This window comes from Schistocerca piceifrons, chromosome 4 (assembly GCF_021461385.2).
Source record: "Schistocerca piceifrons isolate TAMUIC-IGC-003096 chromosome 4, iqSchPice1.1, whole genome shotgun sequence".
NCBI classification, from domain to species: Eukaryota; Metazoa; Arthropoda; class Insecta; order Orthoptera; family Acrididae; genus Schistocerca; species Schistocerca piceifrons.
Genome location: NC_060141.1, coordinates 697,709,749 through 697,853,927, shown reverse-complemented (window position 1 = coordinate 697,853,927; position 144,179 = coordinate 697,709,749).

Below are 144,179 nucleotides of genomic sequence, written 5' to 3'. Positions count from 1 at the left end.
CGTGGCACATTCGTGCTTCAGTGCAGAGAGACTCTTCCTTGTTGACATGTTTCAAATGGCTCTGAGCACTATGGGACTTAACTTCCGAGGTCATCAGTCCCATAGGTCTTATAACTACTTAAACCTAACAAACCTAAGGACATCACACAGATCCATGCTCGAGGCAGGATTCGAACCTGCGGCCGTAGCGGCCGCGCGGTTCCAGACTGTAGCGCCAGAACCGCTCGGCCATCGCGGCCGGCTGACATTGAGAGATGGACTGTATTCCTTGTTGCATTATTTGCAATGATCATATGCTGACGAAATATAATTTTGGTAAATCTTATGTTTGTTGTGTAAACCTTTTCAGTAAGTGTTTCTGCTGCTGTCCTGCTTTTCTCTATTGCCAGTTACCGCACCACTCTGTAGCCCACCTCTCCTTACTATTGTGTACAATGTACGATTAAATGAGTATTATATGCAAAGTTGTTTCTCTTTAAATAATTATTCCACACGTGATGTCGATTAAGCTGGAAGCAATATTACTTATTGGATGCTGAGAGCAGCCCGCTAAATCTGATATGATGAATGGCTTGTTCTTGTATCAATTCAAACATTGACTAACAAAAATAATCTGAACGGTCCTCAACCCTCTTTCCTTTTTCTGGCGTTAAGACGAATTCAAAGAGGTTCGAGTTCTCACAAAAGACAAGCGACCTTGTGAAACCATACCAAAACCAGTGGTGGTGCATTCGTCCCTGACTCCTCTAGCACGGAGGGCGGAGTCGCAACCTCGCACGGTCACTGGGTGAGTAGGCCATCTCAGGACGTGGGCCGTTAGGCGGGGAGGGGGTGGGCTCACCGCGGCGTCGCGCCTGGGTCCCCCTCGAGCTGACCCGGCAGGATGCCACCAAATTGAGCGCACCGTCTCCCCCACGGTGGCTGGCGTTCTGGCGCTCCGATATTGCCCTCGCGCCCGCCACCTATAACGGAGCCATTCAGATGGGTGCTCGCAGGGGGATGCCGGGACTCGGCGCGCTGGGGGTGTGCTGGGTAGGGCATGGGGGGGTGGGGAGGGGGCAGGGGAGGTGCGCCGCCGCCAGCGCCATCGCCGTGCGCGAATATAAAAGAGCACTCCCTCAATAACAGCGCCAGGGGCAACATTTTCCAATGAGAATCAGTCTATTGAATTCTGCTGCGACCCGCCCGTCTACCTCGACGCGGCGCGACGCGTGCTGTCCCTCTCTTTTTACGGCGCGGGACACGGGGTTTTACTACTGCGACACGTCGCAAATAATGTCGGAACACCAACCTGTGCTCTACCTCTCTCCTCCCTCCCCCTTCCCCACCCCAACTCCCGTATCTTCCTTCTCCTCCTCCTCCTCCTCCTCCTCCGGAGCTGCTAGGTTCTCCCGAGGAAAAATATCTCATAAAATTCTTTATATTACTGTCACATAACGGGATGAGAAAGGGACGTTCCGTCTCTCTGTCTCTCTCTCTCTTTGTGTATCTCTCTCTTTCTTTCCCTCCGAACACTGTCCGCATCGGTATGTAATATGTGAGACTACAAATTTCCTGAAAGACAGGTATTAAAATCTGATATAGAGCCGAATAAAAATCCCGTTTCTTAGAGGCTCCCGAAATCACTTACACTATCCATTGTAAATGATGGGAAGTTAGATGGTTCCAACCAATACCTGGGCAACAATATACGTAGACATGCATCTAAATACTGGACCAAATTGTGGTAGCAGGAAAACTTTCGAGGATACAGACCAAATTTCAGTTTCTTTCAATGAAGAGATTCTTATTTGGTTGGTGCACAAGTTCGTAACGTGTTTTTTTTTCATAATGGTATCATGGGTGCTATGGGAGTATTTATCGATTGTTATTTCTTATTTATAGCTCACTGCTGCCTTTTGAGTTTACAGATTGTCGTTTTGTCATTTTCAGATAGTGGGTGGAGCTGTGGTTGCTACAAAATGGAGTAACAAGTAGTCAAATCGGAACGTTTTCTACGTATTCTGCTGTTTGATTTTAGTACCGGAGTGACAGCAGCCGAGGCAGCCAGAAACATTTGCGCTGAGTATGGGGGTAATGCTATTGGATAGATCACGCCAAGGAAAATGATTTTCTCGTTTTAAGGAAGATCCTTGTGACATTAGTGACTCACCACATTCAGGAAGAACTTCGGGTTTTGAAGAAGTTCGTTTAATCGTATTAACCAACAATAATTCACGTGAGATATGGTGAAATGAGGTCATTGCACTATCGTGAGACATTTGCATGCAATGGGGAAGTGCAAAAATCGGGTTTATGTGTACCGGATTCTCTAATCCAAAATCACAAAAATCAGTGGGTGACCATATGTACTTCTCTGAAAGCTAATCATCAATTGGCTCGTGAACAACATTGGCTACTCCTCTCCTGTACCGTTACTAGTGACGAGAAACGCAGTCTTTATGCCAACGTAGGGAAAAGAAAGAAATGGTTGAGCCCAAACAATGCAGCAGATTCCTGTACAATGACCTGTGTGCTTGTTGCGCACCTGGTGTTATAGCGACGGAGTGGTATCCTACGAATTGCTTCCCCAAGGTGTAACCGTCACTGCTGACATTTATTATCAACAACTGAGGCATCTTGCAGACGCAGTTCTAGAACTACGACCAGAATGACTGCGTGAAGTGATGCCGCTCCAGGCCCGCCCATATTCTACTACAGTGGCAAAAAGCACTATGCAGGCGTTATATTGGGAAGTCATTCCGCACTCACCTTATGCACCTAACCATTCGCCCTCAGACCTTCACCGTTTTCGGTCTCTATCGAACAGCCTTCAAGAAACTTCCTTTCTGGTTGAAAATGCGGTTACAATATGGCTCGACGAGTTCTTCGCCTCAAAGCCGCGTGATATCTTTAGTCGCGGAGTCGAAACGTTATCCCATCGTTGTCAAACTTTCCTAATAGTGAAGCAGAATATTATTGATGATTAAATTCTCTGATCTATATATCTGCTGTGTTCACTAAGCTTACGGAGAAACGCTACGAAGTAGGCACCAACCGAATACAATTCCAATAGAAATTGACTTCTCAACACAATCCGCCGCCACATTGTTACGTGTTTAAAGTGTTCTCCGTGACTACTACCAGATTCCGGCCTTACGGAAGAGAGAACCTGGTGATCACCGCCATTTAATAGTGATTTTGATACCACATGGGACCAAGGATTCTTCCTTGGTGAGAATGCCGGAAAGATGTGTATTAAAACATCAGTTGACTACTGAGTAGGAACTGGAGCGATAAAAAGCGGTTACACTACCGCCGTGAGAGAGACATGCTAATTAAGTGGCCGTCAACGCTACCGTTCACAGCACGCCGGAGGTAGATGGATGACAAAACATCCGGGACTGACACTCTTGCTCTGTTAACGAATTTCTTTCATTTATTTCGGTATTTTTTAAACAGCAATTGCCCTCAAAATGACCTATTTCTCCTAGTCTTACAGCACCAAGTGAATCACAACACAGAACTCTCTTTCCGGAATAAATTTTCACTTTCCACCGGAGTGTGAGCTGATTTGAAATTTCCAGGCAGATCAAAAGTGTCTGCCGCTCCGGGATTCGAACCTCGAAAGTTTGCGTTTCGTTCGTAAATGCTGTCCGAGTGAGCTGTCCAAGCATTTAACTGCGAGAGGCGAACGTCCAATTTCGGATCACGGTCCAACAGACAGTTTTGATCTGCCTGAAAGTATTACAGGAGTTCCTCGTTTGAGATATATGCTATCTTACTAGCGAATATTCGTGACACAATAAATGAGAGAAGATTAGGGCTTGTTGTGTCATCGACGACTAGATAATCAGAGACGGAGGAAAAAGGATTGAGAAAGACATCGGCCGTGTCCTTATTTGAGCAACTCTTCTATTTCCTTCCGTTGGTATAGGGAAACGACGGAAAACTAAATCTAGAGGGTCGATCGAACAGGTCTTTGAACCGTCGTCCTCGCTGGTGTGTTGATTCTTATGAGTACTAAGTCTTGTTTAGGAAGGTAACGAAATGAATGTCACTTTCAGCATTCATGTACAAATATGCAGCTTACTGTTTGTTGATACAAATGTATTCCAGGAATGCTGTAACTGTCACTGGAGTAGGAGTGAAATTTTTCAAGTTTTCAGCATCATGTTTTGCCAACAACATCTTATATTACACGTGACTCATTTGTGTGTGTGTGTCTTTCTACGGTACATACACCTATGTAATTAAAAAAGTATAAGACGTAATACCGTAATGGGAGGTGAATTTTCTGTGTGGTTCATGCTCAGTGACAGGTGAAGGTTACGGAAGTTCACTGGCCGTACATGACGCTCAAGAGCCACTTACCTCCGCAAGTATTCTGAGAATTCATTGTAAGAGGCTGGGGGCGACAAGAGGTTTAGTCTGGCACAAAGAAGAGGACGCTGTGCAACGTATCTCCATGGGAGAGGCAGAAGAGATTTGCGTCAAAAATAAACTGTACAAATCAACGGGAAGAAAGGAATGAAAGTAACTGAGATCAAACAGTAGTTAACCGAAACGAAACGACAAAGCTATTTAAGATTGAAACAAGGCTTTTCGTATGAAAATAGGAAAACTATCATGTACAGTTCAGTCGGCATAAGTTGATCCGTGACAGTTTGCATTGTTGTTGTCAGCTTTCAGCTACGAAATGCATATTGTTTCAGACGAAAACAATAGTCGTGTATAGAGCTCCGGGAACAGTGATGCGCTGCTGTAGAGACGTTTACAAAATCGCATAACGTGATGTGTTGCAGTAGGCACGCAGAGCTGTTGCAGCCAGGACACTACAACTGCCAGGTAGTTTGTGACAGCGATCCAACTATAAAAGATAAATATACTGTATGAACAGTTGTCAGTGCTGCGAGACCTTCTATATGTGACCTGCTGACAATTCCTTCTGCAATGTGGTCGTTTTTCGCTTAGACTGTCGACTAACTTATTTTAGAGGTTGGTATGCAAAATTCCCTTTATGAAGTAGCCGTTTAGTACACAGCTCTCTAATTGCAGATCTACATTAGCATTTCCAGTGGCTGTTTCTCGCTTCACTTCTACCTTTGTTATGTAGTTCGTAGTGGTTCCGAAGAGTGGAATGCTAATAAGATCTATGCGCACGATGGAAGTATCTGTCCAGAGGAATTTCCTGCTGTAAAAATGTAGCACTTTGGACAGGCACCTCATCTGCGAGGTGCGAGCCTAGTGTTCTCGTTCATCCAGTCTGATCTGCTGAAAGGATAAGGAACACGCATTCCCTTCTCCAAGGAGACTTGGAATTTTCCTTAAAAGCCCTTCTAGGCAGATAAGAAATGCCTACGTAGGTGTTGTGTCTCTTTAATCGTGTGAATATTCGTAACGATTGAAACGTCCCCTTAGAAAAATTAATGAATTAAGTTATTTGATTTTCCAACAGCTCAGCAGAACTGAACGTACTCAGACATTTCGCTCTTTACTTATTCTATCAACAGTAAATTGACACACAATATTTATAGTGCAACGCAATCTGACTTTTAATAATCCCTACAAATGAATGGCCCTGACTAACAATAACCTATACCTTTCATGAATCACTTACCTCACAAAAATCTTCGTTACTCGAACTACTCCAATACAGCGAGCGCCACTACTGCCAGCTGAATAAAAGATTCAAACTACTGAAGGGACTAACTAACTACTGATAGGCATAATTAGCAAATGAAAGATTTTGATAAAGAACAAATAATGTATTTACCTTCATAGTGTTCAAAAGTCATATATATATATATATATATATGTATATTTTTCAGTTCATGACATCCAGTCTTACAAATTTTACTCTCTCTGATGGACACACGTCCAGATCATTCGATCTCAAAACTCCGCCATCTCTCTCCCCACATCCACCACTGCTGGCGGCTCACCTCCAACTGCGCAACGCTACGCGCTGTTAGCAGCCAGCTGCCCAACACTACAATAACATTGTTCCAGCAATGCAACCCAGCCACAGACTGCACACAGCACAGCCAGCGATTTTTTTATAGAGAGCGCTATGTGGCGTTGCCAATATAAAAACCTAAACAGCCTACTTACACGATGCCTCGTAGTAACGAACAGTTTAAACTTCAGAATACAGCCTGTAAGGTACCACTTCCTTGCCGATAAGAGCGCATTTTAATTTATTCCAGTTTTGCTTTTCACATTCGTGAAGTGAATGTATCAGCGCTGCAGTACGTACGGAGTCAGGAGAGAGTGGCAGGTTCCCACACTGGCTAACAGACGCAGTTGGCGGATGAGAAATCGCTCGTGACGTCAGCAAAGAGATGGGTAGGGAAAATGCGTTTATTCTGAGGCGAATTAAGAAACTGTTATTAATAAATATTTCCTAACGATAGTTGCCTTTGGCTACTCAGACATTAGGAGGACTCTACAGGCCATAAATACCACCTTTCATTAATGCGAGGGTACGTTAATATTAATAAATAAATGAATAAGTTTGCCTTAATCGGGATGTACGATCTTAAACGAAATATACCAACTGTACCCTCGAGTTACAGATTGTGCGCGGTAGTCGTCAGTCGTCCTAGGATGCCTTTCAATCTAGTCATGCGGTGGACCATGCTCTCCTACCGTGGATAGTTAGCTTACAACCTTCTGAAATAAACGCACCATAATGGCATTCTGTGTGAAAATTACTTGCACAAAAAACTTCTTCCCGCTTCATTACGTAAAACATAGACATCTGTATTGCACTTTCAGAATCCGACGGCGCTGCTACCGTTCTGTAAGGGGACACAGAACTAAGAGAGCGTCTACACATAAAACGTAAGAAGAATTCCGACGCGGCGGCTGACTACGTCAGTTCGAGGACGGATTGGTTTAATCATCGCAAAACTCGGGTGGAATGAGTGGCCAGTTATACTCTACGCCTTTTGTACCAACATATACGGACTCATCGGCTAAACGGAGGCATTTCTGGAGGTTTAGTGCGAGTGGGGGATTCTTGCAAACCTCCTGATTGGCTCGCACTGTCAGTTTCGGCAGAGCCCTCGCGATGTTCCCAAGGCCAGAGTCGCTCAATCATCCTTTTTAGAATCATGTCATGGAGTGGGAGTAAGCTCCTGGCTCTAGCTGCCTGCCTCTGAGCAACTGGCTGAGGTATGGCGAATAGTAAAAAGTAGGAGATTGATTGACGCTGTTACGTATTGTTCATTCGACGGAAATCGGGATCTCTGCGCTCATTGGGCAGCAGTTTTCAGTTCTGGAAGCAAGACAGACGAGTCTCAGGAGGCTCTTCGGGAAACACTTCGCTTTATGTCTTCGTGCTTTATGATTCGGGACAGGAGAGATGACTGTTGAGACGGGCCTTGCTACCGCTGGGAAATCGTCTGTATTTCACCTCTAAGTACACTACTGGCCTTTAAAATTGCTACACGAAGATGAAATGCCGATGATAAACGGGTATTCATTGGACAAATATATTATACTAGAACCGACATGTGATTACATTTTCACGCAATTTGGGTGCATGGATTCTGAGAAATCAGTACCCAGAACAACCACCTCTGGCCGTAATAACGGCCATGATACACGTGGGCACTGAGTCAGAACTTGGATGGCGTGTACAGGTACAGCTGCCCATGCAGCTTCAACACGATAGCACAGTTCGTCAAGAGTAGTGACTGGCGTATTGTGACGAGCCAGTTGCTCGGTCACCATTGACCAGACGTTTTCAGTTGGTGCGACATCTGGAGAATGTGCTGTCCAGGGCAGCAGTCGAACATTTTCTGTATCCAGAAAGGCCCGTACAGGACCCGCAACATGCGGTCGTGCATTATCCTGCTGAAATGTAGAGTTTTGCTGGGTTCGCATGAAGAGTAGAGCCACGGGTCGTAACACATCTGAAATGTAACGTCCACTGTCAATGCGAACATGAGGTGACCGAGACGTGTAACCAATGGCACCCCACATCATCATGCCGGGTGATACGCCAGTATCACCAAGCTCATTTTGCAGCAGTGATGGTACGCATTTCTCCTCCTTACACGAGACATCACAACAACGTTTCACCTGGCAACGCCGGTCAACTGCTGTTTGTGTATGAGAAATGGGTTGGAAACTTTCCTTATGTCAGCACGTTGTAGGTGTCGCTACCGGCGCCAACCTTGTGTGAATGCTCTGAAAAGCTAGTCATTTGCATATCACAGCATCTTCTTCCTGTCGGTTAAATTTCGCGTCTGTACACGTCATCTTCGTGGTGTAGCAATTTTAATGGCCAGCAGTGTACTAAAGGAGGCCGAAATAATATCTTCTACTCACTGCTGATGCCAATCTGTTTATGTATGCACTGACCGATTGGTAAAGTGGCACATCGTCGCAAAAGCTGAAGCAATTAGGAAAGGAATGTGACACGTTCCCTTTAGCATGCGGGTGCTCTGCCTGAAAGTCACGCATGGAGTATGTTGTTCACAATGAGCATTTTTGATAATCTAATGATGTTCGCTTCTATCTTCCCGTGTACTTTTTACTCAAATTAACAACTCCACCGTCACTGCCCGTGTATGCAAAATACTAACGTAATTGTGTTTTCATCATCTCTACCCACCTGTGTCAAGGTTATACCTTGAGTTATATTCCCGTGTCGATTATAAATGGTCCTTTTTAAGATGTCAATGGGTAACTTTCATGTTCAAAGTCAATAAGTCTATTTGCTATAGTGTCCATTTGTTTCCAATCAGACGTGGAAGATCTCTCTTCCCACTTATATGTCTATGTGAGTGGTGTGGTGCCCGCTTCATCCCTACTTAATTGGGCCACTGTTATGAATATTCATTTAAATAAGACGTTTTCTTTTGCGCATTAATATCCTTCTTCTCAATCAATTTCTCTGATCATTTGGAGGGGGGGTGGGGGGCGGGTTCCTCATTCTGTTTGGCCCCAGAATTTGTTTTGTGCATCTGAAGAAGAAAAATTTGTTAACATCGAGTATAGATTTAAATGTCAGGAACTCGTTTCTGAAAGTATTTGTATGGAGTGTAGCCATGTATGGAAGTGAAACGTGGACGATAAAAAGTTTAGACAAAGAGAGAATAGAAGCTTTCGAAATGTGGTGCTACAGAAGAAAGCTGAAGATTGGATGGGTAGATCACATAACTAATGAAGAGGTATTGAATAGAATTGGGGAGAAGAGAAGCTTGTGGCACAACTTGACTAGAAGAAGGGATCGGTTGGTAGGACATGTTCTGAGACATGGAGGGATCACCAATTTAGTATTGGAGGGTAGCGTGGAGGGTAAAAATCGTAGAGGGAGGCCCAGAGATGAATACACTAAGCAGATTCAGAAGGATGTAGGCTGCAGTAGGCACTGGGAGATGAAAAAGCCTGCACAGATAGAGTAGAATGGAGAGCTGCATCAAACCAGTCTCAGGACTGAGGACCGCAACAACAACAACAACAACAGGGGTATACTCCGACCGCAACCGACACACCACACTACCAAAGTGACTTCCTAGTAGAACGTGTTTTTCAGCCCTCGATCAGATTACGGCGGTTCCTTGACGAAGCTGGTTAGAGACATGAGATTCTGTTTCGCAGTTATTGCTAAACGATACAAACGCTTTGGTAGACCGTGTTCGTAGTTCAATAGCGAGCAATCAATAGCGAGCAATTGGCTCTAACCGCAATAACTAACCTTACTTCCCTTTAAACATTAGTTGCATTCTGTGTTACTTCTTCATTTAAGAACGAGTAATGAGACTGGCAACACTATTCATTAATCAACAACGTCGTAATGTCACCGTCCACACGGGTGTAAGGATGAATCGTGCCGTTGAGAGTTCCACTTTGAGCTTTTTGCAGTTTCTTTACAAGCACTGAAAGCGTGTGAAGTTACGTTTGACAACTGCGCAACGATTATGAGCCGGTAAGTTTCGCTGATGAGCCAAAGCATTGTGACCGCGTGTTCAACAGCGTGTTCGGCCACCTTCTGAATGCCATCCGCCGCACAGAATTAGCAGAGCGGTCTAAGGCGCTGCAGTAATGGACTGTGCTGCTGGTCCCGGCGGAGGTTCGAGTCCTCCCTCGGGCATGGGTGTGTGTGTGTGTGTGTGTTTGTCCTTCGGATAATTGAGGTTAAGTAGTGTGTAAGCTTAGGGACTGACGACCTTAGCAGTTAAGCCCCATAAGATTTTACACACATTTGAACATTTTTTGAATGCTATCCAGTGTGGAGTGGATTCGACAATTCCATGCTAAGTTGCCAGAAGTGTGTGACAGCGGATGTAAACGTCCAGTACACGCCATTTCCAAACATTACGAGCCGGTGATTTGTGGGCGCAGAAATATCTCCCAATAGAGTCCCAGGCGTGTTCCCCAGAGTACAGATTAGGCGAATTTGGAATTTGGTGAACAAGACATCAACGTAATTCACTATCGTCCTCCTTCAATCACTGTGGTACCATCCTGGCCTTTTGATGTGAAGAGCTATCCTGTACGTAGGGAAAGACATCAAGCATGAATAAAAGCAGATGATCCACAGTCGTGTTCTAATTGTACACAGATATCCTGGTGCATCATACTACTAACACAGGTCTCATAAAAGCCCAAGTAAAAGTAAATTATACCATAATCTGCCTCCATCATCCTGCGTCCATGACATGGTGAATGTTTCGAACTGCCTGTCGACTTGAAGATGCATACCTGCACAAAACGATCGATCTGGTGTTACTAACAAACGTTATTCACTCGACCAACCGATACGCTTCCATAGATCTATGGTCCAATCTGGATGATCCAGTTCCCATAAGTCATAGGTGACGATATCGTTAGATCAACATGGGAAATGCACCGGTCGTCCGTTGAGGAACCTCATGTTCAGAAACGTGTACTGAAATATGTGCTCTGAAACAATTGTGTCTGCCCCGATATTGTACGCTGTTGTCCTATCTAACACAGATTGCTGTCTACCCCGCCTTGCAGAGGGGGTAACCTCCGACCCCAGCGTTCTGCGATGAGGCGTCGGTTTCAACCAACTTGCCGCTCACTCATGGTTTCACTGTTATGCAACCACTCACCATAAACGCTCACGACGTCAGCACGCAAACAGCCGATTAGCTTCGTCATCTCTGTTGTAATCATTCCCAGGCGCCATGCCTTACAAGTCCGCCCTTTGCCATAGTAGCTTATGTCAGCGGATTTTCCCATTTGCGGCCAGTGCTGTCACTAGAATGACTCCCCATTCGTCTCTGTACCACTGTTACACTGTCCTCACAGCCCAAGGTGGCTTTCAGTCCGCAGTGGGCAGTGGTCACCACGTTTTGGCTCATCAGTGCATGAGTGGCGATCCTCTTCTTTTTCTTCTTCCTCTTCTCTATCTTCTTATTCCTAGTCCGTGTATCTACAGGGCTGGTATATTACGTCGGATTTGGAATTATTAGTGGTAGAGGATGCGCAAATATCCTTTCTGACGCCATCATTTCCCCTCCATCCTTCACCTCCCCTTCCCCACTTACCTCTCCACCGCCTGGGACAGAATCTGAGTAACTCATCTCCTAGTGCTGTTAAATCTACGAGAACATGCTCCAAATGTGTGTGTATGGTGTAACTGAGAAGCGACGTGATTACCACCCCAGTATGTGCCTAGTCAAATGTGGGAAACATAGTGAAACCATATCCAGGTTAGCCGGCGCACTCTGTCTTCATCGTTAATCCCTCCGGTGCCTCCCCGTGTCCAGGAAGCTAGTGCTTTAACGCGATCATCTATCTGGGCAGGTCAGTGCATGAGCAACAGTGCACCACAGGACGTTGTGTGAAGATTAGTGAATCTGTTAATATGATCTATGCAAAATGTCAATGGGCCTATCGACTGCATAAGCTTTCATACGGCACCGGTCCCCTTCAGCTGATCGAGAAGATGTGCAGAAGAATCTGCAACCGTAAGAACAGGTTACCGTGTTGAATGAATGAAGTGTTTTGTTAGGTCAATAAGCAACTGACATCCTGCAATTAAAAATAAAAGAATGTGTTTGATGTCTATTACATTTTGTCGTAGGATTTCTGCATTCTAAAAGTGTGTGCAAAGATGGCTCGAAAGAGCGTCACGATTGAGCAAAAGAACAATTGGAAAGAAGACATTTTGATTTCCTCGACCGCTTTCAGAGTGGCCCAGAATTCAGTAGCCACGTTATTACAGGTGAGGGGCAACGAAGTTTCAAATACGATCAACTGACCAAACGACAAAGTCGTGAGTGTTGTAATGTAAACTATCCTCGTCATAAGAAATCAAGGTTTTCTTGTTGACTTTATTATTTAAAAGTGAATTTGTACTTACAGAACAAGTAATTGAGCTGAAATTTTGTCATGAAGTACGCAACTCACGTGCTTCCTTGGATTGCAAGCACTGGGACCCGACAGCATAAAAATGCGTCCTTTCAGACAGAATACTCCGTAAGTGAGTTCTTTCCAATAAATGTCATTTCTGTGTTTCCACAGCTCTCCTGCTCTCATCATTTTAGTCCCTGTGATTTAGTTTTACTAATCTAGCTTAAAAACTCCTCGAGAGGTAGAAAATTCGGTATTTTGGATAATATCCATAAGGAAATAACTGAAAAGCGTCCCATAATTACCGCAGAAACTGGAAACAACTGTTCTGTCGCTCTGGAACTGTAGAAGGGAACTATTTTAAAAGAGATAGCCGTTGTCTATAAAAAGAACAGGATTCATGAGTTTTTATTACACCTCGTATCTGTTATCATCATTTAACGGCAGAATTTGTACTGAGGCATGTCTTGTTCTGAAGGAGTGACAACTTCCCTTTTGATGGCGGTAGATGTCATAAATCGTGCAGTAGAGTCATTGATCGATTTTGTTGTAGAATGATCCGTGACAGAGGTTGCCAACGAATGATTGATTGGTAGTGCTTGTCTGAGAGCCATTACCAGTGATTTGTACCACTTGCATCTGGCCTGCAAGAAGAGAATTGGTTCTGATGTAAAGTTCTTTATCACTAGGCTTTGGGCCAGTGATCTGATTACATTCTAATCACTCAGCAACAGGTAGTGACTCGAAGGCATGTGCCACTGTTAATGGTGATCTATGCGTTATATGGTGGCGTTAACCTCGGCGACCCACATTGTGCCACCGTCACATTGGATCCCCTTCCATCTCTTATCAACATACAGCAAAAACATGACAGCACACCACACACACACCCATTACAGTCACCTATACTGGACAGATACACGTAACTCAAGACACTCACGTACCATTTCGAAAGCAGCTGTTGTGGGTGGAGACAGAAAGCTCTGTCTAATTAAGTGGCTTAATCTACCACTCTGTGTCACCCAGCCAACAATGCCATGTCGTGTTATTCAGTGCGAAGACTAGCTTGCTGCAGCTCTCCATACTATTGTATGCTGTAAAGCCTCCACACCTCTACATAACTATTACAGCTCACAACCATTTGAACCATCCCATTGTTCCCCTCTACAATTCCTACCCCCGCCACCTCCCGATTTCTCCTTTTTTTTGTGCCACATGGCTCTTCTCTGGCCAGTTTCGATTCACTGCCTCGGCTTGTACCAGATTTTCCATTCTCCTTTAAATAATTCGTGACATTAATTTGCAGGCATGTCTTCTACCTTTCAGCTCCCTTCTTCCTTTGTCCTGGTTTGCCATATGAACTCTTGATACCTGTATAGCTGCAAAACGTAGCATGTGTTTGAATTGTTAACCTGACAGAAAATTAATTAGGAGACAGACACACATTTAAGATCCAAGCTGAATTACTGTGCACAAACGGATTAATTATCTCGACGAGATGCGGATCCTAAAGTGGAGAACTGCGTAATATTGAAAATGACGTTAATTAAAGATGTCAACAGAAATAAGGCTTAAACTAACGCATTAATTCATTCAAATAACATGTAAAAAATTTCTCTGAGCACTATGAGACTTAACATCTGAGGTCATCAGTCCCCTAGAACTTAGAACTTCCTAAACCTAACTAACCCAAGGACATCACACACATCCATGCCCGTGGCAGGATTCGAAGCTGCGACCGTAGCGGTCGCGCGGTTCCAGATTGAAGCGCCTAGAACCGCTCGGTCACAACGGCCGGTATAAAATGTAAATAAGAAACGCGTTTGACTATCTGACAATTCTAAATGGTTCAAATGGCTCTGAGCATTATGGGACTTAACTGCTGTGATCATCAGTCCCCTAGAACCTAGAACTACTTAAACCTAACTAACCTAAGGACATCACACACAACCATGCCCGAGGCAGGATTCGAACCTGCGACTGTAACGGTCGCGTGGTTCCGAACTGTAGCGCCTAGAACCGCTCGGCCACTTCAGCCGGCGACAATTCTAAGTTAATATGGCATAACTCTCTATGAGGTTTACACCAAGTGAACCCGCTGATTCCCAGACTTACTTGAATGATATGAGGACGTGCTATATAGATGAAACTGATGTTTTAAAGGTACACGTAAATTTCCAACTAAACGAAAACAATGACTGTATGCCTTACTGTTAGTCTCACACCTAAACTTCCAGATGTCAGATACTCAGATCGATACCAAACGTTGTGTGTTGACAATCAACCTAAATACCCACTTAGTTCGTGTTGTGTGCTCTCAACCAGTAGAACATGTGTAAATGGTAATTAAAAATAACAACAAAACTACGGAGTGTCGTAATATTGCATCTGTGAAACTCAGATGCAAGTTACTCTGGTAGGTGATTTGGTAGAGCGTCAGATTATTGTACTAACGGTCCAGTCTGCTTTCGACAGGTGAGCGGCGAGGACGTCTTGTTTACGTCCCGTCCGCAGAGTCGCGAGTGTGCGTAGTTTGTTTACTTCCTCGCCGCCTCTAGTACTCACATCCGTTGACATTGAGTCGCTATGGCTCATTCATACAGAAAAGCTATCATCGAGATCAGCTTCCAACCCGACCACGCAAGATCACAAGCCTTTGAAATCGAACGAGTCATCCGTGACGAAGTTCAAATACCACCACAGCACGTCATCGGTATCCACGTATCCTTCATAAGTTGCGTCGTTTACGTCTAGATGCTCGATGACGAGTTGTGTCACGCTATTGTGAGCAGATGTGGGAACGCTCAAACATTCCGATTTTTTACATCGGGGCAGTTACTGCTGACCACGCAGGACTAGGATTGCGCATACTAAGAATCTTGGAACCCCCTTTCGAAGTGCCGCCAGTCGTAGTTACCGCAGCTTTCCACCCATGCTTGATGGTAATTAGCCACGTGGCCAAAAAATAGACGACCTTGGAGACATACCAGCTCTTCACCGGCGCCCGACAAATCAAAATTTAATTAAAGAAACATGTGCCGTTCTTTTTAGTCATAGGTGGAGGTCGATCAGTCGTAATGTACCATGGACACCCTCGTACTTGTTCTGGTTGAGATCAGGAAGTTCACGCACGCTCGGCTTGTATTCAGCGTCGGGTTACGTAGATTCCATTTGATGATGCGGCACCACATCCTACGCTCACGGCCATCCCACTCAGTTACTCAGGTGTGACACAATCGACCGTCATGGCAGACGAAAGACCACTTGGAAGACAGGAAAAGTTAGACTGCAAGTCCTAGATTGCCCATCATCATTACGAAGTCCACAGAGATTGCAAAAAGCCGCCCATTAACTCCATAAGAAAGGAACTCGATGCTATGGTCGTACCGACTTCTGCTTTTCACCTCGAGGGGGATGCAATGCGGGAACCACACACTCTTCCGGACACAGAAAACCACGTCCGCAAACAGAGGTCACCGACGAAACATAAAAAGCGACGCCGCACACCCTCAGACTATTGCCTCCAGCGGACGTCTTCTCCAGTTGGCGACCGGACAGCGGACGAGACGAGAAAAATGGATGACACAGGATCGCCCTCACCTGTCACTTTCTCTGATTTCGACAAACCCGTTTCCGCTTTCTCGGGCAATCAGATCACAAGCACAGCACCCGCCACTGGTGCACAACCAGAAACAACTGCGGATTTACTCTTGGTCACTCGGCTCACACCTGTTCTATCGCAGCCACTGTTAACTTACGGACCTTGAGCGGACGACATTGAAGACGATTCTACGCCCGCTGTGGTGGATGAGGAGAGAGGTCTCTCTTCCCACACCTCGACCCCTCCCTAGTAGCAACGGATGATGGCACGGACCCAGCCTGCAGATTACAGGTTCCAACTTTTACGGCAACGCTGACGGCGGCCACCATTGCAGGAGACGATCTACAGACCTATCGCTTAGCGACCATCAACATTAACATCATTCGGACACGTACGAAATTGTTGCTGCTCCAAGACATGCTAAATGCTAAAGACGCTAACATTGTCTTTCTCCAAGAAGTCTTCGTCGCCTATTTACCGGGTATGTACAGTTATACGGCTCATGTGTCCCACGCCTTACCAACTAACTGTTAAGTCGCAACTCCTCTCAGGGTGGGCCTCGAGGCGGACGAAGTACGATATCTCAACGACGCTAGAGGAATGACCGTAACGGTGCTAGGCGTCCAGTTCATCAATGTGTACAGCCCTTCCGGAATGAATCGCCGTCGCGACCGATCGTTTTCCTTCGCTGAAGGAATAGCACCGTTTTTACAGGGCAGGCACGATGACATGGTATTAGGGGGCGATTTCAACAACACCCAAGCAGCTAAAGATCAGATGCCTCACCATTCGCAGTGTCCCAAACTTGGGACACTCATCAGCAATCTCAACCTGGTAGATACATGGGAACATGTCCGAGGAAATCGACCGGGATACACTCATTTCACGAGTCACTCGTCTAGTCGTATTGATTGGATTTACGTCTCCCGTTCTCTCGCGGCAACAGTGAACGACGCGGAGGTGTGGCCACTAGCCTTTTCTGATCACGCGGCCTATGTATGCGACGTCACCCTTCGTAGCCAACGGATGTGGCGCAACCGACATCCCTGGAAATTAAACCATGCTCATCTCGCTTCTCCGGATTGTCGACGCGACATCGAGGGCACGTGGATTTCGTGCGTCCACCGGCTCCCAACGTACCCTACGTCGATCATTTAGTGGTTAAACTGCGCCAAGCCGGCCCTGAGAAGAACCTTTATTACTTATGGTCGTGAGAAAAATGGTTCAAATGGCTCTGAGCACTATGGGACTCAACTGCTAAGGTCATTAGTCCCCTAGAACTTAGAACTAGTTAAACCTAACTAACCTAAGGACATCACAAACATCCATGCCCGAGGCAGGATTCGAACCTGCGACCGTAGCGGTCTTGCGGTTCCAGACTGCAGCGCCTTTAACCGCACGGCCACTTCGGCCGGCTTATGGTCGTGAGACTGCTGCTTGGGAGGCAGCAGATCTTCGACCTTTATTTCACCGTTCTCCGCAAATGTGCCTCCTTTCCACCCACACCGGAACGAGAGATGACGGTATGACAGCATAGCGTGCAAAGGCATAGATCGTAGCCCATATAAACCGACACCTCGAAGGGACGATCGTCCGAGCGCGAACACATGACAGACTCGCAACGGAACGACCCACAATGTACCATGACATTCGAGAACGTAAACTGGGAAGACATCACCACTGAGGACGGCCGCCACCAAACCACACAACGCGATGTTGGTGCTGCCTTCTTCTACCATAACGCACGAATTTATTCTGCCCTATGTTCCGACTCGACGACGGTGACAGGAGTCTCAAGACTGGTTTATGGCACTGTCCCACAGAATTTACAAACTGAATTATTGAGCGACATTACGGAAGACGGAGTTATCGACGCCATAGAAAGGAGTGGTGAAGAAGTCTCCTTGTCCCGACTGGCTCTTTGTGGAGTTTTATAGAACTTTCCAGTATTTACTGGTTCTCAAGTTGACAGCCATCTGTCGGGAGTTTATGTCCCCCGCGGTGCCGCTCCCTACGGCCTTCGTAGAAGAAATAATTATACAGGTTCACAAGCCTAAAAGTGGGGCTCGAATACATGATTACCGCCCGCTAACACTCGTCAACTGGGACATGAAGGTATTCACCAGACTATCAGCAAACCGTATACGACCGACCCTGCTCACGTCATCTCACCAGATCAGGGGTATCAGGGGTATCAATTACATCCCAATAGCACTGTGTCGATACCGTGACATACTAGCCCTAGCGAGGGCACGCCGCATCCCGGGAGCCCTGACGTCACTAGATTTTAGCCAGGCTTTCGATATAGTTGATCACGCGTACCTAAGGTCCCTTTTTCATCACATGCGGTACCCACAGCAAGTCACAGACGTCGTGATGCGCCTTCTCCGAGGAGAAACTTCCAAGGTGCTTGTTAACGGGCCTCTCACGCAGTCCCTCCCGATTTTTAGATCGGAACGTCAAAGTTGCCCCTTGTCGACCTTACTCTACGCTCTGGCACTGGAACTGCTCATCTGTGGCATCCCTCAACACCTTACCGGTCTCACCTTACGTGACGTCACAGTTCGCTGCACAGCATATGCAGACGGCCTGATTCTCGTGTTCCGCAATCGCGACGATGTAGCCAGCGTACTAGAATGGATTACGACATACGGTGTGGCCTCCGGCAGTCAACGTCACCAAATCGGTCACCATGGCAATAGGAGATGGGTTGACCCCACTGTGAATCGACTCCCTACAGCCTAGTGGCACTATCAAATGTCTCGGAATAGAGTTTCACGACGACATAGGGCGCACTGCGGCCCTTAACCACCGCCGCTTATTACAGCAAATTCGGGTCCAGATATCCAACATTCGTCTGCTGGCCCTCGACATTCTTCAAGCGGCATTCAGGGCCTACGTCAGTGCAGGCAGTTTCTTCAAAGTCAGTTATGAGTCACTGACCCTTCCCCCAGAAACGGGAGGTCTTGGCCTAATCAATGTCCACGACAGACCAGTGGCCCTGTTTGTCAGCTCGCACATGAAGCTGTGGCGCCATCACTCGGAAAGATTGACGGATTTCCTGCTGGAGCCCTTAGCTCCGTCCTACCTTATGCACCCACTGACGATGCAAGACACCACAGTCGAAACAGGCGTCGGCACGGGATATACAGTATATCGAGTCCTACGGCAGGCGCCCATCAAACATCGTGAAGGCCAAAAACCTTCAGGTTAATTGGAAGGTAGTGTGGCGGACGATACACTCGGTTACACTGGATACAGACGTCCGATCCACATGGTACATCACAGTCAACGGTAAACAGATTACCCGATCAGACCTCTACAAGATAAATATGGTGGACGCGCCTCTACGTGCAGACTGTGGAATACCGGACACAGACTAGCACCGTCTGACATGTTGCGCGGCAGAAGACGTATGGCACTTGGTACGACAAATTTTGTCGTATTTTCTACGACTGACTTCGGAGCACATCACACCTCGGCTTCTACTATGTCCGTATAAACAGCATTTCCCGCGTACCAAACCAAAACAGTCACGTGGGTCCAAGGGCATGCAGTACAATACTTACTTCACTATGGACCTAAGGATGTACATTTGGAACTATCTGGAAGAACGTCATTCCAAGATTGTACGGAAACAAAAATATGGACAGTATTTTTCTAATTACTTAGGGAGTGCCCTACGTGACTCTCCACTCAGCTGTACCATCAACAGGTAGGAGAAGGAACCCATTGACTGAGCTGACAAGAACATGTCCGATTATCGCTGGAACAACATGCGTGAAGACGTACCTGGATGATGAAGCGTAAGGAGAGTAGCGACACTTCCTTCTGCATCGTGTACGAAGCACATTTTTCGTTTCCCCATATATATTACCTCGGTGTAGGTAAGTACCGAGATTTTTTTTTGTTTACTCACAGCACTACGCAGTGCTAGGTACATTTATTTTCGTTGTGATATAAAGTAAATACAAATTACAAATCTATTAAAATAAATAAATTCCCACAATGAATTTCCCCTCACCATCCCTGATACCTTGACGGGCAAGGGGACACTGTGGCCAGGCCTTTGGTTACGACCCATGCCCATTCTGCCCTCCCCACCCACCCCTCCATTCCCTCCCTCCGAAAAAAAGAAAGTCTTGAGTTCATAATGAAATGGTGATGGAGTTTCTTTTTCTTTTAACAGCTTATGCGCGAAATGTAGAAAGGACGTTTCGGAGTTTGTAGCAATGTTCTTCTGGCAGTCTGCTTTCACTTCGTTAGCTGAATGTAGCCAACCTATTTACATTTGTATAGATAGGTGTGGTGTTACTTGTAAAAATATACGCTATAGGTTTGCTTCTTTCAATTAACGAAGCGAAAGCAGACTGCCAAAAGAACATTGCTACAAACTCCGAAACATGCTTTTTACACGTCAAAAAATCTTCTCCCATATAGCATTTTCAGGCATAAGCTATAAAAAATTTAAAAAAATGAACAGTACCAGTTGGTTTCGAACTACGGACCTTCATTACGACGAATGACACTCTACCAACACAACTATCAGGGTTGCTTGCGTTTGCTGACATTTGCATTTTACAAATGCATTTTTGCGATACTCCGTAGTTCTGACGTTATTATTAACAACCATTTCATATGTTCCAAGTCAGCACACAGCACGAACTAAATCAGTGTTTTGATTGATCCTCTATCGACACACAAGGCATCTGATACAGAACTGAGTCTCTGACATCTGCCGGTTTGAGTGTGAGAAACGCACTGGTGGACATGGGACAGATAACTGTAATCATCTGACTTAATTCTGAACAAGGATTGTCCTAAGATGTCAGTGCTGCTAATCGTGCTCAGCGTAAATTACCAGCATGGGAAGTGCATTGTGTTGCTGTCATGACCATCTCTCTGTAGTACAGGGTGAGGGTCATGCTTTCACCATCTCAAACTCCATCACAAACTCTGGACCCTTGTAGGCTGCTTGAGTGGGAGCCACAGCCTGCAGAGATCCCTTCAGCTCCAAGACTCACGCCGAACTCCATGTTTTCTATCTGAATGGTACAGCCTGCGCTTTCCTTACTGCCAAGCAAAACATCACTTCTGCAGAATTTCTGCTTCCACAAAAATCCTGCCAAGAAAAACGTGTCGTACTAAAACTCCAATGACTTTTCGTTCCAGCCACTAGGCTGAAGATGAGTTGTACATGAACCATAGCTCCATTCCCCCTAGAGGACTCACCCGACGACGCAGCGTTCACACTGCTTGGGTGTGCTTTTTCTTTTTACGTCAGATACTGCTTCGCCTCTCCATAATTCAGTACACCCCCAATTCCCAAGCACTCTCAGAAAGCAACGAAGAAGAATAATGCACCATGTTAAATGCAGTGAAAATATGAAATTAATTAGAAATCTGTACATACACTCACTACAGTCCAGCTCAAGTCTCATTATGATCCTCCTAGTAGAGTGTGGTTTTGATATAGAATGGAAAGGGAGAGGCCAAATGACTTGCCACTTCTTAACGACTCCACTCCACTTACAGACACCGTGACAATCATTTCTTATCTCTTCCTATTTATGCTTTCTCTGAAAGCTCTCACTGTTGCTATCTCCATAGCTACAATCGCATCCACCATGAGCGTGACTAATGCTTAGTAACACACACTCGTGTGATTCACTCGAACCTGATTCTGCACCTAATGCAACTCTGACTTTCCGTTTCCGATTTCCATTATTCTTACTTGCCCCTTCGATTCTGTTTTGAAGGTATGCGTTGACGGATTTCTTGTGGTTCTTTAATGTGAGCGGTGTTTGTAGCTCTTCAGTTTCTGTAACTGATGTCACGGCCGTCATATCAGACCCTGCACCAAGGTAACGAACTTCTTCCTCAATTTTCTCACGATTCTGAGCGTCTAACAGTTTCATTGTTTCCTCTAACTTTTTGTTGGCAGACCTGTTAACCTTCCCTACACGCTCCTCTGTCTACTCAATACATTTCTCTGTCTTTTACTGCTGCTCCTGCAATTTCGACTGCTTCTGCTGTGTATTTGAAACTTGCCACATTCCATGCTGCATGTCTTCAACTCTAATGGGTATATTCTTTATCACCTCACGACTTTCCTTTGTTGTCTTCTTACATTTTTCTTTTGCTTCTGTTGTTACCTTCTTGGCTTCATGGGTTTTGTTCTTTGCCCCATGAGCTAATTTCTCCTGCCAATTTCCTAATTTCCTTCGTCTCCCCTATTAGTCCTTAATCTCGTTTAGTGTCCTGCCTCCTGCATCCTTGCCTTCTTTCCATATGCATTGCATCCTTTCTCCTATATCATTTGCTTCTTTCCTCATTTGTTCAAAAAATCAATGATGCCAAAAATACTCATGTCTGTCTTACTATGTCTATCGGGTGAAGATGTGGGCTGCTACATTTGTTACCGGTAGGTTCAAACAACACTTAAGTTGTTGAGAGCTATCCTCTTCGACATGCACCCATATCGAGAGATATTGTGCACTTGGTTGGGGGCTCTGAATAAGACTGGTCCGAAACAGCAGTTACGGACTCACTCTGCTCCTACCTGAGACGTGGAATGTAGTGGTCTACTTCAGGTCAGCTGCGAATTAAATCGGTGACAGTGTTGCAGGGATGGTAGTTCAAAGACAATGCGGGGAGACCTTTCAATCTCTAACTTTATCCTAAGAATGCAAGAATGCTCTGCAACTTCCATCCACATATGGAAATATGGACAATCATAATCGTGAATTACGCACTATGACCGGAGGGCTAGAAATATGTAGAACGCTGTCTGGTATACTTTGGTGTCTACGTTCGAGATTTAACAATGAATGGACCTATAACACAGTTACGCATCTACGTTCGTAATTTATTATATGGTACCCGCAAAGTAGTGTAGCCGTGGTTTAGCGATGATACAGAAACTGCGAAGCACGCTGCCACATCACTGGCCGGTGTTGAAATTACGGACAAACTAGTAGGATTACTAAACCTAATCGCACTGTCAACTGTGGTGCTTATTACGGTATCTTTTCTATTCCATCTATCCACTGGTACCCTGTGGATTGTCACATGAGTGACTGACTTCACTTGTTTGAGATGGTGAGAGAGTCTTAGTGGGAGCAATACCGAAACAGACATTGTGTATATCTCTTTTGTTCCGCTTTTCCCATGGTCAGTGTTTCACTACGTTACAATGCTGTGCTCCAGAGCAATTCTTAGAAAGGTTTTCCTCAAATTAAGGCCTATGTTTGATACTAGTACACTTCTCTTGGCCAGGAATGCCCTTTTTACCTGTGCTAGTCTGCTTTTCATATCCTCCTTGCACCATCCATTATTGGTTATTTTGCTGCCTAGAATTCCTTCACTTCATCTACTTTCTGACCATCAATCCTCATGTTCAGTTTCTCATTGTTTTCATTTCTGATACTTCTCATTTCTTCGTCTTTCTAGGATTTACTCTGAATTCATATTCTGTACTCATTGTACTGTTCATTCCATTTAGCAGATCACGTAATTCTTCTTTACTTTCACTCAAGGTAGCAATCGCATCATTGAATCAAATCATTGATGTCCTTTCGCCATCAATTTTAATTTCACTACTGAATGTTTCTTTTAGATCCATCGTTTCTTCTTCCATGTACATATTGTACAGTGGGGGAAAATCACTTAACCGAACAATAGGTTAAGGGGCTGTCAATCAAAAGGACAGATTATCCGCAGGAGTCATAATCATCTTAGCAGAACAATTGCTCAAGGACCTGTCAATCGAAAGAGAACAATAGTTTCCCCTGCTTGTCCCTAAATGTAGGCAACCTGCATTAATAGTGCAAATATTTGTGACAACTGCATGTATTGCTTCATGTTATGATTAGAAGACACAATGGACGTCGTGTTCACCAACCTCAGCTCCCAGGGTTCTGTTGAATGTGACAGCAGCCACGAAATCAATAGATGTTCGTTTCTTGGTAGAAATGCTATGTCCAACGCTGAAAATATTTTAAGGTGCAGAGACATAACTTATTATCAAAGATCCATCCCGTAAGGGTTCTAGTCTATCCAGTTACGACGAATCGATGTGAAAGCTGAACCATAATAAAGGCTGAAAACAGTCTGATACGGAAACAAAAACTGATCTACTTTCTGCACATTTCGTTAATTGGTTTTACTTACTTTTTATGTAGTGATTGTATCAATATACCAGTAAATGGAATAACGTGAATTGGGTTCTTTTAGATACTCTTTACTATTTAAAATTCAGCATGAAGCGTATAAATGTACGCCACGTAACTGTGTACGTAAGAATATTACAAATAGAATTTTTATCTCAGGGATTTGTCACAGATTAAAAGCCTGAGAAACTAATTATCGTGGAATCGCGTTGTAAAAATTGTATGCAACTGTTAGTAATTTATTTGCTTTGTGTACTTTCTTTTTAATTCCTCAAAAGCTATTAATAAAACATCGGCCGAGAAGCGGCTTAAAGAAATCACTGAACTGTAGTCCTGCTTGAATTTCTTATATTTTTAAAATAATTGTTATTGCTATATTTGAAATTAATTTGCAGAGTACGTATATATCGTACTTGCAGCAGTACCTCGTCCAGAAAGCTGTAAAGGAGTTTTTTATTAGTTGTGGTGTTTAATGGCTGCCAACAATGCTTGCGATCTCGTAGCGCTTAACTCGACTCAGCTTCCTGAAAATTATAAAAATATTTGCCTTTGGGAGGAGAGGTAGACCAAATACTTAAGGAAAAACAAATTTACATAGATAACATGTAATTAGCATAAAGTTATTACAGTAGTTTACTTTTACGTGCAGCGTGGAGGGTAAAAATCGTAGGGGGGGCCAAGAGATGAAATCACTAAGTAGATTAGCCGGCCGAGGTGGCCGAGTGGTTCTGGGCGCTACAATCTGGAAGCGCGCGACCGCTACGGTCGCAGGTTCGAATCCTGCCTCGGGTATGAATGTATGTGATGTCCTTAGGTTAGTTAGGTTTAAGTAGTTCTAAGTTCTAGGGGAACCACGCAGATTCAGAAGGATGTAGGTTGCAGTAGGTACTGGGAGAAGAAGAAGCTTGCACAGGATAGAGTAGCATGGGGAGCTGCATTAAACCAGTTTCAGGACTGAAGACCACAACAACAACAACAACTTTTACGTACGCTAAGGGCGATCGTGCGTGCTACTCAGACAAGAGTACAAGAGAGAGAGAGAGAGAGGGTCACAGCTACTATCTGCGAGTTACATTGTGCTGTGAACCGTTAAATAATGGCGTTTGCTTCAAAGAATATACAGATTTGTATACAGATTCGCCGGCGCATTTTCTCGACAAGTTAATTGCAGTATGTATTTTTACAATTTTATTATTGCTCGTAGTTATTAAGCTTTATTTAAATCAAGAGTCTTTTATTAATTGACATTCCCAGGAGCACACGGTACAACATCATGAGAAGATGTTTCGCTGTGAAAGAACTTAATGTTGGGGAAGATAGAAGGCAAAGGTGTGAAAGAGCTGAAAAGGATGAAATGGACTTAGGGTAATACCGATGTCATGGATTTCAACGCGGATAGTAGTCGGGGGCTAGAGCAAGACAGAAGAAACTGGAGTGCTTCAGTCCATGGGGTCTCGTAGAGTCTGCATCGACAAAAGACCAAGAGAGAGAGAGAGAGAGAGAGACTTCAAGTACTCCACGCGATGTTCTTCCTAGGCCGCGTACAATGCCTCATTTCTGGGTAGAGCGTGTTCGCGTTTGAGCGTTCTGTTTGTAAGAATCTTTTGTAACCTCCGCTGACACAGAACTCGTTAAAGCCTGTGCTATGGTAAGTGAGCGGGGTTCACCTTATGAGAAAGGATTTTTGTATAGATATCGACCGCGTGTACCCGAATGGTGGAAAATCAGACTTACACCCACTCTGTAATAGCAATGAACCGTCAAGTAAGTTCAAAATGCAATTACACGTCAGGATGGACCAAAAGCAACCCTGAAGATGCTACCAATTTAATAATAATACGGTCGCCAGCCTAATTAGGCATTAACTGAATTTCTTCCCTGTACAAGTTGGTATCTATTCATGCAAAATAACAAGTAGTAACACTGCATAATATGGTACAATTTTAGAATCAGAAAATCTATTGAACTGATAGTTTCACGTTCTGTACTGATATGGAAAAGCTATGATTACTTAACACTACACTATAATGTATACTACAAATTTTTATTCTGTCTATTAATCTGATTAAAATCGGGCATAGGTTACCTTAGAAATAGCACTTTCGTGACACACACAAAATGTCAATTTTGTTAAAGACAAAACGCTGATAAATTTTGTCTTTTATATTGACTTTGACTTTTGCTGGTCAAACCAATTTACAACACTTCAGAATTCAAATGAAAGAAAGGGGGGGGGGGGTCCCTGAAATTGTTATGATCACTGTTTTAAAAAAAATGATTACTGAATTTATTATGCGTTCAAGATTTCCAGTATATAGGTTACTACCCTTCATTTTATTTACTGCTCATTTAAATACTTTTATATCTGTCTCGAAATAATTAAACTTCATTACTATATCAATATTAAAGTTATCTTTCAACTTCGTTAGACTTTCGTTATTCGTTTACTGGTTCATTAACGAAACATTTCTTTAAACTCCATTCTAACATAGCTAGGTCTGCCAATAATTATTATTAACACAAATTTTAAATTTTCATTTCGGGACACTCGGATTGCACAATATTTGGAACGGACCCTGTCTAGGTTAGTTGTGAGCATAATTAAATGATGGGAAAGCTCTGGTAAAATTGAGATTATTATTGCACAGTTCACTCTCTGATCCATACGAATACATTACTAAAAGTTTCAACCTGCTAGTATCGATACGGCGGTTGGCGGGCGGCAAGGTGGCGAGGCACAGAACACACATACAACCACAGCTATGTCTCTTGACGCGTCGGCACTTTAATTCTTCTTAGCGTCGCAATACTTTTCCATTTAGTGCCTATGAAATTTTGCCATGCTGTGTCGGCGTTGGAACGGCATACCCGAGGCTCAGTGAAGCTACGTCTTCGAGGAGAGCCTCCTCGCTCCAGAACGTGTTGCTCAAACCAGTGCCAAACTCCAACTACTACTGCTACTAAGCCCGTTGTGCCGTGCACTGCCCGCGCGCATTTTCCCGCGCTAGCCTGTCATCCACCTTTTACCGCTCCCTGACAGAACGGGTATTCAGCCGAGGTTTTGCATTCTACATATCCTAACACATTGCCTACGTATGGACCAGACGCACAGTTACAATTTGAAACATCTTACAACAGTTTCAACATTTGTTACATTTCAATTCTATTCTACATCTACATCTACATCCATACTCCGCAAGCCACCTGACGGTGTGTGGCGGAGGGTACCCTGAGTACCTCTATCGGCTCTCCCTTCTATTCCAGTCTCGTATTGTTCGCGGAAAGAAGGATTGTCGGTATGCTTCTGTGTGGGCTCTAATCTCTCTGATTTTATCCTCATGGTCTCTTCGCGAGATATACGTAGGAGGGAGCAATATACTGCTTGACTCTTCGGAGAAGGTATGTTCTCGAAACTTTAACAAAAGCCCGGACACAGCTACTGAGCGTCTCTCCTGCAGAGTCTTCCACTGGAGTTCATCTATCATCTCCGTAACGCTTTCGCGATTACTAAATGATCCTGTAACGAAGCGCGCTGCTCTCCGTTGGATCTTCTCTATCTCTTCTATCAACCCTATCAGGTACGGATCCCACACTGCTGAGCAGTATTCAAGCAGTGGGCGAACAACCGTACTGTAACCTACTTCCTTTGTTTTCGGATTGCATTTCCTTAGGATTCTTCCAATGAATCTCAGTCTGACATCTGCTTTACCGACGATCAACTTTATATGATCACTCCATTTTAAATCACTCCTAATGCATACTACCAGATAATTTATGGAATTAACTGCTTCCAGTTGCTGACCTGCTATTTTGTAGCTAAATGATAAGGAATCTATCTTTCTATGTATTCGCAGCACATTACACTTGTCTACATTGAGATTCAATTCCCATTCCCTGCACCATGCGTCAATTCGCTGCAGATCCTTCTGCATTTCAGTACAATTTTCCACTCTTACAACCTCTCGATACACCACAGCATCATCTGCAAAAAGCCTCAGTGAACTTCCGATGTCATCCACCAGGTCATTTATGTATATTGTGAATAGCAACGGTCCTGTGACACTCCCCTGCGGCACACCTGAAATCACTCTTGCTTCGGAAGACTTCTCTCCATTGAGAATGACATGCTGCGTTCTGTTATCTAGGAACTCGTCAATCCAATCACACAATTGGTCTGATAGTACATATGCCCTTACTTTGTTCATTAAACGACTGTGGGGAACTGTATCGAACGCCTTCACGGAATCTACCTGCGAACCCGTGTCTATGGCCCTCTGAGTCACGTGGACGAATAGCACGAGCTGGGTTTCACACGACCGTCTTTTCCGAAACCCATGCTGATTCCTACAGAGTAGATTTCTAGTCTCCAGAAAAGTCATTATGCTCGAACATAATACGTGTTCCAAAATTCTACAACTGATCGACGTTAGAGATACAAGTCTATAGTTCTGCACACCTGTTCGACGTCCCTACTTGAAAACGGGGATGACCTGTGCCCTTTTCCAATCCTTTGAAACGCTACGCTCTTCTAGAGACCTACGGTACACCGCTGCAGAAGGGGAGGAAGTTCCTTCGCGTACTCTGTGTAAAATCGAACTGGTATTCCATCAGGTCCAGCGGCCTTTCCTCTTTTCAGCGATTTCAATTGTTTCTCTATCCCTCTGTCGTCTAATTCGATATCTACCATTTTGTCATATGTGCGACAATCTAAAGAAGGAACTACAGTGCAGTCTTCCTCTCTGAAACAGCTTTGGAAAAAGACATTTAGAATTTCGGCCTTTAGTCTGTCATCCTCTGTTTCAGTACCATTTTGGTCACAGAGTGTCTGGACATTTTGTTTTGATCCACCTACCGCTTTGACATAAGACCAAAATTTCTTAGGATTTTCTGTCAAGTCAGTACATAGAACTTTACTTTCGAATTCATTGAACGCCTCTCGCATGGCCCTCCTCACACTACATTTCGCTTCACGTAATTTTTGTTTGTCTGCAAGGCTTTGGCTATGTTTATGTTTGCTGTGAAGTTCCCTTTGCTTTCGCAGCAGTTTTCTAACTCGGTTGTTGTACCACGGTGGCTCTTTTCCTTCTCTTACGATCTTGGTTGGCACATACTCATCTAACGCATATTGTACGATGGTTTTGAACTTTGTCCACTGATCCTCAACACTATCTGTACTTGAGACAAAAGTTTTGTGTTGAGCCGTCAGGTACTCTGTAATCTGCTTTTTGTCACTTTTGCTAAACAGAAAAATCTTCCTACCTTTTTAAATATTTCTGAAATCATCGATGCCGTAACCGCTTTATGATCGCTGATTCCCTGTTCTGCGTTAACTGTTTCAAATAGTTCGGGTCTGTTTGTCACCAGAAGATCTAATATGTTATCTCTACGAGTCGGTTCTCTGTTTAACTGCTCAAGGTAGTTTTCAGATAAAGCACTTAAAAAAATTTCACTGGATTCTTTGTCCCTGCCACCCGTTATGAACGTTTGTGTTTCCCAGTCTATATCCGGCAAATTAAAATCTCCACCCAGAACTATAACATGGTGGGGAAATCTACTCGAAATGTTTTCCAAATTATCCTTCAGGTGCTCAGCCACAACAGCTGCTGAGCCAGGGGGCCTATAGAGACATCCAATTACCATGTCTGAGCCTGCTTTAACCGTGACCTTCACCCAAATCATTTCACATTTCGGATCTCCGTCAATTTCCATCGATACTACTGCACTTCTTATCGCTATAAACACGCCTCCCCTTCACTATCCAGCCTGTCTCTGCGGTATACATACCAATCTGAGTTTAGGATTTCATTACTGTTTACGTCTGGTTTCAGGCAACTTTCTGTCCCTAGTACTATATGGGCGCTGTGACCGTTTACTAATGAGAGCAGTTCTGGGACCTTTACAATATTACTTGACATTTGACATAAACATTAATATTCACATTGAAACTTATTTACAGTTTTCTTAACATAATGACGTGAAACAAAAAAGAAATGAAATCAGAACATCAATTACATAAGTTTACCAGAAAAATCAGAAGAAAAAATATGATTTATATGTACAATAGTACAGCGTCGTTGTTGTTTCACTGTGGACGAAAAGTACCAGGCGAGAACAGAAAATACGCGGCGTAAATTGGTTAAAGGTCTACCCCAAATACGCGTACAGCTTCAGAGCCTTCCATTAGCCGGATCTGATCCAAAAGCGAAATACTGGCTTAAACTCTATACCTGCCTCGAGATCCCGCACTGTTAGCTTAGCCGATTAGAGCGGCTTTGGACCGCGAGTCGCGTTACCGGCGGTGCGGTGGGAAAGGGCGTGACGAATGTACTAATCCCGAATCCGCGTTTACACGGTGTAATCCCACGTGACGAGGCATACACCTTGCGCGACACGGGACCGTGCTGGGAATTTATAATGTCGCACTATGAAGAATAATCGCGCCGTCGCTGTTCGCTTTGTGGCAGGAACTCATTAGTCGCCAGAGAAACGGAACAAAAGACGGCGCTTCATTTACATTCTAATTGTGGGCGCAGTACGGTCTTATTGCCAGCCGGTGTACGGTTTTAGGACCGCCAGACAATCCCCTCATTAAATCTGGATATGGAATTTGTGCGACACCGAGCGGACGCGAGTCGTTCTCGCATCAGTGTGTTTCCCAGAACCGGGAAAGAGCTTTGCACTGCGAGCGAAACGTCCTTCAGTTTTTTTGAGTTTTTTACTTCACGGAATGACCGCAAGTGGAAAAACAATAGGAAACAAGTTAAGGGAAGAGATTACTTGAAAGCTGAGAACAATTGGTGCTAGCTGATAGGACTGACAATAGTCTAGAGCTATTGGGCTCCACAAGGTTCCCCTTCTGTGCAGCGACCGTGGAATATAAAATTATAAATAATGTAGCAACCAGTGGTTGAAACATAATTTATTTATCTTGTTGCAGGTCGATTTCGACTGATATCACTCATCATCGGCGCTAAAACAAATACGAAAGACACTGCATAAACAATAACGAACGAAAATTTGACAATAAAACATAGTTACATCAATTACAACATATACAGATATCTGAAATTTAAATTCAAAGTCATAACATACCATTTTTTAACCGATACATGCCATAAGTAGAAGTAATGTCCTTAGCAGATTTCTATCATGAAGTGGACACATCATAGGTCAACACGGCAACATGTTAACATGAGGTGGCGCTGCGCTTCAATAAGCGCTCTCTATGTAAAATACAAAAGTAAGGTCAAAAACAAGCAATATGGAATGTATCACGCTAAAAAATCATATACAGTGACGGTAATTGATAATGCCAGTATAAAAATATAATTCAAAAAAGTGGTTGTTAGATGTAAATGGTTTACGGTTTAGAATTGGTTTTACATATTTTGTGATTGAGCATATCTTGAGCACCTGTTTAATCGCCTGTGGTTGACAGTCACTTGACAATCTCCGCATCGGTTACCACGATACTCATGAGAAATATAAGGGCGTATGGTACATTTGTTCATGAGGCTATAGTTCGCATAGTTGATCTAAAGTCGTTACCCACATATACGGTTCTGTATATGCGCAACACTTTGTTAATTGCATTATTTAAGTAATACGATTGTTTGTCTCGTACTGTAATTTTTTACCTGAACTCAGTCAACTTTGGATTTGTGCATTCAGTAACGTAGCGTCATCTATTGGAAGCAGCATAAATGTACCTTGTAATGCACTTGTGGTTCGGATGTAAAACGGCAGAGGGCCACCAATACAACCATTCGGTTTCGTTATTATGACAAATACGTTTCATATCCTGAATTTATGTGAATGGAATCATATTTTCAGCGAGTTTGTCTCTTCTTACAATTTTGGCGATTGTAGTTTTGACGTATATAATTAATTTGTTATTATTATCTGACAAGTAACGTTCCAGACATTTTCACTTGTCGTAATTTTTTTATTTTGGTATTATCAATTACCATCACTGTATATGATTTTGTAGCGTGATACATTCCTTATTGCTTGTAATTTACCTTACTTTTGTATTTTACATAGAGGGCGCTTATTGCAACGTAGCGCCGTCTCATGTTAACATTTCGTAGTGTTGACCTATGATGTGTCAGTTCATGATAGACATCTGCCAAGGACAGTAATTATACTTATGGCAAGTGTTGGTTAAAATGGTATCTTATGACTTTGAATTTTGATTTCAGTCATCTGTAAATGTTGTAATTGATGTAACTATGTTTTATTGTCAATTTTTCGTTTGTGAAAGCAGTTGTTGTTTATGTCCTGTCTCTTGTGTTCCTTTTAGCACCGATGATGACATATTAGTCGAAATTGATCTGCAACAAGGTAAATAAATTATATTTCCGCCACTAGTTGCTACATTATTTATAGTAATAGCTAGCTCTAGAGCTATTTTTTAGGTATTATATCTCTTTATCGTTTTGAAAAAGAAGATTTTCAGACAACTTTCGCCGTACGAAAGACACAACTCATTACGTTTTTCTTTCACCCATACATGAGTTGAAGGCAGAAACTTAGTGCTTGTAGTATTGAAATGAAATTAAGGACCTTGGTAATAACTGAAACTGCAATAGTAAACATAATAAATATCTTGAAACTTCTAATACCGCTGTAAACGATTGAAAAGAGATCAGCATTGGGAATTATGACATTCTGCACAAATTATGTTACAGTAGGAGTCCGGCCAGACTTTGGACAAGCAGAACTATGTACTTACAGCTGGATGACTAGCAAATTATGCTGTATAGCCTACACAGACCTTAATTCAAAATTATTAAAGACCGTATGAAAACTCCTACAGTAGTTCCGGAGATTAGCCTTCAGATACGGACAGAGAAAGGCGGCGGGTGATATATAGAACAACCAATTGTTATAGAACATCCAATTTGCACGAAGTATTTATGAATAACGTAAACAAATCTCCCTCGAGAATCATTCTATCAATCCGTGAAAACCGTATCAAATACTCTAGAGTAGTTCCAGAGATTAGACTTCACTTACACACAGAAAAATGCGACAGGGGACTTCAATTCATAAAAAAAAAGTCTCTAGGGTGAAGCTACTAATAGCTTAATGTGATTCAGCGCAATTTAAAAAAACTGAAGATAGTACGTGAGGTGGATAAATATTTATTAGTGAAACAAAAACGTATTAATTGTCTTGTATAAGTAAAAATTCTTTCCAGTTTTAGTGTAGGTACTTCTATCGAACTAACGTCTATAGTTTTATTGTTCTTTCCGTTCATTCCTAGTTTCCTTTTTAACCAACCCTGACTAGATCGCAAACCAAGTCTTGAGACCGACCGGGCACTAGTCGTCTGCAACTTACTCAGTATTTTCATAAATAATACGTTATCGCATTTTGAAATACATACCCTCGGGTCTCACACCAACACTTTCGTACATAATCGTATTTATAAATCTATGTCTATCACAGTACATCAATCTCTATGTTTTGCAGAATCAGCTTCGTATTTATTTGACAATATCCGTTATTATTTCGCTAGAATATATCTCATGGGTGCAACAACATTAGATACTACTAAATAGATGATATTTTGAAGAACATAGAATAAAATTTAATGAATAACAGATCTAGTTGCTTCTTAAAAGTGTTGAGAAAATTGATGTAATTTAGACCGTGACGGTGAGAAAAAGTTCGCCGACGGCTGATTAGGGGGTCAACAGAAACATCCGATCTCACGCTTCGGCTTTGACCCGTGACGTAAGGGTGTTGTGGTGTGTGACGTCATTACGGCGCGGAGTTTTGTCGCTACTCGTTATGTCTAATGAATCAATATTGTTTTTTTCTTTTTTTTTTATTTGTTTCTTTTTTTTATCTTTTGATTGACCTACACATTGATCTGTAGCGTAGCCCTGAATACGAGGTTAGGTTGGGAGTTTTTCTTCTGGCGGGGGGGGGGGGGGTCAGGGGGGGGCGCAGCCCCCCCCTGCCTGGCCTTGAGTACCACTTGTTTATTATTATCTTTGTTTGCTATCAATGTTAGCAGATTGTTCTTGTGAAACCTTTGTGTGTGTTGTTTTTCTATGTGTTTTCGTCTTTGTGATACGTATGCAACGTTTCTATATCCGCCATATTGGAATCGTCGTTTCCGCTATATTTGTGACGTCATGGGTCAAAGCCGACGGGTTAGATCGGACGCTTCCGTATTTCCCTGATTAGGGACGCTGGATTACCGTAAATAGTATTGAACTGTCTGCATCTCCGATCCGATACATCTGCGGCATTGAACGTAACGGTGGCGGTCACTGCCTACCAACGTCAAACGTCCCAAACCTACCCTGCCCGCGTACGGCTTGGTCATTACCATGGTAACCACATACTAACGTGACGATTGTTATTGTTGAGGCCACAGCGGACACGCAAAAGTCTGATGGATTGGAGCGTTATTTCAGACAAGGTGCAACCACAATGTAATGGAGCCCCTCCTGGTACTGTCTGCTCTCGCAAGTGGGTACTGACTAACTGCTAGCATGGCCTTGGCGTGACCACAAAACTCCCTCTCATACTTATAACTGCTGTTAACCTTACTCCTCTCGCACAGTCACAGTCTTTTATGATGAAGCTGCTAACAGAAATTAAACAGGTGTGGAGACAACCAAACTACTTAAATAAATAAGAGTCTTAGACACACTCGGGTAAACAGGTGTACAGAATAAAGCCTTCAAATACAGATACAAGAGGTTCACGTAACGTAATGTGTAGACGTTTGTTGTCGTTGTGGTCTTCAGTCCGAAGACTGTTTTGACGTAGCTCTCCATGCCACTATATCTTGTCCAAGAATCTTTATCTCAGAGCAACTACTGCAACCTACATCCTTGCAAACCTGGTTCCTGTATTCAACTCTTGGCCTCACTCTACGATTTTTATCCCACAACACCTTCCTCCAACACTAAACTGGTGATCACTTCATGTCTCATAATGTGTCCTACAAACTAACGCCTTCTTCTAGTCAGGTTGTGCCATAAATTTCATTTCTCCTCAGTCTTGTTCAGTGCCACTTCATTAGTTATGTGAGCTGCCCATCTACTCTTCAGCATTCTTCTGGAGCACCACATTTCAAAAGCTTCTACTCTCTTCTTGACTCAACTGTTTGTCGTCTGTGTTTCACTTCCATACATGGCTACACTGCATACAAATACTCTGAGAAAAGATTTCCTGAAACCTAAATCTATACTCGATGTTAACGTAAGTTTTTCTTGCCATTGCCATCTATATTTTATATCCTCTCTACTTCCGCCAACATCAGTTATTTTCAGTTATTTTATATCAGTGAGTAATTATTTGTGTACCTTGTCTGATATGCTGTGAAGGTGTAGGATGATAGAGATAAGTATGCCTTATACAGCATGTGTTTTACTGATAATCCTTAGTGAGATGTTTTGTGTATACAGAAGTATCCCTGTTTTGTGGTAAAAATTTCTGCGATTTAAGGGTCTTGTGGAACAATATTATGTTATTTTCGAGCACTCAGGCACTCAGCAATGACGTATAGTAGCGTATATGTATCTGTTTGCTTATGAAATTGTTCGCAGTGCATGGGAATCAGACACTTCTAGCAAAACCATAGCGAAAGATGTTAGTGTCACCCATCCATATTTTTTCTGATTGACCTTTCACTTTATAGACGCATGGGTTGGTACTCCTGCGGTGCAAAAGGGTATTGTCTCATTTTCTAATGCTATAGATGAACTTGAAACGTCCCCTTTTTGAACAGTTATACAAGACTGTCCTTAAACTGACATACAATATTTTTAGCGCAACGCAATCAGACTTTCAATAATCCCTACAAAAGAATAGGCCTGACTAATATTAACATATACCTTTCACAAATCACTTACCTCACAAAAACCTTCATTACTCGAACTACTGCAGTACAGCGAGCGCCACTACTGCCAGCTAAATAAAAGATTCAAACTACGGAAGGCACTAACTACTGATAGGGATAGTTAGCAAATGAAAGATATTAATAGAGAACAAACAATGTATTTACCTTAATGGTCATAATATATATATAGCAGTTCATGACAAATTACAAAACTCCACCATCTCTCTCCCCACATCCACCACTGCTGGAGGCTCACCTCCAACTGCGCAACGCTACGCGCTGTTCACAGCCAGCTGCCTAACACTACAATGGCGAGTATTACAACAATGCAAAGCAGCCACAGACTGCACACAGCACAGCCAGTGATTTTCATACAGAGGTGGCGTTACCAATAAAAAAACCTAAACAGCCTACTTACATAGCCCCCATGCTCCCCACAAAAAATTTTACAAATTGGTTTGGGCAGTGGCCAATACAGATTTGAAAAAATTTTTCATAATTACAATAACAAAGAAATCAAATGCACACACTTATTGATACAATGTTGGTCAAAAGCTAAAATTTTCTCACAGTCCAGCAAGACAGTCCTGATCGTTCATCACGGTAAAATAGTAGTGTTTTTCTCAAAGTCTGAGCAGTAGAAGAAAATGCACACGGAAGTAGTGGATTTCCATGCAGTCTTGAAGAAGTAGCGTTGTCCTTCCAACGGAAAGACAGTGCTGACTCTTGACATGCTGACAGATAATGGGCCACAACAAAGCAAACCCACAGCAGAGTCATTCGACGTTTTGAAGAATATTGGTAGGTAGGTCATCACAGAGTAGACCCACTGTAGTCCTGGTAGAGAGTATGGTATTGGTGGGCCACCAGAGGCGCAGACCCACTGCAGTCCTTGTAGAAATAATGGTACTGGTGCGTCAGCAAAGGTGTTGACCCACTGTAGTCCTTGTAGAAATAATGGTATTGGTGGGTCAGCAAAGGTGCAGACCAACTGCAGTCCTTGTAGAAATAATGGTATTGATGGATCACCAAAGATGTAGACCCACTGTAGTCCTTGAAGAGATGGCCAGCAGCCATCTGTTGTGACTGTGCAGGTGCACAATCACCACTGAAGAGTCTTGCGGATAATGTAGCAAGTCCATAAACCACCACTTGTGCACTCACAAAGTTTTTGGAATTGTCCTTAGAACCAGCAATGCTGTTATCCAGTCCCTTGCTGAATCGTTAACACACGTGCAAACACTATCAGTCCCTACTTCTCACATATTGTCCATTACAATGACCAACAGAAACGTGTGCAGTGAAACGTAACTTAATTTGAAGAACTAGTGTCTATACAATTATAAATTTACAACATGAAAATAATATTACAAAGGTACAAAATACATCATTAAAGAGCATAACAATACAGATAACATTTGTAGTACAGGCTTTACAAAAGAATCGAAATAACATATCCATCAGAGTTACAGGAATTGTGACATAAGTAAATATATAAAATAATGAGAATAGTTTTCGAAACATTAATTTCACACATGAACATTGAAACAGAACAGAATTGTAAACAACTTTACAAAGAAAATAACATATTATTAATGCAACTTATATTTGAGGATAACAGTATTCCTCCTCATAGTGAATATAGCTTAGTACTAGAAAAATTCTACAACATAAATCGTATTAGCTAAACACATAAAGACAGGAAAAACACAAATACACAAGAGTACACACACATATAGCGGAATAATACAAAAGGAAAGGACAGGGTTTGTTTTACTGCAGTATTTTGCATGGAGATCTCCCTTTGTTCATCATTATTCCCAAAAGTACTATCTATACCTGCTTTCTGTACTTTTTTCGTTTAACTTCTCAATGCATTTCTTCCAATTCATCGCAACTCATTCTCTTATATAGTCTACCCCCTCTTAAGCTAACTTAAATCTACTGAGCTCAGATGCTAAACTAAGGGACGAGGCAATGCAGTAGCACAAAACAAGTAACACAAACAGCAAGGACAAAAAAAATCAAATTTGCAAAGCAAGCTACAGTAAATCTAAATTACCAAGCAATTCAACATTAAACTAATATGAGGCAATGTGCAGCAAACAAGAAAAATAAATCTGGCTTAGCAGAGTAACACAAATTAAAATTCAGTAGCACTATGCCTGGCAAACAGCAGCTTATAACTAAACATGACATAGCTCAAGCAGAAAAAATAGTACACTAAAGATAACAATGCAGATAAGGGAAATGTATAATCACATCTTAATATCTATGTAATTAAAGTGGTGCACCACAAATTATTCTACAAAAGAAATTACCAAGTACTTGAAAAGAAAATTGCAGATGCAGTTACTGTTATTAGTCCCTTCTTATTGTTCTCTCCATTCCAAGAGCTCCATTTTCGAAGAATGTGGATCAGAAAATAATTATTTAATAAATCTGTTGACAGAAAGTGTTCACATTAGCAGATGCATTTAAGTTTATTTTATAAAACCAATGCTGCAACACAGCTGGAAACCAGATATTAAACAAAATGAGCAATCTCTTAACTACAAAGACAATAGATGTAAAATGTTTCTAATCATTTCATTAGGCATTTTAGTAAATATCATAAATTACGAGCTCCACAGTATGCTTTCAACAAGGAAATGTCAATAGCGAGGACAATGGCCTCCCCTTTCTTTTTTTCTACCTGTTCTTCTGATGAGGCACTCACTAATGACTTGTTCTCCCGGCGTCCAACACAGCTGCGTGCCCTCGACGTATTACGTGCAGGTGGTCACTTAAATTTCTTACGGAAATATTGACGACAGCAGTTTTCGCTACAGTGACAGTCTCATATAAAAATTTCACAGGTCGAAAATTTGCGTTACAAATGTGTAGAAACAAAATCCTGTAAATATAACAGCGTTCACAAAATTTTCGCCAGCATTGTGCTGCATTCACGCATATACACACATTTCATAACTCTTAAAGTACGATTCTTGGTTTCCAACAACCTTTTTCACAAACCAGAGTCACCACTACTCATTATTCCTTACCTTATTCGTCGACACTTCTTCAATATTTCATGATAACAGATACATAGCATAGTCAAATAACTCATATAGCATCAGCTTATTGATCATAAACATACCTCAACAGCATAATACACATCGTGGTCATAATAATAGCATCATAACAGATCAATCACATCTCAAAATCGTCGTAGCTTTCTGAATATTTTAAACCTACAAAAAAATTCTCTGCTCATTTCGAAAGTGTCATCTACCTCAAATGTACTTTAAAAATCATGATCTCATACCAAATACATCATTCAAAGCTCTCGTAGTATTACAATGGTTCCGAAAATATATGAACAGTTCACAAAGTACAGACAAAATACAATTTCGAAAGTGTGAAGTTACGCAACTGTGTAATTACGTAAACATCTGTCACTGACATAGTAAAAAAAATGTTTATCTCTCTCAGTTAAATGATCAGGTAGCTGTGTAATTCTGTCTTAGAGAAATATGGTACCGATGTGTAAAGTTGTATAAGCAAATACCATATTAGCTAGGGCTCCTTGTGCTTGCCAAACACATGGTACACAAAGTAGGCGTATACCCCCTGAGGATTAATGTAATTATACCCTCAGGTGTTACAGATTACAACAATGGAATGAAATGTATTACGGAAAACCTTTGAATCATTGTCCTTCAAATATCTTTAAAAATAAATAATTTAAGTACAAAATTAATCACTCAAACACATGTCCTGTAGCGCTAAATGTGCGTCTTGCTGTAAGATAATCTCTGTGAAAGTGTCGTAGTTATTGTCCTCTGAAAGCTAAGTTCTGCAGAAGTCAATGTACTTACCTCATGATAAACAAAAGTGAAATGCTTTATGTATAGATATCTTAGTTATTACGCTTATTGCCGTGATGAAGAAATTACTGTGCTGTAATGTATTGTTGTGTTACGGAAAAGGCAGTCTCATTGTAGCTATACCACAAAAGTTACTACTAAAACATGTCTTACTTTCCAGAATAAAACAGAAAACTGTGCAGATATAAAACAGAAACACTGCAAAAGCAACATTGTAAATTGTCACTCATTAGTAGCGTCGTGATAAAATCGTGTAGCTGTAACATAAACTAACCACTTTGCCATCTGGTATCTCACTGAAAGTACTTTAAATCCAGAATATATTTTCAAGTAAACCAAAATGTTGCATTAAAATCTCATTAGCAGTACTGGTAAATGTTCTAAGTATGTGAGCCTTATAGTCGTTACGTAATCGTGCAACTAACAAGCAAGAATGTTCAAATACAACACTGTGTCGTCTGTTCACTATAACAATGCATTCGTAATTTCTGTTTAAAAATGTTCCCTAGGTTATAGACTGGATATTTAACTTCAAACATTGTTGTATGTTAACAGTTTCTTAAGTCTGACACAGCATACTACTAATGTAAAGTGAAAAGTTACATGGCAAAGACAAAGTTAAAAAGCAGATTATCTTTCAATAAACGGTTTTACATGTGAAATGTGGTGTAAATCTTTACTCTTCCTAGGACGCAGAGTTTCAACTTTAACGCAATTATCATGCGGTATACGTCGTTAAACAATACTGGAATTTTTCTTAAGGTTAGCGTCTATGTCATTTTTCTCTGAGCCAGCCGGCGCAAGCGGCTGCCTGCGGTGCGAGTCATTGTCTGTCCCTTTGTTGGCGCGCGTCGTTATTGGGATTAGGAGACCCAGCTTCTACAAATTCACCGTAACGAGAAGGCCCTGCTCTGTTTGAATCCCGCCAGTTCTGATGCAATTCAGGTCTGTCGTTACAATCACACCGTCTGTTGTCATGTCGGTAGTTCCTGTAGTTTCTTTCTTGTCGGTTAAGTGGTGGAGAATTTCTCCCTAAATCGTAACTGCGCGCTGGACCGTTGCGTCTAAAGTTATTCTGTCTCCCTTAATAATAATTATTTTGGTTCCCATATTGTCTGTTTCTCTGATTGTCTCTGTGATAGTCACTACCGCGGAGAGGTGATCTTTCCCTGTAATTATTACTACTCTGCCAACGGTTGTCATACGGGTGGTGTCTGTTTTGGTCACGATTTGTGTTGTGAGAATAGCCTTGTCACGTCCAGTTATTATTGAGGAATTGTGACGGATGTGTCCTGTAATTGTTGTGTTCCTGTTTCCGCATTCCACGATTGTCAGTGTCAATTTCCAATTCTTGTAACAGTCCCTGAAAAGCTTCGTGTCTTCTTTGCAACGTCCTGCTAAAATAATATGTCGTAAATGTTCAGGCAATTTGAGTAAGCAAATGCGGATGAGTTCTGAGGGGCTGTATGGGTTTGAAAGATACTGATTCTTATGCAACATGTCTTCAAAATATTTCACAAGACTGGAAAATTCAGATTGTTTGAAATGTTTCATCATTATGATGCCATGTTTTACTCGGTCTTGTGTGGCTTGAGACCAATATGCTGAGAGGAAGGCATGGTAAAATTCTCCTTCACTGTGGCAATCGTGAATGACTGATCGCATTCTTACAGCTGGTTCATTCTCTAAGTAGCCACACATAAATTCTAATCTGTGTTCTAACGACCAGTTGGGAGGAAAACAATGAGAGAATTGATGGAGCCATGCTTGTGGATGACTGTCGTTGCCAGAATTCTTAAATGTTTTGAATTTACGTGTAGTAATGAACAGCTTATAGTCAAAATCATCATGTCGGCAAGTCGCATGTCGGTCATTGTTACGTCGTTTCGGCGGTTCCATCTCAAACTCCAATGCGCCTTGCCAATTTCTTTCATAACTTCCGAAGTGTCCTGTGTTATTATTTTGTGGTTGTTCCGTATTTCTATGCCCCTCTTCCCGTATTGGAGCGCGAGTGTCCTCTGAAATACGTAATTCTTGTATTACCTGCGTCAACTGATCTTGTACTTCCCGGATTTCTCTTTTGTACTGTGTATTGATTTGATGTTGATTTTGTTTGAATTTTCTTATTTGTTCATACTCTTCTGTGTCAGTGAAGGCTACGGGTCTTGTGTCATTCAGATCATCATCTACCTTTGTAGATAAGTTAGTGACCTGATCCGAAAGTTCGGCTACTTTCTCCGATAGTGTACTTATTTCCTCCATGTGTCTTTCTGAACCAATTTTCAGGGTATCTACTGTGTCCTTCAAGTTTTCCTGAGTTCTTGCAAGGTGCGTAACCGAATCGGTAGATGCAACTGAGTCAATTTTAGCTTGCAAGGTCTCATGATTTTCATGAACAATAGTTTGCAGTTCTTTTATAGCTGCTTCGTGATTCTGTAATACATTTTCATGACGCGAAAAAATAGGTTGGAAATGCTCACAAATTTGTGTTTTTACGTCATTACAGACCTCTTGACATTTCGATTCGATGTTATGTAACTCAGTGGTTAAATCTTCACGTGTTTGTTCAAGTGTAGTGTCTAACTTTGGAAGATTTTGCTCCATTGTGTTTAACTTTTTGAGATTTTGTTCCACTGTGTCTAACTGTTGCTGTGTTTGTCTCTGGTGTTGTTCCATTGTGTCTAACTTTTCAACCTTTTGTCCCATTTGATGCATTAATTGTAATAACAATGCACTGGTGTCTGAAACATGTTTCTCAGTGCTTTTCGGCAGTGAAGTTGCACCGGCAACATTCACATTTTGACAAGCAGAAAATGTTTCTTGACTCATTTGAGAAAACGGTGAGAACCCAAAACCTGAGTCTACAGTATTTGCAATATTGTGTTCTGTCATTCCCGATTCCTGAGGCGAGCTGTTGCCGATCGATCGATCGATAATGCTTCCCTGTTCACTAATTGTTTCACTGCCTACGCCATTGTTTGCCGCCCGCTCAATTTCCCTATGCGCAATTACCAAATTACTACTTTGAACATTAGTTAATTCATTACTCTGCGGCGCTAACACACTGCTTTCGTCTTCACTGTCATTTCTCAGTTTACTTTGGATCCTAGTATTACGTTTTTCACACGCCATAATTGTCACAATATTTCACACGATAACACAGAAAAGCACAGTTTGAAGAGCAAAAATAGGGGAACACATTAACATAGCACTGAAAATAATATTTAGTTAATTGCAAGCGCAGCTGCGAAAAACTTGCTGCAAATCTACATGCATGCCACAACTGTTTTACTGTACAACAATGAAAAACTACAACTACAAAGGAAATTCTCTCTATAATTACGCGCTAGCAATAAACAAAATCTACACTAATTACACAAACTACAAGAAAAAATCAGAAGATTCCAGTGAGGTATCCTAGGCTAAGGGTCGACGTATGAAACGTCCCCTTTTTGAACAGTTATACAAGACTGTCCTTAAACTGACATACAATATTTTTAGCGCAACGCAATCAGACTTTCAATAATCCCTACAAAAGAATAGGCCTGACTAATATTAACACATACCTTTCACAAATCACTTACCTCACAAAAACCTTCATTACTCGAACTACTGCAGTACAGCGAGCGCCACTACTGCCAGCTAAATAAAAGATTCAAACTACGGAAGGCACTAACTACTGCTAGGGATAGTTAGCAAATGAAAGATATTAATAGAGAACAAACAATGTATTTACCTTAATAGTCATAATACATATAGCAGTTCATGACAAATTACAAAACTCCGCCACCTCTCTCCCCACATCCACCACTGCTGGCGGCTCACCTCCAACAGCGCAACGCTACGCGCTGTTCACAGCCAGCTGCCTAACACTACAATGGCGAGTATTACAACAATGCAAAGCAGCCACAGACTGCACACAGCACAGCCAGTGATTTTCAATGGTGAGAGACAGATGCCAGCGAGATCTGTCGATATATGTTTTTCTCTTTTAGTTATGTCGAAATTTGAAAGAAAACATAACAATGTGTGATATATCGTTCCTTCTTATTTTTTCTATGGTAGGTAAAGTGTCTCATATTGCTCGCGATGTGTCCAACTACTACAACACGATTATAGTTTTCACTGACAGAGCTAAGTTTTAAATTGTGGAAACCTTAGTGTCTCCCATTTCTATTAAGTTTTGAAGGGTAGCTTGTCTGATTGTCGTGCGAGTTATAAAACACAGTATTTGTGCACGGCACATGGGAGATATATGTAAGAAGCGATCAAAATATTTCAGTTCGAAGGCCGTATAGCACGGAATTGGTATGCCAGTCAAAGCAAAATCGCCGTGAGCACTGAGGCAATCATTCTACCGACGTACCAAGTTGAAGATACCCGTTTAGTGACCTACTGTGTGAAGAAGCCCACAACTGCCTGCTGCACATCCTCGTCCGGCAGGAACCGACGACCGATGAAGACCTTTTTTTAAGGAGCAGAGGGCGTGATGACTGCAACGGGAAAGATCAGGTCTGCAGTGCGCCCCCGCCCCTTGAGTTCTAGCAAATTCTGCGTTACTACAGTTGCGATACGGGACGTGCGTTGTCATGAAGCAGCAACCTCATTGTCGTACCATTCCACAATGGTGGTTTTCGACGCACGTGCTGCCCCTTATACATTCTTGATTCTCCGATGGATGCCTACCTGAGGTTGCCTTTAGATAGCCGAGAAAAGAATAACTGCATGCTGGTAGTGTTTGGGCGCACCTGATAACAACGTCACTACAGTTCACGTTGGAAACACACAAATACCAAACTAATCGCTTCCCTACGTGTCGTGCTAATATAGTAGCATTGGAGTCACACTACGTTGCCACAGCAACACTCTCAGAGGGAAACATTTTGATCATCTCTAATAGATGTTTGATGCTCTTTGTGTCAAAGGATGCACTACAGACTAAATTTTGTGGTATATGGCTTACTGCCAGTAGCGAACAAATGCCCTGGTGTACCAGTGAAAGTTGTAGAGGTTTTTGTCAGATACCGGTTTTTGCCAAAGGAGCAGTGAGCGATCATGATTCCATTTGTATTTGGAACAATGTTTTACTCTGTGCCACTTGTGAACTCGTACTAGCTGTGACAGTTAGAATATGTGCTTTTATTTCAACTTTTACCATCTTATATGAACTTTCGTTACTCAGCACACATCTTACGAAAGTTGAAACTTGCACCGCCGGCCGCGGTGGTCTAGCGGTTCTGGCGCTGCAGTCCGGAACCGCGGGACTGCTATGGTCGCAGGTTCGAATCCTGCCTCGGGCATGGGTGTGTGTGATGTCCTTAGGTTAGTTAGGTTTAAGTAGTTCTAAGTTCTAGGGGACTTATGACCTAAGATGTTGAGTCCCATAGTGCTCAGAGCCAAACTTGCACAAATAAATGGAAGAGTAACGGAAAATTAATGTACAGTGTTTTGTGCCTAATGTTTTAATTTGATGTACAAATTAAAAAGACAATTGGAAAGTCCCTTACCTAAGGAACATTACTGTGGAAAACATGTTTTCACTATATTGCTCTGCTATTCTTGTAAATTCTGTTCGAAAAGTAAGGTTGCCAAATAAAAACCACAGTGAAAATCAAAGATATTTTATTCACAGTAGTTAGCCACACCTTCCAGCTACTTCTCCAGATAATGGCCGCTCCGACTTAGACATTTGTCATGGCGCTGTACAAACTTAACAGTACCCTCGTCACATGAAGCAGCCGAGTGTGTTTTCCGCCAGTTCTCTGCACTGGTCTGCCTTTCGTTGTTTGTGCCAAACTGTTGTCTTCATAGCCAGCGGTTCATGTGAGCAGAGATGAACAGCCCAGGGAGCCAATTAAGGGCTGTATTGCGGGAGATGAGGTGCTTCCCATCGAAACCGCTGCAGGAGCGTCTTCATTGCCCCTGTATAATGAGGCTGAAAATTGTCTTGAAGAGAGAAACGGATGACATTTACGTTACGCAGGCTGCATAGCTTCAGGCGAAATCTCTCACCAGAGCCACATATTAAGAGGGAGACACTTTCGTTTTAGGCAATTCTAGATGATCACTTTTAGCTCCGAACGGAAAAGAGCGACGTGAAGCGATCGACAGGCACACTGAAGACACTGCCCAACACATCTCTACAAAGTTCCTTCGGATTTTCTCACTGGTATCCATTTCGAGCCTAATCGGACCTTGCTTTCCAAATATGCCTCGTAACAATGGGATTAAACATTAAAAATTGTTCTTGAAATACACTGTTACAGAGGTTGACATTGCTTTGTGTAGTCACACAGAGCGAATTATTTAGTCTCGCCTGAGTGGTTTGATAGTTCAGTTAATCTAATTTATGTATCTTAATCTAATTTATTAGACAAAGTTTTTGCGTTTTCCTCCATGTCTACAGTAGATTTCTGTAGCATGTGGCAGTTGTCCTTATTGTCTGTGTAGTGTACAAGTAGTTTACCACAGTCTTTAGTTTGGATAGTGACTGTGATGTGTGTGTGTTAATGCGATCTGAGTTGGTAACACTTTGCTCTCAGCTGCAGGCTGTGATGGCTTCGGTTACACAAGTTGAAGCTGCAGCAGATGGATATCACTATTGGGTGCCAGCTGTACAGATCCAACAGACGTCCAACATGTCTCACTGTGAGTCTACCAATCACCTACCACTGGTGACAGGCTCAGTACTGCTCGCACTCAGGTTGACCACCCACTTGTGGTCGAGTGGGAGGTCGCCTCGGGGCTTGGCAGGCCACGAAAGACTTCCCAGAGGGGCCAAACGTAAGGCCTCCACAGTTAATCTAACAAAGAGGTTCCGGGTGCTGTCTATGGCTGACACTATCTGTTAGCCAGATGCAGTCGCTTGTCCTGTTTCGGAGGGAACCTCTCAACCTGCAAGATCTGGGCAATAACAGAAACTGGGATTATTGGTAGTTTGGAGCTCCAATGTTAAAAGTGTTAAGGGGCCGCTTGCGGGACATGGCTGCCAAGGGTGTGCACTCCACATGTGAAATGATTCCAGACATGGAAAGTGTCCTTCCAGATTCCATGAGGAGGACTGGATGCAGCTAACTGCAGGTGGTGGCTCACGTGGGTGTCAATGTTGTATGTCACTTGGGATCAGAAGAGTTTCTCTCTGGTTTCAAGTGGCTAAAAGAAGTTGTAAATGTTGCCAGTCTTGCTTGCAAGATGAAAGCAGAATTCACCATGTGTAGCACAGTTGGTAGGACCGATTGGGACGTCTGCTACAATGGAGGGTCTGAATTGGAGGATCATATGGTTCCTCGATCTTGTAACCCACAGGGTGGTTGAGTTTCGGGTTATGCTTAATAGGTCAGGAGACCACTACACCCAGGTGCCGGCTACATGGGTAGCAGGGTTTGTGTGGCGTGGACTGAGTGATTTTTTTGGTTAGAGGGTCTCAAGGAAATACAAAAAGGGTTTCAGACACAAAGGGTGCAGGTCGGACGTAGGAAGAACTGAAATACAGGAACCAACGGTACAGCAGTTGGCCGGCCGCGGTGGTCTCGCGGTTCTAGGCGCTCAGTCCGGAACCGTGCGACTGCTACGGTCGCAGGTTCGAATCCTGCCTCGGACATGGATGTGTGTGATGTCCTTAGGTTAGTTATGTTTAAGTAGTTCTAAGTTCTAGGGGACTGATGACCACAGCTGTTAAGTCCCATAGCGCTCAGAGCCATTTTTACAGCAGTTGTAAATAGTAGTAGCTGTGTTGGTATAGTGCCAGAGCTCCAAGCGCTAATAGAAAGCACTGATGCTCAATTCGTTATAGGCACTGAAAGCTGGCTAAGGCCGGAGATAAGGTCAACCAAAATTTTTGCGAAGAACCTAACGGTGTTCCGAAAGCATAGGCTAAACACGGTAAGCAGTGGCGTGTGCTACTGCTAGAAGTAGTTTATCTTGCAGAGAAATTGAAGCAGGCATTTCCTGTGAGTTAGTATGGATAGAGGCCATCCTTGGCAACCGGAATAAAATAATTGGATCCTTTTACTGACCTCCCAACTCAGAAAATAAAATTTCTAAAAGATTCAAAGAAAACCTGAGTTTCATTTCAAACACATACCCGACTCATATAATTATGGTTGGTGGTGATTTTAATTTAGCGTCAATATGTTGGCGAAAATACAGGTTTAAACCCTGTAGTACACATAAAATATCATGCGAAATTGTGCAGAACGAAGTCTCTGAAAATTATTTCGAACGGTTAGTTCATGAACCAACGCGAATAGTAAACGGTTGTGAAAACACATTTGGCCTCTTACCAACAAATAACACTGAGTAAATAATGAGCGTCGAAACCGATACATTGATTACTGAACACAAGGTTGTCGTACTGAATGTTGTAACCCCCAAATCATCCGAAAATAAACGAAAAATATACCTATTCAAAAGAAGCAGATAAAAATTCAGTTTGACGCCTTCCTGAGAGACAATTTTTACTTCTTCCAAATTGATAATGTAAGTCTACACCGGATGTGGCTTGAATTGAAGGAAATAGTGTCGAGAGCAATTTGGTGATTTATACCAAATAAATTAAGAAACGATGGAGCTTATCCCCCCCCCCCACCCTCCCCTCTGCACACAAAACAGGTGAGAACACCGTTGCAGAAACAACGAAAAAAAAACATGCCAAATGCAAACGAACGCAAAATTTCCAAGATTGGAAACCTTCGCAGAGGCTCGAAATTTAGCGCGGACATCAATTCGAGATACTTATGATGGTTTCACAATGAAACTTTATCACGAAACGTGGCAGGATATCCTAATAGATTCTGGTCGCATGTAAAGTATGCTAGCGGCAAGACACAGTGAGTGCCTTCTCTACGCGCTAGCAATGGAGGTAATTTAGACGACAGTGCTGCTAAGGCAAAGTTACTAAATACAGCCTTTCGAAATTCCTTCACTATAGAAGACGAAGTAAATATTCCAGAATTCGAACAAAGGACAGTTGCCAACATGAGTATCCTCAGAGTAGTGAAGCAACTTACAAAAGCAGGTCTCCTGGTCCAGACTGAAAACCAGTTAGGCTCCTGTCAGAGTATGCTGGTGCAATAGCTCCATACTTAACAATCGTATACAACCGATCGCTCGATGAAAGATTCGTACCCAAAGACTGGAAAGTTGCACAGGTCACACCAGTATTCAAGAAAGGTTGTATTGTAGGAGTAATTCACTAAATTACCGGCCTTTATCATTAACATCGATATGCAGCAGGGTTTTTGAGCATATATTGTGTTTGAACATTATGAATGAAGTCGAGGGGAACGGTCTATTGACACACAGTCAACATGGGTTTAGAAAACACCGTTCCTGTGAAAGACAACTAGCTCTTTACTCACATGAAGTGTTGAGCCCTATTGACAAGAGATTTCAAATTGATTGACAACGTACCACACAAGCGGCTTGTAGTGGAATTGCGTGATTATGGAACATCGTCTCAGCTACCTAACTGGATTCGTAATTTCCTGTCATAAAGGTCACAGTTCGTAATAACTGACAAAAGGTCATCGAGTAAAACAGAAGTGATTTATGGCGTTCTACAAGGTAGTTTTATAGGTCCTCTGTTGTTCCTTATGTATATAAACGATTTACGAGACAATCTGAGCAGTCGTCTTAGGTTGTTTGCAGATGAGGCCGTCGTTTATCGTCCAGTAAACTCATCAGAAGATCAAAACAAATTGCAGAACGAGTTAGAAAAGATATATAAATGGTTGGAAAAATGGGCAATTGTCTCTAAATAATTAAAAGTGAGAGGTCATCCTCATGAGTGTTAATGGGAATCCGTTAAGCTTCGGTTACATGTTAAATCATTGTAATCTAAAGTCAATAAATTCAACTAAATGCCTAGGAACTACAATTATGAACAATTTAAATTGGAAAGAACACATAGAAAATTTTGTGGAGGGGGGCGGGGAGGCAAACCAAACACTGCGTTTTTGTTGGAAGAACAGTTAGAAAATGTAACAGATCTACTAAAGAGACTGTTTACACTACGCTTTTGGAGTACTGCTGCCAGATCTGGGATCCTTACCAGAGAGTTTTAACGAATTACAACGAGAAAGTCCAAAGAAGAACACCACGTTTTGTAGTGACGCGAAATAGGGGAGAGAGCGTCACGGACATGATACACGATTTGGGATGAACACAATTAAAACAAAGACATTATTCGCTGCGGCTGAACTTTCTCACGAAATCTCAATAACCATCTGAAACGTCCCCTTTGAACAATTATACAAGACTGTGCTTAAACTGACACACAATATTTTTAGCGCAACGCAATCTGACTTTGAATAATCCCTACAAAAGAATGGACCTGACTAACATTAACCTATACCTTTCACAAATCACTTACATCACAAATATCTTCGTTACTCGAACTACTGCAATACAGCGAGCGCCACTACTGCCAGCTAAATAAAATATTCTAAGTACTGAAGGCACTAACTGCTGACAGGCATAGTTAGCAAATGAAAGATTTTGATAGAGAACAAACAATGTATTTACCTCAGCGTTCATAATATATATAGCACTTCATGATATCCAGGATTACAAATTTCAAAACTCCGCCATCTCTCTCCCCACATCCACCACTGCTGGCGGCTCACCTCCAACTGCGCAACGCTACGCGCTGTTCACAGCCAACTGCCCAACACTGCAATGGCGAATATTACAACAATGCAAACCAGCCACAGACTGCACACAGCACAGCCAGTGATTTTCATAAAGAGCGCTACGTGGCGTTACCAATAAAAAAAAAATAAACAGTCTACTTACATAGCCCCAATGCTCCCCACAAAAAATTTTGCAAATTGTTTTGGGCAGTGGCCAATACAGATTTGAAAAAAATTTTCATCATTACAATAACAAATAAATCAAATGCACACACTCATTGATACAATGGTGGTCAAAAGCTAAAATTTTCCCACAGTCCATAAAGACAGTCCTGATCATTCATCACAGTAAAATAGTAGTGTTTTTCTCAAAGTCTGAGCAATAAAAGAAAATGCACACGGAAGTAGTGGATTTCCATGCATTCTTGAAGAAGTAGTGTTGTCCTTCCAACGGAAAGACAGTGCTGACTCTCGACATGCAGATAGGTAGTGGGCCACAACAGAGCAAACCCACCGCAGAGTCAGTCGAAGTTTTGAAGAATACTGGTAGGTAGGTCATCACAGAGTAGGCCCACTGTAGTCCTGGTAGAGATTACGGTATTGGTGGGCCATCAAACGTGCAGACCCACTGTAGTCCTTGCAGAAATAATGGTACTGGTGGGCCATCAAAGATGTAGACCCACTGTAGTCCTTGTAGAGACGGCCAGCAGCCATCTGTTGCGACTGTGCAGGTGCATAAGCACCATCGAATAGTCTTGCAGAGAATATAGCAAGTCCATAAACCACCACATGTCCACTCACAAAAAATTTGTTTGAAATGTCCTTAGAACCAGCAATGCTGTTATCCAGTCCCTTGCTGAATTATTAACACACGTGCAAACACTATCAGTCCCTACTTCCCACATATTGTCCATATACTATGACCAACAGAAACGTGTGCAGTGAAATGTAGCTTACAAGTTACTTAATTTGATGAATTGGTGTCAATTACAACTTTATAACATACGAATACAATAACAAAGGTACAAAACACATCATTAAAGAACATAACAATACAGATAACATTTGTAGTAACACAGACTTTACAAAAGAATAGAAATAAACATATACATCAGTGTTACAGGAATTATGACATAAGTAAATACATAAAATATCAGAATAAGTTTTGAAACATCAACTTCACACATGAGCATTAAAACAAAACAGAATAAATAATGTCTAAACATCTTTACAAAGAAAATAACATATTATTAGAAAAATTCCACAACATAACTCATATCAGCTAAACACATAAAGACAGGAAAAACACAAATATACAAGAGTACACAAACACATAGCAGAATAACACAAGAGGAAAGGGCAGGGTTTGTTTTCAGTGTAACATTTGGTACTGCAGTCCAACCTAAAAACTTCATTCCATAGATCTTTCGTCTTATTTCAACATTTGTTTCCACCAAAAAAATCCTATCCAAGCATGCTTTCTGTATTTAAATGTTCACATATTTCTTACCTCATTATTTATTTTCCATTATCTTACCACATCATTTGTTTCCAAGAAAATCCTACCTAAACCTGTTGTCCCTAAACCCTACTTTTTTGGTCATATCCTCTTTCAAAATAGTTATTTTTTGGCCAAACCATTTTCTTATAGCTTGTCAATACATTTCTTCCAGTTCATCACAACTTGTTCTCTTATATGGCCTACCTCATCTTAAGCTAACTTAAATCAGATGCTAAACTAAGGGACGAGGCAATGCAGCAGCACAAAACAATTTACACAAACAGCAATGACAAAAAATACAAATGGCAAAGCATGCAGCATAAATTAGCAAAGCAAAAACAATATTACAACTAATATAAGGCAACAAGAAAAATAAATCAGTAGTAAAACTGGCTGAACAGAGTAATACAAAGTCAAATTCAGTAACACTATGCCTGGCAACCAGCAGCAGAAAATGAAATAACTTATACCTAAACATGATAAAGCTCAATCAGAAAAAATAGTATACTAAAGACAACAACACAGATAAGGGAAATGTATATTCACATCTTAATATCTATGTCATTAAAGTGGTGCACCACAACTTATTCTACAAAATAAATTACCAAGTACTTGAAAAGAAAGTTATGAATGCAGTTCCTGTGGAGGTAAATGTCTTTTTGTGCTCCCTCATTTTTTTGAAAAAATTTATTATTTACTCGATCTGTAGACAGAAAATAGTGATATTAGTACATCTATTAAATTTTATAATAACCAATGCTGCAGTGCAGCTAGAAACTAGATATTAAAGAAAATGAGCAAATATGTACAAAGGAAGGCATGAAAAATCATTCATTAGCCATATGGCATTTCATAAGGTAGTAAAAAAAATCTCTCAACTAGAAATACAGCAGTAATCAGGTGTATGGACATAAAATACACTCCTGGAAATTGAAATAAGAACACCGTGAATTCATTGTCCCAGGAAGGGGAAATTTTTGACACATTCCTGGGGTCAGATACATCACATGATCACACTGACAGAACCACAGGCACATAGACACAGGCAACAGAGCATGCACAATGTCGGCACTAGTACAGTGTATATCCACCTTTCGCAGCAATGCAGGCTGCTATTCTCCCATGGAGACGATCGTAGAGATGCTGGATGTAGTCCTGTGGAACGGCTTGCCATGCCATTTCCACCTGGCGCCTCAGTTGGACCAGCGTTCGTGCTGGACGTGCAGACCGCGTGAGACGACGCTTCATCCAGTCCCTAACATGCTCAATGGGGGACAGATCCGGAGATCTTGCTGGCCAGGGTAGTTGACTTACACCTTCTAGAGCACGTTGGGTGGCACGGGATACATGCGGACGTGCATTGTCCTGTTGGAACAGCAAGTTCCCTTGCCGGTCTAGGAATGGTAGAACGATGGGTTCGATGACGGTTTGGGTGTACAGTGCACTATTCAGTGTCCCCTCGACGATCACCAGTGGTGTACGGCCAGTGTAGGAGATCGCTCCCCACACCATGATGCCGGGTGTTGGCCCTGTGTGCCTCGGTCGTATGCAGTCCTGATTGTGGCGCTCACCTGCACGGCGCCAAACACGCATACGACCATCATTGGCACCAAGGCAGAAGTGACTCTCATCGCTGAAGACGACACGTCTCCATTCGTCCCTCCATTCACGCCTGTCGCGACACCACTGGAGGCGGGCTGCACGATGTTGGGGCGTGAGCGGAGGACGGCCTAACGGTGTGCGGGACCGTAGCCCAGCTTCATGGAGACGGTTGCGAATGGTCCTCGCCGATGCCCCAGGAGCAACAGTGTCCCTAATTTGCTGGGAAGTGGCGGTGCGGTCCCCTACGGCACTGCGTAGGATCCTACGGTCTTGGCGTGCATCCGTGCGTCGCTGCGGTCCGGTCCCAGGTCGACGGGTACGTGCACCTTCCGCCGACCACTGGCGACAACATCGATGTACTGTGGAGACCTCACGCCCCACGTGTTGAGCAATTCGGTGGTACGTCCACCCGGCCTCCCGCATGCCCACTATACGCCCTCGCTCAAAGTCCGTCAACTGCACATACGGTTCACGTCCACGCTGTCGCGGCATGCTACCAGTGTTAAAGACTGCGATGGAGCTCCGTATGCCACGGCAAACTGGCTGACACTGACGGCGGCGGTGCACAAATGCTGCGCAGCTAGCGCCATTCGACGGCCAACACCGCGGTTCCTGGTGTGTCCGCTGTGCCGTGCGTGTGATCATTGCTTGTACAGCCCTCTCGCAGTATCAGGAGTGAGTATGGTGGGTCTGACACACCGGTGTCAATGTGTTCTTTTTTCCATTTCCAGGAGTGTATTTCTCGTCATTTCATTAGACATTTCCGTAAATATAATAAATTAAGAGCGCCACAGTATTACCATATGTTTTCAAGTTTGAGCGTGTCGTATTTGCGATGCTTTCGACAAAGAAATGTCAATAGAGAGGATAATGGCATCTTTTTTTTGCACCTAATGGCTTTCTTTTGTCAGACGACTACCTCTCAGCTGGGCGCCCAAAACGCATTACGTCAAGGTCACTTACCTTTCTTACTGAAATATTTATGACAGCAGTTTCCGCTACAGTGGCAGTCTCATATAAAAAAAATTCACAGGTTGAGAATTTGCATTACAAATGTGTAGAAACAAAATCCTATTGATATAACAGTGTCCAAAAAATTTTCGTCAGCATTGTAATACACTCACGAATTTACATACATTTCATAACTGTTAAAGTACGATTCTTGGTTTCCAACAACCTTTTCCACAAATCAGAGTCCCTAACCACTACTCAATATTCCTTCGTCATCGTAATAATAACATCATAACAGATCAATCACATCTCAAAATCGTTGTAGCTTTCTGAATATTTTGAAACCTAAAAAAAAATTCTCTGCTCATTTCAAAAGTGTTATCTCCCTCAAAAGAACTTTAAAAATCATGATCCCATACCAAATACATCATTCAAAGCTCTCATAGTATCACAATGGTTCCAAAAAATATGAACAGTTCACAAAGTAAAGACAAAATACAATTTCATAAGTGTGAAATTATCCAACTATGTAATTGCGTAAAGATGTGTCACTGACATAAAAAAATTTTGATTCTCGTTAAATAATCAGATAGCTGTGTAATTCTGTGTTGGAGAAATATGGTACCGATGTGTAAAGTTGTATAAGCAAATACCATATTAGCTAGGGATCCTTGTGCTTGCTACACACATGGTACACAAAGTAAGCATGTACCCCCCTGAGGATTAATGTAATTATTGCAATGGAAAGAAATGTCTCACGGAAAAACTTTGTATCATTTTACTTCAAATATCTTTAAAAATAAATGTTTTAAGTACAAAATTAATCACTCAAATACGTGTACTGTAGCGCTAAACTGTGCGTCTTATTGTAAGATAATCTCTGTGGAAGTGTCGTAGGTATAGTCCTCCTAAAGCAAAGTTCTGCTGATATCAATGTACTTACCTCATGATACACAAAAGTGAAATGCTTTGCGTATAGATATCTTAGATATTACGCTTATTGCCGTGATGAAGAATGTACTGTGCTGTAACGTATTGTTGTCCTACGGAAAAGGCTGTCTCCTTGTAGCTATACCACAAAAGTTACTGCTAAAACATGTTTTACTTTACAGAAGAATTCAGAAGAACTGTGCAGATATAAAACAGATACACCGCAAAAGCAACATTGTAAATTGTCACTCATTAGTAGCGTCGTGATAAAATCGTGTAGCTGTCACATAAACTAACCACTGTGTAATCTGGAATTTCAGAGAAAGTACATTAAATCCAGAATGTATTTTCAAGTAAACCAAAATGTTGCATTAAAATCTCATTAGCAGTACTGGTAAATGTTCTAAGTATGTGAGCCTTTTAGTCGTTACGTAATCGTGCATCTAACAAGCAAGAATGTACACACACACAATATCACTGTGTCGTCTGTTCACAATAACAATTCATTCGTAATTTCTGTTTCAATAAGTTCTCTTGGTTCTTGATTGGATATTTAACTTCAATCATTGTTGCATATTAACAGATTCTAAGTCTGACAAAGCGAACTAGCAATGTAAAGTGAAAAGTAATATGGCAAAGACAAAGTTAAAAAGCAGATTATCTTTCAATAAACGGTTTTACATGTGAAATGTGGTGTAAACCTTTACTCTTCCTAGTGCGCAGAGTTTCAACTTCAACGCAATTATCATGTGGTATACGTCGGATTCTGTAAGGTCCATTGTAAACTAGAAAGAATTTGTGACTCAAGTGTTTCTTCTTATGTGACAATGAATGAGCTTTAATGAGAACTTTCTGACCAATATATAATTTCTTTGCATTTGCTTTACCGTGTAGTTTTCTCCTTTTGTCTGCTGCAGATTTTATATTTATAATAGCTAAATCAATTATGTCTTTGTGCGGAAGTTTACGTGTATTCGGGAAAGGTACAAGCTCTCTGATTCTGTTCGGTGGTTCTTCATTCTTCAGTACAAGAGTAGGTGCTAAAGCAGAGGAGTCATGAGGCATTTCATTCAGCACATTTTGAAATAAGTGTAAATATCTGTCCCAATGCTTTCTGTGACAATAAAGTCTGCAAAGCTTATTGATTTCTTTCATAATTCGTTCAGACGGGCTACAATGTGGTGAGTACAATGAAATAAAAACAGGTTTGATTTTATGATTCCGAAGCATGCGTGACCAAACAGCAGATCTGAATTGCGGTCCGTTATCTGAAATGACTTTACTATCGTGTCCAACTTCAAGTAAGAAATTTTTAACAAAGGCGTTGGATACAGACCGTCCAGTGGCTTTACGTAACGATGTGAAAGAAACAAATTTAGAAGTAAGTTCAACAGCGACTAGAACGTACGAAAATCCATTAGATGTTCTGACAAGCGGTCCCAAGAGATCAACAACAGCAAATTCTTTTAATTTAGAGGGAATGATAGGAAACAGCGGAGCACGATGGGAGATAGTAGATGGTTTCGCCTTTTGACAAAGTTTACAAATAGACAAGACTCTTCGAATTCTCTTTTCCATATTGTTAAAATAACAAGTCGTTCGAAGAATATGATAACATTTTCGTGGGCCAAAGTGTGCATAGCTGAAATGAATGTATCAAATGAGCTTATTAACAAAATCGTCAGGAATGCAAAGAACCCATAGCTTGTCATCAACAGTGCAGCGTTTGAACAGTATGTTGTTTCTAACCAGATAATAATCCCGAATCTGTGTGTGTGTCTTTTCATGCCGTTTGCTCTTGGCGTCTTTCCAAATCGGATCTTTATCTTTTTCATGAGCAATGTCCTTTAAAGATGTGGTGATGAAGTTTTCAAAGGCGACTTTCTGAATGTAAAGAATACTGAAATTTTTCTCGAGGTTTCCTTCTGTGTTACTTTTTTCAAGCCCAGCCGGTGCGCGTGACAGTGCGTCCGCAACGATGTTCTCCTTGCCGGGAATGTAGACAATTGCGAAGTGGGATTCTTGCAGAAACAATGCCCAACGTTTTAACCTGTCATGATTTAATTTTGAAGACATAAGAAATTGTAACGCACGATGATCACTGTATACTTTTACGTGCTTACCGGAAAGAAAGAAACGGAATTTTTTAAATGCCCAAACGATAGCTAAAGCTTCTAATTCAGTAATGGAATAATTTTTTCAGATTTTGTTAGCACTCGGCTAGCAAAAGCAATGGTTTTCTGAATGGTAGTGTCATTTTCTATGGCTTCTTGAAATAAATGGGCACCAAGACCGACTTTAGAAGAATCCGTGCTAAGGCAAAAATCTTGTGACAGATCTGGATGAGCTAGTATTGGCGCGTTAAGTAGCGATTCTTTCAATGAATTGAATTCCAACTGTGCTTGTTCGTCCCAGTTCCAAATAGTATTTTTTCCAGTGAGAGAACAAAGTTTTGGTGTAACAAGAGTTTGCTTATTCAGAAAACAACGGTAAAAATTTACGAGACCTAGAAAACTGCGGACTTGTTTTTTTGTGGATGGAACTGGAATGGCTCTGATCGCTTCTAACATTTCAGGATCCGGCTGAATGCCTTCAGATGAAATAATATGTCCCAAAAACCGCACCTTTGACCTACCGAATTCAGACTTTTCCAAGTTAACTGTAATTCCAGATTCTGCAAAAATACGTAACAAACTGTTGAGGATGCGATTATGTTGTTCCCATAAAGCTTCTGCTATTAGAGTATCGTCCACATATAAGGTGATGTGACGTTTTAAGAACTCAGTTAATATGGAATTTAGTCCGCGAATGAATGCTGCTGAAGAAATGTTCAAACCAAAAGGAAGTTTCCGAAACTGATAACAAAAGCCGAAACAAAGGAAAGCTGTGTATTTTCTACATTCTGGATGAAGTTCGATCTGATAAAAGCTGGATCTGAGATCAATGGAAGACAACACTTTTACACCATTAAAATTTTGAAGAAGTTCTTCCAACGTTTGCGGCCTGTCTGTTTCAGGAATAATGATAGTATTGATTTGTCTCGAATCTAAGACAAGGCTGATCGATCCATTTTTCTTCTCAACAACATGTAATGGATTGGTGTATGAGCTTACTGCAGGCTCAATAATGCCCTCGTCAAGCATAGTTTGTATTTCTGTTCTAACACGGTCCCTATAATGCGCCGAAATTGCGTATGGTCTAACACAAAATTTAGTATGCTCACGAACACGAAACTGGTATTGAAATCCCTTGATTGTTCCTGTTTTGTGAGTAAAAACTGTGGAATGTGCTTGTATAATCTCAAAAAGGTCATGCCTATCAGTGTCATTACAATTCTCAATTGTTTGAATTTTATTCTGAGTTAACTCATTAATTTCAAATATGCTGTCGATATCATCCCTGTCAGTACTTGCAGAGTGATTGTTAGTGTCTAGTTACGTAGAGAATTCCGAACTGTTGTCTAACAGAAGGTAAAGCCGATTAATTTCCTCGTCATGGTTTGAGAGCCAATCTTCAAATTTCAAAGCTATTGACTTACCTTCCTTCTCTAAACTTATTTCAGCATCGTGAAAGTTTAAGATTGCTTTGTATTCATTCAAAAAGTCTACTCCCAATATAATTTCCGTCGACAATAATGGAACAATAAGAAAGTTCATAGAGAAGCTGTGGATTTGGCAAAAGAATTCTAAATTGGTTTGTTGGCGTACATCTACACTTTTTCCAAAGATTGCACCTTGTAATTTAATCTTACGTGACGGAAGTGTGGAGCAATCGTTCGATTTGTTGCATTTGCTAAAGGCTGACATGGGACTGCCAGAGTCAAGTACTGCCGTAAATTTTACGTCATTTACAGTAATGTGAATCACAGGATATGCAACGTTGTTATGTTTTACGTCGTGTTCCTGGAATAAGATGTCCCTAATGTCTTCCATTTTTACGTAATTACTAGCTACGGAAGCTGCGTCGTCAGTTTCATACGTACGTTTCGTGGCTGCCAGCGGTTTGAGTCATTGCCTATTGTCTCTTTGTTGGCGCACGTCGTTATTGGGATTTGGAGACCTAACTTCTACAAATTCACCTTGTCGACAGGGCCCTGCTCTGTTTGAATCCCGCCAGTTCTGATGCAATTCATGTCTGTCGTTACGATCATATCATCTGTCATCATGTCGGTAGATTCCATAGTTTCTTTCTTGTTGGTCACGTGGTGGAGAACTTCTCCCTGAATCGTAACTGCGCGCTGGTCCGTTGCGTCTAAAGTTGTTCTGTCTCCCCTGATAATATTTATTTTGGTTCCCATATTGTCTGTTTCTCTGATTGTCTCTGTGATAGTCATTACCGCGGAGAGGTGATCTTTCCCTGTTGTTATTACTACTCTGCCAACGGTTGTCATACGGGTGGTGTCTGTTTTGGTCACGATTTATGTTGAAAGAATAGCCTTGTCGTGTATTATTTCTGTCATCGCAGAATTGTGACGGATGTGATCTGTAATTGTTGTGCTCTTGTTTCGCGTTCCGCGATTGTCAATGTCAATTTCCAGTTCTTGTAACAGTCCCTGAAATGCTTCAATGTCGTCTTTGCAACGTCCTGCTAAAATAATATGTCGTAAATGTTCAGGCAGTTTGATTAAGCAAATGCGGATGAGTTCTGAGGGGCTGTATGGGTTTGAAACATACTGATCCTTATGCAACATGTCTTCAAAATATTTCACAAGACTGGAGAATTCAGATTGTTTGAAATGTTTCATCATTATGATGCTATGTTTTACTTGGTCTTGTGTAGCTTGAGACCAATATCCTGAGAGGAAGGCATGATAAAATACTCCTTCACTGTGACAATCGTGAATGACTGATCGCATTCTTACAGCTGGTTCATTCTCTAAGTAGCCACACATAAATTCTAATCTGTGCTGCAATGACCAGTTGGGAGGAAAACAATGAGAGAATTGATGGAGCCACGCTTGTGGATGAATGTCATTGCCACATTGCCAGAATTCTTAAATATTTTAAATTTACGTGTAGTAATAAACAGCTTATAGTCAAAATCATAGTGTCGGCGAATAGCATATCAGTCATTGTTACGTGGTGTCGGCGGTTCCATCTCAAAATTCAGTGCAGCTTGCCAATTTCTTTCACAATTTCCGAAATGCCCTGTGTTATTATTTTGTGACTTTTGCGTATTTCTAAATCCATCTTCCCGTACTGGAGCGCGAGTGTCCTCTGAAATATGTAATTCTTGTATTACTTGTGCCAACTGATCTTTTACTTCCCGGATTTCTCTTTTGTACTGTGTATTGATTTGATTTTGATTTTGTTTGAATTTTCTAATTTGTTCATACTCTTCAGTGTCAGTGAATGCTACAGATCTTGTGTCATTCAGATCATCATCTACCTTTGTAGATAAGTTAGTGAACTGATCTGAAAGTTCAGCTACTTTATCCGATAGTGAAATTATTTCCTCTGTGTTTTTTCCGAACCAAGTTTCAGAGTGTCCATTTGTGTTGAAATTGTATCTACTGTGTCCTTTAAGTTTTCTTGAGTTTTTGCAAGTTGTGTAACCGAATCGGTAGATGCAACTGAGTCAATTTTAGCTTGCAAGGTGTCGTGATTTTCATGAACAATAGTTTGCAGTTCTTTTATGGCTGCTTCGTGATTCTGTAATGCATTTTCATGACGCGAAAAAATAAGTTGGAAACGCTCACAAATCTGTGTTTTTACGTCATTACAGACTTTTTGACATTTCGATTCGATGTTATGTAACTCAGTAGTTAAATCTTCACATGTTTGTTCAAGCGTGGTGTCTAACTTGTGAAGATTTTGTTCCATTGTGTCTAACTTTTGAAGATTTTTTCCATTTTGTCTAACTGTTGCTGTGTTTGTCTCTGGTGTAGTTCCATTGTGTCTAACTTTTGAAGATTTTGTTCCATTGTGTCTAACTTTTGAAGCCTTTATCCCATTTGTTGTATTAACTGTAATAACAGTGCACAGGTGTCTGAAATATATATAGCACTTCATGATATCCAGTATTACAAATTTCATAACTCCGCCATTTCTCTCCCCACATCCACCACTGCTGGCGGCTCACCTCCAACTGCGCAACGCTACGTGCTGTTCACAGCCAACTGCCCAACACTGCAATGGCGAATATTACAACAATGCAAACCAGCCACAGACTGCACACAGCACAGCCAGTTTTTTCATAAAGAGCGCTACGTGGCGTTACCAATAAAAAAACTTAACAGTCTACTTACACATCTTTCTCCTCCGAAGTGAAAATTTTTACTGACGCCGATCATCATAATAAAATGGAGGAAATCAGAGGTCGCACGGAAGGAAACAGGTATTCGTTCTATCCGCGCGCTGTTCGAGAGTGGAATAACAAAGAATTATTGTAAAGGAGTTGGTTTGGTGAACCCTCTGCCAGGCACTCCGGTGTGATTTGGAGAGTATCCTTGTAGACGTAGAAGAAGTTACATGTTACTATAAACATATGGTGGTGCCCTTGTGAGGCCAACTGTGGAGCTACTTGTTTGACAAGTAGCGGCTCCTGGCTTCGATTAAATGGAATAAAATCTACTCACATCTGCTACGTGGTAGGGATCTTTACTGAACAATGTTTGCCAATTTAAAGAGCTGCTATATCCTATGTTGTGTAAGTTTTGGTTAGTGGTGATTTGCCATCACGTTAGAGCGTTAGCTCGTGGTTTTGTTAATGATGTTACAATCTTGTTTCGCATGACAGAGCGGATCAGGCTATGATTGTGGAAAGGGGCCAAAATCAGTTACTTTCAGGTGTACAAAACACACAAACTTTATTTTCCTAAAAACACTTAATCACACATGCCCTTAACAGGATTCAAAACAATATGGCTGAAAGCCCGAACAGAAGTTATTAAAATTGCTTTAAGGATTACACGTGGCTGAAGGCCTTACTTACATAAAAAAGAAAATCTTACGTAAATAATCGGCTGAAGGCCACACACTGGACACAGAAGAACTGAGGCTTAAGGCCTGGATAAGAAGAATTTCCAATAGAGAAAAAAATCTAAAAACGTTTTCATAAAAGCTCGGCTGAAGGCCGCATACTGAACATAGAACAACTAACGGCTTAAGGCCTGGATAAAAAGGATTTTCAATAGAGGAAAATTCCCCTTTTTCTTCCTTTTTTTAAAAAAATTTTGTTCAAACAAGGATCTTCAAAGTTTTGACTTAAGACGGCTGAAGGCCTTATTTTAAAATTAAAACAAACTAAATTAATAGGCGTGTGAAGGCCTCGCTCAGTACTTGAGACAAAACACAGTCTAAAAGCAACAGAACAATGTTGCTCAGAAGTATTGCAAGGGTCGGCCTGAGGAGGTAACTCCAACGTAAGTATAGGTGAGATAGGCAGCCAAGAATAAGATTAAGTAATCATTTTGCAACCAGACCCCGAGACAGCTGAAGGACCGACCAACCTCCTAATCAATTCTGCTGCGCCGACCAACGGCACGACAACGGAAAAATATCAGCCGAGGACGAAGATACCAGCAGCACTACGTCTTCAAAATTGGCGTCTAAAAACAGCCAAAGCACAATAACCACTCAAAAATATGAACAACACCAAAGACTGTCAAACTACACGCGGTACGGACGGCATCATCACGGCGAGGAATAACACTCCGCGGAATACTACGCTAATGCCCTCGCCGCGGAGACTTCCTCGCTGCACTGTCCCAGCCGACCGACTGCGTACTCCAGTACGCAGACAGCATTAACATAACTGCTCAGTCGAAATTACACAAGCTAGACACAGTTCCACGAAAACACTTCCACAAGAACTCGAACAATCGTAAAACCAATCACTGTGGTACAACCGGGACGAATGACAAGTCGACACACACAGAGAAGCCGAAGTGGTCAGCGACCTAATATACATCGTCCGATGAGACGACCGACAGAACGACCAACCATGGTCGTCCCCACTGTAGCTATGTGTGTCAGCAACAGTAGGACGAATCATGGCTGTCCGGACCTCACTGCAGCTCCATGTCCGTTCGGAACTCGGAGAGACGGCGATCCAGACACACTGGCTCGGACCCAACCATGCAGATGTAACACTTGCCCATTGGCTACCCGACATCTCAGCACAAGGGAGGAACTGACCCACGTCCGGCAAGGTGACCAACTGACGTGGCCCAGAAACGGTCAAAAGACCAAATACACGTCGCCTGATGAGACGACCGACCGAACGACCAACCAACGGTCGTTACCGCTCCAGTCTCCTTCCGTCGGACAGTGCATGTGTGTCGCCAGCGGCCGGGCGAGTACTGGTTGTCCGGGCCTCACTGGCGCTGCGTCCCGACTAAACCCCCCGACACACGACGAGCCGGAAATACTACCGATCACATCAAAAATAATGCGACAGTGCTCTTATCGATACGCGCTGCTGCTGCCACTCACAGACAGGCAAGCCAACAACTTAGTGACGCCAGTAGATCGAATAAGAAACGAGCCGACAGTTTCGTAGACAAGCTGTGAAGCGAGAAACGGCATGAACACGAGCCACTCACGGCTCAAAAGTTGCGTGCTGATTTAAAAGATCTTTTTCTGACGCATACAAATTGAAATTCACATTACATCTTGTTACATGACCCAGTCACATTAACATGACCACCGCCTATGTTCGACGGTAGAGTCCAATAGCCACTCACAAACGGCAGATGGCACCAGTAGCAATGGACGGTATATAAAGCGTGTCGGGGGGAAGCGGAGAACAGTGTCGTCTCTACCGTGCCCTCCTCCGCACGCGTGACCCGGACACACTACGACGCCACCGGCAACTCCAGCGACACATTCGTAATTTGCTCGTGGCTAAGAAACGCCGGGACTGGCGACAGACATGCACCCATTTAAATGCTACCCTACCAATCAACTCGTCCAAGTTCTGGTCGGCCTTCCGTCGCCTTACCGGAACTAAACCCTCCCCCTATTATCCTCTTCTCCATGATGATCACCCTTTCCCTGACACCCTTAGTAAGGCCAATCACTTTGCCTCCTACCTCTACGATGTGTTTTCCATCCCCGATGATCCCCAGTTCGATTACTCCCTCTTCCCGGATGTCCGCGATCGAACTGACACCTCCGTCCCTCCCCTCGCTCCTGGTTTCCAGTACTTGAACAACATTGCACACACGGAACTCAATCCCCTCTCACTACACAGGATCTCATTGCTACACTCCGCACAAAACGCAACACCGCTCCTGGTCACGATCGTGTCACCTACCGTCACCTTCGTGAAGCTCCTGTCTCTTTCCTCTCCACCCTGGCCAGGCTCTACAATGTAGTCCTGTCCACCGGTTACTACCCCGACCTGTGGAAAACCTCCCGTATCCTCATGTTCCTTAAACCTGGCAAACCGCCGTCCGCCATCTCCTCCTACCATCCCATCAGCCTTACCTCGGTCTTCAGCAAGGTCCTGGAATCTATCCTCATCCGACGCATCCACCAGCATCTCCGACAGCACCGCCTCCTTCCCGTTACCCAGTGTGGCTTTCGGCCGTCCTTCTCTTCCGATGACCTTCTCCTTCACCTCACTCATCTCCTTTCCGAACAGCTTAATTCCCGTCGCTCCGCAATCTTCCTCTCCCTGGACCTCGAACGTGCATATGACCGCGTATGGCATTCCGGTCTCCTCTTCAAGCTCCAAACCTTCGCCCTTCCCATTAACTACGTCCGTCTGATCGGCTCCTTTCTCTCCCGCCGTCCTTCCTATGTCACCATCCATAACACAGATTCCTACACCTTTTTCCCCTCCGCCGGTGTGCCCCAAGGCTCCGTCCTCTCCCCCCTTCTGTACCTTTTGTACACGGCGGACATGCCGCCGCCGTCAGCCCCCATCCACCTTCTCCAGTTTGCCGATGACACTGCCTTCCTTGCCCTTGCCCCCACTCTACAGCGCTCCCAACACCTTCTCCAATCCCATCTTGACCGGTTCACCGCTTGGTGCAACCAGTGGTTGCTCAAGGTCAATACCTCCAAAACCCAGGCGAGCATTGTAGGCAAAACCACCCCTTCCTTCCGCCTCCTTGATTTCTATCTCACCATCTATGGCCGTCCTATCGCCCTCACTCCCACCCTTAAGTACCTTGGCGTCACCCTCGACCGTCGCCTCCCCTGGACTCCCCACCTCCGGACAATCCAAGACAAGGCACGCTCCCGCCTCAGTCTCCTCAAGCTCCTCTCTGGCCGTATGTGGGGTCTGGACCCCTCCACCATCCTCCGCACCTATAAGTCCCTCATCCGCCCCATCCTTTGTTATGCCCGTCCGGCTTGGATCTCCGCCCCCCCTACCTTTTATAAATCCCTCCAAATCCTTGAACATCATGCTCTCCGCCTCGCCTATCGCATCTCCTCCCCCACACGGATCCTGTACAATCTCATCCCCTTCCCCCACCTCCTCCTTTTCCTTGAAAGGATACGGATCCTGTACACCTCCCGCAAACTCGATCCTCCTCACCCTCTCGTCTCCCCGATCCTCTCCCACCCCCGCCCGCTGCCGCGCCTGTATTCGCACGTCCCACCCAGTCTCCATCTCTCCACCCTCCTTACCCTCTCCCAAGGTGGCTTCCGCCAGCTCCCCCTCCCTGATGATGTCCTCCTCCCCTCCATCTACCCCTCCTATCAACTTTGACCCTGCCCCACCCCTCACTTCGGTGTCCTTTCCTTTGGGCACCCTCCCTCCCTTCTCTTCACTTCCCTTCTCTTTCCTTTTCCCACGTCCCCTCCCTCTGCCCCTCTTCCCCCGGGTTTCCCCTCCTCCTTCCTCCCTCCCCCGTTTCTCCCCTGCCCGTGGCATCTCTGCTCTCCCCTCTCGCTCTCCCACTCCCCTTCCTCCTCCTCCTCTCCTGGCAGGTCCCCGGACTCGCACACGCATAGTGAACATTCGCGCGCCAGAGATCATCGACATCAGTATCTCGTGTGTGTGCTTCGTTTTGTGTTTCGTGCAGTTACGACTCCACTGTTCACATGTGCCATCGCCGTTCTCCGTGTTTTGTGCGCCGTGTCCACAAGTGTTAGTGTTTTTATCGTCCAACGTGAACGGCTGCATGTTTATTGTTTTTTTGTACCTCCATTTTTTGCCCGCCGTTTTTTGTATTGTCTGTATCACCTCTATGTCATGTTATTGTTCCACTTAAGGCTGAAGAGCAGCGTAATGTGCTGCTGCCAGCCCGCCTTTATAGGTGATTAAAATTACAATAAAGGGAAAAAAAAGCGGAGAACAGTGCAGTCGTTGTAATAAGGTTGAAATGGAGCGCTTTATCCGATGTACAACAGGGCATTTTCTTTCGGCCCAACGGTGGAAACATTTTGGAAGCGGCTAAGTTCGTGAACTGTAGGCGTGCTGCCGTCGTTGTATGTGCGGTGTCTGTTCTTTGAGACGAATGTGAAAGAACAGACACGATTCCTGAAACATAGCCATACATATAGATGATGAAATGACATAAATTCTGACATTGGTCGCAGTTCAGTGTGAGAATTTATGTGTGACAAGGTCTCGAACGTGGATTTCTCGCTTTAAGAAAGCGGTCGCCCTGGCCTCTTCAGCTACCTGAGCACTCTTTTCTTCCGACCCAAGTTCCCATCTTGTCGCCCCCCGTCTACCATACTCATTGCTCACTGCATCACTCTGGAATCTCGCAAGAGTTCAGGGGAGGGAGTGCATCCGCACTGAAACAATATGAAGGCCGTCATGCCTTATATATTTATATATGTTGTGTCTGTTCTTTCGGTCATGACCATTGTTGATCCCGCATATACGTGATGAAATAAAAATCTGACGTTCGCTGCTATTGGGTAATGAAATGAAAAATGGTTCAAATGGCTCTGAGCACTATGGGACTTAACATCTGAGGTCATCAGTCCCCTAGAACTTAGAACTACTTAAACCTAACTTTCCTAAGAACATCACACACATACATGCCCGAGGCAGGATTCGAACCTGCGACCGTAGCAGTCGCGCGGTTCCAGACTGAAGCGCCTAGAACCGCTCGGCCACACTGACCGGCGTAGTGAAATGAATTCAGTGGCGACAAGTGAATATTTGTGCCGGACAGATAGTATGGTGCAGACGGTGAGCGATATCAGAAGTTAATAACAAGATGGGACTTTGGTTCACATGAGAAATATTTTCGGATAGCCGAAGCTGCGTAGACAATCGCTCGCGTAAATCAGGAAACCCAGATTCGAGTCACGATTCGGCACAAATTTTCACTTGCCCCCACTGAATTCATTTCAATGCCCAATTGCAGGCGATGTCAGAATTTATTTTATTTAATCACAAATACCGTGAATGGCTAACCGAAATAAGCATCGAAGCAACTAAGGTGCACCGTGAGCCGTAGATGACAGGGGTGAATGATGGATGTGAAGATGTGTCCTGGCGGACGGACGTGCAACTGTTGATCAACTGACCGACCTGATGGACCAAGGCCCCACAGACAGTGTCTGCTCAACGACCGTACAGCGTATATTGCTGCACCTGGTTCATGCACCCGTACTTACTGCTGCTCATCACCGACGGAGGTTGGAATTTGCCCTCCAACACCGGAACTGGACGTCCACTGGGTGGGGGCATATGGCCGTTTCAAATGAATCACATATTAAGGTCTATCGGACTCACGGCCGTTAGCGTCTAAGGATGAGACGCCTAAAGGCAAATACTCCGTAACAACTGTCGGAAGGGTCTAGATCGGAGGAGGCAGCGTTATGGTTGGCGGAATGTTTTGTGGTGTTTTCCAGATGATCTGGTCATTCTGGAAGGCAAAATGGATCAACACACTATGCATCTCTCCTAGAGATACTCTAGCTGGAAATTTGAATTGTCCATACAATTTTTCAATAATAATTTTCATTGAAGTGATTTACAACTTCAATGAGCTATTTAGCATCAGTTTGACAAAAGAGAGCATTGGTTCACACCTCTTGTATGTTATACTAATACCTTTGTATAACCACTGATATAAATTCGATTAACTTTAAACCGGTTAACAATGTATCCACGAAATCAAGCTTGCACCATCAACACAGGCTGAGATGTTACTCATTTTCGGTTTCAGTTTTATGTGGAACTACCATAGTGATCATCCTTGGACTTGTATTGCTCACAGTTTGTTTAACTGGAAAATTTGAGGTGCTGTAATTATGCTCAAATTTTTCATTTTTTTGTTTAAGCCACGCATTAGACACCATGCCAATTCAGATGGTGGAAGCTTGTTAGAAGTCCTTATCTGTACTTCCATTTGGTTATATCAGTCAATTTTTCGGCAGATACATAAAACAGGTGAAGGATGAATGTTTCTATATAAGATGTCTTTTTTCCTTTTTTTAAAATGGACATGGGAGTGATGTGACATGAGTGTCACACTTTTTGTTTCAGCTCTGGTATTAAAAAAAAGTGTGGCTAGGGCCTACCATCGGGTAGACCTATCGCTGGTGCAAGTCATTTGAATTGACGCCACTTCGGCGACTAGCTTGTTGATGGAAATGATATGATGATGAAGGAAAGAACACATCACCCAGTTCCTGAACGGAAAAAAATCTCCAACCCAGCCGCTAATTGAACCCGGGCCTATTTGCATGGCATTCCGTTGTGCTGACCACATTTTTTTCTTTTGTATTTTGTTCGTTGGTGATTGTTGTGTTTGGTCGTTGCGGACGTCACATGACATCCGTTTTAAGTTCGTTTGTTCATCCTTTCACTCAGTTTTTTTTATTACAGAGGCCAATCATCTCTCTGACCGAACACGCTGAGCTACCGTGCCAGCATGACTCAACTATCGTGGCTGATAGCTCTGTTATGATACTTGATAATTTACTGAGTGAGCTTGATACTTTCGTTGGGAGTGGAAAATCATTTGATTTCTTCCAGGAAGGGCTTAATTTTGGAGTGCTCGGCAGTCTATCGTTCACACTGCTCGGAAGAGGCCAATTTTCAGGGACAGGTCCTGTTCCCCAAAATACTATTACGGTCAGTTCCTAAAATTAACCTGTTGCAACAGGTGCATTATCATCGGATGCCACAGTGTTTACTGTAGGTAAGTGAGTGCGAATTCTTCCTTTCACTCTGTCCGTCAAAAGATCCATCCACCACCAATACCCTGCCCGCCTGAGAGAGTTGGTTGCTGTTCCTCCAATTCACAGACTCCACAATCCAAAAACGTCCATGCCATCAGACGTTGTACGAACAGCGCTAACCACTGGAGAAAGACTCTTTGGTACCAGTACCAAAATAATGAGTCATGGTTCAAACGGCTCTGAGCACTATGGGTCCTAAGATCTGAGGTCATTAGTCCCCTAGAACTTAGAACTACTTAAACCTAACTAACCCAAGGACATCACACACATCCATGTCCGAGGCAGGATTCGAACCTGCGACCGTAGCGGTCACGCGGTTCCAGACTGAAGCGCCTAGAACCGCACGCCATACCGGGGGGCTAATGAGTCATAATAAACATTTTTGTGTGCTTTGTGTGGGACGTTTCTGTTGCATTCGTCTGTTTTTATGTGAGTAAAAGTAAATTCTCACTCACAATGACAGCCCGATTTAGTCACACCAGTGTAGTTAGAATCTGTGAATTGTGGGTATTTCGAGAGAGAACTGAGATTTGATATCGAATCGCTTCCTGGTTATAGTATTGAACAAGATGATCAAATACAGGTGAGGCCAAGAAGTGATACCAAATAGCATCTGACTTGTACCTATGTTTGGTTGTTTAAAAGCCATCCTCTCAATGGATAAAATTTTTTGTGGCCACTGATAGTACAAAGATGCAGATCAACGGATAAATTTTATTACTGAAGTGATCTTGGCTAACAAATAAAACTTCTGAGTAATGTTTTCTTTATCATTGTTCGGTTAAAAAATGAAGAAATCTTGTACCTGGTTTGGTGTAGCCAACATATTATTTTATTAAATGGAAAACTCTGGTTCACTGGACTAACTAATTCGGTATTCTTCAAAACTGTCCACATAAAGGCCAACCTTCAGCCTAGGCTGCTACTTTTATTCGTGGACTTGCGCCATGGAACTTGTGACGTCCTATCATTATTAACTATACTGATGGCCTATCATACAGATAATCAGTGAACTCAAATGACATTGAAAGTCCCCCAAAATCTATCGGTCTGTATACATGCAAATCTTGTATGTAGCAGACTGAATCGGATTTAAAGGTAGTGGAAGGGCTAAAACATACAAAACACGAATCCGCGGAAAACTATGAAAACAAAATCCAATACAATGTTGCTATGATCTACACTGAAGAGAAAAAGAACCTGGTACACCTGCCTAATATCGTGTAGGGCCCACGCGAGCACGCAGAAGTGCTGCAGCACTACGTATCATGGACTCGACCAACGTCTGATATAATGCTGGAGGGAACGGACACCATGAATCCTGCAGGGCTATCCATAAATCCCTAAGAGTACGGGGGACTGGAGATCTCTTCTGAACAGCACGTTGCAAGGCATCCCAGATATGCTCAATAATGTTCATTTGTGGGGAATGTGGTGGGAAGCGGAAGCGTTTGAGCTCAGAAAAGTGTTCCTCCAGCCACTCTGTAGCTATTCTGGACGTGTGGGGGTCGCATTGTTCTGCTGGAACTGCCTAAGTACGTCGTAATGTACAGTGGACATGAATGGATGCAGGTGATCAGAAAGCATGTTACCTGTCAGAGTCAGGGATACCATACCACTTCAACCTCACACCCACTACACCATTACAGAGCATGCACGAGCTGGAATAGTCCCCTGCTGACTTGCATGGTCCATGGATTCATGAGGTTTTCTGTATGCCCGCACATGTCCATACGCTCGATACAATTCGAAACGAGACTCGTCCGACCAGTTCATTCTTGGTGTTGACGGGCTTTGTGTCGTGCAGTCATCAAGGGTACACGAGTGGGCCTTCGGCTACGAAAGCCCATATTGATGATATTTAGTTGAATGGTTCACACGCTGACACTTGTTGATGGCCCAGCATTAAAATCTGCAGAAATTTGTCACAATGATCGATTCTCTACAGTCGTCGTTGTTCCCGTACTTGCAGGATCTTTTTCCGACCGCATCGATATCGGAGATTCGATGCTTTACCAGATTCTTGTTATTCACGATACACTCATGATTTCGTCATACTGGAAAATCCTCACCTCATCGGTACCTCGGAGATGCTGTGTCCTACCGCTCTACACCAAGTTCACTCTCTCTACATCTTGATAACCTGGCATTGTAGCAACAGTAACCGATCTAAGAACGTCTCCAGACATTTTTGTCTTGTATAGGTTTTGCCGACCGCAGCGCTGCATTCTGCCTGCTTACATATCTCTGTATTTGAATACGCATGCTTATACCAGTTTCTTTGGCACTTCAGTGTATATCAAACGATTCCGTTTGATCGGATGATTATGAAAATAAAAATCGGATTTTGCTGGGCAAAATATTACTTGGTTTATAGAGTACGTAACAAAAATACACGGCAGAAGTTGTAGGACCCATTCCTCACACGTAGGTGAAGAAATTATGCCATGTGAACACGGGTCTGGAAAGGCTTTGTTTCCGCGTTACAACTCACTTTCCGCAACTTTTTGATCATGGGAAACAGACAAGAACAGAACCTTAGAATGATGGGAAACATGCACTCTTGGTTGCGTCAAGTTACGTTGTGCACCGCCAGTGTTTTTTTTACAAGTCCCTGTTGCCACGCGATGTAAGCCATTGTTTTTTTATAGGTAACATTAACTGTTCCAGCAATTTGTATGACCGTTGCAAGCATACTGGCTACTACCTACTGTTAATCACAGACTCGACTTGTGCAATGTCAATATGCACAAACGCAGAGACGGCAGACGCTTATTTGATGTATGGATTAGCTGACGGCATTAGCGCTTGCGCTCAACGTTTGTACCGGGAGAGATTTCCAGGACGAAGGTGGCACAACTAGAAAACGTATGAAGCCATTGATCATCGCTTATGGAACATGGCGTATTTAATCCTGATACTGGTGACAGGGGGGGGGGGGGGGGGGGGGGGAGGTTGGGCTGGACGGACGAGGACATCACAGCGAGAGGCGGCAATTCTTCATGCAGTAGACGACGAGTTCAGTGACAGTAGAAGACATTTAGCTGCAGCCCTGAACGTTGACCACATGACTCTCTGGCGAGTGTTACACGAAGACCAACTGTAGCCACACCCTTTACAGCGTGGAAAGCCACTATCAGTAGCTGATTTTCCTGATTTTCCTGCATGGGTACTCTTCTGCGAATGGTTTATTCAACAAAGTGTCAACCCTAATTTTAGTGCAACGGTGCTTTGGACAGTTGAGGAAACGTTTCAAGGAGATCAGACTGTAAATTTTCACAGTCGACATGTATGGGCAGGCTTCAGTTTTCACGCAACTGTTGAAGCAAGTCATCAACAAAGAAAGATGTTTTGTCAAAGTTCGGACCGGCGTTGTTGGTGACTGTTCGGCGGGGTCTTACTTTCTTCCACCCAGGCTCTACGTACGAAGTTATCATAATTTCGTAGAGAATGTTCTACCTGATCTGTTAGCAGATGTGCCTTTAGCTGCGCGACAGAACATGTACTGCATGTACGATGAAGCAGCTCCTCGTTTTCGTGTAAATGTCTGACGGCTTCTAAATAACGGATTCGGCCATAGACAGATAGGCAGAGATGGACCAATTGCCTGGCCTCTACGCTCTCCCAACCTAAACCAACTGGACTTGTTTTTTGTGGGGGCATTTGAATGCTCTTGTGTATGGAACCCCACTACAAGATGTTCAGAGTCTCCATGCCCGTACTACGGAAGGCTGCGAAAGTATACGCAATACTCCAGGGACACATCAGCCCATCCCAGATTCACTGCGATGTCGTGTTGGCGCGCGTATCAGTGCCCGCGAAGGGAGTATCGAACATCTCCTGTGAGGAAGAGTTGCATGTGTTATGGTTCAAATGGCTCTGGGCTCTGAGCACTATGGGACTTAACATCTATGGTCATCAGTCCCCTAGAACTTAGAACTACTTAAACCTAACTAACCTAAGGACAGCACACAATACCCAGTCATCACGAGACAGAGAAAATCCCTGACCCCGCCGGGAATCGAACCCGGGATCCCGGGCATGTGTTATGCTGGTGTGTTCTGTTCGTATGTGTTTCCGACGATTAATGAGTTGCAGACCCATGTTCATATAACAATATTTCCTCGTGTTTGTGTGACGAATGTGTCCAGCAATTCGTGCCGTACATTTTAGTTACACTCTGTAGATCCATCTTCATCGGTAATTTCTGTGGTGTCACCGCCAGACACCACACTTGCTAGGTGGTAGCCTTTAAATCGGCCGCGGTCCAGTAGTATACGTCGGACCCGCGTGTCGCCACTATCAGTGATTGCAGACCGAGCGCCGCCACACGGCAGGTCTAGAGAGACTTCCTAGCACTCGCCCCTGTTGTACAGCCGACTTTGCTAGCGATGATTCACTGACAAATTACGCTCTCATTTGCCGAGACGATAGTTAGCATAGCCTTCAGCTACGTCATTTGCTACGACCTAGCAAGGCGCCATTATCATTTGCTGTTTATCTTGTGATGCATGTACCGTCAGACCGATGTTCACCAATTATGGATTAAAGTTAAGTAATCCAGAAGCTACGTACCTTTTTTTGCTAGTATAATTACTTTACCTGTTCCAGACTTCACGCCAGCCTGCGTGAGCTTAAACGCGTGCCTTTTGGCTATCTCCTAGTGGCTTGGCTGTCTTGCCAAGTCACAACAGTTTGGCGCCGAGGATTGGCGACGAGCTAAATCGCGTTCGTACCTATATTGATTTACTTGTGTCATGGCTTCGCCACAATCTCCAGATGTACTGTCCGAATTTTATCGCTTGCAGCATCAGCAGACGCACGCCTTATTGGATGCTCTTGGACAGCTCGTCCAGGGTCAACGTGCAATGCAAAACGATGCGGCAGCCGCCGCTCCACCGCTACCGCAGCCACAACACGCAGTTGCACCACCTTTTTGTCCTTTCGATGCGGCACTGGAAAGCTGGACGGAGTGGTCATGCCAATTTGGATTCCATCTCGCCGCCTACAGAATTCAAGGTAACGAGCGGCAGCCTTTCTTATTATCGTGCGTTGGAGTGACCACGTACCGTGTGATAGTGAAATTATTTCCCCGACGCAACATGGCAACGCTGTCCTATGAAGAAATTTTGTCTGCATTAGATGCATATTTCAAAGAATCAGTCAATGTAGTTGCCAAACGGTATACCTTCTTTCATACAAATCGTACGGCCGGTCAGACTAATCGGGAGTGGGTTGCAACTTTGCAAGGCCTTACTAGGGATTGTGCGTCTGAGTGTGAATGTGAACTCCCTTATTCAGATACTATGGTACGTGATGCTATTTCACAGAACGTTTCTGATGTTCGTATAAGGGAACAGATTTTGAAACTAGTCAATCACTCCCTTCAACAAGTGATGGACATATTGGATCGGCAGGACACGCTTGACTTTGCTCAGGCATCATTTGAAACTTTGCCACCCGTGTGTCAGGTTAACCGGCCCACTAGGCGAGCTGCATGGAACAGTATACAGCCCTCGCGCCCGTCCGTGCAGCTGCCGCCAAGCTCTCCGCCATGTGTGCCGCGCCAGCAAGCAAATGCAGTGAAATCATGCCCGCAGTGTGCTACTAGACATTCACGTGAGAACTGCCCGTCACGCCAGGATATTTGCTTTTTCTGAAACAAAAAAGGCCATGTTCAAAGTGTTTGCCAGAAAAAGCTCCGATCAGACGCTCCAAACCATTCCAGGCCCTTTGCATCGTGCTGGAATCGGAATCGAACCAAGGATACTCAGGCTCGTGAAACTTCGCCTATGGAAATTCATGTAGTTCATTCCATTCTGCCCAGTGCTACTCTCTCTAACAGTGCTGTGTTCGTCCCGAAAATAGTGTGCGTCGACGTCGCCGGAAATCACGTCAAGTCGCAACTGATTCAGTACCAGTGTCAGTTCACGTTGCACGAGACAGTCGCTCTTGTCGTCAGCAGGACAATAAACTTTTTGTAGACTTGGCCATTAATGGCAACGTGATAGCATTGCAGCTCGATACCGGAGCTGCAGTTTCACTGATCAATCTCGACACGTACAAACAGCTGCGCACACCTCCGTTGCATGCCGCAAATGTTAAGCCAACTACATATTCAGGTCACGAGCTCCCTGTGTTAGGACAGTGCAGCCTTCTTGCAACATACAAAGGACAAACAAAACTTGTGTCATTTTACGTACTTCATTCTTCTGCTGCAGTGAACTTGTTTGGTTTCGATTTATTTCAGTTGTTTAACTTGTCTATCGTAAATCAGGTCCTCTCAGTGAACCAGACTGTGCCTTCAGCCAGTGTTTCTCGTCTATGTGCAGAATTTGCAGACATTTTTGCACCGGACCTCGGTTGCGCTAAGAACTATAAAGCACTTTTGGAACTGAAAGTAAACGCGCAACCGAAATTTTTCAGAGCGCGCAATGTTCCCCACGCATTGCATGATGAGGTCGCAAGAACATTACACGATTTGGAATCACAAGGTGTGATTGAACGTGTGCAGGCTTCTCTAAGGGCATCGCCCTTAGTAATTTTGCATAAACCTTCCGGAAAATTGAGACTTTGCGTGGACTTCAAGGCAACAGTGAATCCACAACTAGTGATTGCCACTTTTCCTTTACCCCGCCCGGAAGATCTTTTTGACAAACTGTGCCTGGGTAAATATTTTTCGAAGTTGGACCTAGCAGATGCGTACTTGCAAATACCGGTGGATGAGGAATCCCAGCGCGTCTTGGTGGTTAACACGCATCTTGGTTTGTACCGATTCAAACGATTGCCATTCGGGTGTGCATCCGCCCCTGCATTGTTTCAGCAATATTTACAAACTGTTTATGCGTCGGTCCCTACTGCAGCAAACTATCTGGACGATATTGTGATCTCTGGAAAGACAGAAGAAGAACATTTAGCCAATCTCAGAACATTATTTCAGGTCTTGCGACAAAATGGTCTTCGCTTGCGGAAGGACAAATGTGTGTTTTTTGCTCGTGACTTACCCTATCTGGGCCATGTACTCAGTGCCCAAGGCATACATCCCAGTCCAGAGCACCTCCGTGCCCTACAAGACTTGCCTTCGCCGCAGAATTTGAAGCAGCTACAGAGTGTGCTGGGAAAAATCAATTATTATCATCGCTAAGTGCGCCACGCCTCCTCCATTTCAGCTCCGCTTCATCGCTTACGCCGTAAGGGTGTTCCGTTCGTCTGGACGACGGAATGCGAACGCGCCTTTTGCCAGTTGAAATCGGCGTTGCTCTCCAACACTTGCCATACGCCATTCGATCCCCGGAAGCCCCTTTTGTTGATGGTGGATGCATCGGATTTCGGGATCGGTGCTGTGCTTGCGCACAAAGATGGATCGCATGATCGCCCTATTGCCTTTGCGTCCAAATTGCTCTCGTCTGCGCAAAGAAATTATTCACAGATCGAGAAAGAAGCATTGGCTCTTGTATTTGATGTTACAAAGTTTCATGATTTCTTGTATGGTCGTCACTTTACCATCATCACGGACCACAAACCTTTGACATCGCTTTTCCATCCGACCAAGCCTGTACCTCCACGTACAGCGCAGAAATTCATTCGCTGGTCTATTTTCCTCTCGCAGTACCGCTACGATATCTTGTATCGGTCCACTGTTAAGCACGGAAACGCCGATGCGTTGTCCCGTTTCCCTGTTGCTGAGGATAGAGCATTAGATTCTTCCGAACTTGCTTGCATGTTCATTGATGCGGAAACCGATGACGTGGTCGAATCGTTTCCGATTGATTTTCGTCGTGTAGCTACAGCCACAGCTGCTGACCCTGTCCTTGCTACCGTTTTGCGTTTTGTTGCTACGCAATGGCCCTTGTCCAAGTCATGGATCGAGGATCCGTTGGTTCGCCGATTTTTTGCTCACAAGGAGAGACTTTTTGAACGACGTGGTGTTTTGCTGTTGCGTTCTGATAATGATCAGTCCAGGGTCGTGGTCCCTCGTTCGTTACAGTCCTCTGTCTTACGGCTTCTCCACCAAGGACATTGGGGTATAGTGCGAACGAAACAACTTGCTCGTCAGCACTGTACTTGGTTCGGAAACGATGCTGCGATTACGAATATGTGCTCTTCTTGCATGGCGTGTGCCGAACAACAATCCGCACCACCGCGGAAATTCTTTGTATGGCCGAAAGCTACTACCCCTTGGCAACGCTTACACATCGATGTTGCTGGTCCATTCTGGAATGCTCGATGGTTGGTTGTTGTCGATTCATTCAGTAATTTTCCTTTTGTTGTCCGGATGTCTTCCACGACGTCATCTGCCACCATCCAAGCGTTATCCGCTACCTTTTGCATTGAAGGTCTTCCACAGACTATTGTTTCAGACAATGGCCCAAAATTCATGTCCGCAGAATTTGTCATTCTGCAAGGCCAATGGTATTCAACATCTGACGTCCGCGCCGTTTTCGCCGCAGTCAAACGGTCCCGCTGAACGTTTGGTGAGGACTTTCAAGTCATAGATGTTGAAGTTGCAAGAGTTGCATTCTCGGGAGGACACGTTATTGCTCTTTTTGTCCTCGTATCGCTCTCAGCCCCGAGATGGTCGCTCGCCGGCTGAGTTGCTCCACGGTCGCCCTCATCGCACCATGATGTCTTTGCTACATCCGCCGCATCAGGTTCCTGTGCAGCGGCAGACACCTGCTTTTGCCCCAGGCGACGTTATATACTATCACAACTATCGAGGTTCACGGCGTTGGCTCGCAGGGCGCATTCTTCGCTGCCTCGGCCGCGCTATGTATCTGGTTGTGGTGGCCCCTGGTGAGGTGCGTCGGCATCTCAATCAGCTGCGCCTCTGTCGTCGCACGGGTTCTGCCGCTCCCCGTCTGCTTTCAGCGACGGTGCCGTCCGGTCAGCGCCCTGGGGACCCATCTACTGGCTCGCCTCGTCCAAAGGTGTTACCGACACTGCCTTCCATTTTGCCCCGTGGCGACGCGCCGCCGCCTGTTCTCCCGCCGACGACGCCCGCAGTGGACGCGTCGCTGCAACCGCCGGGCGCCTCCCTGGGTCACGCGCCGCCGATCGCTTCCCGTGACCAGCTGTCCTCCGACATGGAACTCTTGCCCGCTCCGGACCACATGGCGTCTTCGCCCGTCGGGTGCCCCGACCCGATGGAGGTCGACCCTTCGGCCCCTCCTGTCTCTTTACGGGCGCGTACACCGCATGTTGGCGTGCACCCTGGACTAGGTTTTCAGGCGTTTCCTAGCTCCCCTCGGACCGAATGGCAGGGTGCGGGTGGCACAGCCTCGCCTGTTGTTAGGCTCCCCACCTCGTCGCATGCGTCAACATGGGGTCCTCCCCACGGCGGGCGGAAGCCTTATAACACAACCGTACGCCGATTTGCGGGGGAGGAATGTGGTGTCACCGCCAGACACCACACTTGCTAGGTGGTAGCCTTTAAATCGGCCGCGGTCCGGTAGTATACGTCGGACCCGCGTGTCGCCACTATCAGTGATTGCAGACCGAGCGCCGCCACACGGCAGGTCTAGAGAGACTTCCTAGCACTCGCCCCAGTTATACAGCCGACTTTGCTAGCGATGGTTCACTGACAAATTACGCTCTCATTTGCCGAGACGATAGTTAGCATAGCCTTCAGCTATGTCATTTGCTACGACCTAGCAAGGCGCCATTATCATATGCTATTTATCTTGTGATGCATGTACCGTCAGACCGATGTTCACCAATTAAGTATTTCAAAAGCTACGTACCTTTTTTTGCTAGTATAATTACTTTACCTGTTCCAGACCTCACGCCAGCCTGCGTGAGCTTAAACGCGTGCCTTTCGGCTATCTCCTAGTGGCTTGGCTGTCTTGCCAAGTCATTACAATTTCGTTAGTTAATTGTCATTGAAACTCCCCTTATAAGTAAAATTAGTTATTAGACACGAGGTTGTTTGACTTCATGTTTCAAATGAAATACATCAATTGGTACAAAAGACTGTTCTAAAAAAAATTTGAAATTAGGTTAGAAGAGTTCCCATATCAGGCTTTGCAGGTTAAGTTGTGGCCACTATCGCACTCAAATACTACTATATCACTGTGATTAGGAAGTGGGTCTGACACCCAATGCATGCCAGTAAAGCTGAGGATACTTTCAGAAAGAGGAAACAAGTACGAAAACGTGGAATAATAATTGTAAAATTATAAAACTTTTAAAAAATTCTATAAAGTATTTTAAAACTTATAAAAAAAAATTCTCTGTATCGTCTCAGTCGCATTTAATATTAAAAACTTGTTTACAAATAATGACCAGTTTCGATAGCTTAACTACCCTCTTCAAATCACATGCAGTATTATAAACATACTCGCAAAGTACAAAATCGTTGCAGCGTCTGTAACATTCATATCGTGGATCTCCATCTCGTAATATGTGTTTTGTACAAAAGACTTAAAATAAGAATGTTATGAACGATGCAAGAGTTTTTTTACACTGTGTGAGCATTTATAATACTACGTGTGATCTGAAGATGGTAGTTAAGCCACCGAAACAGGTCATCACTTTGTAAACTAGTTTCTAATGGTAAATGCGATTGAGACAATGTATAGACAAAATTTGGAAAGTTTTGAAAAGCTTTATTGATCTTTTTTCGAATTTTTACTGTTTTATAATTGATGATCTGCTTAAGAATGCGTTCTCCTATTCTGAAAATGTCAGATATATTCGAAAACTGGGGTACACGAAGAATGCTGTTGACGTGAATACAAGAAAAAAGGCCAGTGTTGATAGGGTCGTATATTTTCAAGCAATTTTATGTATGAGAAGTGTCCGAAAGTGTGGGTTGTAATACATTGGAACCAACTTTTATAATGCAGAATTTTAGTTTATAGATTGCAAATGAATTTTTTGCTTCTGAATTATTCGTTCAATAAAATTGTACTACACGTCCCCTGACTCATTACTCCTTGTTTAAAATAAACTTCAGAAACACATGTGATTCGTCCATATCCATTCTGCTCTAACTACTATCGCTGCTTCAGAGAGGGTCCACGTGTTTCCCTGTGTGTGTGGGGTCTCTGACTTCTGGGTGATTAAATAGCAGCGTGCCAAGTGGGTGTAAGTAGGCAGTGTGTGAGCTACAGCGCCGAAGGGCGATAGCGTGTGGTACGAGTGGTCTCTCCTGCCGTCTTTCCTTGCTCTCCTGTTCGGTGTTTATCGGACCGTTAAATTTTCTGATTTTATGCACTTCTCTATAATTTGGATGGGATCTGAATGGATACAGCTGCTTCTGCTCTGACTTGACGGCTTTAACATTAAAAACTTTCTGGTTCGCCAGTCAAATGCTGTTAGCTGACATGTAACATCGTGTTTTGAGTATTTTCCTATCCATCGACAGCTGACTTTTGAGTAAATTGCTTTCTTCACGTTCTAGCTCAACAGATATCAGAGTTAAATCGTATGTGTGTCAATTAATGTATTTGCTGTTACCTTTGCGTGTGTGCTGACAGCTGCCATTTGTGTAAATTGCCTTCTTCAAATTCAAGCTCAGTAGAACTGACAGTTAAATTGTGTGGTTTTTTAAAAATGTATCTCCTGTTTAATCAAGTGCAATAATTTACTCTTTTCAGAATTTTTTTAACTGAAAATTTCTAGTATGGTTCTGAATATAAATAGCTCTGGTATTTCTTGGTATTTAAAAAAGTAATAGTTATTTTTTCTATTTTAATTAACTGCTCATGTGAGGTGCGTCATTTAGGAATAACTAAAGGATATTTGCGGAAGTTGTATTAAAACTGGTCTCGCCTGTCAGTGGATGTCAAGAGGGAATAATTTTATTTACAGGGCCTGCAACCGTTCATTGTTTATGGTGCGATTAAATAGAAGAATTAATTTTTTAACCTATGTTTACTTTGTTGTATCTTGTAGTTTATCATGTATTAGTGTTTGTTAAAATATTGTGCAAGTGCCAACACTGAAATTTTCCTTTCTGTTGTTTAACAGATTGTTAAATAAATTGTGTAACACGGGCCCAGTGGCTAACCACTCAAGGGTTAAATACACAAGTCCAACCTGCACCAAGGTTTTCCCGTCCACTACCGTCAAATTCTGTATCAACGTAAGTTTTAACTGTTCTTCAGTTTTAAAACAGGAGTTTTGATATCTAGTCCCTTAACACTGTATTTGCTTAACACAGCTGTGGACATTACTGGCTGACGTTTGTTTTTATAGAGGAATGATGGTCTCAGAGAAGTTGGGAGACTTTGGTGTACAGACACTGGCAATTAACATAAAAAAATCGGAGGACAATGTGGTGGTTCTTTTATGTATTGGTACTTATATGTTATGAAAAGTTGGAGTTAGTGTTATTCTGGCTGCTTCAGAACTGGAAAATTACATACGTCACTGACTCAGTTGTGGTAGTTCTCGCAGTGGTTTGTTCGTCACGATGTTTTTGTGTTAATGAATTATTTGTTATTGCGATTGTCTTTTGATAGTTATTATTTCCTTTTATGAAAATGCAACGCTCAGGAGATTCTCGCGTTTCCCGTTAAGGGGGGATCAAATAATTTAGTTAAGTCGATTTACTCCATTATGGTTTAATATTGGAAACAGTGATTACTTTTACTGTTTCAAGGGAAGAACCGCTAATCAAGAGAATTTTGCTACATTTACATTTATTTCTATTTGTCTAAATTAGCAAATATTAAGATATTTATTACGACTCTGGGACGTTATCATTTAGAACAATGGCGCTGACTTCTGTACCAATGTTCTCCTAAAAAGTTACATGAAGACATTAATTTTGGAGCTTCATGAAAGTAGGAGCTGGCACATATAAAATTTTACCACGTTTTGAAGTATTACTTGATTATATCAGTTTCCTTTAATTTACATCTATGGTCACAAACTGTTTCATAACAGATTTCGGTCTTTAATGACCATCATCAGATCTGGTTCGTAAAAACAAAGTCCTAACGTACTTCAGCCATAGTGGCATCGTCAAATGTTAAATGCAGAATCAGCACCAGCATCGTCAAATACATAGATAACATCACATGCACGAGTCATGTTGTCAGTAATTAGGACTTTGTTTTTAGGAAACAGATCTGATGATGGTCATTAAAGACCGAAACCGGTAATCTGTTATGAAACAGTTTGTGAACATATACGTAAATTAAAGGAATCTGATTACATATACGGGTCACTGTTTTTTCGCGATGATGTCGCAGCTTGTGATACTTGATTATATTTAGGCTAAATATTACATGAAACTTACACGTTTTCGTGCCTCGTCACAAAATGGCTTCTTACACTACCTAGAAACAAAAGGGAAATGAGTGATCCTTTTGCAAAAAAAAAAAAAAAAAAAAAAAAAAAAAAGAAAAAAAAAAAAAAACAGATTTTAATTACATTCGCAGATCATTTTGATTGACTACAGTCTTTGTTATTTCTTGCGACAATATTTATTTCGTTACGACGTCAGTTTTGATATATTTGCGAAGTTATTCAATAACATTTTTATCACGTTATATGGCGTACCACCATAACAGATGCTGCAGAACTCGTACAAAAGTTGTTCGGCGAGTTCTTCTAGAAACCCTTGTACGAGCCGCGAAACCTGTCGTGAGCCTGTCCGAACTGACAGGGATTTTGGCGGTGAGGATAACGTAATATGGCGTGCCACGGAACGTGGAAAGTTGGATTGACTCTGCAGCACCGTAACTCCACATAAGCGCCTACGCGCCTCCAGAGGATAGCTGAACGACGCAGGGGAGGACATCAAACGGAGGGTTCCGCTGAGAGGAGGAGGCGTGTATGTGTCCGCACGACTCGAGCGAGTGAGCCGCCTCTGCGCAGCTTCGTTCGCGGCGGGGATGGAAAAACGCGGTAGGCGTTCCGTCTCCGAGCGGTGCGTCCCCTGCCCGGCCGACTTTGAGGCGGCCGAAGTTTCCCAATAGACTTGTAATTGAACAGAGCCTCATTATCCGCGCTGCGCTGCTGAGGCTTTGCGCAAACAGATTTGAGAGGAGCGCGGCGCGGCGGTTTGTAGCGCGCTTAATGAAGACGTCGACGGCGGCGGCGGCGGCGGCAGCGGCAGTGACGGCGCGGCTTAAGTGGGCCGTATTATTCCAGCGCAGGCCACTCCAGCACAGCCTCCAGACGTCTCCAGTCTCGCCACTCCACAAACGGATTACGTGCCAGAGACACGTATCCGGCTATTGGACGGTCGTTGGAAGCGGTAACTACAGTGTAAATACCAGCTACAGATCGCTATCGATTGCTGTTTAATGGCTGTTTGGGTTAAGGAGAAACTTAATTGAATAAATTCTTTCCAGCTGTCAGGCCGCATAAAAAGATCGAAATAATCTCCTGGATGTATTCTACTGGGGTACAACTGTATTGATGGTACCTGTCGTCTTTTACTACTGCATGATACTGGTAAGATCGGCTACACAAAATATTTCTTTACTGATACCCTAACTCCCAGGAATGACTCTGCAAGAAGGAGCTAGTTTTCTTGCCCGCTGCAAGTACCAAACATAATATCTCTGATTAGTGGGCCAAATTTATTTAAATATTAATTATAATGAAATTAATACCCCTGTCTGGATACAGGCGTTTATATGTCAAAGGGGACAGTTGAAAATGTGTGCCCCGATCGGGATTCGAACCAGGAATTTCCTGCTTACATGGCTAACGCTCTAACCATCATTTTTTTTGCGTTTTGTTCGTTGTTGATCGTTGTGTTTGGTCATTGCGGACGTCACATGACATCCGTTCAAGTTCGTTTGTTGATCCTTTCACTCAGTTTTTTATTACAGAGGCCAACCAGCTCTCTGACCGAACACGCTCAGCTACTGTGTCGGCTGTCCATCTGAGCCACCGAGGGCACAGAGGATAGTGCGACTGCAGGGTTTTACCTCTGGCACGCCTCCCGTGATACCCACATTCGCAATTTGTTCCCGCACTATATTCATACTGCCCCTGCCCATTACACTCATTACTCGCAGTTTTACTGCCGATTCCCGTAAGAGTTCAGACACTGTTTGTGCATCCGCACAGAAGATGATGGTCAAATTAACTGATAGAAAGGCGCCCCTTCACATATCATTCGATGATTTCATAAAATACCAGTCCGTATATTGGATATACAATGATCAGGATAAATTTCATTGAAACATTGCTAGGAGAAGGTGCAAACAGATTTTAAGGATCCTGACTAGGGAGCGGAATGGCGCTGTGAGATGTAATAACAAAGAATTTAGCAGTAATTCACATTCATTTTCTCGTTAACAGTAACACACACACACCCACAGAAGATAAAATTTAGTACTCGGGTTGCTAGTGCGTGCATCGACGCTTGGCACATTATACAGCGTAGCGTCTGCACCGATACATGTGGGGCAAGACTGCTAAATTACTGGATACGATTTATCAAGATCACACACACTACGTTCACATTGATGACTCACACAACAACAGATAGAATTTAGAGAAAAAACGTCCCTAGTCCACATGTAAGCTCACTGGGTCATAGTGCGACAGCCTTCAGAGGTCAGTTTCAGATAACAGAGTCCACTTCTAAAATTCCGTACAACTCAGTAATTTTGTAAGTAAGATTACCAAACAAGAACACGTCCACTCCGTCATGAAACTAAGGCTTCAATTAGAACACGAGAGATGTTCATGTCGAACTGGAGTCTCATGGTGCACAAAGAAACACATGTGGTGCACCAGAGTACGGGCTACTAAGTCCGTGGGAATGAAACACAAATTGGACTGTAAATTAAATAAAATTTAGCACAAGCATTCATCAAAGCACACTACACGTTAACATGTAATATGCTTAACTATCTAAAGTTGTACAACACGTAAAGGCACCGCTCGTCCATGCCAAGTTACAGCTGCACAATAGATCTCTTTGGGTAAACTGAATGGTATTGAAGAGAACTCCCTTTCCTGATTGAAGTAGTTGGTGCGGCATGATTATCAATGTCACGCACATGAGTGACTACCGGAAACTCTAACAAAGCTCCCACACATTTCGACTGTGCAAACAGAGATGTTACTCACGGCATCCGTACTCACTGGCGTCCTAGGGTAGAGAAACCTAATTGTCTCACCCGGGGTCCACACACGGTAGCCGGAAGGGCTCAGAGAGCGTAAGAGGTTTCGACATGTACAAACCTCACAATGGTGCTGGCTGCTGGTCACTAATGCTTCTCTGATCCAACGTAGCCGAATTCGAAGTTCTACGCAGTGGTTGGCTACACTGCTCTTAATATTCATAGAACCATGTAGAGGCTCACATGAAGCCATTACAGTATATGGCACCCTAATATGATAATAATGTAAATGTAAAGTAAAATGAAACTATTACGTCTCTGATAGGCTTTATAAAGCGGATCGCTGACTGCATGACCGCAGAGCCAAAGATATTGCTTCTCGTCTGAGATTATAGTGTTGGAGAAAGAGAGCACTTGCCGCAGAGTAGTGGGTAGCTGTCTGTGAGCGAAAGAGGTTGAAGTAGGCAGTTTTTGTGGTGTGCTCTGTGAAGCCACCAAGTGTATTGCGTAGACATTATGAATACATGTAATACTGGAAATATAAACGTGGAAGCAGAAGTCTTCACGCAAGCAAGGTAAAGATGTTAAATACACTCCTGGAAATGGAAAAAAGAACACATTGACACCGGTGTGTCAGACCCACCATACTTGCTCCGGACACTGCGAGAGGGCTGTACAAGCAATGATCACACGCACGGCACAGTGGACACACCAGGAACCGCGGTGTTGGCCGTCGAATGGCGCTAGCTGCGCAGCATTTGTGCACCGCCGCCGTCAGTGTCAGCCAGTTTGCCGTGGCATACGGAGCTCCATCGCAGTCTTTAACACTGGTAGCATGCCGCGACAGCGTGGACGTGAACCGTATGTGCAGTTGACGGACTTTGAGCGAGGGCGTATAGTGGGCATGCGGGAGGCCGGGTGGACGTACCGCCGAATTGCTCAACACGTGGGGCGTGAGGTCTCCACAGTACATCGATGTTGTCGCCAATGGTCGGCGGAAGGTGCACGTGCCCGTCGACCTGGGACCGGACCGCAGCGACGCACGGATGCACGCCAAGACCGTAGGATCCTACGCAGTGCCGTAGGGGACCGCACCGCCACTTCCCAGCAAATTAGGGACACTGTTGCTCCTGGGGTATCGGCGAGGACCATTCGCAACCGTCTCCATGAAGCTGGGCTACGGTCCCGCACACCGTTAGGCCGTCTTCCGCTCACGCCCCAACATCGTGCAGCCCGCCTCCAGTGGTGTCGCGACAGGCGTGAATGGAGGGACGAATGGAGACGTGTCGTCTTCAGCGATGAGAGTCGCTTCTGCCTTGGTGCCAATGATGGTCGTATGCGTGTTTGGCGCCGTGCAGGTGAGCGCCACAATCAGGACTGCATACGACCGAGGCACACAGGGCCAACACCCGGCATCATGGTGTGGGGAGCGATCTCCTACACTGGCCGTACACCACTGGTGATCGTCGAGGGGACACTGAATAGTGCACGGTACATCCAAACCGTCATCGAACCCATCGTTCTACCATTCCTAGACCGGCAAGGGAACTTGCTGTTCCAACAGGACAATGCACGTCCGCATGTATCCCGTGCCACCCAACGTGCTCTAGAAGGTGTAAGTCAACTACCCTGGCCAGCAAGATCTCCGGATCTGTCCCCCATTGAGCATGTTTGGGACTGGATGAAGCGTCGTCTCACGCGGTCTGCACGTCCAGCCCGAACGCTGGTCCAACTGAGGCGCCAGGTGGAAATGGCATGGCAAGCCGTTCCACAGGACTACATCCAGCATCTTTACGATCGTCTCCATGGGAGAATAGCAGCCTACATTGCTGCGAAAGGTGGATATACACTGTACTAGTGCCGACATGGTGCATGCTCTGTTGCCTGTGTCTATGTGCCTTTGGTTCTGTCAGTGTGATCATGTGATGTATCTGACCCCAGGAATGTGTCAATAAAGTTTCCCCTTCCTGGGACAATGAATTCACGGTGTTCTTATTTCAATTTCCAGGAGTGTATTTATGACTCTTGTTTTGCCAGCGCTCTAGTGGAGATGAATTGGCTGATAATTTGTAATTGTTGTGGAATCCCAGAATGTACGTAAATGGACTGATGTAAAGGCTAGTTAGATATTTCCCTTTTGTAATGTTTCTATATTGGTAAACACAGGCATATGTAATTTTATGATTTGTATTTATGCTTTTTTAGTGAGGCTAGATAATAGTTGCTGTATAAATGTCATTGTTTATGAAACAGTCAGTAAAAATGATTTAATTTTCATGAATAGTGTAATTTCAATTTTCAGATGTTTTAGAGAGCCAAACTTAACTGGGAATACAATTTCACTAAGAAGTCAGTGTTAGTAATTCACCACGATCAGTTCATATGTTTTTCAAAGACTTTCGATTTTTCTTGAATGTTTTCATTTATCAGCCAAAAGAATTACATGTACATTTCAAAGCATTACGGCCAGCATTGCACACCACTGATCCTGCGACTAACAAATTTTTATTTTTTCGTGAGAGACCAGAATATATCGCGTTCCACCGTTGTCGCTTTACAGGTAAGTCAATTTAATTCATTTGTTAAGTGCATAGGGACTAAAGTTATCAGTTTTTAATAAGTCTAGAGGATTCAGTGCCTAAGGGCTGAATGTATTTTGCAGTGACTGTTTTAATGGTTCATGGTGTGGGTTCCTGTAGTCATGTCCTAGTTCATGAACCATGGGCAACGTATGAGTGGCCAAGTAAGTGGTCCCGACAGTCGGGATACCAGTTACTTTGGAATAAGGCTGGGCATCTCGGACATATTCTGAGTCGTGGTCACCTTTGTGCTCATACGGCAAAGACTACCAAATCCACCGGTTAGTCCCTCAGCCGTTTGGGGTAAAACCCAATGGGACTCGGGGCAAGTAAGGCTAGCAACCTGCTTCCCTCGTACTTTGCATATGATGCTGGCAACAATCAGAGCAAAATGCCTCGGACCTTTGGAGGTGATGGAGTCCCACCTCTAACTGACAAACCAGGGACTCCTAGGATACGACTTGGCAAACAAATGGTAATGAGATGAGGAGCTATTAATATCAATGGGGGCTACTCTGGGAAGAAGGTAGAGCTGGCAGAGGCTGCAAGTAAGATGGGGCTGGACGTTTTAGCTGTTAGTGACATCCGGGTAAGGGGTGAGAAAGAAGAGGAAGTGGGAGAATACAAGGTCTACTTGTCAGGAGTCAAAGCAGGAATAGCACAATGGGGTGTAGGGCTTTACATCAGGAAAGAAATGAAACCCAGCGTAGTTGCAATAAGGTATGTAAACGAACGACTGATGTGGATAGATTTGACAGTGTCTAGCAAGAAAATTAGGATTGTGTCAGTATATTCGCATTGTGAAGGGACTGATCAAGATAAGATGGACAGTTTTTATGAGGCACTCAGTGATGTAGTTGTTAGAGTAAAGGACAAGGACAGTGTTCTGTTCATGGGTGATTTTAACGCCAGGATTGGAAATCGAACAGAAGGGTATGAAAAGGTTATGAGTAAATTTGGAGAGGATATGGAGGCCAACAGGAACGGGAAGCAACTCATGGATTTCTGTGCCAGTATGGGCTTAGTAATCACAAACTCCTATTTTAAACATAAGAACATTCACCGGTATACGTGGGAAAGCAGGGGAACCAGATCTGTCATTGACTATATAATAACAGATCAGGAATTCAGGAAGGCTGTGAGGGACACACGTGTATTCAGCGAATTCTTTGATGACACTGATCATTATTTAATCTGCAGTGAAATTGGGATTGCAAGGCCGAAAGTGCAGGAGGTCAGGTCCATATGTAGGAGGATAAGAGTGGAGAAACTTCAGGATAAGGAAATCAGGCACAAGTACATAACAGCGATCTCAGAAAGGTACCAGTTAGTTGAATGTGGTCAATTACAGTCATTGGAAAAGAAATGGACAAGGAACAGGGACACAGTACTAGAAGTGGCTAAAGAATGTCTTGGAACAGTAGTGTGTAAAAGTAGGAGGAAGCAAACAGCTTGGTGGAATGACACAGTCAAGGCAGCCTGTAAAAGGAAAAAGAAGGCGTATAAAAAATGGCTACATACTAGAACTCAGGTAGACAGAGAAAGTTATGTTGTAGAAAGAAACAAAGCCAAACAGATAATTGCAGCATCCAAGATGAAATCTTGGGAAGACTTTGGAAACAGGTTGGAGACATTGGGTCAAGCTGCTGGAAAACCATTCTGCAGTGTAATTGGCAGTCTTAGAAAGGGAGGTAAGAAGGAAATGACAAGTATTTTGGACAGGCCGGGAAAACTGCTGGTGAATCCTGTGGATGCCTTGGGCAGATGGAGGGAATATTTTGAAGAGTTGCTCAATGTAGGTGAAAATACGATCAGTAATGTTTCAGATTTCGAGGTAGAATGGGATAGGAATGATGATGGAAATAGGATCACGTTTGAGGAAGTGGAGAAAATGGTCAATAGATTGCAGTGCAATAAAGCAGCTGGGGTGGATGAAATTAAGTCGGAACTCATCAAATACAGTGGAATGTCAGGTCTTAATTGGCTACACAGGATAATTGAAATGGCCTGGGAGTCGGGACAGGTTCCATCAGACTGGACAAAAGCAGTAATCACACCAATCTTTAAACATGGAAACAGAAAAGAGTGTAACAACTACAGAGGTATCTCTTTAATCAGCGTTGTGGGTAAAATCTTCTCAGGTATTGTTGAAAGGGAAGTGCGAGTATTAGTTGAGGACAAATTGGATGAAAATCAGTGTGGGTTTAGGCCTCTTAGAGGTTGTCAGGACCAGATCTTTAGCTTACGGCAAATAATGAAGAAGTGTTATGAGTGGAACAGGGAATTGTATCTATGCTTTATAGATCTAGAAAAGGCATATGACCGGGTTACTAGGAGGAAGTTATTGTCTGTTCTACGAGATTATGGAATAGGAGGCAAACTTTTGCAAGCAATTAAAGGTCTTTACATGGATAGTCAGGCAGCAGTTAGAGTTGACGGTAAACTGAGTTCATGGTTCAGAGTAGTTTCAGGGGTAAGACAAGGCTGCAACCTGTCTCCACTATTGTTCACATTATATATGGATCATATGTTGAAAACAATAGACTGGCTGGGTGAGATTAAGATATGTGAACACAAAATAAGCAGTCTTGCATATGCGGATGACTTAGTTGTTGTGATGGCAGATTCGATTGAAAGTTTGCAGAGTAATATTTCAGAGCTAGATCAGAAATGTAAGGACTATGGTATGAAGATTAGCATCTCCAAAACGAAAGTAATGTCAGTGGGAAAGAAATACACTCCTGGAAATGGAAAAAAGAACACATTGACACCGGTGTGTCAGACCCACCATACTTGCTCCGGACACTGCGAGAGGGCTGTACAAGCAATGATCACACGCACGGCACAGCGGACACACCAGGAACCGCGGTGTTGGCCGTCGAATGGCGCTAGCTGCGCAGCATTGGTGCACCGCCGCCGTCAGTGTCAGCCAGTTTGCCGTGGCATACGGAGCTCCATCGCAGTCTTTAACACTGGTAGCATGCCGCGACAGCGTGGACGTGAACCGTATGTGCAGTTGACGGACTTTGAGCGAGGGCGTATAGTGGGCATGCGGGAGGCCGGGTGGACGTACCGCCGAATTGCTCAACACGTGGGGCGTGAGGTCTCCACAGTACATCGATGTTGTCGCCAGTGGTCGGCGGAAGGTGCACGTGCCCGTCGACCTGGGACCGGACCGCAGCGACGCACGGATGCACGCCAAGACCGTAGGATCCTACGCAGTGCCGTAGGGGACCGCACCGCCACTTCCCAGCAAATTAGGGACACTGTTGATCCTGGGGTATCGGCGAGGACCACTCGCAACCGTCTCCATGAAGCTGGGCTACGGTCCCGCACACCGTTAGGCCGTCTTCCGTTCACGCCCCAACATCGTGCAGCCCGCCTCCAGTGGTGTCGCGACAGGCGTGAAAGGAGGGACGAATGGAGACGTGTCGTCTTCAGCGATGAGAGTCGCTTCTGCCTTGGTGCCAATGATGGTCGTATGCGTGTTTGGCGCCGTGCAGGTGAGCGCCACAATCAGGACTGCATACGACCGAGGCACACAGGGCCAACACCCGGCATCATGGTGTGGGGAGCGATCTCCTACACTGGCCGTACACCACTGGTGATCGTCGAGGGGACACTGAATAGTGCACGGTACATCCAAACCGTCATCGAACCCATCGTTCTAACATTCCTAGACCAGCAAGGGAACTTGCTGTTCCAACAGGACAATGCACGTCCGCATGTATCCCGTGCCACCCAACGTGCTCTAGAAGGTGTAAGTCAACTACCCTGGCCAGCAAGATCTCCGGATCTGTCCCCCATTGAGCATGTTTGGGACTGGATGAAGCGTCGTCTCACGCGGTCTGCACGTCCAGCACGAACGCTGGTCCAACTGAGGCGCCAGGTGGAAATGGCATGGCAAGCCGTTCCACAGGACTACATCCAGCATCTCTATGATCGTCTCCATGGGAGAATAGCAGCCTGCATTGCTGCGAAAGGTGGATATACACTGTACTAGTGCCGACATTGTGCATGCTCTGTTGCCTGTGTCTATGTGCCTGTGGTTCTGTCAGTGTGATCATGTGATGTATCTGACCCCAGGAATGTGTCAATAAAGTTTCCCCTTCCTGGGACAATGTATTCACGGTGTTCTTATTTCAATTTCCAGGAGTGTATAAACGGATTGAGTGCCAAATAGGAGGAACAAAACTAGAACAGGTGGACGGTTTCAAGTACTTAGGATGCATATTCTCACAGGATGGCAACATAGTGAAAGAACTGGAAGCGAAGTGTAGCAAAGCTAATGCAGTGAGCGCTCAGCTACGATCTATTCTCTTCTGCAAGAAGGAAGTCAGTACCAAGACTAAGTTATCTGTGCACCGTTCAATCTTTCGACCAACTTTGTTGTATGGGAGCGAAAGCTGGGTGGATTCAGGTTACCTTATCAACAAGATTGAGGTTACGGATATGAAAGTAGCTAGGATGATTGCAGGTACTAGTAGATGGGAACAATGGCAGGAGGGTGTCCACAATGAGGAAATCAAAGAAAAACTGGGAATGAACTCTATAGATGTAGCAGTCAGGGCGAACAGGCTTAGATGGTGGGGTCATGTTACACGCATGGGAGAAGCAAGGTTACCCAAGAGACTCATGGGTTCAGCAGTAGAGGGTAGAAGGAGTCGGGGCTGACCAAGGAGGAGGTACTTGGATTCGGTTAAGAATGATTTCGAAGTAATAGGTTTAACATCAGAAGAAGCACCAATGTTAGCACTTAATAGGGGATCATGGAGGAATTTTATAAGGGGGGCTATGCTCCAGACTGAACGCTGAAAGGCACAATCAGTCTTAAATGATGATGATGATGATGATGATGATGATGTATTTCTTTATTAGTTATGGGAGTTATATTGCCCAATCAGTCCGTACAAAGTTTTTGCTAACAATAGCACAGAGAAAGTACACGACAGTTGCAACACACTACGCGATAACTCGAGTTTTCTATGCATCCCGAGTTCAGACATTCATTCAACGTAATCAGAAGATTATTATTTAAAGAATGTTACATTCCAGCTTTTGAAGTCTTCCTTCAGGGATAAGACTGCTGGCTGCGAGTGCTCTAACGATTTTCATCTTTTATTGGTGGAAGTAGCAGGATCCAGGATTCGGATGTCAAGTTGATACCGAGAAGGGTGATCATACTAAAGGTGTTACTACTAACTTTTCAACTTTCAACTTCATACAAACTACTTCATAAAACTTATAGACTTAATTTTGGCTTAATTTTGTAGGAAATTAGATCAAGATTTGGATCATATACTATGTAGATGAAGATGAAATGGGAGATATGATACTGCGTGAAGAGTTTGACAGAACACTGAAGACCTAAGTCGAAACAATGCCCCGGGAGTAGACAACATTCCAGTAGAATTACTGACAGCCTTGGCAGGGTCAGTTCTGACAAATCTCTACCACCTGGTGAGCAAGATGTATGAGACTGGCGAGTACCCTCAGACCTCAAGTAAAAATATAATTATTCCAATCCCAAAGAAAGCAGGTGTTGACAGATGTGAAAATACCGAACTATCAGTTTAATAAGTAACGCCTGCAAAATACTAACGCGAATTCTTTACAGGCGAATGGAAAAACTGGTAGAAGCCGACCTTGGCGAAGATCAGTTCGGATTCCGTAGAAATGTTGGAACACGTGAGGCAATACTGTCCCTACAGCTTATCTTAGAAGCTAGATTAAGAAAAGGCAAACCTACGTTTCTAGCATTTGTAGACGCAGAGAAAGCTTTTGACACTTTTGACTGGAATACTCTCTTTCAAATTCTAAAGGTGGCAGGGGTAAAATTCAGGGAGCGAAAAGCTATTTACAATTTGTACAGAAACCAGAAGGCAGTTATAAGAGTCGAGGGACATGAAAGAGAAGCAGTGGTTGGGAAGGGAGTGAGACAGGGTTGTAGCCTCACCCCGATGTTATTCAATCTGTATATTGAGCAAGGAGTAAAGGAAACAAAAGAAAATTTCGGAGTAGGAATTTAAATCCATGGAGAAGAAATAAAAACTTTGAGGTTTGCCGATAACCTTGTAATTCTGTCATAGACAGCAAAGGGCTTGGAAAAGCAGTTTAACGGAATGGACAATGTCTTGAAAGAAGGATGTAAGATGAACACCGACAAAAGCAAAACGAGGATAATGGAATGTAGTCAAGTTAACTTGGGTGATGCTGAGGGAATTTGATTAGGAAATGAGACACTTAAAGTAGTAAAGGAGTTTTGCTATTAGGAGAGCAAAATGATGGTCGAAGTAGAGAAGATATAAAATGTAGACTGGCAATGGGAAGGAATGCGTTTCTGAGGAAGAGGAATTTGTTAACATCGAGTATAGATTTAAGTGTCAGGAAGTCGTTTCTGAAAGTATTTGTGTGGAGTGTAGCCATGTATGGAAGTGAAACATGGACAATAAATAGTTTGGACAAGAAGAGAATCGAAGCTTTTGAAATGTGGTGCTACAGAAGAATGCTGAAGATTAGATGGGTAGATCACATAACTAATGAGGAGGTATTGAACAGAACTGGGGAAAAAAGGAGTTTGTGGCACAGCTTGACTAGAAGAAGGGATCGGTTGGTTGGACATGTTCTGAGACATCAAGCGATCACCAATTTAGTATTGGAGGGCAGCGTGGAGGGTAAAAATCGTAGAGGGAGACCAAGAGATGAATAAACTAAGCAGATTCAGAATGATGTAGGCTGCCGTACTTACTGGGAGATGAAGCAGCTTGCACAGGATAGAGTAGCATGGAGAGCTGCATCAAACCAGTCTCAGGTCTGAAGAGCACAACAACAACAACTACAGGGTGATTCAATTTCTTATTACAGGCAGGTTGTGAAAGACAGAAACACATTACGCATGTCACGTAGAGGAAATTTCAAAGTTCTATCTTCGCACAGATACTATAGCATATACTGAGCGTTAGCACCGTGCGTTGTTCGAGAAACATTGAAAAGGCAGTCCATTTCATTCCACAGAGGAATCAGCGGGTCCCAGTTAGAGCCGATGAACTGGCTGATGGGTGGCCGGCGCCACGCTTTTACCGCCTCCCCTCTCCCTGTGACCGGCCGCTCCATCGGCCGTCCGCGCCCTGTATCCTTACCCCCACTGCTCCCGTTGACCTGGGTCGTGACCGGGTGCCCGTGCTGGCAGCACCTCTGCTGTTCTTCCACATGTCGCCGAAGTCAGTTCATTGTCTAGCATCTCAGTCCTCTTCTTAACCATTCTAATATGGGGGTCTCATGCCTTGGTAAATACATACTCGCTATCACGATTCATTATCGGACTGCCGGCCGCGGAGACCGACCGGTTGTAGGCGCTTCAATACGAAACCCTGCGACTGCTACGGTCGCCGGTTGGAATCCTGCCTCGCGCATGGATGTGTGTGGTGTCCTTAGGTTAGTTATTTTTAAATAGTTCTAGGTTCTAGGGGACTGATGACAACTTCTGTTAAGTCCGATAGTGCTCAGAGCCATTTGAACCATTACCGAACTCCTTGCTCGAATAGATTCCTTAAGGACACAGTCCAAGAATTTGGACGTCTCCGCCAGATCCTTGGTGTGGTTAGAGTTCATTCCATGCTGGGTGCGGACGGCAGATGGAGCGGCCAATCAGAGGTAGCGGGGGAGGAGAGAAAATTGTAGCACTGGCCCCCTGTCAGTCAGTTCATAAGAGCTCCTGATGATGGCAGCCTGGTCGTTTGCCGAAATATTTTGCCCTTAAGTCCCTGTTTATTGAATCGACAGCTCCAGAAATTCCATTCCTCAGATACTGAAAAGTAGCTTTCATAGGTGGGACGAAGTCTCTGTCATTTATGCACCCGCACGAAGGTTCGGTGATCTGAGAGACTGAGAGGAATGAACAAGATCTTGTTGTCCGTCTCTTCCAATTCAACGTTATGGGATGGTGTTTTTAAGACAACGCCGCGCCTCGAAGTGGAAGTGAAGCGGGGCGCCGTCATGCATGAAAACGAAATCACTGGAATTTTTGAGAAGTTGTGAAAACAAGCAGTTCTGCAGCATGCTGAAGTATAACATTCATGCCATAATTTCCTCCGCAGAAAAGAAAGGTCCACAAACTTCGTGAACAGAAATGGCACAAAACACATTGGGTTTCGGGAAGTCTATTTCATGTTCTAAGACGACGCCAGAATTTTGTGACCCTCAAATTCTTACATTATGGCGGTTTACCTTACCCGATAGATGAAGCGTCTACTCATCCACAAAGATGAGTTGTTCGGAAAAAGTGTCTGCTCCCATCTCCTGGAGAACTGAAATGTAAAATTTGTACTTTCTGTTATGGTCACCGCGACGCAGTTGCCGGAGTAAATGTGCAACTTCTAAGGCTTCATATCCAGATGCAGTGTCAAAAAAAAAAAAAAAAAAAAAAAAAAAAAAAAAAAAAAAAAAAAAAAAAAAAAAAAAAAAAACGCCACACAGTTCTTTGAAGAAGCCAGAGTTCCTGTCTCGCCCACCTTGTGGACTTCTGAGGGCTCTATATGAATGCATCTAGGATACGCACGATGTTTTCATCAGACGTGCGTAGCCGGCCTTCCCATGACATATGCAACCAAGTTCCAAGAATTTGTTATACCAGTTATAAACCTGCTTGTGCAGAGGTGGCTTCTCACTGCATCAACGGCGGAATGCACGTTCTACTTGAGCAAATTCCAACACACAAAAAGACATTTCTTGTGGTGCAGCCCGCTATGTTGCTACAAAGAAACAACAGAGCATCTGTGTCAAAAATCCAGTGACACGCACAATGTATTTCTACAGCTTGTCTGTAATAATCAACTGAATTCTGTTCTTTCTTTTTGAATCATCGTGTACACAGGCACCAAATCACACCGCCACAAAGTGTGACACAGTTCTACCAAAGAAAGCTGCCTTAATTCCTCCAGAGCGTGTCTGTGGTTGTGCTAGCATGAATCAAAGTCTGTGGCACCTCTTTCGTACCGAGTACGTTAAGGATCGTCCCAGTAGATTTACCATCTACGAGTGGCATAAGCGTTTTCTTGAAACTCGGTGCTGTGTACGCCTTAGTTCTCAGACCGATCGCTTGCGTCTGATGACGTCGTAGAGCAAGCGAGTGAAAACCTGTAGACGGACGGAGTGGCCGAGCGGTTCTAGGCGCTACAGTCTGGAGTCGCGCTACCGCTATGGTCGCAGGTTCGAATCCTGCCTTGGGCATGGATGTGTGTGATGTCCTTAGGTTAGTTAGGTTTAAGTAGCTCTAAGTTCTAGGGGACTGATGGCCATAGCAGTTAAGTCCCATAGTGCTCAGAGCCATTATTTTTTAAACCTATAAACAGTCTTATATAGTTGACCAGGCATGCTTCTCGCGGACTGCTTGGCTCAAATGTAACTCCTTGGCGAATGTTAAGATATTCTGAAACCATTGAAACAACAACAGCGCAAGAACTGAAAGATGCTGATAGTACTGGCCGTAATGTCTTATACGGTGTATTTGGGCGTGTGTTGAAAAAAACTAAACTGCTACCACGATCAGTTAGTTAAAGCTCTGCACTGTTAAGCTATGCAGTAAAATATGAATCCTGACGCCCCCCAAAATAAATAAATAAATAAATAAATAAATAAATAAAATAAAAAGAACCGGCTGGAAAGGCTATCTGACCACGCACGTGTAGGCAGATGCGTACACGTTTACTTAATCTAAGCGCAACAGAAAATGAAGTTTGCATGGATACTGTGCAAACTTTCAATAGTAAGTAAAGATTAAGAGTTCAGATGGCTCTGAGCACTATTGGACGTAACATCTGAGGTCATCTGTCCCCTAGAACTTAGAACTACTTAAACCTAAGTAACCTAAGGACATCACATACATCCATACCCGAGGCAGGATTCGGACCGAGACCGTAGCTGTCTCGCGGTTCCAGACTGAAGCGCCTAGAACCGCTCGGCCAAACCGTCCGGCAAAGATTATTGAAGAAACTGTTAAACAATTTAATAGTGTGTTTGCTTTGAGCTTATAGCTCCAAGTAATGCTGATGACGGTGCTTTATCGGATATGTAATCATTTGAATTTTCAAGAATTGTTAAACCAATACCTTCTTGCACCATCGACATCAGAATACAAGTTAGAAATTTAATTTTCACCTAATATTATTGTTAGAAAGTCCATTGCAGTTATGAGATCCACGATATACCCCACTGATGTATCAGATCACTCTGCACTACATTTAGGAAGCAGCGATCGTCAACGAGAGAAGCCTTCGAGTTGCCTTGCCCCATCTGTAACCTAATTTCGTACAAAGAAATAATACTTAATGCTAACGGTTTGGAATACACCACCGGAAACAAATTAGTACACCTGGAAAGACGACGTAGATTTTGATCCGATGATGGCTTATGCCACCTGGAGGATAGTAGATGTATTTATAATGGTTTCAGTGTCATTCACCAACAGGTAATGTACTGCCATAGCTACCAGAGTGCCATCTATGTCTACCCTTTAATGGAAAATGCTCACAGCCAGAAGATTCAGTATGGAACAAACGTGTGAAGCAAGCAGGAAACCATGGCACGGATACACATTCGCATTTCCTACAGCCAAGTGAGCGAGTTTGAAAGGGGTCATATTGTGGCCTTTCGAGTAGCCGGATGGTCCTTTCGGATAATGCTTGACGTGATCCTTCAGTTGTGCATCGATGCTGGTATCAGTGGTCACGTGAACATTTTCACACCCGTAGACGAGGTTCTGGACGTCCACGCATCACAGACGCTCAAAAGGATCGTCGTGAGGCCAACAGTGACAGATCGTACAGCTACCACAGCACAGATAAAAGGGCTTGCGAACCTAGACGTTTCAACACAAACTGTTGCGAAGCTGTTATTAGCATTAGGACTATGAGCCCGCACAGCTCTAGCCCGTCTTCCATTCACGCCACAGTATCTTCTAGCACAGCACGACAGGTGTCGTCAGAGGATCAGTTGGAAGATCAAATGGCGCGGAGTTGTCTTCAGCGACGAGAGCAGATTCTGGCTACATGCAAGTGATGGTCGTTTGTGCGTACGACTTGGACTCGGTGAGTGCCGTCTCGTACAGCGTATTCATCCAAGACACACTCGTCCCCAAACAGTCCTTATGGTGTAGGCTGAGATAAGCTACAACTCTCGTATACCGCTGGTGTTTCAGGAGTGGACGTTAACCAGCGCTCGTACGTGCAGAATGTTGTTAGACTCCTTCTTTGCCGTTCTTCCGACAGGAATGAGATGTGTTGTCCCAAAAGGATAATCTCAACGTGCTTTGCAAGACGTGGTGCAACAGATCCTGCCAGCACTATCTCCGGAGTTGTCTCCAGTCGAGGACTTGTGGGATATTGTGGGACGAGAAGTGACTCGTGCGACTCGCCACCAACAACTCCTATAGAGCTCCCTGAACAGATCGAGTAGGCGTGGCAGAACGTACCTTAGGACAGAATTCGGCATCTATACGATCGACTCGATACCAAAGCCAGCACCTGCATTTCCGCCCCTGGAGGCTACAGCACGTACTAGTATGGGTGTTTCAGCAACGGTCAATACGTGGCACCGCTGAACTGCTTCTGCTGTTGATGTGTAAATGTAATCATTTCATGCACCTCAAACGTCCTGTTGCAACAATAAATCTAGAGTGAATTGGAAGCCTCTAAAATGGTTCAAAATTTTTTTCCGACAGCATATAATGAAATAAAACTATTTGCTTCATCTCGTAGTATTTAGTGGCGCTTGCTATATTAGACTTCTATAAGTGTGCTCAGTATGGGGTGAGCCAGTTTAACAACAAGATTAGCTCACAAAACTGACATGCGTTCTCAGGAAGTATTCACAATACAAAATTCTCAGCTAGTAATGAAATTACAGGCTCATAATTCACTACTTCCAGCAAGACAATAACTCATTTCCAGTTCGAGAGAGGGTGAAAAGCTTGTATCTAGGAGACGACGGACTCCTATAATCATCTTCCGTTTAACAAAAAGTGAGCAACCTGTGCCGTTGCATTTCGTTATCTGTCTACATCTACATCTACATTTATACTCCGCAAGCCACTCAACGGTGTGTGGCGGAGGGCACTTTACGTGCCACTGTCATTACCTCCCTTTCCTCTTCCAGTCGCGTATGGTTCGCGGGAAGAACGACTGCCGGAGAGCCTCTGTGCGCGCTCGAATCTTTCCAATTTTACATTCGCGAACTCCTCGGGAGGTATAAGTACGGGGAAGCAATATATTCGACACCTCATCCAGAAACGCAGCCTCTCGAAACCTGGACAGCAAGCTACACCGCGATGCAGAGCGCCTCTCTTGCAGAGTCTGCCACTTGAGTTTGCTAAACATCTGCGTAACGCTATGACGCTTACCAAATAACCCTGTGGCGAAATGCGCCGCTCTTCTTTGGATCATCTTTATCTCCTCTGTCAACCCGTTTGGTACGGATCCCACACTGATGAGCAATACTCAAGTATAGGTCGAACGAGTGTTTTGTAAGCCACCTCCTTTGTTGATGGACTGCATTTCCTAAGTACTCTCCCAATGAATCTCAACCTGGCACCCGCCTTACCAACAATTAATTTTATTTGATAATTCCGTACGCATACTCCCAGATATTTTACAGAAGTAACTGCTACCAGTGTTTGTTCCGCTATCATATAATCATGCAATAAAGGGGCCTTCTTCCTATGTATTCGCAATTCATTACATTTGTCTATGTTAAAGGTCAGTTGCCACTCCCTGCACCAAGTGCCTATCCACAGCAGATCTTCCTGCATTTCGCTGCAATTTTCTAATGCTGCAACGTCTCTGTATACGGAAGAATCGTCCGCGAAAAGCCGCATGGAAGTTCCGACACTATCTGCTAGGTCATTTATATATATTGTGAAAAGCAACGGTCCCATAACACTCCCCTGTGGCACGCCAGAGGTTACTTTAATGTCTGAAGACGTCTCTCCATTGACAAGTTGCTGTGTTCTGTTTCCTATAAACTCTTCAATCCAGCCACACAGCTGGCCTGATATTCCGTAGGCTCTTACTTTGTTTATCAGGCAACAGTGCGGAACTGTATCGAACGCTTTCTGGAAGTCAAGGAAAATGGCATCTACCTGGGAGTCTGTATCTAATATTTTCTAGGTCTCATGAATAAATAAAGCGAGTTGGGTCTCACAAGATCGCTGTTTCCTGAATCCATGTTGATTCCTACAGAGTAGATTCCTACAGAAACGACATGATACGCGAGCTAAAAACATGTTCTAAAATGCTACAGCAGATCGATGTCAGAGACATAGGCCTATAGTTTTTCGCATCTGCTCGACGACCCTTCTTGAAAACTGGAGCTACCTGTGCTCTTTTCCAGTCGTTTGGAACCTTCCGTTCCTCTATAGACTTGCTGTACACGGCTGTTAGAGGCATATCCTCGCAAGTCTGTACGCGGAATAATCTCGAGTTAACTGGACAGAACTTCCGAATAAACTTCTACAGTAAGCTATACATGTGACTACTAATCACCGCTACAAATAACTGAATAGATCTCATCCAATTTCTTCATTACTGTAGATATTCCGAACCATTTCAGGCAAACACAAGAAAAATAGGTATTCCTCCCACATTAACCTGGACGAAAATGAGCACCAGAGCTCCCAGCAGAAACGCAACAGGTAAGAGAACGCCGAGTGCCCGTGCAAACCGAAAGAGCCTCGTGGTACAAAACCGCGAAAGGTTCTCATTGCGTGATGCCAAAACCGATCTCCAAAGATGTGAAATGTCTCAGTGGACACGTAAAGAGATTTCGGCTAATCGAAGATAAATTTAGCTGAAACACGATAAGGAAACAAAGAAAATAGGACAGATTAAGAAGAAACTGCAAATAAACAACAACTTCCACACATCTGTGAGAAAATTTTACATCAATTGGATGAAGACTAAGATAACTTTGGAAATATGGCTTATCGTAAAGAGCTGACTTTACGCTCCAGAGGCAAAGGTAACAGACGCAGACATAGGCTTTCGTAATGTGTAAATCCATGGCAACTTTTTGAGAATCCACATGAGCTTTGTGAGCTAGTCTTGTTGTTATGCTGGTTCATCGCCATGTTGACCACACTTGTAAATGCCTAACGTAGCAACCTCGCTCAAAACCCAGAGTCTTTCATGCACTGAGCAAGTTCAAAATTTACGGCCCTCTCTTTTTCAACGACATAACAATCAACTTAATTGTGGCCTGAGATATGCGGCAAAACTTTTCATCCTGCTCATTGATGGCTGACCTAAGCAAAGTACAGGAAAATCTTGTGTGCCGCCGTCTGACGTATCACTGCCGGGTAATTAGTATGAGCCCATGCAGCACGCTTTCAGGGACGACGTATCCGCCGAGGATGCGGTAGATCACTGAATGAATACTGTGAACACCTCAGCTGACAAGTACGTTATACGTATAATGATTGATGTAATTGTGACATTTGATAACTTACGTTGACCTAACTTGCTCAAAAGCCTGACACAGTTAGAATTTTCCCAATTGCCTCTATAAAAGCTTTAGAGATTACGGTACAGGTGAAACTGGACTGCCGCGGAAAGACAGTTGTGAAAATCAGCCTACTGTTTATGGCCAAAAACACTAGAGACTGCGTAACATATGCACACCTGCCAGCACAAAGATTAGAGTAGAAGGAAATTGTACAAAGTTCTTCAAACTCATAGCTATTGGCGCGAAACAATCAAATTAACTATAGCAGCATACAAAACAGTTTATCATCATTAACATCATCATCATCACCATCATCATCACTTCAAGCATTAGGCCATTCTAATGTGCCTCTTACGGTACCCATCACTTTCTCAGTATTCCCTGCCTTCTCCCAACTGACTGAAGTCTTCTTATTTGGAGAGGTAACCTTTCTCCACCCATTCTTTCGACATGTCCATTCCAGTATCTTCTACTTTTTGTATTTTGTTGAGGATGTTAAATATGTTCAGCTCTTTCCTAATTTTCGGCTTTCGAAATCTGCGCCTCCCGTGGATCCCTTTACTGCTCTTCAAAACCTCATCTCGGTTGTCTGTATGGTACTTCCTTAACGTTTACTTACAACCCAAGACTCCCTTCCTGAATTAAGTACCGTAGCTGTCATTGTTGTTTGTTGTTGTTGTTGTTGTTGTGGTCTTCAGTCCTGAGACTGGTTTGATGCAGCTCTCCATGCTAATCTATCCTGTGCAAGCTCCTTCATCTCCCAGTACCTACTGCAACCTACATCCTTCAGAATCTGCTTAGTGTATTCATCTCTGGGTCTCCCTCTACGATTTTTACCCCCCACACTGTCCTCCAATGCTAAATTAGTGATCCCTTGATGTCTCAGAACATGTCCAACCAACCGATCCCTTCTTCTAGTCAAGTTGTGCCACAAACTTCTCTTCTCACCAATCCTATTCAATACCTCCTCATTAGTTACGTGATCTACCCACCTGACCTTCAACATTCTTCTGTAGCACCACATTTCAAAAGCTTCTATTCTCTTCTTGTCCAAACTATTTATTGTCCATGTTTCACTTCCATACATGGCTACACTCCATACAAATACTTTCAGAAACGACTTCCTTACACTTAAATCTATACTCGATGTTAACAAATTCCTCTTCCTCAGAAACGCATTCCTTCCCATTGCCAGTCTATATTTTATATCCTCTCTACTTCGACCATCACCAGTTATTTTGCTCTCCAAATAGTAAAACTGCTTTACTACTTCAAGTGTCTCATTTCCAAATCAAAATCCCTCAGCATCACCCAAGTTAACTCGACTACTTTTCATTATCCTCGTTTTGCTTTTGTCGATGTTCATCTTATATCCTCCTTTCAAGACAGTGTCCATTCCGTTAAACTGCTTTTCCAAGTCCTTTGCTGTCTATGACCGAATTACAATGTCATCGGCAAACCTCAAAGTTTTTATATCTTCTCCATGGATTTAAATTCCTACTCCGAATTTTTCTTCTGTTTCCTTTACTGCTTGCTCAATATACAGATTGAATAACATCGGGAAGAGGCTACAACCCTGTCTCACTCCCTTCCCAACCACTGCTTCCCTTTCATGTCCCTCGACTCTTATAACTGCCGTCTGGTTTCTGTACAAATTGTTAATAGCCTTTCGCTCCCTGTATTTTACCCCTACCACCATTAGAATTTGAAAGAGAGTATTCCAGTCAAAATTGTCAAAAGCTTTCGCTAAGTCTACAAATGCTAGAAACGTAGGTTTGCCTTTCCTTAATCTTCCTTCTAAGATACGTCGTAAGGTCAGTATTGCCTCACGTATTCCAACATTTCTACGGAATACAAACTGATCTTCGCCGAGGTCGGCTTCTACCAGTTTTTCCAATCGTCTGTACAGAATTCGCGTTAGTATTTTGCAGCTGTGACTTATTAAACTGATAGTTCGGTAATTTTCACCTCTGTCAACACCTGCTTTCTTTGGAATTGGAATTATTATATTCTTCATGAAGTCTGATGGTATTTCGCCTGTCTCGTACATCTTCCTCACCAGATGGTAGAGTTTTTTCAGGACTGGCTTTCCTAAGGCCGTCAGTAGTTCTAATGGAATGTTGTCTACTCCTGGGGCCTTGTTTCGATTCAGGTCTTTCATTGCTCTTTCAAACTCTTCACGCAGTATCGTATCTCCCATTTCATCTTCATCTACATCCTCTTCCATTTCGATAATATTGTTCTCAAGTACATTGCCCTTGTATAGACCCTCTATATACTCCTTCCACTTTTCTGCTTTCCCTTCTTTGCTTAGAACTGGGTTTCCATCTGAGCTCTTGATATTCATACAAGTGGCTCTCTTTTCTCCAAAGGTCTCTTTAATTTTCCTGTAGGCTGTATCTATCTTAACCCTAGTGAGATAAGCCTCTACATCCTTACATTTGTCCTCTAGCCATGCCTGCTTAGCCATTTTGGACTTCCTGTCGATCTCATTTTTGAGACGTTTGTATTCCTTTTTGCCTGCTTCATTTACTGCTTTTTATATTTTCTCCCTTCATCAGTTAAATTCAATATTTCTTCTGTTACCCAAGGATTTCTACTAGCCCTCGTCTTTTTACCTACTTGATCCTCTGCTGCCTTCACTACCTCATCCCTCAGAGCTACCCTTTCGTCTTATACTGTACTTCTATCCCCCATTATGTCAATTGTTCCCTTACGCTCTTCCTGAAACTCTCTACAATCTCTGGTTTAGTCAGTTTATCCAGGTCCCATCTCCTTAAATTCCCACCTTTTTGGAGTTTCATCAGTTTTGATCTACAGTTCATAACCAATAGACTGTGGTCAGAGTCCACATCTGCCCCTGGAAATGTCCTAAAATTCAAAATCTGGTTCCTAAAACTCTGTCTTACCATTATATAATCCATCTGATACCTTTTAGTATCTCCAGGATTCTTCCATTTTATACAACATTCTTTTATGATTCTTGAACCAAGTGTCAGCTATGATTAAGTTACGCTCTGTGCAAAATTCTACCACACGGTTTCCTCTTTCATTTCTTAGCCCCAATCCATATTCACCTACTATGTTTCCATCTCTCCCTTTTCCTACTGTCGAATTCCAGTCAACCATGACTATTAAATTTTCATGTCCCTTCACTACTTGAATAATTTCTTTTATCTCATCATACATTTCTTCAATTTCTTCGTTATCTGCAGAACTAGTTGGCATATAAACTTGTTCTACTGTAGTAGGCATGGGCTTCGTATCTATCTTGGCCACTATAATACGTTCACTAGGCTGTTTGTAGTAGCTTACCCGTACTCCTATCTTTTTATTCATTATTAAACCTACTCCTGCATTACCCCTATTTGATTTTGTATTTATAACCTTGTATTCACCTGACCAGAAGTCTTGTTCCTCCTGCCACCGAACTTCACTAATTTGCACTATACCTAACTTTAACCTATCCATTTCCCGTTTTAAATTTTCCAACCTACCTGCCCGATTAAGGGATCTGACATTCCACGCTCCGATCCGTAGAATGCCAGTTTTCTTTCTCCTGATAACGACGTCCTCCTGAGTAGTCCCCGCCTGGAGATCCGAATGGGGGACTATTTTATCTCCGGAATATTTTACCCAAGAGGACGCCATCATCATTTAATCATACAGTAAAGCTGCATGTCCTCGGGAAAAATTACGGCTGTAGTTTCCCCTTGCTTTCAGCCGTTCGCAGTACCACAACAGCAAGGCCGTTTTGGTTAGTGTTACAAGGCCAGATGAGTCAATCATCCAGACTGTTGTCCCTGCAACTACTGAAAAGGCTGCTGCCCCTCTTCAGGAACCACACGTTTGTCTGGCCTCTCAACAGATACCCTTCCGTTGTGGTTGCACCTACGGTACGGCTATCTGTATCGTTGAGGCACGCAAGGCTCCCCACCAACGCCAAGGTCCATGGTTCATGGGGAGGGGGGGGGGCACTGTTGTATAAAATTTCAATTTCATTTCTTTCCTCGTTTTATATTTTAGACATCTATTTATTGTTCCACATATATTCCCATACTTTGCTAGTTTCTCCTCTATGTCTTCGTGATACACAAATGTGATGTCAAAACCTAAATAATTAAAATGTTGGACCTGTCGTACTGCTCTATTGTTGATCACAGCCTGCTGGGGTGGCCGAGCGGTTCTAGGCGCTACAGTCTGCAACCGCACGACCGCTACGGTCGCAGGTTCGAATCCTGCCTCGGGAATGGATGTGTGTGATGTCCTTAGGTTAGTTAGGTTTAAGTAGTTCTAAGTTCTAGGGGACTGATGACCTCCGAAGTTAAGTACCATAGTGCTCAGAGCCATTTGAACCATTTTTTTGTTGATCACAATTTATGTTTGTACAGGGTATTTCCCTTTGAACGCCACTAATTTTGTCTTCTTTTCTGAAATCCTCTAGTGGTACTCTCCACAAACCTTACGTAAAAATATATATTTCCTTTTGTAGGTTATCTCCGTTGTCCGCAAGCAATGTGGCGTCGTCCGCATATAAAATACAATTCAAGCGGGAATAACGATTAATTCTATTCCCCCCTTAAAATTGCCTCACCTATATAAATGTTAGAAAGATTAGATAAAATGCTGCACCTTCAAGTTACACCTTTGTTTGTAGCCACAGTCAGTGTTAGAGTGCTATTTATATATAAAACAACAGTCATGTGTTTGTATGACCTTTAAACCTTTCTTAGGTGTTGCGGACCTCCTGTCTTTCTCCTAATTCTCCACAGTTTCCCTTCACCAACATTACGGAATGCCTTATGTTGACAGAGGTCTCAGAAACTGACATACGGCTGGGAGAGCGACGTGCTGACCACATGCCAGCCCAAGTACGCATACAGTGACGCCTGTGGGCTGAGTATGACACGGCGGCTGGTCGGTACCTTTGGGCCTTCATGGCCTGTTCGGGAGGAGTTTAGTTTTAGTTTATGTTGATAGAAAGAAACTGTGGAGAATTACTACGAAAAGAGGATTTCCGCAATACCCTAAAAAAGGTTCAAATCGTCTGTACAAACACACGACAGTAATACAGTTTATATGTTACTAAGAGGAAGAAGATTGAGAAGCCCCATAATCAGAATAAATTACCAACTTGCGGAGAGAAAATTACTCTACAGGTAACCATGGATGCCGTCATCCTCTTAGTCGACCTTCTGGGAATGGACCTCTTCAATGTGATGGGACTGGAGATATATGACTACAACCACTGTCTACCCTCTCAGTCTTCCCAAAGTCCTTCGCTAGTTGCCTACAAAATTCAGGTCTTTGTTTTCTCAAGTAGGACCAGGCATCAGAGATATGAAGCACATATAACCCTACTTCCATCCGCCACCCCAAAATTTCTTCGAAGTACGTAATGTGCCTTGTGCCTTACGAGTGTAGCTGCAATTTGAGTTAGAATAACTACCCATCTTTCAGGGACTCAGTGGTCCAACCCTATAGTCAGGCTGAACAGCACCCTACGTGTATGTTGTGATTTTAATAACACAGGAATGACCCAGTCTGTGATGGATTTATACCCAAATTCAAAGGTGGAGGACAGCTTGGTCCGTCTGGCCGGTGGAAGACTTCTTGCTAAAGTTGACCTCAAAGATGCGTACCTTCAGCTTCCCTTGGATTCCGAGTCCCGGCAGAAGCTAGCAATCAGTACTCCAATCGAACTTTACCATTACACAACCTGCCATTGAGGCTCCAGCAATTTTCCAAAGGTATATGGAACATCTTACTTGTTAAGTGCTACATACAGCAAACCACCTGTATCCAACCAACATCATGATAGCCAGCAAAAACGCTAAGGACCTGGCAAGAAAGTTAGAGACATTGTTTTCAGTATTCGGGGAAGTAGATCTTAGGTGCAGTAAGGATAAGTGCAGTTGCTTTGTAGCACTCGTCGAATATTTAGGATATGTTAGTGCTACAGGCATATCTCCCACCTCATTATGTGAGATAGTTCAAAAGTTGCGTGTGATAACGTCTAGCGATTATGTAGCCACACCAAGTCAGCAATAAGCATCGACACCACAGACTTGGAAATGACTCGCTGTAATGGGCAATGACGAATGGGAAATGCTGAAGAAGACATAGCTTATGTCTCAACACAGCTGCGCCCCCACATGGAGGTCAATATGCAGCTAAGCTGAGAAGTGCCCAGCCCGATTTGTGACCTCATCTGAAGCAGTCACGATCATTGAGTAGGACAAAAGAGTTAAATAAGTCTCAGATGGAAATGTGCTTTTTTAAATGTTGAAAATTAAAGGTCAAGTGAAGTGTTTGTGAATTAGTGCATCAGATGCTTTAATAATCAGGGACAGTTGTAAATTATCATGCACTCCTGTGATAAAGGATTCTATCAAGATAAGTAAATCTTGTTATCATTCATACAATAAACTGAACTAATAATTCATATGCTGTAACTTAGATGAATCATCTCCCATATCAAACAAAGAACCCACAGTTATGACCAGACATTTGTAGCTTCTTCTGAGTATAAGTAGTGGCAACGATAATTAGGGCTTAACATGATCGTCTTTCATATAAACTAGTTGGTCTTTGCGCGAATTGCTCACATTTTTCTGGTTGTTGTCTCGTTTTTTTTTTTTTTTGTTTTTTTTGTTGTTTTTTTCTACAGGAAATATTTCCAGCCGATCTTGCACAGTTCAGGCGCAGCAGACTGAACGCCTGCTGTTGACTGTCGGCCAACTAACTTCATTACTACAGAAACAAACAGCACCGCCGCCGGGAGCTGCTCCAAAATTTTGTCCATACCACAGAAAGCACGAAGAATGGTCGAACTATAGAGCGCAAATAGAGTCACGCTTCGCCAACTACGAAATAACGAGTAAGATGCGCAGTTATTACTTTTTGTCCACCGTTGGTCTCGATGTGTTTCACCTCTACGGCAAATTGTGTGCCGAAACGGTTCCCGACAAAGTCACGCATGACGGTCTTGTGAAATACTGTACTTGGTAGAACATTCTGACAGGCAAATTCATGTAGCAGCGCAAGGTTCAATTTTTTTCGTGTGAAGCAACAGCCAGCTCAGTCAGTTACACAGTGGATAGTAGAACCCAGAGGTATCACCAGGCAATGCAAGTTCAGTGTTCGTGAGGAATTAGGCATAGGGCAGTCATGCTGCGTGAAGCTATCACTCAGAATATATCAGACATATGCATTCATGCTGCAATTCTGAAACTACCAGAAACTGTTTTAAAAGCATTCTGTCTATTGATAAATCTCATGCAATTGTGGACACTACAGGGCCTCGTTTAGAGGCTCCGTGTATTTCAGTTGTTCGTAGTGTCCCGGACACTCTATCGCATGTACAGAACAGTGTTGAAGTAAGCATGAGAGCTGAGAGAAAGAGTAAGTAAAGTAAGAACGGCAGCACTGAAACCTGTCAGTCTCGTGGCACAAGGGGTATGTTCCAAGGTTCATTGAGAAAATCATTGTTTTCAAGGCATGATCAGTTCAGATTGACCTTGTCGCACTCGAAGTTGCTTTCAATGTGAACGTGAAGATCACTTTCAGTCAATATGTGTAAGCGGCAAACAAGGTTAGTGCAACGGCCACAGTCATGGCCGTGCACGCAACGCAGTCAACAGGTGTATGCAGTACTGGCCGTGCTACTCACTGAGAGGCGGGCCAAACCAAGTACTTCCGCACTGCGGAAATCATCCGCTGCGATATGCCAGCAGACGAACATTTTTTTTTTTTCATTTAACAGTGAAACCAAAGACAATTAAGTTGAAGCTGGGCACTGGTGCTCTGTTTTCTCTGATAAATAGATACATGCGACAAAATCGGTAGTCCTCCGCTACAGTAGCGTACTTCTATTTTGTCTGCCTACAACGTAAATGAAATTCCAGTCTCTGGTGCGTGTAGTTAGTTAGCAACTTTTCAGACTGTGACAAAGTGTGTCTCATTTCATGTCCTGAAAACAATACAAACATTTTTGGGTTAGATTTATTTGATTTATTCAGTGTGTGCACTCAACAGAGCGTGTTGCAAATCATTCTGTGCATCACACTAACGTTTCTGTCTTGCGTAATAAGTACAACCAATTATCTGAACCAAGAATAGGAAGGACTAAGGATGTTGTAGCACACATACCTGTGAAGGACCATGTACAGCCTCAATCCATTATCGCACGACCTGTCCATCATGCTTTCTGAAGAAGCCTTCAGGTGGTTTACTTTTGTGTGCAGACTTCAAGGCAACAGTAAACCAACAAACACTAGTGGATTCTCTTCCTCTTCCAGCTCCAGAAGAATTGATGCTCCTACTGGGACAGGGCAGATACTTTTCAAAGATAGGTTTACGTGAGGCATACGTTCAGTTACCACTGGACGAACAGTCCAAACAGTACTTTGTGATAAACACTCACTTAGGTTGGTTCCAATTGGAAAGACTACCGTTTGAAAGTTCTTCAGCTCCTGCTATTTTTCAGCGGTTCCTGGAACAGTTAAAAGCAAAAGTCTCTTACAAATTATTTAGACGATTCTGTCGTCGCGGATCATTCGGCTACTGAACATTTAGCGTATTTAGATTTCTTGTTCAAGTTCTTTCTTCTATTAGCTTAAAGTGCAACAAGGTAAAGTGCTCTTTCTTCCAGGGAGAATTGAACTATGTGGGTCACATAATAAATGCAGAGGCTTTACATCCTGTAAGGTGTCAGACAAATCCAACACCTTCCATGTAAACCCTGACATGATAGGAAATCCGGCAATATGTCACATAGCTCCGAATAAATCCTGACATTAAATTAACCAAAGTAATACGATCAACGAGTGAGCAAATGGAATACCGCAGACCAACACAGGATCGCCTAAATGCATGTCATACCTTCCCACCGTGAAACAGACGCAGTTCCGAGGGGAGAAACGAGAACAGAAGCCGAGAGCAGAGGCGTGTAAGCGAGAAGGCCCTACAATAAGGGACGGACACCCACGTCGCCAGCCGACCGCCAAGATCACCCCCAGCCCATGTTAAAATATAGAGCCCTCCAGAAGAACAGTATAGATCTTACGATAACACTAAAAGGGCCAGTTTATAAACAATGTTTTGTGAGTAGAATAAAATCTCCAATGGTAAACTTAACTGCTTTTTCGACGTTATTTTACCAGCTAACTAAAAATAGGAAAGCTTTGAACCCCTTCCACTAAAATTTAGTTAGTATTAAGATTCTTTTACAGGGAGTGCAGTGGAGCTGACTTTGAAATTATTAAGTATTTGATTATTTCATCGCTAGTCTCACTGAACTCTTGTGAACTCTACATGTCATGTGTGGTCTGGCGTCTCCTTACCCACAATAGGTCCCAGGTTCAAACTAGTCAATTCCCTAAAAAACACACTCAGAGCGTCGTTGCGCGAAACTGGTGGTGAGACACGACTTAGAACAAACAGACAGCACGCAGAATGTTAGATCCAACCATATTGTACTTGGTTGCCATTAGAGATCCGCCGGCGCCCCATAACATTAAGGAGCTTCCGTCACTTATGGAGAAACTTACCTGTTGCAATAGATTTATTGAAAACCCTTGCGAAGTTACTGTTCCGTTTAACTGACTTCGTGGGATAGAGATTTCTTTTGTGTGTCCCACAGAATGCCAGTACGCATTCAGTAAGTGTAAGACTCATTGTTAAGTGTCAAATGGTTGATTCATTTCGACCCAACTGTGCTCTCCGTCGGGAGTAGCTCTTTTATGGGACCTATTGTTTTTGCTCGAAACCGCCATGTAACTGTATCCAGCATGAAAAAGAGGTTCTTGCCTTTATGTATGGTGTTACAAAATTCCACAAGTATTTCTGCAGCTACAGTTTCTATTTGCTGACTGATCATCGACCTATGACCACCTTGTTCAGTCCCGAGTAGCTTGTTCCACCTAGAACAGCGGAAAAATTGCAACGTTGGGCTCTGATATTGTCCAATTGTCAGTATGAGTAGCTGTACAAGCCCATCGTCCTACATTATAACGCTGAGATGTCTCGGTGGCAGTCGGTACCGAAGCAGTTATTGATTCGTTTCAGGATTTCCGGCGTTCTGCCACTGCCACTACTTCTGACTCAGCTTTGCAGGTAGTTTTGCAATATGTGCGCCTTGGGTGGCTACATAGTTTGACTTTCCTCACCCAAAGGTGCTTCGCTACTTATTTCATTGTCACGTGCTTTCCGCATGGTAAGGTGTTCTGCTGTTGCATACAGAGAGCGGGTTGTAACTCCTCCATCCCTGCAATGGGAAGTCTTGTCTTTGTCACACAAACGTCATTACGGAATAGTTCTCTCGAAACAATTCGCCTTTGGCGGGGAGTGCCTGCTCAAATAGACACATGAACACTGGCTGCGAAGTTCATGCGGAAAATGAGCTAACTCCGACGCAAATGACTTTTTGAGTGGCCACGTCCGTCCGGATCATGGAGACGCATTGATATTGATTCCGAGGTTCCATTCTGGAGCACGCAATGATTGTTAGTGATAGTTGCTTGGAGGAAGTTTCCTTTTGCTGTCCCTAAAAGTACGGTATAGACTTTGTCTTCTGTTTCACGAATTAAAGGTGTTCCAGAAGTCATTGTCTCTGACAATGACCCACAGTATACGTCAGCCGATGTCCAACAGTTTTGTGCCGCCAATGGCGTGCGCAATGTGAGCAGTGCACCTTTTTATCCACAGTCGAACGCTGGGGCTGAAAAGTTCGTACGAACGTTGACAAGTCACACGGAGAAACTCTGTTCCTCCCACACACGGGAGCAGGCACTGAACAATTTTCTGTCCTACCATTCCATGTCTCTTGGCGCTACTTCGACTGCAGAATTGTCACATGGTCAACGTCACCGTATCCTGTTGCTTCTTCTGCGGCCGCCACTGACACCATTCATTCCACAATGTCGGACAAAGTGTCAGCTACAGGATGGAGTCTTTTAAAAGGTCTTTGGAAATAAACAATGTCATCACGGTGCGATCAAACGATTGTCTTATGTCGTCCACTGTAGCTCCACCAAACGTGACAACAGCAACGGATGCTGGGCTTACTCCCCATACGAGACTGTGGGATGGTCCTTACCAAAAGGTTGCCAGCAGGTATATTAGTGAGATATCAGCGCCGCCATCACACATTTGGCTGTAGCTTGCGCCACCTGGTAGAGCAAACAGACCGCATCATCTCGCCAGTTCTTCCCATGGTTTTACACTTCTGCATCACGGGCAAGACTGCACCTGAATTTTGCCAGACCATACCTGGCTCGTAGACATTGATGTAGATATAGGTTTTTCCTCCGGCTCTCATAATTCGAACGCGTCATGACGTCAGACCATCCAGAATCTGACAAAACAAATTTCAATAATACTTCCAGGGACCTTGGTAATAGGTTATGGGCCACTACTCACTTCAGCCGATTTTACTTACTTTGACAAAATAAAGGCATACTGTTCATATGTACAACACCTTTCCACCCGAGCTCCAGCAGGCTAGAGGAAAAATTTGTCTGCTTGTTCAGGAATCAGATATCAAAATTACACCAACATCACTCTCTGAACGAATCCCTGACCTTGTTGCTAGCTTCATATCTGGCCACTCTGCACGAAGGTACTTCGTCATTATAAAAATTACATTGTTCACTTCGCAGGTCACAGCTTTCAATCGTCCATCATCAGCAACCATCGTGAAAAATCTATCATCACAGCTAAACTCTTCAAATTCCTGTTTGGGCCCTTGTTTTTGCTTGAGGACGCCAACGCAGGGCTATGGCCGAAGCCACCCTGACAAATGGTATGGTCTGCCGGAAAACAGATAAACCAAATGCGATCCCCCAAAGGCGAAAATCCTAACATGAAAGGGTTACCATCTGTTATTTTTCCAGAGTTGGACGACCAGGAGCCAACGGCCTTGCCGCAGTGATAACACCAGTTTCCGGTCAGATCACCCAAGTTAAGCGCTATCGGGCTGGGCTAAGTGATAGCAGGCCGCATCATCTCGCCAGTTCTTCCCATGGTTTTACACTTCTGCATCACGAGCAATACCACACCATCTGAAGCCGAGCGCTGTTGCAAGTGGGGTGCACTCAGCCCTTGTGAGGCAAGCTGATTGAGAAGTAGCGGCTCCGGTCTCGGAAACTGACATACGCTCAGGAGTGCAGTGTGCTGACCGTATGGCCCTCCATATCCGCATCCAGTGACTCCTGCGGGCTGAGGATGACACGGCGGCCGGTCGGAACCGTTGGGACTTAATGGCCTGTTTGGAAGGAGGGTTTTCTTTAGTAGTTTCAGACGCCCAGGAGAAGCCACAACGAGTTAACACAAGGCTGTCTCAAATGGAGCCATCATCCATTTCCAGGATCCAGAGCAGGGGCCCTATTTCGTATCGTTCATACCGATCGGCGTAGTAGTAGGTTTGTCTCGGTAGTGACGTCATTTTTGGTTCTTTACCGAAATATCCTATTCAGTAAGCTTCTGAGACCTGTTACCGAACGGTCCTCCCACCGATTTTACGACAATTGTACGGAGAGGTTTTGGATTTCAGTGTGGCCCTGTCGATCGGTGAGCTGTGGTTTATGTACACCTATAGTTTGTTATTTTAAACATATCTAGCGGTTTTAGCTTTGGATTTAGTGATTGTGTTACTAAAGAATCACCAGAGGACGCAGCCGGTTGGAAAGTGAGTTCGTAATAGACTACTTCCCTTTGTTAGAAATATGGTTAGGTTAGATTGTTACTGTGAATGATTATATAAAAAAAAACGTTTTCGGTCAGTATTCTCTCAAAATACGTGTTATTTTTATGCAAGTAAGAGTTTATAGATCATTAAATATGAAGTCATCGGCTGTGCTCACGTATAATACATGAGTGTGAACTGATGTTACAAGTGACTTTGGTTTAGTTAGTAACTATCGAAACGTGTTTATAACTTACAAGTAACAATGGAAGCAATCATGTGAAGCCAGATATCGGACACCTTCCAAACTATCACGCAATTATGACTTATGCAGCACAGTTTGGCAACGAAATCAGCCTACGTTTCTCTCTGCTATAGTACAAGAATTGAGGCCTACGTTTCTGTCGTTAGGCATGGGCCAGAGGTTAGCGCGCCGGAATGAGAAATGAAAGGATGCGGGTAAGCGCTCGGATGGGTGCAATTATTTCTTTTTTTCCTCTTCATATATGCAACACAACCTGAGACATTGTTATTCGTGTGAGTTAAGTTTTTTTCTGCAATATTCGTTATTACTTACATGTAAGAGCGCACTTTCTCAGTAATGATATCGTGATATCTGTGTGTCTAAAAAACGAAATATGAAACGCCTGGAGATGAAATTGCTGTGAGTGAAACAACTGACAGTAACCTCTATATTTTTTCTTGTCAGAAATAATTCCCATTTTTTCGGAATAGGTAGCGATTTCCGAGTATGCGGTTAGACAGGAATCTAAGAGCACAATTTAAATTACTGGGAATGTAACTAACAGCAGTCATCTTCATAATCTTGCTTGTCACAAGTATTTATCTGCGATCGAATCCTCAACAACAGTAGAAAGAGATGAAAGATCTCCGCCATAATATTTTTAGACCGTAGCACCACATACGAAACATTTTCGTTCGTGAGATGAATGTTATAAACTTTGAGAACTGCAGGAGCTCTCGAAATTTCGGTTTTTTCAATTTGGTTTTGTGTTGTGCGTACTGTAAGACCTTCGGTACACACACCATCAGATTATTTGACTTTTCGCTCTAACGAAGTAGGCGAGTGTCAGCAGCATGTCTTGTGGTCTTATCGTGGCGTGTTTATCTTCTGCCGTTAGGTCAGACGCTATAGGAGTGCCACTTGCACGCTTAGAGTAGCAGATTGACAGTGACCAACTTTCAACAGAACTTGCTTAATTTTCAAACACATTTATTAAAATAATAACAAGTGTAAAAATAACTTAACTTGGTTCTGGATGCTATTTACAATTGACATTCTGAAGTTCCTTTGGTCTTGGTACATTAATCGTATTCTCACATATCTCATATACTTGACAAAGTGTCTATTCATTTATCTTCATGGCTATGTACAGGAATAAGACAATCTTATTAGGTGCAGACTGAAACTTGACTATAGACTGGAACAGACAAATGCAGACTAATGCAGACTCGTACAGACTGACTAATCGGAGGTCTGTACACGGCAGTCTCATTGACTGTGTGACATATTAATATGCGGATCGGCGGAAGCAGAATTAGGTCCGTCTCTAAGACAGCGCCATCTCATAGAGCAGAGACGGATGAGCGCTGCGCCTGCGCTGTAGTGCTTAGCGGGGCGCGCTCTAGTGGGAAAGTTGTAAACGCGCTGACTACACGGAACTATGTACACAACAGGTGTTTAAGACCAAAATCGTTGACGTATCATATAGGGAAGTGGGCTACTTAGTGATTTGGATCTCTAGGAGCGAGTTGTAACCACATTCTGTTTATCTTCTCATTCTTTGAAGCTCTCAGAATCAATTTTTCGGGTGTTTTTGTAGATGTTTTAGTACAATGTTGCACTACACACTATTCCTAGCTCATTTTCCGAAACGTAAAATCTAAAACACAATGTCCATGTGAATGTGAATAAGAGAACATGATGTGGCATTTACGACAATCTGCAGAATACAGTCAAATACACTAACGTTGTTATGCATGCATGGAAATATGCGGTCAGGGAAACTGTAAAAATTTCTATGCATTTCAGATTAGAATCATGGAAACGGATAGACTGCGCCTGATACTGTTAAGGAGGAAGCAAGAGCGATGAAGGTGGGCACGTCAGCTCGATGGAATGTGGCGTCATGCGTTATGCCATAACGTTAGGGCAACGTAAACACAATTTTCGGTACTTCGAATAATAGCGTGCCTGTGTCGTCTGCTAGCCGCGTTGTGTTCGGGGCGCTGTGCCCACTACAATGTGCATGCGAGGATCTGCGGCTGCTTGCTTTTGATTGTCTTGCGCGATGTGAACCGACAACAACGCGTCGGTTCTATAGACCCGAACGGTATCGTTTCCGAAATGCATACTGAATAATGCAGGGGCTCTAATTCGAGTATTAGACCGATCGGTGCTCTTGAGTACCGAAACGATTGGCACAATGGCGGAAAGATACAGAATAGGCACCCAGTAGGGGCCATCGAGATGAGCTTCGCCTTGTCTGAGCTTCGCAAGGGGATGGGGTGGCAGAGGTGGTGGGAGAGGGGGGGAACTGACATGGCGCGACGTTACACCTGCTAGGTTGACAAGACGTGTCCCAGCGTTGGGTGTTGCCTGCTTACCAGGCAACGACTTTTCGTTGAAAAGGAGATCTCCTGTTTTCCCATAGGCCGCCGGAGGTCGCGGGTAGAGGGAAGTTACTCGCCTCCGCAACACACGTTGACGAAAACAGATTCCAAGAAATCTTGCCACCGAACTGTCTTTGGGCCAGTACTCGGCAGTCCACCGGCAGTTCATTCCAAACTGGGACTCCAGTTTGGACATCGAACTGACGCCGACGTCACCATCTCCGCCGCCGACCAGCCGTCGCCGTTAAGGACAGTTCCCTGGGTCCCTGCCACGCCGCTGCCCTATCCATTGTATGGTTGTGAACGTCGTGAAACTTGTCTCAAATTATTCTTGTAGTACAATGACTGTAGACTGTTCCAAGGGAGCCTTAACTTCGTGCATACGTGGAAGAACTTAAACTATTTGTGAGACTCCCACTTAGTGCATTGACGGAGGAGCTGAACGTTTAGTTGAACTTTGCTTCAAGACGTCTAGCATGAGCATTTTGTGAGACGAGCTTGTTTGCTTCTAAGGTATGGCATTAAGCCAGTTACTTTCAACTTGCCGAAATGGTACTGCTATTCTTCGAGGTTGATGAACGATGTTTCTTAATTTTGTTAATAAACTTTCTGGAGAATCTTTGACATTGCTTGTGTTGCCTACGGCGGATTTCTCACGTAACATTGACTTGTAGTGTGTAGAATTACCACCCTACGTCACAGTATTTATTTAGTTCAGATGGCCTGTTTACTGAACACTGCCCGGGATGTGTCTCGCAGTGCCTGACTAAAGTGTATATATCTACATAATAGCTAGTAGAGATACAGATCAAGAAGTCATTTTCAGTATTATTGTGTATCTTCTATGCACTATAAACTATAGTACTGAAGGCTACCTGCTATAGTTTCCACAAGGTCGATGTGCAGAGTCGTTATCCAGATACAACATTTCCACTTCGTTTGGTATATTAGAAGATTTACTCTGATGATACCTGATTTAAAACTGCTACACTTGTGTTATATAAAACCAATAAAAATACACTTCAGGCCATTAAAACTGCTACACCACGAAGATGACGTGCTACAGACGCTAAATAACCGATTGTGATATGCAAATGGATTAGTTTTCAGAGCATTCACACAAGGTTGGCGCCGGTGGCGACATCTACAAAGTGCTGACATGAGGAACGTTTCCAACCGATTTCTCATACAAAAACAACGGTTGAGCGGCGTTGCCTGGTGACACATTGTTGTGATTCCTCGTGTAAGGAGGTGAAATGCGTACCATCACGTTTCCGACTTTGATAAATGTCGGATTGTACCCTATCGCGATTGCGGTTTATCGTATCGCGACATTGCTGCTCGCGTTGGTCGAGATCCAACGGCTGTTAGCAGAATATGGAATCGGTGGGTTCAGAGGGGTAATACGGAACGCTGTACTGGATAACAACGGCCTCGTGTCACTAGCAGTCGAGATGAAAGGCATCTTATCCGCATGGCTGTAACGAATCGTTCAGCCACGTCTCCGTCCCTGAGTCAACATATAGGGACGTTTGCAAGACAACAACCATCTGCCCGAACAGTTCGACGACGTTTACAGCAACATGTACTATCATCTCGGAGACCATGGCTGTGGTTACCCCTGACGCTGCATCACAGACAGGAGCGCCAGCGGTGGTGTACTGAACGACGTACCTGGGTACACGAATGGCAAAACGTCATTTTTTCGGTTGAATCCAGGTTCTGTTTATAGCATCATGATGGTCGCATCCGTGTTAGGCGACATCGCGGTGAACGCACGTTGGAAGCGTGTATTCGTCATCGCCGTACTGGCGTATCACCCGGCGTGATGATATGGGGTGCCATTGGTTACACGTCTCGGTCACCTCTTGTTCGCATTGACGGCACTTTGAACAGTGGACGTTACATTTCAGGTGTGTTACGACCCGTGGCTGTACCCTTAATTCGATCCCTGCAAAACCCTACATTTCAGCAGGATAATGCACGATCGCATCTTGCAGGTCCTGTACGGGTGTTTTTGGATGCAGAAAATGTTCGACTGCTGCCCTGGCGAGCACATTCTCCAGACCTCTCACGAACTGAAAACGTCTGGTCAGTGGTGGCCGAGCAACTGGCTTGTCACAATACGCCAGTCCCTACTCTTGATGAACTGTGGTATCGTGTTAAAGCTGCATGGTCAGCTGTACCTGTGCACACCATCCAAGCTCCGTTTGACTCAATGTCCAGGCGTATCAAAGCCGTTATTACGGCCAGTGGTGGTTGTTCTGGGTACTGATTTCTCTTGATCTATGCAGCCAAATTGCGTGAAAATGTAATCAAATGGTTCAAATGGCTCTGAGCACTATGGGACTTTACATCTGTGGTCATCAGTCCCCTAGAACTTAGAACTACTTACACTTAACTAACCTAAGGACATCACACACATCCATGCCCGAGGTAGGATTCGAACCTGCGACCGTAGCGGTCACGTGGTTCCAGACTGAAGCGCCTAGAACCGCACGGCTACACCGGCCGGCAAAATGTAATCACGCGTCAGTTCTAGTATAATACATTTGTCCAATGAATACCCGTTTATCATCTGCATTTCTTCTTGGTGTAGCAATTTTAATGGCCAGTAGTGTAAAAATAGGAGGGGGAGCATATGTATATATAGCTCTATCTTCTACTATGTGAAAATTTTTTTTACATCTCTTCATAATATCAAGTATTTAACCGAAGTTTGTCCATATTCCATGGCACATTTGGAGTGAATTAAGTCAGAAAAGCCTAGAACGTGGTGCACCAGATAAACATACACATTATACGTCTGGTTGTACATACATAACAGTGCAAAAATTTTTGGTTTTTTAAACTAGCTGGAATTGTTCAGTTCGGTTATGTGACGATCGTACGCCATTAGCACGCTATCGACTTTTCGTTTCGACATTTGCAAGACGATACTGCGATCTACGATTTTAAGCGAAGTCCGATTACTATTGTGCAAACCATTTCAATGCATTGACAATTAACAACAACACGACTTCTAGCTACAAGTTTGTTACATTCTAAAGAAGACTTTGCCCTGCAGCTAACTATTCCAATGAATGAAATCGAACTCACATGAGTAAGAGTAAAAATATAAGAAAAGAAAGAAAGAAAGATTTACTTCATAATCTCTTAGTGAGTAAGAAAAGAGTGAAATAACTCAATAACTTCTTTATAATTTTGTGATTACATGTTTTCTCTTCTTTTTACCATTGTAGTGCATCCTTTCCTCCGATAACATTTTGCTATCACGAATAGATTTAACTACCTATAGTGGAGACAGAAAGAGTACATTACATGCCCCACAATACCAGTCGCAACGAGACATTAGGATGGTTATATCTTACCCGCTTCGCAGGCGAAAGGAGCATGTGGTACAATGAGAACTCCTCCCTCCCATATACTTCACAGTGAACTGTAGATTAAGGGCGCTGATGTAAATTCACTGAATTACTTTTCCGTAACTGTTCCCTCGCGCGAAGTGATGGCGGCGCGGTGCCTGGTACTTTCGCCAGGGTGAAAGCGCCCCCGCGGTGCCGCAGCGACACGGCAGCAGCGGCGATAGGGCAATATCTGGCGCGAACCGCCCGTGGCGCGCGCCCTGTTGGTGGCGTTAAGTTGGCAGCGACGCGAAACTTGCCGCGGGCCTAATTGGGAAGTGGCGCCGCGGAGCGTTCCGATTAATACAGGCGCCGAGGAACAGAGCAGGGCCTGCAACTTGCACGCCTCCCACCAACTTCCGCCGCCCCTGAATGACAACGGTAGGCGCGGGAGCGGAAAACACGGGCAGAGTTTCTCTCCAGGCAATGTACAGCGAAAGGCACGCTGCACTATATGCTAATATTTCCCTCAGCACAGATGCCGTACAGAAATTGCAAACAGTGATCTCAACAGAGGACCGTAGTTGTGTTTAGTTTTTAGCCTTTTTTCGGATTATTTCCGTCATAACACGCCATTTACAGGGCCCTTAACATAAACTGCATTCAGGTTTTGTTGCATATTGATAGCATTAGAAGCATACAGAAACATATATCCACACCAAATAAAACAAGGATATGTCCTGTCCTCAGACCTTCCGATTAATTGGTAGTATGAAACAGTTCAACGTGGCACAAAAAGTGCCATTTCCGTGAGTGATACCGTCAGATACACTGTAACATCAGGGTATTTGGTTACGTCAATATTTCCTATCTCAGTTAGGGTACAGCAGTAAAGTCGCAAACTTTTTGCATTACGAAACATTGGATGAATATAGTACAGGCAATTTGAGCTTCATTTTAAGCAAAAGCTAGTTTTTCGTGCATATCGTTGTTTACTACCTCATGTATCCTGAAATATTTGTTGTACAGTGATATTAATTTGAAGGTAAGTTTCGTCTTATACGTGGATACTTTCTACAAAATTTGTTGGGTATAGGCTCAGTAGTCAAGAAGTATTAAATTACGCAGGAGTCTTACTACATGAAGAACTGGACAATAATAAACGATGATTTTCTTCTTTTCATTATTTCGTAGCAGGCGTCACCGCGAAAAAGTTTCCTAAGTGAATGAAATTATGTGTGATGTTTGCTGGATGTCCCTAAATGATCTCATTCTCAAATATTGGATAGATATAGTCTGGGTAATTTGCACACTTTGAGTTACGGCGCCTCGAGACATTTACGTTGTCTCTAACTGTAACACGTCTCTTACTGTGTTGAATCTTTAATACTGCATAAGACTATACCCCTCCCAAAAAGTTCATGACAGCACTTTACATTTTTGGATTTGGTCAATAATTACATGAAACACTGAAAATCAACTTTTTTATGAGCCTTAGCCACCGTGAAACACGTAGCCTATTAAAGTGCAGACACGTTTTCATAACATAATTTGTGTCAATCTCCCACGCGCTGTAAAGGCGTAATGGAGGAAAGACTCACATTTTTCAGACTTCAATGCATTAGAAGAAAAAGGAAAATGGTAACTCACTGTTTACTCTCAATATCAAAGAAAGAGCTTCTTTCTTGTCGAGATCGAGTTAATACTCGTAGGTAGCTTAGCTAACACTCACAAGGATATTAGCTGCATTTTTACCTTCTTTTTTTTAAAAAAGAAAAAGAAAAAGAAAGTAGGTAACATACAATAAAAGTCTCTATCAAGACCACTCAATAGAAAGCGCCACAAGTAAAATCGGAAGCAATTGCAGATCATCGAGTGACTGACTACCCACGTATAACCCGCTATCTTCCGAATACGAAACCTTTGATTTTTCAGAAAGCCAAGAAGTAAATCGTTCATCAAGGCGAACCGCTAAACAAAACAATCTTCCACAACATGGTGGCGCTCAAGTTAGCGCTAAGGCAGGACCACCACGATCCTGCCACATCACACTACAGCCAAGCAAGTGCCAAATCCAACTGCCCGGCCGCACGCAGAGGAATACGAGTCTCTCCTCACATCGCGTCTACTTTCTTCCTACACTCCGTGGGACGAGTGATTAGTGTTGGCAGTTCAGGCCGACCGACAGCAACGTTGCCGAACAGGGCTTACGATACTCCATGCCCGGTCTCTACTTACCCGCGTTCTCTAGCAGGAGAAACAAAAGCGTCGACAACATGCGGGTCATATTTGTACGCTTGAGTTTATTTACAGTAGCTACTTGTAATATACGGGCTGTAGAAAATTGTGTCACGACATTTTAGCGCTGGATAGCTAATGCCAGTAGGAACCAAAATTGCTAATGTTGTGTAGGTCGAAAAGGCTCCACTTTTTAAACTACAGAAACTTGGCGCCATGCGCTCCGATTGGCCGTGGGATTGCCCTGTTGTCGCTCGTCGGTTGACGAGCAGCGCTGTGGTTGTCGGTTCACGCATACAAACTTCCCTCATCCCTCACTGCCCGAACGTGATACGCAGACGTGTCGAATACGTCTTGTTTTTTGTCTCCACCTCACGTCAGAGCATTCACACGTAAACTTTGGAGCACACACAAGTCACCTGCTATTTAGTCATACATTAAGCATGGCGGCACAGTATCCGTTTGAAGAACAACGAGATATGGTTTTTGTTTATGGACTAGTCGACGGTAATGCGCATGAAGCTAGACGGTTGTGTGAGGAACGGTACCCAGTGAGACGCCACCCACACCTGCAAATGTTTACAGAAATTCACCGGCAACTTGGCGAAACAGGCTCGTTAGTGGCATATCATGGTGATATTGGAAGTCCTCAAACACGACGGGATGCTGCGTTTGAGGAGAGTGTTCTCGAGCGGTTCGAGGAAGCACCTACGACAAGTACTAGAGCGGTTGGACACGAAATACGACATGGGGGTCACTCAGCTGTTAGTCTGGGAGGTTTTGAGGGATAACGGCCAGCATCCATTTAGTTTCCACCCTGTCCGAGACCTAAATCCTGTGGCGGATTATGAACACATGCTAGGGTTTTGCCGGTGGTTTCTGGGACATGTTGTACGAGATCCCGACTTCCCCGCCATCGTGTTGTTTACGGAGGAGTTCACCTTCCATCGAGATGGCCTCTACAACACTCGAAACTTTCGTTATTGGGCAAGGGTAGATCCTCACGTCACGTACGTCCACGGACACCAGGAACGATTTTCGCTCAGCATTTGGGTAGGCATTGTGGGTGACCATCTAATTGGGCCGGTCCGTCTACCTCTCGAGTTACCAGGGAAAATTAACTTCACTTTTTGCAAGAAACTCTACCCAGCCTGCTGGAAGATGTTCCACTGGACATACTTCTACGCATGTGGCTGAAGCATGATGGGGAGCCCACACTTAACAGTCTTGCTGTGCGCGGATATTTCAATGAAATCTTCGACGGTTGGATCACTGACAATGGTGCTCGCAGGACATGGCCCCCTCCATCACCAGACTCACGCCACCAGACTTTTTCCTGTGGGGACTCTTAAAGGTTCTTGTTCACCTACCTGGACGCGAACCACCTAGGAACGAAAAGGAATTAATGGATCGCATTCAATATTCCGCCAGTCACATCAGGGCAATGCCAGAACTCTTTGAAGGAGTTCGGAAAAACACCGTTCGACGTTACCAAGCTTGTGTCGCGTCAGAGGGTCGCAAGTTCGAGTCCCTAGTTTAAGCAAAGAATGTCCTAGCTACAAAAAAGGCCCTTTTGCAGACCTATACAATTTGTAAAAGACTTTCTGTATGCGACCTAACAGCTGTTGACGTGTTTGTTCCCGGTACATCTTATCACGAAACTACAATGGATGTTTCGGGAACGTGACGCATTCGCCCCCAGGCCCCCAGAGTGGAAGGCTGGCGCGCTTCCACCGACCGTACCGGCAGTCATGGACACATTGCGATCTCCGGCAGGCATACGGTCATGCGTTGTCCAGAGCATCCGGCAACAGGGTAATTCTGCGCCAATCTGAGCATGTGGCGCCAAGTTTCCGTAGTTTAAAAATTATGCGTTGTTGACCTAAATAACATTATTAGTTTTGGTTACTACCGGCATCAGTTACCATGTGTTAAAATTTCGTAACACAATTTTTCTCCACTCTGTACAATTTTGAAAAATTGAAAAGTGGTATTTACTATCCTATTTTCTGAAATATCACATAGTTATTTGTCAGACTTCTCAATAGAAATTAAAACTGTTTTCGCAGATTGTTGAACATTCGCAATTTTTTTCTTTAGTTGTTAAATATTAGCAATATCCGTGAGTTCTACAACAAGTGATGGAATAATTTCTCAGTGTATTAACAGTTACAATCTGAAGATGATACAGTATGAGGATAGATCGGTGGCATGGTCCCTGTTTGGATTCTTGAGTCTACTGTAGTTAGCCGCGCGGGATTAGCCGAGCGGTCTGTGGTGCTGCAGTCATGGACTGTGCGGCTGGTGCTGGCGGAGGTTCGAGTACTCCCTCGAGCATGGGTGTGTTTGTTTGTCCTTAGGATAATTTAGGTTAAGTAGTGTAAGCTTAGGGATTGATGACCTTAGCAGTTAAGTCCCATAAGATTTCACACACATTTGAACATTTTTGTATTGTAGTTACGCTAATGGGAAAACACAACTGATATTACTGTTAGACTCTGATTTAAAATAGTCTTCTTCAGCACTGCTCGAACTAGCACTGCTCTCTCCCAGAAGTATAAGTAAACTATGCCACTCTCAGCACAATTTACACCGTACTGTTCTTTCCTTATTGTTATAGAAGTTTCTTGCTCATTTTCAATGCAGCTGCAGTCCTTCTAACAACCCGAGCAACGGAAAGTAAGGGCTCACCTCTTTCCTTTTCTGTTCCAAAGTAACCTCTCACTGGACACACGAATTCGCGGCACTCTTTTTCTTAAAAAAACTGTACTTAAATCCCATATAGTGCGCATGCTGAGCGAGTTTGCTCAAAAATTAATGAAAGAATGAATCCAGTTTTACAGCAAGTCTTCAAATAGGAAAAAATTAATTAGAGAACTCCAAAATGAAAAAAGTGATTCGATCCTGTAAGTATTCATTTTACTCTGCAAGTCAAGATCCAACCATTGATACATCTACATCTATATTTACATCTAAATCTACCTGAGTACCCAGCACTTCACAATTTTTATGTGCAGAGCAGAGGATTCATCAATCCATCTCCAACCTACTTCTGTACCATTCTAATCTCAAACAGGGTGTCAGATAAAGGAACAATTAAGGTTTTCCATGTGAGTTATAATTCCTCTTATATTATTAGGATGATCGCTTCTCCCAAATGCTATCTTCCAATGTAGAAGGCTGCTAATAAAATATTATCACACTCTATGCAAAAAGTTGGTTTTTGAAATTTAATGAGAAGGTCCCGAAACAGCAAAAAAACCCTTTGTTTAAGTGACTGGCACCCCGATTTGTGTATCATATCTGTGGCACTCTGTGCCTCAGTGACTGGCACCCCAATTTGACAATTTGTGTATCATATCTGTGGCACTCTCTGCCTTATTTCACAATAATACAAAACTAGCTGCTGTTCTTTGACATGATTGTTCTAATTTAAGTTATTGATAATTGTAATGTCTAAGTATTTAGTTGTGCTTACAGTCATCAGATTCTTGTCATTTACTGTGCAGCTGAAATTTAGAGGGTTCCTTTTAGTACTCATGTAGATAACTTCAAGGTTTTCATCCTTTAGAGACAACTGCCACTTTTTGCATCATACACATATCTTGTCTAAACCATTTTACAATTAGTTTTTACAATCTGGAAACTTTAATAGGTGGTAAATGAGACCATCATCTTAACTGTTTGAAGCTCCTTTGTTACAACAAGGATATCTACATCTAAATTACTCATATTGGCAGTTGTTCTTGTTTTTTCGAGGAAATTCGGGAAACTTTGATTAGTAACTCTGCTATAGTGGCACTGTCATCAATAACATTGCCACTGTAGTTACACACTGAAGGTAAATAGGTGATATTTGCCTGCTATACCCAATTTTTTTATCACAATCAAGTAACATTTACAGATTTATCTGCTTACGAAAAATTATCACCAGCTACTAGAAGAAGATATCACCAAATACCATGAACAAAATTGTTCATTTGATCAAATATCAAAATAATATAACTTTGAAAACCCATTAATTTTTAATCAAATATGGAAATGAATGAAAATCAGTTAATTATAAATTTTACCTGAATCAAAAATTTATGAACAAAAAATTTTAATAATACCAATTCTAATAACAAATACCTAACCATTTTTTAAAATATAAATGATATAAATACCACTTAATAAAAAAAAGACTTTTTTATTTTCAAAAATTGTAATTCACCTTTTATCTTATAAATTATATTCCCATATTAATTATTCGAATATTCTCAATCTACATAAATACAAACCTGTTTTTTCGATTTTAAAATGTAATAAATTATAAACCAGCTTCCTAAAATAATATTCAAATATTAACAAACTGTATAAAATGTAGTCTCGTTTTTTTTCATTTGTAAAAATCTAATGGTTTTTAACTTTCATTTTTATTTTGCTCTATTAATTTTTTTTGTTTTTATTTTTTAGATTTATTAATTTTTTTCATGTAAATGAGTGAAAAATTAAACAAAATCAATGCATTTGAACTTTGTGTCTATTGTAAAAGAAACATTTTAACAGGATATTATTAATTAAGAAAAGATAATTTCATTAATTTTGTATTTAGACATATCAACATATATCAGAGAAGAACGAGTGCAATTACCACTTTTTAGTATTGGAAACAGCAACGAATATCTAAAAATTGTGAATATAAAAAGTTAAAATGAATACTTCCTTTTTCTACTAATATTTATTTTGGAACAACAAAAAATAGGAAAAGAGTTAATCATTATCTATTTAATAAGGCATTCAAGAAAATATTACCAACTATAAATTTCAATAAGAATGTAACTCAATCTAGCAAAATTATTTCTTACAGACATTGACACCAAAACTTATGAACATACTGAAAGAAAATTTAAAATTGTATTTTGTATAGAAAATACATTTTATATTTCATTTTAGTACAGAATGCAAACAAGTAATAAAGTTATGGAATTTTGGGCATCTAACTGAGAATTATGGGATTACTATGGAAAGTGATGTATATCTATAAAATTTAAGAAAGGGAAGGAAATACATTAACAGAAATATCTTATTTTCAAACATATACATCAGGATAGATGTTAAATAAATTTACTAAAATACGGTCATCTATTAATAGATATATTCCTTTAAGAACTACAACTCATAATGAATTACAAGAAAAATACCAAAAGTAATTTGTATGAATGCTATAAATAATTATCAAATATGTTTTCTGTGGTCTATAGCTTCAACACTAAATCCTGTATATTCTAAAAAATTTAAATATCCAGATAGAACAAGTAACTACAAAAAAATTTTTTGTAGAACTTGAAGAAACAATATCTAATATTTTGTGTCTATTTACAATAGATGGTATTTCAAAAATCGAGTCTCTAATTAATATGTCTGTCTATATTTGTTCCTTTGATGAAAAATATCAAATATAGCCATTAAAAAATAACATCTAATCAAGATAAGCAAATTTATCAAGTTTTAAACAATTAAATATTTCACACTTATGTTGGATAAAAGATTTACTAGAATTCTTTCAAGATAAATGAACATAAATGAGAATGAAAGATTTGTTTGTAGTTTACGTTTATTAAATTCTAGTAATAAAGAAAAATAAGATGATCACTCAAAAGAATTTTTAATTAAGAAACCATAAAATTCCTATCATTATTTATGCTGAGTTTGAAAGTTTCTTACTAAAGATAATTTAAAGATTGTTAATTAATAGCACATGATTCTACTAATAGTTTCTATAGAGAAAAGGTAAAGGATTTTTATAAACTTAACAATGAATAAATAACACAAACAATCTTAATTAAAATTAAATATCATACCTTACTTTAAAATAAAACAAAAAACATAAAAGAAGTGGTTTTTGTTATTATATTAAATTCATAAATGGATATTTTACAATTCCTGTAGTGTTTTGAGAATCAAATTCTTATAAAAAATCATAGAATATGGAAAAATGAAATCAAAGAAATAAGAAGACTTTGTTCTGCTGAAAAATAAATGAAACCATTAACATCCGAAAACAATCAAGAGACAGGAAATCCAAAAGCTGTACTTGTGTAGACATAATATACAAAAAATAATAAAGGAGTTTGTTATGGTGATTGTTTCTAGGAAAATATAAAAGTCCATTCTTTAGTAAGTGTAATTTAGTACTAAAATTTAACGTTTGCAACATTTTATTTATATTATATACCTGGATATGTTTCTCATTTATTTGTAAAAGTACTTGATTAAGATGGAAAAGAAATAGATTTAATATCAATTAATCTAAATATATATATTACTTTTAGTAAAAAACCGAAAAGCAGAGAAAGAGATCTATTAATGCATTAAAATTTATATGCTTTTTATATATGAACTTTATCCAAATTTTGAAAAGGGAACAAACAAAAAGTCAAAAATTTTTCACAGATCTAATAAGTTTAGTAACATAAATGTTTGTTGTTATTGTTATATAGGAATTTCGAAAATTTTTAATCAAAAGAACTTTGAATAAAGGAAGAATATTATAAAAAATTAAATAAATATATTATTAGTGAAGAAGGTTATAAATGAGCAATATTAATTTTGGTAAAATTTAATATAGAAATCTATGATGTTGTTTTAATTTATATTTGAAAACAGATATTTCATTATTAGCTGATGCTTTTGAAGTTTTGAAGCAGCTTGTGTAAAAGCTTACCTTCATATTTAATTATTAGCTGATGTTTTTGAAATTTTGAAGAAGCTTGTGTAAAAGCTTACCTTGTTGGTTTTTTACAGCACCATGATTAACTTTTGATTCCATGTTTAGAAAAAGAAGCAGTACAGAAACTAGACTAATTACATGATTATTATGTAAGTCATGACTGAAAAAGGTTTAAGAGGTGGTGTATCACAATATTGTAAAATATAAGTTAAAGCAAATAATACATGCATGAAACCTGATGCTGAAACTATGATATCGTATAAAATTCTTCAGGGTATCAGACCGCAACGTCATAATTTAAAATGTGCCAACGTTTCGGCCAGCGTTGCAGCTAGCCTTCATCAGGGCCTTACGTTAAGGCGCATTTTAAATTATGACGATGCGGTCTGATACCCTGAAGAATTTTATTGAAGAAGACAACGGCCGCGGAAGCCTACGCTTACATTATGATATCGGAATTTTTAATATGTTTGGAAACAAATAATTTATACAGATGTTGTATGAGGCAATATATATCCAATGGAGATGTTGAATGGATAGAAACATAGTCATTTGATTATAAGAATAAGTAAAATTTTATCATTGAAAGGGGAAGTATTTAAAGCAGATAAGTTTTGTTTTACTGTGCTACATCATTGTTAAATTCAATTGTAATGGCGTCCAAAGTTTGGACCACCACTCTTTCATGAGAGTTTGCATGCCATTATAGTGGAATTTAACAATTGTGCAGCAGAATAAAGTAAAACATAGCTGCTTTAACTACTTCCTCATTCAATGATAACGATAAGGTTATGCACATATTGGGTTACTCATAGTGTTACCTGTGGAAGATTATTCCCATCAAAGGTACATTGTAGATTATATGTTAGTACACTTGACCTATGTCAGTCAATATCACATAAGCGAGATGGTGGTGATGTTGTATGTTCTGCAAATTTTGATTAATATGTGTGACCTATGTTGTCAATAGCACAGATGAATTTAAGAATTATGGAGTAAAGTAAAGTAGAACTTAGCTGCTCTAAGTATTTCTCCTTTTAATGACAATGATAACAATAACATTACACATGTACTGCATTACTTAGAATGTTACTTATGGAAAATTTTCCCATCTAACGTACATCGAAGACTATATTTTAGTATACTTGACCTATGTTGGTCAATAGCTCGTAAGTGTGATGTTGGAGATGTTGTACCATCTGCCACACTTTAGTTAATATGCTTGACCTAAGTTGCTCAGTAGAAGTTAAGTGTGATGACAGGAGCATTGTACACCCAGTTACACCCTAATTAAATTATAGATAATGATTAAGGCTTTAAATAAGTGAGATAAGTAAGATGCTTGCTATTAGTCATGTTCAGTAGGGATCCTTTACATGATGATTGTATGTGCATAAAGCTGTAAAGGTAATCCTTAAACGTTAAATACCAAGTACATTTCCTACCATATAATACAATTTGCATATAGTTAATACACATAGGGATTCCATCTACATAATGCTTAGTTTGCTTACAATTATGGTTATCACCTCCCGACACTCGGTATACAGACAGCCAATGATACACAGCTTTGACTCTCCATATGCTTACATACAGTAGTTGCTATGTGCTTAGTGCAATTCGGTGTGCAACTGTCAGTGCTAACATATTTGCCACTGCCAACGTACCATGTGGCGAAGTGATTCTGGAGCTGAACTTCAGTTAAGTAGTTTAAATTTGACATGGTACCATGGTACTATAGGTTTTAATTTTTAATCCTGACTGTGCCCTACTCTGGCATGTTACAGTAATTTTATCCTTTTGAGGAAGTCTAGATTATTCTAGCCAAAATCTGAGTAAAGACCAGAAAATTTTCGCAATTGAGGCGGATTTTTCAGTGAATTAGATTTAGAGAACTCAAAATTAATTGTGATCTACATAAAGGTCTACCTCATTCTCCCAAAAATAATATTGTGCCAGAAACTATTGTAACAATTGTTAACCACTTTAGATAATAAATATCATAATATTGTTCACTATATAAATCATAAACAATATATCTATGTGTATGTTATAGAGATGAAATTAATTAAAATACATGAAATTTTAAAATCTAAACACTCTGATTGACTGAAACAGTATACAGATTTAAATAAAAAACTGAGGACTGAACAAAAAAAACAGATTTTGGAAAGCTTTCTACAAATAGATGAATGATCTAGTGTTAGGGATACAATCGAAAATATTAACTAAATGAATAAATGAAAATTGGTTTCAGAAAAGTAATAAATTAGTAGCAAATCAAACCTTATAGGAAGAACACTACTGAATAAAAATATTGACTCTATCTAGACTGGATAACCAAACATAGGATAACTTTGTATGAGTCATGGCATGGAACATCAGCTAGAAAATCTGAAAAAGGAAATTCTAAGACTCAGTCTATATTTAGTGAAGCTTAGAACTGGTTAGGTGAGTGTAGGGCAACATCAACAGCTGGACAAATTCTATCACAGGAGTAGGAATCGTTATGACTATGAAGTTAAGAGGAGTTGGAAGGTCCTATCCCTAAAATGTTAAATTTAGTGATTTGGCTTTCCTGTATTCCAGGAACCACTGTAGCTATTGACATGAAACTCTTACAGGACATTAAAATGTATGTTCTGAGCCTACAGTACTACAATAATGGCATTTCAGCCACTACTTTCAGATATGCGATTTTCTAATTACACAGTTAAAACTTTGTACACTTTTTTGTGTGTTATATATTTTTTGTACGTTATCCTAAATAATTTTAATCATTCATAACATTATGTTCTTCTTTTGGTTCAGTAGACTCAAAATATGTATGTTATCACTCCTTGAAAATTATAATACTCTGAGATTTAGGGAAAAATGAAGCATAAAATGTAAATTTTCAGGAATGGATTCCAAAGTTTCAAAAGACTGTAATTCACTTAATACATGCTTAATTTTTTATTTTTAGTCACTCAGAAGCACCCTGCACTATACTGTGTATCATCCTCTTCATATTTTTCCAAAGTTTTTTCTTTCTGGGCTCCTTAGTGCCCAACTGTGCTGCATACTCTGCTTTATCACTGCGAACATTCTCCATCCCTTCGAGTTCTTGGTTGCAGATTACTCCAGGATTAATTCCCATATGCTGTACTACTTTCACCCTACCAATGGTGTCATCATTAAAAGCAATAGCAGCATTACTGACACCCTCTTTAGTGTCTTTCTTCGAACAAAATATTTTTTGGTAAGTGAGTCCATATAAGATTATTTAGTGACTCATTGGGATTTTGAGTCTGACCATGCAGACACCTCTTCCATAATTCAGGATTTGGCAGGTCTCTGTAAATAGGTTTTATGATATCCATGACTACTACTGTAATAGAATGGTTATGGCTGCATGAACTGTTCAGGAGGCAAAGGTGAATCGGTTTTTTATCAGTTGACAGTCTGTGGAAAAAAGTTTCCCAATACTGCCTGCTTCATTTTCAACAAAACCTCAGTATTATTTCTAATTGCCGTCCTATAATACTGCTGTAGTTCATCAGTCATTTTGTCTGTCAGCCTGCTTCTTATTGTTTTACAATCAGAAAGTTTCTTTTCTCTCAAACTTTGTTTCAGCTTCCTCAACCTGGTGCCCATCCTCTTCTGGAAATTTCAAACACTGTTAACATTTATAACACAGCAATCCACAACCTTCTATATAAAAAATTACCGATTTATTTACATCTTGGAGGAATGCACATAAAAATTTTAACATTTTCAACCTGCCTAGAATACATTTTAAAAAAATAAAATAAAATATGTCCCATGTGAGTTTATTAATGATTTTATTCGCAAAATTGCAAATTTTATAATGACATAAAAATATGAAAATGTGCAAAATAATTCTGTTCTAACTCCCCTTAAGGCAAAGAGTGAGTTACTGCGAACAGTTCGGTGATAGGGTTGTTCTTACCAGAATCGACAAGCCAACTGCAACAATGATTGTTCAGTTAAACATTCCAACATCTCAACCCAACAATGAAGAACTATATAAAGTGTATGAGGATACTGAATGTGTAATTCAACATGTAAAGGTAAATGTAAATCTAATAGTAATGGGAGATGGAATGCATTTGTGCAGGAAGGAGTAGAAGGTAGATTTGCGGGATAATATGGGCTTGGTAGTACAAATAAGATTGGAGAAATACAGATGGAGTTCTTCAATAAATACCATTTAGGAGTAAGGAGCACTCTGTTCAAGAATCAGAATAGGAGGAAAAATACCTCCAAAAAGGTGGTAGATGTAGAAAGACTTCAGTTTGATTATATCATCGTCTGTCAGAGAGTCCAAGCAGATTTTCGATTGTAAGGCATACCCAGGAGCAGATATAGACTGAGATCACAATGTAGTAGTGATGTAGAGCTGGTTGAAGTTTAAGAGAATAATGAGAAAGAATCAGTGTGCAAAGTAGTTGGTTACTGAAGTACTAAGAAATATGAGGCTATAAACAGTATAGTAATGCATTGCTCAGCTACACTACAGTTGAAGAGGAACAAATATCTCTATAGAGCGCAACTGCAGAAGCTGGAATGAAAACCATAGGTAGAAGGAAGAAAATTGCAAATAAACCATATATTACAGATGAAATACTTTAGATCATAGCTTACAGAAGAAAGTACAAAAATGTTCAAGGAAATTTGGGAATATAGAAGTACAAGTCACTTAGGAATGAAATAAATAGGAAATGTAGAGAAGCTAAGGTAATATGGCTGCATGAAAAATGTAAAGAAATCAGAAGAAAGAAGTAATTATGAGAAGGACAGATTCACCATATAGGCATTAATACTAAGAGTCGAAGAGGAATTCTACTATTAAATTCAGGGGAGAGAGCAGATAGATGAAAGAATATACTGAAGGCCACAGAGACTGAAGACTTGTCTGATGATATGAAACAAGAAGAAACAGAAGTCAGGAGGGAAGAGATAGAGGATTCAGTACTAGAAAACGAATTTAAAAGAGCTTTGCAAGATTTAAGAACAAACAAGGTAGAAGGGACAGATAACATTCTATTGGATTTTGTAATATCGTTGGGGAAAGAGGCCACAAAAATACTGTTCACATTGGTGTGTAGAATGTATCAGGTTGGACATATGCCATCAAATGGTAGGAGATATACCATCAAACTTTTGTAAAAACATCATCTACAGACTTCTGAAGGTAGCGAGGGGCGACATGTGCAAGAATTATTGTGCAGTCAGCTAAGCAGCTCACGCATCCAAGTTTCTGATAAGAATTACACACACAAGAATGGAAAAGAAAGATGTGGATCGATTAGATGACGATTTGTTTGGCTTTAGGAAAGGTAAAAGTATCAGATAGACAGTTCTGATGTTCGGGTTGATAATGAAAGCAAAACTGAAGAAAAATCAAGACACCTTCATAGGAGTTGTTGACCAGAAAAAGCATTCGAAAATGTAAAATGGTGCAAGATTTTCGAAATTCTAAAAAACGTACAGGTAAGTTACAGGGAAACATGGATAATAACTATAAGTACAAGAACCGAGAGGGAACAATAAGACTAGAAGGTGAAGGATGAAGTTTTCACTTTAAATAGGCTGTAAAAAAAGGATATAATCTTCCTACCCAGCTATTCGATCTGTACATCAAAGAAGCAGTGGGGGAAGTAAAACAAAGGTCAAAGATTGGGAATAACATTCAGGTTGAAAGGATATTAATTATAAGATTTGCTTATGACATTGCTATCCTCAGTCAAACAAAGAAGGTTTGCGAGATGTGTTGGATGGAATAAACTGTCTAACAAGTAACGAAAATGGATTGAAAGTAAAGCAATAAAAGACAAAAGTAATGAGAAGTAGGAGATAGGCAAACAGTGAGAAACTTAACATCAGGAATGAGAGTTAAGAAGTAACAAAATTAAGGAATTCAGCTACCTAGGTGGCAAAATAAACTATGATGGATGGAGCAAGGAAGACGTAAAAAGCAGACCAGCACTTGTAAAAAAGACATTCCTGGCCAAAAAAGTCTGCTAGAATAAACATTGCTCTTAACCTGGGGAAGAAAGCTATGTGTGCTTGGTGCACAGTATTGTATGTTAGTGAGACATGGACTGTGGGGAAACCAGAACTGAAGAAAATCTGCGCTAGTGTGATGTGGTGCTACAGAAGTAAGTTGAAAGTTATGTGGACTTATAAGGAAAGGAATAAGGAGGATCTCAGTAGAATTGGTGGGGAAAGGAACACATGAGAAACACAGGCAAAAGATAGCACAGATTGATAGGACATTTGTTAAGGTATCAGCAGCAACTTCCATGGTACTAGAGGGAGCTGTAGAAGGTAACAAGTGTAGAGGATGTTAAGATATTGAAATACATTAAGGAAATTAATGACGGTGTAGAGTGCAATTGTTAGTCTCAAATGTTAGGGTTGGCACAGGAGAGAAATTCATGATGGGCCACATCAAACCAACCAAAGACTCACAAAAGATGAGCGAAAATCTATGCTTATAAAGTTGATGGCAAGGATAATATAAAACCAAAGAAATGAAATACATTATTAAAAATATGTTAACATGATTATAAAGATTGTTTATTTAACAGTAAATTAAAATACACAACTATGGATTTAATATGAAATGGTAAATGTGATATTAATTCTCTTGGGATTAGTAAAATGACTCGAAGCCCTCATGCTAATAAAAGATATGTTTCAGAAAATCTAGTAGATGCGTTACCAGATCGACAGTATAAAATAATTAATGTTTAATAATAAGAATATAATTTAATTTTTTTATAAAATTCCTTTTTTGTTATATTCTAGAAATGTTTTTACATTTATATCAGTATTTGTTCTTAGACATTGGCTTCTTATCAGAAGAACTGAAATCTTTAATCTGTTGACAAATTTTATTACTTTTTGTTCTTTTTTGAAGTTCTGCGTTAATCGATAATAGTATTTCTGAGTGTTTTTCAGTCAGAATTGATTTTAAATTTTCTTTGTGATATAATTTAGAAACATTGTTCTATGATCACATTTTGCATATTTCTTTTAGGTAAAATTAAAAGAAATATTTTCTGTGCCATACATTTATGGAGTCTATTTAGATACATATGATGATGGAGCCCATGATGAAGTCCATAAATTATTTTGTTTCAATAGACTCTGGTTCTCATGATAAACTGTTGTATAAAATAATATCTTTTTTTTTACTAATCTATCCTCATTAACACATCTTTTCTGACGTAAGGTAACTGTAATCGTTATGGGCTGTGACTCAATATGGCCTGTGTTTGAATATGGCCTAGTGCCTTTTTCTTGGTAAGTGTGATAGGAATCCAACAGATGACACCTTATGCACATTTGGCAAACTATGTTAACTATCTTTGCTTCTCACACAGAAGGCCATGACAATCAGTCAGTTCACAGATGAGCATTTGTTGTTTGACATTCAGTCTTTATTAATTTATGAAAGTAAGTTTCTTGCGTCTCACAAGCACTACAGTCGTTCTACAAATATGGCACTGTGTCAGTTACGTTATGCAATTGTCTATCTGGGTGTATTTGTTACAGAAAGTATGAGTTCTTCACAGATGTCTTGTGTTAATAAACCCATCCATTTTGTAAAACAAAGGTGTTGTGCATACTGCAGAAAACAGCTTCGGCAATAAGGTAAATGTTGGACCCCACACAACATTTGTAGAACTTGTGTGGAGTGACATTGATATTTGAGTAATGGAGGACAAAAGGGGGCTTCTGTCTGGAATGATGTAGACGGAGCTAAGAAAGTATCTTGATAATTGCTAATTTTGTGTCGTGAATGTAAAAGGTATGAATCGATAGAAAAAGCGCTCTTGGGTTTACTCAAATGTACAATCCACTAAGCCATCGATCTTGCATAGTGAAGAATTGCCAGTACCGGTATTTACATTCTTATAAGACGATTGCTGTGATTATATCACAGTGTTAGACAGTCAGAGTTAAAGCAATAATGACAGTGGGTTCGAAGGATGCAGATATACACTGCTAGGCTTTTCTCAGGGCGAGCTGAACTACTTGTTTCGAGATTTAAACTTATCTAAGAAAAAACTGGTCGTCGAGAATTAATCTAAATATATGAAAATTAACATCATTCATGAACTGTTGGTCAGATGGGAAAAACAGCCACTCTTCTGCCACTATATATTAAACTTAGCCTTATAAAACAGTGTGTGAAAGCTTTAGATAGGAACAGTAAGTACTTGAAAAAAGAGTTAAAAACAGGAATATTTGATGGACCATAAATCCATATCCTTATAAACAACAATGAATTGACAAACCACATGGCTCTAGTTGAACTGGAAGCGTGGCAAACTGTGTATGAATTGTCAAAATTTTTATGGGGAGTCACAAAGCTGTAGAATATTCCGAAATAGTCGCCAAAATGGTCTGGAATTTGTAAAACCTAGGCTCTAAATTCCACTTGCTGCACAGTTATTTACATAAATTTGCTGACAACTTGGACAAATACAGTAAAGAACTTGGGGAATGTTCCACCAGGACATGAAGATTGTGATGGAAAGCTATCAAGACTGTTGGGATAGCCATATCATGCAAGAAGACTGCTCGAAGTTGCACAGACTGTCCAGACCAAAAACACAGAAGAAAATCCAATAGAAAGGCGTTTTTCTCAATTTTTATTTATACCTTTCTGTTGATATGGTTAATTTTATTGTTGTTTGCATCATTTATTGCCTTTTGTATGTTTGAAATCATCTGATGACATTAAAATATATGATTTAGAAAATATTTTCTGTTTCCTATGATTTAATTTCCAGTATAAACGAAAGCCCTTCACTTCAGAATGTAGAGTCAATTCGCGATTCCCATATTCAGCATACCAATATAATCTAAAATTTATTGAGATACCCAGTGACACAGAAGTGTTACACTGTATTATCACCGAGAGAGGTGACGCAGTGGTTAGACACTGGACTCGCATTCAGGAGGACGACGGTTCTATCCCGCATCTGGCCATCCCGATTTACGTTTTCCGTGATTTCCCTAAATCGCTGCAGGTAGATGCAGGGATGGTTCCTTCGAAAGGGCATGGCCGATTTCCTTCCTAATTCGATGAGACTGATGACCACACTGTCTGATCTTCCCCAAACAACCTCCAACTGTATTATCAACTGATTTCTCAAACGTGCAGTTTCTACAAACCTTGGTTTTTCGTTGATGTTGTTGTCTTCAGTCCTGAGATTGGTTTGATGCAGCTCTGCATGCTACTCTACCCTGTGTAAGCTTCTTCATCTCCCAGTACTTACTGCAACCTACATCCTTCTGAATCTGCTTAGTGTATTCACCTCTTGGTCTCCCTCTACGATTTTTACCCTCCATGCTGCCCTCCAATGCTAAATTTGTGATCCCTTCATGCCTCAGAACATGTCCTACCAACAGATCCCTTCTTGTAGTCAAGCTGTGCTACAAACTCCTCTTCTCCCCAATTCTATTCAAAATCTCCTCATTAGTTATGTGATCCACCCATCTAATCTTCAGCATTCTTCTGTAGCACCACATTTCAAAATCTTCTATTCTCTTCTTGTCCAAACTATTTATCGTCCATGTTTCACTTCCATACATGGCTACACTCCATACAAATACTTTCAGAAACGACTTCCTGACACTTAAATCTATACATGATCTTAACAAATTCCTCTTACTCAGAAACGCTTTCCTTCCCATTGCCAGTCAACATTTTATATCCTCACTACTTCGACCATCATCAGTTATCTTGCTCCCCAAATAGCAAAACTCCTTTACCACTTTAAGTGTCTCATGTCCTAATCTAATTCTCTCAGCATCACCCGACTTAATTCGACTACATTCCATTATAGTCGTTTTGCTTTTGTTGATGTTCATCTTATATCCTCCTTTCAAGACACTGTCCATTCCGTTCAACTGCTCTTCCAAGTCGTTTGCTGTCTCTGACAGAATTACAATGTCATCGGCGAACCTCAACGTTTTTATTTCTTCTCCATGGATTTTAATACCTATTCCGAACTTTTCCTTTGTTTCCTTTACTGCTTGCTCAATATACAGATTGAATAATATTGGGGACAGGCTACAACCCTGTCCCTGTCTCACTCCCTTCCCAACCACTGCTTGCCTTTCATGCCCCTCGACTCTTATAACTGCCATCTGGTTTCTGTACAAATTGTAAATACCCTTTCGCTCCCTGTGTTTTACCCCTGCCATCTTTAGAATTTGAAAGAGATTATTCCAGTCAACATTGTCAAAAGCTTTCTCTAAGTCTATAAATGCTACAAATGTAGGTAAGGTTTTCCTTAATTTATTTTCTAAGATAAATTGTAGGGTCAGTATCGCCTCACGTGTTCCAACGTTCCTGCTTTCTGTGGGATTGGAATTGTTACATTCTTCTTGAAGTCTGAGGCTATTTCTCCTCTCTCATAGGTCTTGCTCACGAGATGGTAGAGTTTTGTCAGGACTGGCTCTCCCAAGGCCGTCATTAGATCCAATGGAATGTTGTCTGCTCCTGGGGCCTTTTTTCGACTCAGGTCTTTCAGTGCTCTGTCAAACTCTTCATGCAGTATCATATCTAACATTTCATCTTCATTTACATCCTCTTCCATCTCCATAATATTGCTTTCAAGAACATCGCCCTTATAAAGACCCTCTATATACTCCTTCCACCTTTCTGCTCTCCCTTCTTTGCTTAGAACTGGGTTTCCATCTGCTACAAACCTTAGCTCTAATTTAATGCAAAATATTTAATAGAAGAAAATTTATTTAAAGAATTAAAAGATTAATAATATTACAAAAATTAATGAGAAATATGCTGTATTTATTAACGAATTTGGTGTACGTTCTTTAATTTTACATTTTACAAAAGAGGTATCTACTAAATGTTTACAAAATTGGTTACTGAATATGTTTTACTATCTATGACAAAATAAAACACATAAAATTCGAAAGAATTTGGAATAATCTTGCAGAAACAATATACAAAACAATATTACCATATAAAACAAATTGAAAAATAAATATAAATGAAGGAATAATTAAACTGTGAAAGAAACTAATTGAAAATTTGTGAGAAACTGTTAATTTTTCCTCAGAGCTAGTAATGAAATGAATTATGAAATAAATATATTGTTGACACACATTATATCTTCAGCTAATACTGCAGATGCCCATATTTTTTATTTTAACATTATATAATAACTGCTGTAGATATATATAATTATTGCATTATTATTACACACAGACAATGACTTGAAAAACAATTATATGAAATAAGAAACAGACACTGTAATTGGGAAAAATGGAAGACTACCTAATTAATGCATTCAAAAAGCTCATATCAAAGTATTAAAGAAATTTCAAAAAGTTAATATCATCACAAATGTTTTAATATAGTGGATACTCCAGGACAGTTTCCTCAGAGCAAAGAAAATCGAATCCTTTATGATATTCACTGTTAATTTTAATATTACTGACATTCAGAAATTAATTATAATGTTATTCACTTTGAAAATTAAATTTAACATTACTTATTTTTAAAGACAATAATTTTCACTTTCAAAATATCAAATTTAATATTATTTACTTTGAAAAAATAAATTTTATAGTGCAAACTACTTTCAAATATTTTGATTTCTTATTCACTGTCAGAAGTTAATTTTCATTTTTTATGAAATTGCATTAGGTTTTCATACTTGACTAGTAACAGAAATAGAAAAAAAATCATTTAACAATAGGATTTCCACCTTCCCTTTTTCTAACTATTTCTGTACACTGTATATCTGGAAATTTGGCTTTTGGTTTTTGTTCATAACGTTTTCCTCTTATAAATCTTAATTTAAGTGTAATTGTATCTAGATTTTTAATATCTGCAACTTCAAATATTTCTGTTCACTAATAAACAGGATATGCCTATTCAAAAATTTATAATTCAATTATATTATATATTGGGATATTAATACATACAGTGAAAAACCTTTTATAATTTCTTCAAAATTTTTTTGAATTATGATTAACCTTAGGTTGTAATAAGTTCTTGATTATAATTATTATAAAATGTTTTACCATTAGGAGTTTGTGAATGTCTTCCATTTCATGTTTTTAGTTTTTTCAAAAGTTCCTTAAATATTTTTGGTTGATTCAGCTTTAATTGACATACCCCAAGCAAAGTATGAGTAAACATCCATTATCCTAAACAAATACTTACATCTTTTACTTATTTTTGATGTATCTATCAAATTTTCAGAATCCAGTTCTACTAAAACTGTTTGCCATAAATAGCCTATAACAAAAGAAATAATTTGTTGTCTTTTAAACTTTGTCTCATCTGTGTCTGTAATACATTAGCGATTGTATTCCCAAACATGATTAAGTTGCAGCCAGTTACCAGTCTCATTTTTTAACACATTTTCTTTTCCATTTTTAACAAATTTACCAATACCATATTTGTTTGTCTTTCTTTTTTGTTGTTGACGTTTCAGGGTGTTTGTTTTCAGTAAATTTCTTACACTCAAGAGACAAAATATGTTTATCCAATGATATAAAATTAAATTATTCATCTACTGGGATGGTTATAACTTTAGCTTTTAATATCACATTTGATAATTTGATTTACACATTACCTTATTGTATGGTTACCAGTAGCCAAATCACAAAGATTATCAAATGCATTTGACGAAATATCAAAATTCTGAAATTATAAAACTTTGTTAATATTTTTATAAATCACAATAACATTTTAAGGATAAAGACAGTCAGAACTATGTGTTTCCTTCATTTTCAGTTATTAATGTAAATTTATTTTTTTAATATAAATATTACTCTCTGATCCATTAAATTCATTGAAACCATAATTAAGTGCAGAATTGGAATTTTCTATTTTTTTGTGATAGTGTTCTATAGCTCTATCGCAAACTCTGTTTGAACTATGTTAGAATACTTGTATTTTCGTACTTTGTAACGCATTTTTGTAACGATTTTGTCTATATAATTTGTTGCAACATGGTTATTAAGTTGTATTAACATATTTACATGTATGGCTTTGTTAACATTATTATTTAATTCCTTTTCTAAACATTGTTTATTAACTGTATCATAACTGCTTTTAGGATCTTTTACACCTACAACTCTTCTACCTTTATAGGGAATACAGTTTTTAATTGGCTGCCAAATTTTACTTAATTCCTTGTGTAATTGTTTGGCCATATTTTCTATACCTTGAACAAACATATAATCATTAATTTTCAATTTTTATTCTTCTTTTCTTTTATTCATTTCCTCCCAAATTTCTTTTTTCGGATTCTGTATTTTTGATTATACTTCCTTTCCTTAATTTCTCTGATTCTTTATTTTTCATTTTATTTTGTTGTTAGAACTGTCCATTACATATGAAATACTGCTAAAACATTCAATTGTTTCAAAAATGCCCATAAATTAATTCATCCAAATTGAACATTATGTTGTAAAAAAAAATCTTTTTTCTCAAGTAATTAGTTAAGTCATGATTTACACTGCCACCAATATTCAACATTAGTGTTTGGATTGTTTATTTTTATCAACCTTATCGGAGAAAAGCAAATGAACTATAACCACATAAATAATATTCGATGGAATAGGTAATTCATTACTCATAAAAATGCCTTTAAAATGTTTCTTTTTAATTACTAGTCAAAATTATCTATATCAAAATATCATAAATATATATTACATTTTAATTACTTTTTGGAATTTTTTTACCAGCTTTTTTCTAAGGTGCAATCTGAAGCAGACTTGGACTGTAATCAGTTCCTCTCTTACCTATTGCTAAATTATGTCTCTTAGTTCTTCCAATTTGTTATTAGCTTTTTTCTTGTCTATTACAGCATTAGCTACAGCAGCTGCTCCACCAGCTACT